General features: G+C 39.9%; 9 protein-coding genes and 3 long non-coding RNA genes across 15 annotated transcripts in view; 3 read left to right on the forward strand and 9 right to left on the reverse strand.

Moving 5' to 3' along the window:
- LOC121884727 (trichohyalin-like) overlaps window positions 1-666 on the reverse strand; it is a 4,820-nt gene extending 4,154 nt beyond the window's left edge. The window contains exon 1 of the mRNA XM_042393699.1: window positions 1-666. This exon is cut by the window's left edge and continues 569 nt beyond it. Coding sequence (XP_042249633.1) covers window positions 1-175 — 175 coding nt within the window. The 5' untranslated portion in view covers window positions 176-666.
- Window positions 667-7,587: 6,921 nt separating this feature from the next.
- On the reverse strand, window positions 7,588-9,917 carry LOC121884491. Its single transcript, XM_042393337.1, has 3 exons — window positions 9,710-9,917; window positions 9,339-9,508; window positions 7,588-9,097 (listed from the first exon to the last, which is right to left on the reverse strand). The coding sequence occupies exons 1-3, from the start codon at window positions 9,866-9,868 to the stop codon at window positions 8,200-8,202; spliced, it is 1,227 nt and encodes a 408-aa protein (XP_042249271.1). The 5' UTR covers window positions 9,869-9,917; the 3' UTR covers window positions 7,588-8,199.
- A 26,115-nt stretch (window positions 9,918-36,032) lies between these two features.
- Window positions 36,033-38,919, forward strand: LOC121884515. 3 transcript variants are annotated; one of them, XM_042393374.1, is made up of 3 exons: window positions 36,033-36,341; window positions 36,492-36,553; window positions 37,519-38,919. In XM_042393374.1, the coding sequence occupies exon 3, from the start codon at window positions 37,576-37,578 to the stop codon at window positions 38,449-38,451; it is 876 nt and encodes a 291-aa protein (XP_042249308.1). In that variant the 5' UTR covers window positions 36,033-36,341; window positions 36,492-36,553; window positions 37,519-37,575; the 3' UTR covers window positions 38,452-38,919. The 3 variants fall into 3 exon arrangements, with proteins under 3 accessions (XP_042249308.1, XP_042249310.1, XP_042249309.1); XM_042393376.1 differs by lacking the exon at window positions 36,492-36,553; XM_042393375.1 differs by lacking the exon at window positions 36,033-36,341 and having other exon boundaries at window positions 36,371-36,553.
- Window positions 38,920-40,874: 1,955 nt separating this feature from the next.
- nr1d1 (nuclear receptor subfamily 1, group d, member 1) lies at window positions 40,875-60,053 on the forward strand. The gene is made up of 8 exons (XM_042393297.1): window positions 40,875-41,437; window positions 55,103-55,402; window positions 55,744-55,832; window positions 56,038-56,182; window positions 56,839-57,542; window positions 57,632-57,817; window positions 58,108-58,318; window positions 59,004-60,053. Exons 1-8 carry the CDS (start codon window positions 41,362-41,364, stop codon window positions 59,222-59,224), a joined length of 1,932 nt encoding a protein of 643 aa, XP_042249231.1. The 5' UTR covers window positions 40,875-41,361; the 3' UTR covers window positions 59,225-60,053.
- Window positions 60,054-63,213: 3,160 nt separating this feature from the next.
- si:dkey-225f5.4 lies at window positions 63,214-70,888 on the reverse strand. The gene is made up of 9 exons (XM_042391586.1): window positions 70,813-70,888; window positions 70,300-70,396; window positions 68,826-68,949; window positions 68,037-68,194; window positions 67,320-67,462; window positions 67,057-67,240; window positions 65,550-65,689; window positions 64,156-64,318; window positions 63,214-63,497 (listed from the first exon to the last, which is right to left on the reverse strand). The coding sequence occupies exons 1-9, from the start codon at window positions 70,854-70,856 to the stop codon at window positions 63,432-63,434; spliced, it is 1,119 nt and encodes a 372-aa protein (XP_042247520.1). The 5' UTR covers window positions 70,857-70,888; the 3' UTR covers window positions 63,214-63,431.
- An 837-nt stretch (window positions 70,889-71,725) lies between these two features.
- LOC121884728 (mannose-binding protein C-like) lies at window positions 71,726-89,051 on the reverse strand. The gene is made up of 4 exons (XM_042393701.1): window positions 88,958-89,051; window positions 88,359-88,463; window positions 73,021-73,086; window positions 71,726-72,329 (listed from the first exon to the last, which is right to left on the reverse strand). The coding sequence occupies exons 1-4, from the start codon at window positions 89,049-89,051 to the stop codon at window positions 71,947-71,949; spliced, it is 648 nt and encodes a 215-aa protein (XP_042249635.1). The 3' UTR covers window positions 71,726-71,946.
- An 11,276-nt stretch (window positions 89,052-100,327) lies between these two features.
- On the reverse strand, window positions 100,328-103,174 carry LOC121884729 (mannose-binding protein C-like). The gene is made up of 4 exons (XM_042393702.1): window positions 103,165-103,174; window positions 102,867-102,971; window positions 101,669-101,734; window positions 100,328-100,976 (listed from the first exon to the last, which is right to left on the reverse strand). The coding sequence occupies exons 1-4, from the start codon at window positions 103,172-103,174 to the stop codon at window positions 100,594-100,596; spliced, it is 564 nt and encodes a 187-aa protein (XP_042249636.1). The 3' UTR covers window positions 100,328-100,593.
- Window positions 103,175-109,251: 6,077 nt separating this feature from the next.
- LOC121884954 lies at window positions 109,252-110,755 on the reverse strand. Its single transcript, XR_006092434.1, has 3 exons — window positions 110,708-110,755; window positions 109,505-109,592; window positions 109,252-109,352 (listed from the first exon to the last, which is right to left on the reverse strand). It is a non-coding gene; the product is annotated as an uncharacterized LOC121884954 (long non-coding RNA).
- A 3,364-nt stretch (window positions 110,756-114,119) lies between these two features.
- Window positions 114,120-116,624, reverse strand: LOC121884730 (mannose-binding protein C-like). The gene is made up of 4 exons (XM_042393703.1): window positions 116,615-116,624; window positions 116,336-116,422; window positions 115,147-115,212; window positions 114,120-114,768 (listed from the first exon to the last, which is right to left on the reverse strand). The coding sequence occupies exons 1-4, from the start codon at window positions 116,622-116,624 to the stop codon at window positions 114,386-114,388; spliced, it is 546 nt and encodes a 181-aa protein (XP_042249637.1). The 3' UTR covers window positions 114,120-114,385.
- An 8,555-nt stretch (window positions 116,625-125,179) lies between these two features.
- Window positions 125,180-127,014, reverse strand: LOC121884953. The gene is made up of 3 exons (XR_006092432.1): window positions 126,892-127,014; window positions 125,686-125,773; window positions 125,180-125,533 (listed from the first exon to the last, which is right to left on the reverse strand). It is a non-coding gene; the product is annotated as an uncharacterized LOC121884953 (long non-coding RNA).
- Window positions 127,015-131,896: 4,882 nt separating this feature from the next.
- Window positions 131,897-135,736, reverse strand: LOC121884947 (mannose-binding protein C-like). 2 transcript variants are annotated; one of them, XM_042394076.1, is made up of 5 exons: window positions 135,223-135,736; window positions 134,654-134,795; window positions 134,089-134,157; window positions 132,890-132,955; window positions 131,897-132,513 (listed from the first exon to the last, which is right to left on the reverse strand). In XM_042394076.1, exons 2-5 carry the CDS (start codon window positions 134,763-134,765, stop codon window positions 132,131-132,133), a joined length of 630 nt encoding a protein of 209 aa, XP_042250010.1. In that variant the 5' UTR covers window positions 134,766-134,795; window positions 135,223-135,736; the 3' UTR covers window positions 131,897-132,130. The 2 variants fall into 2 exon arrangements, with proteins under 2 accessions (XP_042250010.1, XP_042250011.1); XM_042394077.1 differs by having other exon boundaries at window positions 134,654-134,822.
- A 6,819-nt stretch (window positions 135,737-142,555) lies between these two features.
- The window catches only part of LOC121884955, a 1,764-nt gene continuing 140 nt past the window's right edge, over window positions 142,556-144,179 (forward strand). The window contains exons 1-2 of the long non-coding RNA XR_006092435.1: window positions 142,556-142,882; window positions 143,702-144,179. The exon at window positions 143,702-144,179 is cut by the window's right edge and continues 140 nt beyond it. This is a non-coding gene — a long non-coding RNA (uncharacterized LOC121884955). The remainder of the gene's footprint in view (window positions 142,883-143,701) is intronic.

Here is a 144,179-nt window from a genome sequence, read left to right on the forward strand (position 1 = left end):
CGATCAGACATGCAGCTCCCGCCACTGACACTGAACTGCCAATACATTCACTGCCGTTACATTTCTCCCTGAGTGACTCCAGCTCTCTGGCCAGTTTCCGTAGCTTCTCTGCACAGCGCTCCCTCTGCTCGATCCAGGAGAAAATCCGCTCCAGCAGCTGGTCAGCTGTGGCCATGATGGAGGTCCTCCAACCAGAGAGCAGAAAACCTCAGCAGTGTGATCAACAGGAAGCTGAAAGAAGAAAGTTGGAGGATGCATTAGAGCAGTGGTTCCCAACCTTTTACCCTCAGAGACCCCTATTTTACCTTTAAACTGACGACCCCTGAGGAACTGACATATTATGGACCTTTCAAATTATATTCAGTTCAGAACAGTACAGGCTTGGTGACCCCTAGTGGGGGTCGGGACCCCCAGGTTGGGAACCAGCGGAGTAGAGGACACTTTGAATTATTTGTTGCAACCATCCATCTTCATGACAACTGAACAATATCTGCTGATGAAGACCAGGAAACACAGTTGGAAGCTCTGAAATGGACCTTGAAGTAAATTGTTACGTCTCTGGTCACAAATGAACTCTTACACAGGTCTAAAAATGCTGTAAAGCACTTCTTCTGTAACATAAGAGATTTAAAAATTACATTTGTTTTAATGTTGACAAATAACAGACTTTTTACAAATAAGTACAAATTAAAAGGGAAAGAAAAAGTAGAGATACAAACACAAAAGAAGAAATAAAAGCTGTACAGTTAAATATATATGATAATGAATATATATGTAAAATATTTTAAATCATTTGTTAAATAAATAGACAAAGCATAAAAAGGAATCATAAAAGTAAAACAAATACAGTACAACCCAAACCACATTATATCATCTCCTCACCCTCCCAAACTCCTTTAAGGAAAACAAAACAAAATACTGGTAACAAATAGTCGTTACAAAGCTGGTCTTCATAATCTGCATTTGGTTTAAAGTGTTTGAAAAGTTCGACTCTGTTGTTTCTACACTTTGGTTAAAGCCAAGCTGCAGCACGTACAGCTGATCTCATGGGTGTGTACAGGAAGGATTACATAAACGAGACTGTTACATATGTGATTACTGTACGTAAGTAAGAACCCCAGTAAGAGGTGAACGCTGGTTCACCTCTTACTGGGGTTCATCACCATGGTAACATGGTGGATCAACACCGCCACCATGGACCAATCAGATCACTAGAAATAAAGAGTCATCATTCCTACAAGATCACGACATGGACAGTCCTGAGTTATAATAAAGTGTTAAAGTAAAAATGATCAATATATATTTTTACAGGTCAGTTGTTCCATGTTTCTGGTTTTAAAACAGAGCTTCGTTCAAAACGGTCAGATCGTTTACGACACTAAACACATATTTTAATAGTTTAATAGTGATTTTACTCTCTGATTCATCGCTGCAGTCAGAATAACATCAGACAACTGTGTGATGAAAACTGCAAATAAAAACATTAATACTGTTAATTGGCTCCATGATTATAACTCATCAGTCATTAACTACTTATACACTCTTTGCTTCAGCAACAGAAACAGTCTGACGTTACTTTAAGTTTGTAATGTGACATATTCAGATGGTTTCTAAACAGTAAAAATACTCCCTCTATACTTCAGTCATATAGAATAATTCCTACATGTATTTTATTGATTTATGATTTCTAGTGTTTGTTGTATGATTACAGGCTCGTTTACATCTCACTTGGTTGGATATGACTTTTTGCTTTCTGCAGGTTCTTGGTTTCACTGTTTCATCTCATATCATATGAAGAACAGCTCTGATTTATCAGCTTATAGCTGTTCAACCAGAGTTACTGAGCTGCTTGATAAAAGCTTCATAGTTCTGGTTCTGGACAGACAAAGTTGGGCTCAGTGAAGCCAGAACATCCTGGATATGTTGAACTTGACTTATAGTTCAGGCCTCTGTTCTCAGTTCAGTTTTTGTCGTGTTGTTGTTGTTGTTTGTTAGTGAAACAAGACACAGGTGAAACACATAAGGCAATCAACAAAGGCAGGAAAACACATGAAATAAAAGGTAACAACATATAAGGAGAGAACATTTCAAAATAAAACAGGAACTAAATTAATCAGACATCAACGAACAAGTGACACAACACAAGGGCAGGCTGGGGGCTGAAAGACTGTGGAAGACACTGGGAGCAGGGCAGGTGAGAAGAGAAAGTGGGGAGGGAAAGGCTCACCCACCAGACACAGAGAGTAGGAGGCAGAGGCAACACTAGGAAGACAGAGAACAGACCAGCCACTAAAAGGCAACCAAAGTAACACCAAGTCAGAAAGTCCCAGAATAAACACACAAAAGATCTTCAAAACCAACCAGCAGAATCACAATCTACGTGATCCAAGTGTGCTCAGAGAGCTGTTCACACTTTTTTATTGTATAGATTAAGAAATTTACATTTAGACCTGCAGCTGGATGAAAAAATAGAAAAATAAGCGTTTCTTACCTGTTTGGTGAGAATCTAAGTCCAAAAGCTTTTCCTGTTGTGTTTAAGTAAAGTTTTAAACAAAGCAGAGACTGAGACTGTGAATCTCGGCTCTGAGTTTGTTCCTTCGACTGTCTGTTGTTGTTCTTCTTCTTTTTTCCGCTTTATTGCGGGTGGCAACCAGCGTAAAGGCGCATTACCACCACCCCTATGTTGGCGTGTGAACCAGAGTTATCTACCCCTATGTTACCCTTTCCTGCTTCAGCGTCCAGACCGTGGTCAGGAAGCACAGGGGAGACTTTATTTACTACTCCAGAGCCGAAGTCACCGCTAACTTCGGGGTTAACTCCCTCCACTTTTATCAACAGGTAGCAAAGCAAGAAACGGGAGCAGTTCAGTCAGAACAGCTCAAACTGTACATACGCTGTACTATAACTGTCACAGCTAAACTGCTAACTTAACTTTCTCTGTGCTCCGGTCACCGCCATCACAATCACACATGCTCGCTCCCTCTGACCACCCACTTGCATCACGCGCACTTCCTAGGCACTGAGCTATTTCTTAAAGGAACCACGCCACTTGTATAACACCTATGAACAAGTCAGAAAAGAGAAAAAAAGGAAAATGTCCTAAATGCTAAATTCTGTTGATCAATCCAGTTTCTCTCAAGTACTGGAATAGACTCCCTAACCCAGTTGTAAATTGTGGAGATGATCGTGCTACATGCTAACATGCTATGGTAAGCGTATTGTGTCATTTTCGGTTGCCAACTGTTTACTGATAGCGTTGTTGCTGCTCTCAACTCATTTGATTTTGCTATATTTCTTAATACTGTGGATAAATACCCGCTGTATATTTAAACTTTTGCTAGTTCTACACAAGCACTCTCAGCGCTGTCTCTCTTAGCGACTTTTCTCGCTAATCGCACAGTTGTTAGTTACTTTAGCTCAGCAGCTAGCATTAGCAGCTAACTTAATGATGGCTTCTCTCTCTCGCTCTCCTGCTCTCTCTTGCTCGGTGTGTCTTATGTTAAGTTATTCCTCTGCCTCCTTTAGTGATAATGGTACGTTTAATAAGTGTAGTTTATTTGCAGTACTGGAGGCGAGGCTCAGTGAATTGGAAGCGTGGCTCCACACCATTCAAAAACACTCAGTAACTAATGTAGTTAGCCAGCCCCCAGTATCCGGTGTGGGCCGACCTAGCGTAGCTCCCACTCCCCCGGTAGTTCCCGAGCAGCCGGGAAGCCAGGGCGGCTGGGTGACTGTCCGAAGGAAGCATAGCCCTAAGCAGAAGCCCACGGTTCACCACCAACCAGTTCATGTTTCTAACTGGTTCTCCCCCCTCAGCGACACACCTGCTGAGAAACAAACTTTGATTATTGGCAGCTCCATAGTCAGAAACGTGAAGTTAGCGACACCAGCAGCCATTGTTAAATGTGTTCCTGGGGCCAGAGCGGGCGACATTGAGTCAAATTTAAAACTGGTACGTAAATATGGTACAATTGTTATTCATGTCGGCGGTAACGATTCCCGATTACGCCAATCGGAGGTCACTAAAATCAATGTTGAGTCAGTGTGCACATATGCAAATACAATGTTGGACTCTGTCATTTTCTCTGGACCGCTGCCTAATCTGACCAGTGATGTCATGTATAGCCACATGTCATCATTCAACCGCTGGCTGTCGAGGTGGCGTCCAGCAAACGATGTGGGCTTCATAGATAACTGGCAGACTTTCTGGGGAAGACCTGGTCTGATTAGGAGAGACGGCATACATCCCACTCTGGATGGAGCTGCTCTCATATCCAGAAATATGCCTGAGTTTATTAGCAGACCAAAACCATGACAACCCAGAGTTGAGACCAGGAGGCAGAGCTGCAGTCCTACACGCTTCTCTGCGCTTCCATTAGAGCAGTTACCCACCCAAAACCACATAGAGACTGTGTCTGTCCCCAAAACCACATAGAGACTGCATCTGTCCCCAAAACCACATAGAGACTGTGTCTGTCCCCCAAACCACATAGAGACTGTGTCTGTCCCCAAAACCACATAGAAACTGTGTCTGATCCCAAAGTAAACAAAAGGGGATTCATTCATAAAAATCTAATAAAAATTAGAACCACGTCTGCAATAGTACAACAAAACAAGAGAATTAAATGCGGACTCTTAAACATTAGATCTCTATCATCTAAAGCTGTATTAGTAAACGATTTAATCTCAGCCAGTTTACAGCCAGTTCTATTTGTTATAGTGTACTATACTATGTAATACACTTTGAAAATAATATATTTAATCAGATTAAATGTAATTTAAATAAGTATACTAAAGCATAGCTTAAGTTAAATGACAGTTTCAGTAAACTTTTTCAGACTTATACTATAAAAGCACATACACTAAAGAAAAATGTACTTTTATGATGTAGTACTTAAATACAACTTAAATGCAATACAGGCATTCTTATAAAAAATATACATGGACATTTTAAAAAATAATTTTGAAATGTATGCTCTTAAAAAGTATAATAAAATGTATCTTAGATTAAGTGCATGGTAGAGTGAACTTGCTATAAATATACTGTTAAAGCACATTAAATACAATAATTAAAAATAGATATTTAAAAAATATTACTTAAGTTAAACCTTAAAAAAACATGATATTTATACACTTTTACTAATTACGTATTTTGGAGACACCTGAAATGCACCGTTACTATACTTCAACACAAGTAGAAATGTACTTGTTTAAACTTTTAACACATACGTTTATGCTAAAAGTATACTTTAAGGATAGAAAAATTATTAATACTTATTTTTCACTTGGGTCAAAGCTGGGTCCATGGGCAGAGTTAACGTCCAGGTGTGACGTACCCAGGGAATTCTGGGAGACTGAAGGACTCCCTTTGCATGACAAACATGTGGTCTGGCCTGTGAGGCCTCAACAATATAATATTGTGATATTTTATATGAATATAAAATAAGGATTATAAAATGGATAGTTCTGGCCTTTGATGATGATTGTCTGAGTCTCGGTCAAAGCAGTTATTAAATACTCTATAAACACACACCTGTGACCACATCACAGTATTACTGCGCCAATTAATCACCTACACAAACTGTTTCAAAATGTCAGATTTCATTGTGAATTTAGGTTTACTGGGTGGGCTAAGTGTGGATGAGTGGTGAAAAGAGATGGACAGGATGGAGGAGGAAGATAAAAAAAAAAGAAAGGAGACACACTGAAATTAATGAAAGTAGAAAATAAAGAGCTGGAAGAGTCAAGAAAGGAAGCCGGGACCCTGTAAGAGATCCAGACCCACCATGCATTGTGGAAAGCGACAAAGACTGTCAGTAAACAGCGAAACCTCCCTGGCTCTCCCTGCTGGAGACGGACGCTGTTTTCTCAGGTGGCGGTGCACCGAAGAGTCAGTAGTGAGGACTGACCGTGAAACGAAACTGAGTTCCCCATACATGAAAACCCACTGGTCATATCAACAGATTAAAGGTATGAAACAGATATTTAACTAGTTAGTAATGTAGAATTTTCTTTTATAACTTTGTCTTGTTATGTGATGTGTCAGCTAACTTATCCTAAATGTGCGCCAGGTGGCAAATTTAGTTTGTAAAGTCACTTCTATTGTCATTAATTAATGTTTATTAGCATGCTAATCGCTAATCGTGAGTTAAGCTAATCGCTAATGAGCCACCATGCTGGGTGGACTTTGTCAAGAAGTTTGTACAAGTTACCTCTGTGTCCAGAATGTAAACTCACATAGTTTATGCTGTAAATATATATATATAATATATATAATACGCATATATATATAATATAAGTTACAGTGTATTGTGTATTAAAGCTAGAACACAGTCATCAAAGTAGCCTCCTTTTGCAGATATAACAGGCGAACACACTGGTGAAATTCTTTCTACAATGGAAATCAAATATTGTTCAGAAAGTTCTTCCCAACATTGTTTGAAGTTCCTACAAATGTGTTGCACTTGCAGGTTGTTTTGCTTTCACCCTTCAGTCCAGTTCATCCCAAACCAGCTCAGTGGGGTTTAGCTCTGGAGACAGCGCTGGCCATCGACATAATTTGAAGCCTACCATCTTGATCTTTTCCTCTGAGGTAACTGTGACAGTGTGCAGGTATGTTTGCTGTATGATGAACCTCTGAGCCAAAATCTGCAAAATGCTATTTTAGTCCCTTTGGTCCAGAGTTCCAGTCGATCTGGATCCAGCTAAAGAGCCTCAGATCATCACGCTTCCTCCTCCAAGCTTTCATACAGACAAAGAGGTTTGTAAGTAATCAGCAAAAGTTGGGAAACATGTAGGAATTGTTTCCATCAACTTTCAAGACTTAATTTACTTCCATTGCTGCAGAAAAGATAATTTGTTCTGTTTTTTGTTAACCCGAGTTATAACTGTGAAATTTGCATTATTTTTCAGTTTTTGGTAATTAAACTCTTTGTTACCTCTGGCAGTTTACTGCTTACCCTTGTATCATTTAAGGTTTATTCACTGGACCTCAACTGCTTTAATTTAGATAAAAACTGGAAAAATGAGAGTTTTCTTTTGACCAGTTTTCATTACTGTAATACTTTTCTTCCAGACTCATGATAACTTAGCAAAGTCTGTCTGCAGATGAAGGCCAACGGATGCAGCTGAGAGTCTGCAGGTCTAGTAAGTGGACCTTGAGTAAAGAATTTTCTTTTTTCCAAAGTCCATAATGAACCTTGAAGTTACACATGTCTTCATGAATAATGAACAGTTTTAAACCCACCTGTGGATGATTTGTACATGTGTATTAACAGTTAATTCATGTTTTAAGCATATTTTATAGTATATATTTGACTGTTATCAATCATTAATTAACTGTTTATTCACTGGTTATTGATGCCTCACAGGAGGAGTTTTAGTTGTTGACAAATACAATAATAAAACGTTTACATACTGCTTATGAATGCTAAATGTGGGTTATGTGGGTTAAATGTGCGTATTTTCATTGAGTACTGATTGAAGATTTAAGTGCATCTTACATCTTAAGAGGAAATCTCATTGATATAAAAGCTGAAGGAGCCAAATGGATCCCTGCAGTTTCATCCTGAAGTAAACAGACAGCCAGCAAGTCCAGTAATCATTTATTTCAACTTATACGATCATTAGTGGGGATAAAACATACACACAGTTTATTATCAGCATCCACAATAAAACACAGGTTTTACAAACTATATATGAATAAATCAGTTCTGTTTACAGACTTTATTCCACTGATTACAGGCTGCAGTATGGAGACAGTTTTCAGATTGTAATGATGATTAAAATGATAATGATTTTCTAAAGTCAAGTATTTATTCATAGAAAAATAATAACAAATAAACAAATATTAGAAAATAAAGATCCAACAACAGTTTTCATGGTTCTCTGAATGATTTTAACAATGAGTGCGGAGTTTTTATGTGAGTATTTGCCCAAAAGCTGATATTTTGCTGCTGAAATATTTGTCAACAATCCAAACATGTTTCCTTATGAGTCAATGTGAACGCAAAGTTTATTAATATGAGGAATTATTCCATAAACCATCATGTAGAAGAAACTAGATCTCATGAATGAACACATTGTTCTAAAACTAAAACTAAACTGATGAAAAATAAAATAAAAACTTCTTCACTGAATCTACAGTTTGATGTTCTCTCACTCAGCTTTTTACAGTTTGATCACAAACAGAGAAGATGTCTAACCAAACATAGCTTTAAAAGCTCTGTAGAGGTCCGGGTTCAGGTGCACATCATGGAGTGAAGAGTGCATTAAAGTGTTGTCGATGGTGCAGGCGTACTGCCACTCCAGATACTCCTGGTAAAACTTCTGTCCAGCAGATCTGTCACCCAGACAGGCAGCGAGATGGACGGTGGCTTTAAACTTGGTGAAAAGCAGCACCAGAGACAGAGCCAAAGTGACGACAAAGAATGGGACACTTACTGAAGAAGCTTTCTCTGCTGGGAGGATGAACGGGACAATGACGCGGTTTCTTCCTGGTGGACCATATGTTTTATGGAGAAACACAAACCTTTCCCATGCTCCGTCCTTTGGTGGATACACAGGGCTGAGCATGATGTTGGGAATCCTTTGGCCGCCAGCATTCTTCATTGAGTTCCAGTGGTTGGGCGGGTTTTTGAGCTGATGACCTTTATTACGAACCGGGCAATATCGATTAGCACAGTAAAACGCTCTGTGTTGAGGCATCATGCGTCCTGTAGCAACACCGTACGCTGCATCACCATTGATGACACAGTTCCAGGGAGAATACAGGATCACGTCTGTGATGGAGGGCAGAGGCAGCAGACAGCTGGCCGGGATCATGAAGTCTCTGATGCATCCGTGTGCAACAAAGATGATGTCAATGTTGTCACTGTGGTTCTTCTTTTCTTCCTCATCAATGTATTCCTTCAGGTAACGAAACATGTCCAGCAGATAGAAGAAAGCTTCAGACTCTGAATTTTCTATCAGCCATCGCTTCATAGTTTCATCCTTACAATGTTCTATCGCAAACTCAATCAGTGTCCTCTTGTCATAAAAGCTCCTGTTGCTGTTTTCAACTGCTTGTTGAACTCTGGCCAACCTCTCATACACCTTTCTGTAGGAGGAATTGAATGGAAAAAAAAAATCAATTCTACTAATGCATTTTAAATTAATTTATTTAATAATAATAATGATAATAATGGTTCAGCAGTAGATCCTCATTTATCTGAGAATATGGACAGAAAACTTTAGCAGCATGATTCAGATTTTCAGAAAAAAAGAAACAATTAATGATTTAATTTTTTAGTGTCAAACCTACAGAATCACTTTAATGTATTTCACAGAAAACATCATACTTGATGTCGTCAAGCTGTTCCCTCAGTGTCCTGGTCATCTCTAAGATTGCGTCAGCTGTGTCTCTCAGTGATTGGCTCGCCTCAGTCACATGATTCTTCTCGATCAGGTCTTTCCAGTTGTCAATGGCCTCTGAAAGTGCAAACGCCAGTCCAACAGCTCCTCCCACAGCCTGATGGTCAATGGGAAGAGATCAATACATTCATTTTCAGTCTTATGAGATGAAGCAAATGCACATTTATCAAAAATCTAATGAATAAAAACATTAAATCAATAATTATCAATCTATTAATAACAACATTTTGACATGTTATTATAAAGGATAATTATGTATGATTGTCTGTGTCATATGTGTATAGTTAAATAATCTTACCAGGCCGCCTCCTTTAAGAAATGTTTTAAATCCAGCCGATGACACTTTTTTGATGAGTTGTTCAGCTCCTTTAGCAAACAAAAGTTTGGATGCTTTCCCTTCAGCTTTAAATGAGAAACATATTAAAACACCGGCGACTGCAGTCATGACTTCAGGCATGATTAAGTTTGGGTTGAGCTGTGGTGAATCCTGGCCAGTAAACCCTCTCGCCCCCCCCAACCATCTCCAAATGAGTTGATGTTGATCGGCCACTTCAGTCCACTTCTTCTCGCCATGGCTCCCAGAATTTCAGTCATGACATGTCGGTCCAGTTCATCTGGGTCTGCAAAGGAGTTCACTCCCTTCTTCTCCGCCTTCAGTTTCTTCAACAGTCGCTGGATTGTTTTTACAATGTCGTTGCTCTTCTGTTCTATCTTCTGCGCATCTTTCATGGTGTCGCTGGATTTAAGGTGCTCAGTGAGTTTAGTAGCCAGAGAGACGGTGAGACCGACACCTGTATACACTCCTCCTACCAAAGCTAAAGCTGGAGCCGCAGCTCCGCCGGTGAACAAAGTGGCCACGCCGGCCCCGATCAGACATGCAGCTCCCGCCACTGACACTGAACTGCCAATACATTCACTGCCGTTACATTTCTCCCTGAGTGACTCCAGCTCTCTGGCCAGTTTCCGTAGCTTCTCCGCACAGCGCTCCCTCTGCTCGATCCAGGAGAAAATCCGCTCCAGCAGCTGGTCAGCGGTGGCCATGATGGAGGTCCTCCAACCAGAGAGCAGAAAACCTCAGCAGTGTGATCAACAGGAAGCTGAAAGAAGAAAGTTAGAGGATGCATTAGAGCAGTGGTTCCCAACCTTTTACCCTCAGAGACCCCTATTTTACCTTTAAACTGACGACCCCTGAGGAACTGACATATTATGGACCTTTCAAATTATATTCAGTTCAGAACAGTACAGGCTTGGTGACCCCTAGTGGGGGTCGGGACCCCCGGGTTGGGAACCAGCGGAGTAGAGGACACTTTGAATTATTATTAATCATCCATCTTCATGACAACTGAACAATATTTGCTGATGAAGACCAGGATTCATAAAAGTAAAACAAATACAGTACAACCCAAACCACATTATATCATCTCCTTACCCTCCCAAACTCCTTTAAAGGAAAATAAAACAAAAAACTGGTAACAAGTAGTAATGATTCATAACACATTAACAATTCATACTGAGAATTCAAAGTGATCAACTAATACAGAAACACAACATTAGCAAATAAATAAGACAGTAACAAAACAACAACAATGAAACAAATAAGAATCCATATGTATGTATGTGTATATGTGGGGTACATTCAGAGACTAAAAAAATATGAACGTAGTCACCGTGACGTCACCCATTGGTTTGTGAACTGTCGTTTTGAATCCTTGAGTTTAGCGATTTGGCCGTCGCCATTTTTGATTTTTGAGCCAGAAGTGACCATATTTGGACGAGAGGGTGGAGCCGACCATTGCGCTAGCTGCTAGCTTGGTTAGCACGCAGTATGCAGTTTACATATGTGGTGGGAGCAGGAGCCTAGGTCTCAGATTTCAGGATATAGCCTGACTACACCACAATAGTAGACATACACTAATCCAATAAAGGACGCAAAGGTTCATTCACAAATGAAAGTCAAACGTGTTGTTCCTGATATCAAAACTACGTTTATTTGAATGTTCACAAGTTAAAAGGCAATAACAAGGGTTAACACACACACTCACACAGCCAAATATGTACATCAGTGTTTTTCACTATTTTTTTCATGGGTGCCGCACTAACCATGAAGTAAATCTGTCTACTAATTTGTCATATCATTACAATATCTAATGCAGCCAATACAATCTGAATTAAAAATAGGCTCACCTTAAAGCTAGGGTATCTAATGTATTTTAGAAGCATTTTTATTATATTTGTTGGAATTCTCTGTCCATCCCGACAGCCATCAATAAATCAAATGAAAATCCAGTATCTGTGACCGTTGCAGGCCTGTAATAATCCCGTCCAATCACTGCATTCAGCCCGACTGAAATGTCATTTAATAGCAGGTTTCAATCTTTGACTTTAGTTAGTGCGATGTCTTTATATTTGGATAACAGATTCTGCATTTAAAAATATTTACCAGAACAGTAATTCATCTAGATACAGCTGTAATTTCCTCACCAGTTTTCCTGCTTTGAATGTGTTCATGTCTCTCTATCAGATGACTCCTGGGCTGCTTCTATGTGTTTCTCTTCCCTCTTTAAACTTTTTATGTCAATCTTGAATCAGTTCTTTACTTTCTCCTTGTTTTCCTTTCAACACTATTACATCCTGCAATTCTTCCTTACTTCCGTCTCCTCTCTCCTGATTCCTTCACTCACTGAAAATATAAAAAGCCTTCCTTTGAAGATCTGAGTGAGCATCAAGCAGAACTTTAACTTGTATGGTTTTAATTACAGAAATTGTGGACAAAACACACAGTGGGGATGCATCAGCAGTCAAGCAGCAGCAGATAAACTGGACGGTTAAAACAATAATGTCAATTTAAAAAACTTTAGCTCCACTTTTTGCTGAAGAGTTTTACTTTGTGCTCCCTTTTCTGACATTATTATTTGATGCTGCACGTCAGTTGCAGTCAGTCATACACGATGCTCTGAACTCTGATTCATTCGTCTGTCCCATGAAAGCGGCTCCAGTCTGCTTCAGCGCGGAGGGTTTGTTTGATTAAAACACCAGCGCAGCAGGAGTGGGCGGTGGATTGTCGGTCTCTGTGTCTCATACAAGGATACAAAGTTAAATCGGAAAACAAAACGAGTGCTCCTGGAAGATAAAACAGAAGCTGCGGTAGGAAGAAGGTCTGAGCCTTTAACAGCTGTAAAGGGATGTCTGCTTGAACGCTTTCCAGAATTTGAGAGGTGGCTAATTGGCGTTTAGCCTCCATTACAGCCCTGTGTATAACTAAAAAATTTTTTTGCTTAGTTTAACCATCACTCTACACAAACTATTATATATATTCTGACTGTTCATCTCTGTTGTTGTCGCAGTGTTTTGGTGTGAGAATTGTTTGGGCAGCGTGAGAACATAATCAAAAAGTAAATTTATTTAACACAAAGTACTCAAAAACAAACAAAAGATAACAATAGGTAGGGTTAGTCTGTAAAATCAGTCATGTAGGGAGTGGATGAGTGAATGTATGCTGTGTGGGTGTTGTATAGTGAAACAAAAGAAACAGAACCAAAAGCAACACAGGAATGTGTGGAGGAGAGAAGAGAGGAGCTGAACCGGCTGCTTCTGACTTTATATATGGGACACACCTGGGCCAGGTGTGTCCCATATATAAAGTTATCAACACTTTTCCCGCTCTGACTCAGGCTCTTTTTTTAAAGATAAATGTGCAGCGTCCTCATACACATGTATTCATATCTCTACATCCACTGGATTAAAATGGAGACTCTGCCTTTTATTTACCTGTTGCCATGGTGACTCGTAGTATCAGAGCTCCATTGATGATGGCTTTTTTTATTCATCATACATGAGCTCAACTCAGAGTGAACATACTCAGAGTTGATTGAACAAACTTTGATCAGCTGTTCTGAAACTGAAAACTCTGAGTTTCTCATCAGGGTTCATCAACTCAGAGTTCAGGGTTAGACTCAGAGTTTGCTGAACCTGCTTTCTGAAACAGGCCCCAGGCAACACAAGTGTAACACAGAAAACCCAAACGAACAAAAAACAAAGAGTCCAAACACAACAGAAAGTCCTGGCAGGATGTGACACAGAGAGGACAAATGAATGTAGTAGAGCTGCAGTGTTCCTGTACTAGAGATATCGGGCCCTATTTTAACGATCTAAAGTGCATGGTCTGAATTGCATTGAGGGTGTGTATTTTAACGGCGGAAAAATGGTCGCTGCGCCAGGCGCACGGTTCAAAGGGGTTGTCCTTAGTCTCCTAATTAATCATGGGTGTGTTTTCGGCGTAACATGCAATAAACCAATCAGAGTGTCATCTCCCATTCCCTTTAGGAGCCAGGTGTGCTTACACCTTGGCGGATTGCTATTATGACGGCGCATTTGCCGAGTAGTACGAAGGAAGCTTCTCTGTGGAGGAAACGGATCCATAACGAGCACACTGCTGCTCCTGGACCCTCCCGTGGCCGCAGACCACCAGTTTAAGGTCCTGTTCATTAATTTGTTAATTAGTTTTGTTTGGTTTCTTTAAAATCGTTTTGTTCAGTCATGGAGTATCAGGTCAAATCAGCAGGGTTTTAATTGCTGAAAGTATATAAACCTGATCACTGTACTCTCAAAAATGTTAAAGAATATTTGTTAAATATTGTTCAAAAATTAAATCATTAATTTTAATCATGTGAAGAATCATTAACACAGTTATCTGCTAGAAGCTGTGAAGATTTATTTCCTTCGTTAGTTGAATCATTGTTTTCACCTCATTTATTTCCTCATGTGTTCCTCATGTCATCATGTATTAATGTAGCAGGAAAATTGATCTGTGTTTGATCCGTTGTTTAAATACCTCCGTGTTTTGCAATGATTCGGTCAAATTATTAAACAATTTAATCCGTCATTACTGCAATTAGTAAATTCTGATAAATATTATGACTAAGCATCATGACATGTATTTTTAAAAAATACCTTAATAAACACAATAATTTAACCTTTCACATTGTAATCCTTTTATTTGTTACCTTTTGCATGTTTGTGCGCTGCTGCGCGTCCTGTGTGTGTAACAGGCAGAGTGGATGTTGTGCAGCCGCATCTTGATAATGCTCCTTAAAATAACATAGAAACACTGCGACATTGACTGTAGACCAGGTTTTTGTTGGTCAATCGCTCTCTGCTACCTCAAGATAGAAATGCGCACCAGTGCGCCTGACCACACCTTACTTTTAAACCAACACGATGGGCGCAAGTGCCTCTGCTATTTTATCAACGTTTAAATGCACAAAAGATCTTCAAAACCAACCTGCAGAATCACAATCCATGTGGTCCGAGTGTGCACAGAGAGCTGTTCACACTTTTTCATAGTATAGATTAGGATATTTACATCAAGATCTGCAGCTGGATGAAAAAATAGAAAATAGAAGAATAAACGTTTCTGACCTGTTTGGAGAGAATCTGAGTCCAAAAACTTTTCCTGTTGTGTTTAAGTAAAGTTTCTTTTTTAAAACCAGAGACTGAGACTGAGTTCAGGCTCTGAGTTTGTTCCTTCGTCTCACTGCTGAAGAGTTTTTCCTGCATCAGACTCTACTGTTGCTCAGTTTCTGTAAGTCACGTGACTTCTTGTAAAGATGCAGAGCAACGTCCTGCACAGGTTCAGAGGATCTACTGTTTGCTGATGAAACCATATGAAGGATATAAAGGAGTTTTCACCAAAAATAAAAAACCCTTTTTTGCTGCTGTACATCATTAAAAAAGTGATTTACACTTATTTGTGAGGGCTGACGACTTCATTTGTTTTTTTTTGAGATGCTGCCAAGACAGTTTTTTGTTACCATGCATATGGACATGTGCAACACATGATAGGGATTTAATCACGTTATTTTATATATAATGTGTATATTTGTTGTTTGTTTTTTATTTTAAACTGCATATTCTGCATAATTCAAACATTATATTGCAAGTCAAAAACTGAAAATCACTCTCTTGCCTGAAGCTTGTGCAAAATACTGCACCAGAGTTTTAACTGGTTCCAAATGTAGACACTACTACATCACTCCAAATTAAGCATCCCAACACAGGATATCAGTCAGTTTTACAAATGGTTTTAAGATTTTGTTGATCACATTTAAAGGACAGCTTGCTCTGGCAGTTTTTATTTAGCTGAATGGCCTATTTGCATTATTGTAGATGTTGAGCATGAACAGTTAATGTTTTGAGACATGAAAGGATGTCTTCTAGTGAAGTGTGTGCAACCCAGGCTTTGAAGACAGTGTCTAGCAAGACCTAGAAAACAATGCAAGACAGGATTGAGCTCAAAGCTTGTTGAAAGCATTTTCTCATACCTGCGCTGATTTTCTCTCAAGCTTAATATTACCAGACCGTTTCTGATTCAGACAAGACAGCTTATGAATTGACAGCTTTTCATGACAGAGCTTCACTGTTCTGTTCGCAGTCCCTCACTAGTTCAAAGTCAATGTAACTCAACCACAGCAGAATGGTCTCTTTCTCTTTAATCAACCGTGTGACAAATGCAATCCTTCAAGATCATGCAAATAAGATGGTATTTTTCCTTGATGATGCTTGATGTTTGAACAATTTCAGTGTTCTAAATTAAGTGTAATTTAAGTGTTCTACTGCAACTGGAGGAAGTTCCTCTTCTTCTACTACTTCTGCTTCAAAACTCTCACCTTACTCAAAGGCACAACTGTGTGGCAGAATGGCAGAAGTCATACAACATATCCACACACATTAATACTGCATAAAATACAAAATTATGAACCCTAGATCCTGGAAAACATGTTAGATCAGATTATTTATTTTTGCTCAAACAGTTAATTAATGTGAAGTTAATTTATAAAGTTAAATCAGTAAATTAAATCAACCTGCATGATGTTCTTTAGTTTTATGTTGACATAAATTGTCAACAAATTGTAGTTGATTTAATCCTCCCCCTCTTCAAAAAACAACAATAACAACAAAAAACAAGGTATGAACTGATCCATAAATAGCTGTATTTATGAATCCTAACCATAGTCATCCCTAGTTGTAGAGACTAACTAACATGTGTAGTTCTCTCATGACATGGCTTGCCATTGTACCCTTTTTTCTCGTGTTTTACGTGCTTCTTTCATGGTGACTGACTTGTGACTTAATTGACTTTTCTTGCTTGACGTTTAGCAGTGACTTGACTCGGCTTACTTGAGTCTAAGTCACAGTGAGAGTCACAGTGATTTAAGACTTGCTTGAGCCTTTAAAGTTAAGACCTGAGACTTCCTTTTGACTTGCACATGTGTAACTTACTCCCACTTCTGATATTTGTGAACATGAACTACTTTCTCCCAAAGCCATTGTGATGCCATCCAGAATAAAGTCTGGAGCTGCTTCATATACAATGAATGTGAAACTAATTTTGTAGTAATTTTTTAATACCCAAATAAGCTTTATTCTATAGTAAACTTTCATATCTGAAACATAAAATGTAGCTGTATACAAGGCTTGGGCGATGTCTACAGAATTACTGTGTAAAGCAAGCAGTAAAAGGTAATTTTATGATATATATATATATTCATATTAAACATCTTGAAATCTCATACATCTCAAATGGGGATCTGTATTGAATGGATTGCACAATATTGTAAAATGTCAGTAGAAAAATGTATATATTTATTCAGTGTCAGAGTTGATATGAAGGTACTTTTACATAGAACTTCTGGTTTTTGTACATTCAGAACTCCATATATTAATGTGAAATGTCTGTAGATATATTGGGGAGTTGCTTGCAATTACTGTCACATAATGTTTATATAAAGTAAACTCTATACATTAATGGTAAAAGCCTGTAAATATATTGGAGAGTTGATTTTAATTACTGTCAAAAATGTTTATATAATGTATAACCCATACATTTATGGGAAAAGCCTGTAAATATATTGGAGAGCTGCTTGTAACTACTGTTAAATAATGTTTATATAAAGTTAACCTCATTAACTTTACATTTATACAACTTTACATTAATGGGGAAATGTATGTAGATATATTTGATAGTTGCTTTTAAATACTATCAAATAACATCAACGTTTACCAGGGATATACTGTAAATAGATTGGATAATCACATAAAATAAAAGCTTAAAGCTCTCAAGATACCGTTAATGGGTGTTAAAGGAGGGTAATTTGAACGTAATTTCACATAATTTTTCTGTGTTTTACATCCAGAAATCTGCACTTTGATGGGGAGTTCTTGTGGATGGATTGGATAATCCTATGAATTTACCAAAGATTACTGTATGAAAACAAGAGTCTTCATTTAAATTAGGTAATTTTAAGGTAGTTCTGCAATCTTTTTCATTTTTTGTGCAAATTTATACATTTGTTTAACATTCTAGCAATGTTTTATAATGAGATTTTCTTTTTATTTTATAATGGTTGGACTGTAAAAATGTAGACAATGTCCAAAGTAAATATCCATATTTTTAAAATAAATCTCTGTAGAATAACTAAAGGTTTTTTAATGTTATTTCACGGTAAGTGTTTGGCTACTTTTGCTGCCAGACTTTTTAACATTTTTTACGATTTTTCTTTTTACAGTGTACAGGAATTGCTCACCTGGTGTATACGCCAGAAAAAGTTTCTAGCTTCCAGGTTTGCTTCCATGTTGTGCAGTCCACTGAGTATGCGCAGTAATGTTTCCCCTGCTCGCATCGCCTGCAAGTTCCCTCTCGGCCCACAGACTTTACATTGTGATGACGTCACAGATTTTTAAATCACTTTTCTCTGCTCGAGGAAAGTTTTACAAATATAAAACCTCCATGGATTAAAAGTTCATAATAGAAAAAGTCACAATTGATGTTGTTTGCAGTTTGAGGTGTCTTGTCAACAGTTTAACAGACGTCTCTTTTACAATGGTGGTCTATGGAGAAAATGCTTTTTGGGCTGCAGGGGGATTTTTCGCTGCAATACCACGAGTGGCCACTGAGAAATACTGGCTGCAAAGCTTAGGAGTGGCGCCCTGTGCAGCTCTTATTATCCATCCATGGGTAGCTCCCGGCCTGAAAAGTGAAGCCAATGCAGAAGTGCCTTAAACCTGCTTTCTCTCTAATGGCCAGCAGGGGGCGACTCCACTGGCTGCAAAAAGCAGTCTGATTGTATGGAAGTCTATGAGAAAATGACCCTACTTCTCTCTTGATTTATTACCTCAGTAAACTGTTCCCTAAGTAGTTTATGGTCTCAATCACTAGTTTCAAGTCTTCTTCAATACAGCATGATGTTCATTTAGTAAATTATGATCCCATTTAATTTAAATTTGACAGTAAAGCAGCGTATACTTTAGGGCGTGGCTATGTTGTGATTGATAGGTCGCTACCATGGCGACAGCATTGAGATATTTCACAGTGTGTTTTCAGTTCACTAAAGTTAATTGTAACATTTTGGTCGTCAAAAAAAAGTTTTGTTCAGCATTTGGTTGTAATAAAAGACCCACCAGTGAGTTGGATGATCAGTTTTTCCAGTGATTACATTTTGTTTTAACGGTTTTAGGCCGGTTTTTCGCAATTGAAAATTAGCATTGGCAATATCACTGTTAACCATAGAATGTAAATGCACTGTGCTTACGGAGCTAGCAGCTAGCGCTATGGTCAGCTCAAACCTCTTGTTCAAATATGGTCACTTCTGGCTCCAAAAATCAGACATGGCAACAGTCAAATCCAAGATGGCGATGGTCAAATCACTAAACTTGAGGCTGCTAAATGGCAGTTCGCAAACCAATGGGTGACGTCACCGTGACTACGTCCATATTTTTTACAGTCTGCTGCTCTAAATCAATCAATCAATCAATCAATCAATCAATCAATCAATTTTTATTTATATAGCGCCAAATCACAACAAAAGTCATCTCAACAAAAGTCACTTTTCACACAGAGCAGGTCAAGACCGAACTCTTTAATTTACAGAGACCCAACAATTCCCCCATGCAAGAACCTCAAGCAGAACCCGGCTCTTGGTGGGCGGCCATCTGCTTTGACCGGTTGGGTTGAGAGAGAGAAAGAAGGGGGGGGGGGGGGGGGGGGGGGGGGGGGGGGGGCAGAATAACATCAATCATAACAATGACACAGCAGCAGCCAGGGAAGGATGCCAACAGGACTGTGAAGGACTCGGCTCGGTCCAGAACCCAGGGTTTCCTGCAAGATGAGAAAGCACAAAAAAAAACTCTGAGGAAGAAGCAAATTAGATCCCAGTGTTTCTTTATCAGAACATGAAGAGCTGAATATATTATCAATAAACATTAAACCAGAAACATTTGAAAAGATTTACATCCACTTGGAGAGATTTCTGCAGACGAGCTCACATCACATGTAGACTCATTCTGTTGAAGACTTCCTGTCTGACTTCTCTTTATGGCTTCAAAAGTGAAAGTTAAAGTTGACCTGCCATCCCTCTCCTCCATCCCCTAGTAGCAGAGACAGAGTACAGGAGCAGAGGGGTTGTTTAGTTGAATATGTTAGTCTAGTCTGTGTTACTCATTGATCCTTTATCTCCATGGCTCTGAAATATCATCAGCCTAACTGTGCTTTGTATTGATAAATCCATGGCGATGTCCATGGTGCTGAAGTAGCAGATGGATTTGTAATTGCCCCTTTTTTTCTCAGTCCCGCCTTCTGTCAGTTTCGTCTTGGATCTATAATATTCTCTAAACACTATAAATACTCAATTCTATACTATATTATAGCCTATATACTCAATAGAGTCAGCTTCATTATCAAAGTAGCAACGTGTAGTCGCAGAAGAGTGAGAGGATCATAGAGACACTGCTGCCTGTAGTATTCCTATAATATTTCTATGATCAAACCACCAAACCACCTCTGTAAATAAATATTTTAGCAGAAACGTGACTACAGATATAGTTTTGAGTATAGATATTTGGTGTAACCTGGGAGTGCAGCAGGTCATGTGACTGAGCAAATTAACCTGCACTGACCGCACCGCACTCACCCGCTACAGTTACATCATTCCAGGTAAAGTTTATACCATCAAAACTATGCTGTGTTTTTAAAGATAAGGATTGATAATAAATGCTTAATGTCCACATACTGTGAACAAATAGTTCTACACAAAATATGTATTTAGCCTAATATCAGTTCTATTAAATTGAAATTATAACCGCAATTATAATATCAAGAATTAGGCTAGGCCTATATGATGATCCTGCAGTCCTAATATAAAGTAGACATACAGAAGTGGGTTTGGGCAGTTGCTCTCTTACTCTCAACACAACAGCAGATGAAAGTGAAAGAGAAAAGCAGCAGCAGCCAGACAGAGGCCGGCTGAGACATTAACAGAACTTCAAGTAAAAGTGCCCTTGAATGCTCATCAACTTTTCTTTCGTTGTGCTTGTTCTCACTTGTTATTTTTCAAATATAACAAATCTTTGTGCCGCAAATTGAGTGTTTATTTGACAATATAATGTAATAATTATACATTATTTCAGAGTTTAGTAAATGCCCCCAACAATCAGTTCAAGGTGCAAAATATAGCCCCTCCACCCTCCACCCTCCACCCTCCAGGGGGCTTCCCAGGGGGGAAGTGGCAGGAAGAGGAAATGGAGGAAGGAAGAGGGAGGAGGTCTGACACACACAAGAATGTAAGCAACATTGCCAGCTCTTTAAACTTGTTGCCAGAGCAGAATCAAAAAGAACAGGAAGACTATATTTTGCACCTTGAACTGATTGTTGGGGGCATTTACTAAACTCTGAAATAATGTATAATTATTACATTATATTGTCAAATAAACACTCAATTTGCGGCACAAAGATTTGTTATATTTGAAAAATAACAAGTGAGAACAAACACAACGAAAGAAAAGTTGATGAGCATTCAAGGGCACTTTTACTTGAAGTTCTGTTAATGTCTCAGCCGGCCTCTGTCTGGCTGCTGCTGCTTTTCTCTTTCACTTTCATCTGCTGTTGTGTTGAGAGTAAGAGAGCAACTGCCCAAACCCACTTCTGTATGTCTACTTTATATTAGGACTGCAGGATCATCATATAGGCCTAGCCTAATTCTTGATATTATAATTGCGGTTATAATTTCAATTTAATAGAACTGATATTAGGCTAAATACATATTTTGTGTAGAACTATTTGTTCACAGTATGTGGACATTAAGCATTTATTATCAATCCTTATCTTTAAAAACACAGCATAGTTTTGATGGTATAAACTTTACCTGGAATGATGTAACTGTAGCGGGTGAGTGCGGTGCGGTCAGTGCAGGTTAATTTGCTCAGTCACATGACCTGCTGCACTCCCAGGTTACACCAAATATCTATACTCAAAACTACATCTGTAGTCACGTTTCTGCTAAAATATTTATTTACAGAGATGGTTTGGTCTGGAGGAGTATTTTCAGCAGCACAGACACTACTGAACGATCATAGAAATATTATAGGAATATTATAGGAATACTACAGGCAGCAGTGTGTCTCTATGATCCTCTCGCTCCTCTGCAACTACACGTTGCTATTTTGATGATGAAGCTGACTCTATAGAGAATAAAGGTTCTTATATAGTATAGAAATGGGCATTTATAATATATAGTTAAGACGAAACAAACAGAAGGGCGGAACTGAGAGAAAAAGGCCAAATTACGAAATCATCTGCTACTTCTGCATCATTGATTTATCAATACACAGCACAGTTAGGCTGCTGATATTTCAGAGCCATGGTGATAAAAGATCAATGAGTCAGGCAGACTAGACTAACATATTCAACCAAACAGCCCCTCTGTCCCTGTTCTCTCTCTGCTATTGTGGTATAGAGAGCAGGGATGGCAGACCCTCCCCCGTTTATATTTAATAAATGACTTTGTTTAACTCCTGAAAACATTATGTCTCCCTCTTTGACATGGCTAATGAACAAGGTTGCAACACTTTGTGTGACCTTCTGTGACCTCTGACCTCTCAGAAACAACAACTCTTACTCACGACAATAAAAGACCCTGTGCAGGAAAGAAATACCATCACAGACTGAATTCCCAACAAGAACGCCAATATGGACATACAATATGTATAGTTGCATTTACGTGTATGGTGTACATATTGTTATATATATCAAAGTCTGAACATTGGTGACCATTTAAAACCCAGATGAGTTTACCCTCCCAGATGATCCAGTTTAGAAAGTGAAGCACTCATTCACCCAAATATCACATGATTCTCCAATCAGTTCAATGAATTCAAATCAATCATGTCTGATCAAATCAAATGATGTCAAATCACCATACAATTCAATGTTCAGCACACAAATTATAAACACGTTCCTTTAACTATACTACTACACTGTAGGTTGGCAGATAACAGTGAAGAGTGTGAAACCTATGAACATAATAGTCATTCTAATACATTCTCTCATTGCACTAACTTCTAGTTAATGAGTTAATAGTGAAATCCATATTTCCCCCTGGGGGTCCCCGAACCCCACTTTGAGAGGTACAATAATTACAAATAATACATTAATAATACACAATCAGTGCCAGTTCTACCCTAAAAATGGTCCCTACATCATCTGGTGAGTTCTGGCAATCTGCCTTTGACTACAAACTACTTTTCTACATTTTTTTAAGAGGTGCCTTCAAGGACTGACAAACATGGTATCCACACTCAGGGACCAAAACAATCCATCTGCCATGGTATTTTTTCACTAGCGATAGGGAGAAGGGACACTAAAGCAGACACTATTAGTATATTTGGAAGAAAACTAGTTTCATGATATGATGTTGGAATCAGAGATGTGGTGCTATACTGTTACGAGGTTGAATATTGTTCTGTAGAATCAGACAGAACAGAGTGTAGAGGAGGCAGTGACCACCAGAGTTATGTTACAGTCACAGCTGAAAGAGAGGCGCTGCAGCCAGAGTGCCATTGTTGCATCGACTGGTGAGAAAACAAAATCAGACCAGAATAATGCTTGAGTTGATTTTTAATTAAATTATGTTAGATTATTGTTTTATTACAAATGAGAGTAGAGAGGTGAAGCATACAGAAGAAGAGTAGGCAGGTCACAGACAGGCAGCGAGTCTAAACACCCAGTATATGTCCTGTCATGCCCCCAAGCTTTCAGTACAATTCAGCCACTCAAGTTCAAATTCAGATCAAAATCCAGAGATCAAAGTCCAGGAGAGGCCAGGTGACAAATCATCACACTGACTAATATTACACTACAAACAGTATATACATGTATATATGTAAGAAAGACGAGGAAGGTGGCCTGAAGCTGGAGAGAGACAATATGAGTTTGATGTGTAAGAGTATAAAGTAAAAACAGGGTAGGCATCACCATGACATTAGATTAGTTTTAGTAAATCACTGAGTCTTAAACATGAAGTATACATTTGTGAGATGTATCACAGAGTCACAGAAAGAGTAGAGAAGGAGGAAAGTATTGATCATGGATGTATTATCAGAGCTGGATACCTGCTGCTGATTTGTCCAAATGACCAACAGCACTACTGGTTCTTACTCTTTGTGTCATGAATGTTTAAATCACTAGCTTTAAATCTTTCCTAGAGACTAGAAAATCTAATTTTATGTGTGCGTGTGACATCATCTCAGCATTTAAGGAGACCAAGAAGAGAGGACAAAATTTTGGTGAATGTACTGGGTAGGACATTTTCATCAATGGGTGTCATGTTGGAATCCACTATTCTGTCTTTATAATACATCCATGATGTTGAGAAATTAACAGGGTTTTGCTTTTGGTCTTGTCTTCATCTAAAAACACCACATTTTCCTCAGCCTCCTCTTACGAGAGCCCCTCTTCATGTATTTCTTCCAGCACTTCATGTCAGCTATCTTCTGACACAGCTCTCTGTAAGAGGACATTAAAAAAGAAGCATCTTAGTCAAAATGTCCATGTTACTGTATGTTTGTACATGTTAACAGATGCAATTTTTCATCACACTATTTACAATAAACTGCACAAGTTCAGTCACTCAAGGGAACAAGTAAACTTGACCAGCAAAGCAAAACGTGTGGGTCTGCGGTACTCGTAGTAACACTGAACAGTCAGTTATGAAAATGTTGTCCATGAAGAACTGAAGGAAAATGCAAACCACACATCAAGACATCAAAGAAGGAATTGGAAAGCCACAAACTCATGACTCAGAAGTCATCTTTTATTTCAGTTTCTAAAGACCAATGTTTCAGCAAACAGCCTTACCCAACAATCTCAGCTGGTATTAACATGTGATCTGGATATGTTGTCTGGAGAATGACATCTGATCCATGGGTCTTTGCATTTATACCTGGTATTATAACAGATCCTTGTTTACTCAGTTGTGTCCGCGTTGTGATCAGATCTGAATATGAAAACTAGCTGGGTGGAGCTGGCTGACTCATCAACACACAGGTGACCTTTCAACTTCATATGAATGTTGTCACGCTGTACAGATGACATTCACACCTGCTGAGATCTGATCACAATGCGAGCCTGACCACCTCCAGATGTGTTCTGGCTGGTCTGATGGCATTCTGATTCTGAATGTGTTTTAAGCTCATTTAAGGTGTTTTCCCTTTTCACTCTTTTCACCCTCTCATAACTCGACCTTAAACTTGGAAGTGAAACGTTGCATGTGTAGCTACAGAACTGAGACTCACTCGATTTCATCCAGTTCTCTTTTCATCTCTTCAGAGGCAGTTTGTATGGCCTCAGCCATCTCTCTCAGACTCTGACTGGCTTCTGTCTCACAGTTCTCCAGATTGTTACAGTTTCCAATAAGCTCAGGAACAGAAAACAGAAGATCAACTACTCCTCTACCAATCTGAAAATAAACACTTTATAGTTAATAACAAGAATAAGAATGGCTGGATTTACTGGATTCTGAATGAAGTCATTTTGACTATATATTGAATTACTTTGTTCCATGTCTAAGTTATTATAATGAATTTAATTGATTAGTTGAAACATGAATATGGTGTTGAACATAGTAATCAGTGGGATTGGGAATACTTTTAGACCTGTGGCACAGTACGGATGCTGTTTTTCTTCCTCACCTCTCCTTGACATCTTCCTGGTCAGATTCTTAATAAACTGTATGATATCAATCTATCTATAATCTTTTCATCCAGTTTGTCCATGCTGTATTTCTGTCATTTTGCTTTCTTGGTCTTTTCTGTACATACAACATCTATTTCCTGTCTGTCTATCCTGCAGAGGGATCCCTCATCTGCTCTTCCTGAGCTTTCTAACATTTTCCACTGTTAAAGCGTTTTTTGGGAGTTATTGCTTATTTGATTTGAGGGTCTAAGGATAGAGGATGTTAGTAAAATTGGCTTGACTTGAATGCTGCAGGTCAAAAACTGTTCCTAAGCTCCACTGTTTGAGTGACTGTCTTTGATACTTACACGTCTAATCACTTTCGTTGATGCTGTCAGTCCCATAGAGGTGGCCACTTTGGTGACTTCTGTTCTCATCACTTTTCTCTGTGCTTTCTTTGTTCCTGCTATGGTAATTTCTTTTAAGGTAAGGTCTGTAACAAACTCTGAAAGCAGTGACAACTCCAGTGCAGACTTTTGCAGAAGACCAAAGTCTTTATCTTTCTCAAACATCTTCTTTACAGACAAATCAGATACCAATGTGAGCACATTGATCTTATCATTTAGCTTCAGTCCGTTTCGTTTGGCTATCTTTCTCAGGATCTGTTCCACAACATAATCTTCAGGAGGAACATCACTGCAGGACTTCTCTGCTTCCTTCACCAGTGATCCAGTGAGTTCCTGGATTTCCTTTTGAAGATTCTGGATCTTCTCTGAAATCTGCTTTGCCTCTTGTATGGCAGAACTTGATTTGACAGCATCGACAACGTCTGAAGTTATATTGGTAGCCAAGCCGAGCCCTGATGCTAGCGTACCTGCTGTAGCTAGGAAAGGTATCGCCGCTCCTCCAGTGCAGAGGGCTGTTAAACCTGCCACTGTCAGTGCAGTTGCACCACCTACAGACAAAGAGCTCCCAACAACTTTACTGACATTTACATTCTTATTGTACTCCTCCAGATCACTGGCCAGGTTGTTCAATTTTTCTGCACATTCCCTCTGTAGATCCACAAAGGAGAAGATCTTATCAATGAGTTTATCGGCATTATCCATGGTCAGTTCACACTGAGAGGTCAGCAGTCTACAGGAACGACAGAAAAAAGGTTATTTAAGGAATATGACGTCTTTTGGTAGGAAAATGAAGCAGATATGCTTCTCTTCTACTTGATACTCAAACATCCTGTTAACATGTCCTGCACTCTAGAGGCCCGAAGGCTGTGCAACATCCAGTACTCAAAAACTGTAAATACTCCTTACATTTAGAAGTCCAAACCTGGGTATACTGAGACAACACAACCACTTAAACTTCTTGCCACTAGTTACAGCAGCAGCAGAAACAGATATGAATACATAGCGTGAAGAAAAACTACACCATAAATCAAAAAGAGAAATGATATGGTTTTATTATTATTGGAAATTATTATCGGAGAGTAAAGGACAGTAAACAGTAGTTCACAAGTACCACATTTTGTACATTTCTCCTGCACAGTCTTGGATCATGTAGGATTTCGCTACACATTGTGCTCATATATTGAAATATGAGACAAAGAATATGTAGAAACTGATCTAAGACATCAGCCTAATTCACATATTTGCTTGTGAATATGACGAAACTGCAGTATTTGTTAAAATGTTAAAGGTCTGAAAGAGTAAATGATGTAAATGATGCCATCTCAGTCAACTGTCAGAAATAGAAACACCTGCATATTGTCAGAACTGTCTAGTATCACTCAGAGTTACATTCATTCTTCATATTTACTTCCTGTGGCTGTGTGTTTTTTATGTGTGAAGAGGAGAATCAGGGTGTGGACTGCGTCCGACTGTGATGCTGCAGTCTGCAGGTCGTGTCCTGTTACACACCAAATAATTAACACTGGATGTTCTAACACCTTACAGTTTGTTCTTCAAAATAAAGTCCATGACTGTAATGGACTAAAACATGGTCAGAACCTGTTTTATATTCTTTATCCAAAAACATCCAGCCTAAATGTCTTATTATATTAGTATATGCTATACTGTATGGTATACTATACAATTCTGATTTAACATTTTCAAGACAGAACCCAGGGTTTGCATAATGCATTTTTTGTTTGGTTTGCTTAGAGCATTTGACTACTTAATAGCCTTAACCTTTGTAAATGAGTTCAGAAAAAGGTCCTATTTATTTGTCATTGTGATTGTTAGCCTACCTTACTATAAAGGTTCTGCAAAATAGGAGATTGACCATCAACAGTTATGCGTATGCATGTAGCCTATTAGTCTATGTTTTAGTCTATTATCAGTGGAATATTAATGCATATAAAAAATTTGCTTGCTGTGCGTGCACATTAAAAACACATTGCAACCACCTCTAGACATCCCTTTGCCACTCCTGGGCCACCCCAGTTAAAAATTCTTAGAATCGTCTCTGAATATCAATACTATACAAGACTAAGGATCTATTAAATCAGCACATGTATGCTTTACACTGCTCAATTCTTGTTCCAAACATCACCTATGGCTTAGAAATCAGTTTTCATCTTACAAAGAAGAGCCATAAGAATCCTCTTTAAATTAGATCATAAAGAACCAACTAAAGGCCTGATAGCAAAACTACATATATTAAAATTTAACGATTTACTTGATTATAGGATTGGACAAAGAATGTATAAAGTGTACAATCATTTGTTAACATCCAATATTCTAAACATGTATGTAAAAAGAGACAGCAAATATGAACTGAATAATTATGGCTAAAAAATTATGGGTAAGGACAAATATACATTATTATTTCAATACATTATACATTTCAATAAAAGGAGTGAATGTATGGAACAATCTTGAGTATGAATTAAAAATGTGTAGTACAATTCAGAGATTTAAAAGACTGTTTAAAAGTAGGGTGATCGATAAATATATGACACTTCTTTGATATCATCAGCTGTTTGATAATTGACATCTTGTTATATGGTGTTGTTGACTGTATCCAAACCTGTGACAATGAGAGGTTGTAAATATAAGGACATGCACAGCCATGTGTAAAATAAGCTCAGTGAAAGTTCAGTCAGGAAGACCATATTTTGCATGCTCAGGTCTGTAGTATTATTTCTCAAATCATCTGTCATTCCCATCCCTCACACATGCTCACTTATTATTCCCTTGCTGTCATTCCACTGGACATCAATTAAGATATCAGCTGTTAACATTAGCAGATCACATCTAAACAATAGCACAGTGCCTTAGTGCTTTCATGGTGCCGTTTTGCGCACTCCACCACCTCCCAATCACCGCCCAACCTTATCAGCCTTATCGGTCTTAGCAGAAGTTATCAGCCACCACCATAGGTGCCTGGTTATATATTAAAATGGGGGAGCAAATTTGGAGAGATACATAAGAGTCCTCTCCCAGAAAAAAAATTGTAATTTAAAATAAATGTATGCATGTACCCTAACTTCTTGGATTAAGTCAAGAAAAGGCCACCTGCACTTGTCTGGATTAATTAAATTGAAAACCAGGAATGCATCAAGAACACTATATAATTGGGTGGATCAGGACAGGAAATTTTTATTAGAAGAATGGCTATTTCATATTTGGAATTATATTCATGAAAACATTATGTAGCCTAAAATGATAGTAGGCTGAGGCTACTAAGCCATCTTCAAGGTTAAACAAGTACAAACAATTTATATAAATGAAATAGTCTTACAACACATCATCATATCATTTGTATAATTAAACCTTGTTAAACAATGTTAAACCTGAGGTGCTGTTCTCAATACTCACAAGGCATTTTTAAAGCCTAACAACTCACAGGTTCTGGTGGGAGCTATTAGCACCAATAGCTGATGTAGCTGTAATGTTATGCAGGAGTGAATAATCATAACTTCAAAAGCAGATTGTTTTACCCAACATTATCTCAAATCAAGGACTATTTTAATACATAACTCAGAAGGCGATTTTAGCTCTTCAAGACTTAAACGGGCCATTTTAGTTGAGGACTAGACCTGACTGCCCCTGTAAACTAGCAGCTCTCATTTAGCCTGAATGAGAAAATGAGAGGATAATCATAATAATGAAAGCACAGAGCAGAGCAGCAGGATGAGAGATCATTACATATTACACAGTAAGTCATCATATTTAAAAATAATTACATCCGAAGTCTGACTAGAACTGAAACTCAAGCAGAATATTCTGCAGAAGTCTAAACAAAAAAACAAAAAGGAGAGAGAGAATATTGGCCATAATTATCACAACCTCTTATTTGCCCATTTACAATGTATTATTCTCTCTGATCTCACCCTGAATCCAAGTGTGCCGCATGTGCACCCGGTGTGCCTGGGTGCACGTTACTTTGACCTGCAGAGTACTGCAGGGTTCTTTAAAAGAAAGCCCTCAGTTTTCTAAGCAGACAATTAGTTTAGAAAAGAGACAATAAAACTGGCTGAGACGACCTCAAACTCTGCTGGAAAACAACATTCATGAAATCTGATTCTGGGATTGCTACAATATCATTTGTAATATAGCAAAGTAAATGTTTTTGGAAAAATAATTTACAAAGTGAACATTTAAATTTGTCATCTTACCCTCTTAGTTGTGTTGGGAAACACCAACAGTCAGCGTTCAGGTTCACTTATATTTATACCAGAAGAGAGGAGGAGAAAACAGTATGTTCCTTATACTTGTTCATGTCTTTCTATTGGCTGTCTCAGAATCATGTATTAAAAAGGTTTTACAACTGCAAGTCAAAGAGAAACCACTGTTATCTAAATGGCTGTTAATGTTTAACTGTGAAATTCCCCCAAACATTTCCAAGACACAGAGACACAAGACACTCCTTAAACACAGAGTTATTAGGGTTTGTTTGTTTGTTTCTTTCTTTATTATTACAGGACATCAGACCTAAATTTGACCCCCTAAACATGCTCAAAAACTCACCAAATTTGGCACGCACATCAGGTCTGGTGCAAAATGTGATAAAATGTAAAAATTAACCTCCAAAGTGCCAAAATGTGCTCTAGAGCACCACGTGTGTAACTAATATGTCTGCCACAGCCCGTAGGAATGTTGAAGAGAGATCAAACCAAAACTCAATTGTTTGTCTCATCAAGACCTACAAATCATACACTTAGGTCAGGGACACCCCTGACTTAAATCCAACAGGAAGTCTGCAATAAGCTTTTCAAAATAAGACTTTGCCCCAATTTTGGCACAAAAACAAACGCTATCTCTTCGTTAATGGGTATTAATGGTATTGACTTCGAACTTTAATAGATGACTTATGACACTATGCTGAAAAAAAGTTGTTAAAAACTTTGTAATAACTCGAACGGTTTGGATTTTATAAGCCCTGAAAGTTGCAGTGCCACATCACCCTTACAATGTAAAGCAATGAGGATGCATGATCTTTGTGTCAAACAGAGGCTTCTGACGTCTAAACTATAAGTCTGACCACTTTCAAACCTGTATCAATGGATTCGCCACGAAATTTCCTACTAAAATATGATTTTTAATGTAAGATTTGGCCAAAGTCATGGGATTTATGAGGAGATTTCACCAGAAGCGTTCTCTAAAATCCTCCTCTCCAACTGCTCCTGGTGATGTCACTCCCTCAGTGCTGTGAAACATTCCGCAATACACACTCATTATAAAATCACAGGAGGAGCAAGAAAAGACTTTAAAACTCACACTCTAATATCTCAAAAACAATAAAAGATAGAAAAAACATGTAAATTCAAGATTTGTAGGTCAAAGTCTCGTGACTCATTTAAAGTTCAAATGAAGTTTGTATCTAAAACTATGTGGAAGCAGTAAATGTTCAAAAAGGTGTGGGTTCGCTCACACTCTCCATTCAAATATATGAGTATTTTTCTGTGTCCAGCTGCAGTTACTTATTGTCTCTACACACCTGACAGTACACATGTCAATCACACTTCGACCAGGTCATGTGGGTTAAAAGTCTTTACTTTTCTAAAAATAGACTTGATGAAAATTAGGAAATTAATTTGTTTTACACACAAACTCAACAAGAGCTTTCAATTTACTAATTGAAATTCAAGTGAATGGACCCAAAACTTGCATGATTTTGATGACACAGGTGTGAGCGAGACAGACATGTCTCACCCTGCAGAAAATGCTCATCCTCACACCGTTGAGATCTGATGTTTCGCCATGACAGAAGAAGTTGCTATAACTTTATTGTAAATGCTCCAGTCTGCACCAAACTTTACATGTTTGATAAGACTCCCGGCCTGAACGCGTCTACATGACAATATTCCATCAGTGATGCAAACTGGCTGAATAGCGCCCCCCGTGACATTGCAGCAAAGCAGCCCCAGCAGCAGGCAAAATAGTGGACAGAGAAGCCCTTCGATTGGGCCACAGCCCAACGTGCGCAAGGGCACGAGGGCCCGTTCATCGCTGCTTGCAGCTTTAATTCTCAATGTTATCTGTGTTTGTTTTCTGTAAAGAACGTTGTAACTGTGTTTTTAAAGGTGCTATATAAATAAAATAAAAAAAATAAAAGAACAACAAAAGACCATGTTCAATAAAAAAGGAAAATATCATAGAGGGAATCCATAATGGTACAGTATTTATTGTTATATATACACACGTATGTGTTGTATATATTGTTATATATATGCATGTCCTCTATATATTGTTATACTGTAGATGTCATGAAAAGGAAATCAAAGAATTTACTGTGTTTATAAATGAACTTATCTATCAGGGCAACACAATGAACCATTTGTATTACTGTTGCAGGGGGTGAACAAAGCAGATGAACAAGCTTAAATTGCATTTAATTTTGTATTTATTATGTTCCAAATCCATAAGTACTAAAATGGATGTTTAAGAGCTCATTGATGAAAACAAACATCATCAAGAGATAGGAAAGGACATCAGGTTGTTTTTGGAGAAAACATATATATGATACAATGTGTTCAACTCACAATAATAAAGCAGGGTGTGAAATCCTTAAAGTAGACAAAATGAATAAGAAAGGCTAGGACAGCACAGTGAGTTTATTTTTGTAATTGCCACATGGACATTTCGGGCAAGATGCCCTTCTTAAATGTGTGTTCTGGCGGTTAACACAATCAACACTGGTGGGATTAATTATAGATATCCACAACTGGCACGAAAGGTCCATCCCAGCAGGGGGATGAAAAGTTTAGTCAGGATACTGTTTTGAAACCATTTCAAATTTTTTAATGGCAGCACATGATGACACTTATTGTCCTCCTGGGTCAAAACTGACCCGGTCTCGTCTGACTGTTGTACTAGGTAACAAGAGAAATGTCTGAAAAATCTCTGAAACAGGATATATCTACAATGGGGACACATAGCAGAGCAATTTTATCCAAGAGGTCAGTGGTGTCTTTGAGGTAAGAAGGAAGTTGATATACCAATTGTTTAATATGTAAATCTATGAACCAAATATGTTTTCTATCTCTTGAAATGCCCTTGTAGGTTAGCATATATAAAAACTAAAACATGAGTTAAAAACTAGGATTTGTAAACATAAAAGTAGCATAAGGAATAAAGATGAAAAATCCCCTGTGGGTAGACATTTCTATTCAGCTGGCCATGATGTCTGTTCTCTTAAATTTCTTTCTTGTCATTTATTCTGAAAATATGAAAGCTAGTTGACAGTGTCTGATGAGTTTCCTTGTACATCCGTATTAGACTTTGTAGATATATTTTGTCCTTACATTTTTTTCTATATTTTTTCCATATTTTTCTATATACTCTTTAAAGGCTTCAAACTACTTAACAGGGTAATATAACTCTGAATGAAATTAAACGTTACATGCTATTTGCCCTTTTTACATTTGGATTCTTTACATGTATTATGTGGTTGTATTTATTCTTGATATTTTTTCTATGACATCTTTCTATGCTCTTTTGAAAAATATAAATTATTTGGTCTTACAGAGTCACATAGTTCTACATCTATAGATGCGATGTGTCCCCATTATAGACATATCCTGGTTCAGAGATTTTTCAGAGATTTCTCAAATTAACACCTGTCATTGTTTTCACTGATTACTGAGGTCATACCTCCTTCATTTGAAGAGGCTGCATCAGGGCGGTTCATTCACAGTTGGATCCTATTATACAATCATGTATTCTCTTCGCTGATTGGTGTTTGAGCCTCACCTGTTTATGTATATTGTTATTTTTTCCTGTTTTTTTATTAAGCTGATGATGGCTTCTTCTGGCTGAAACATGTCTGTTTCTGTCCATGATGAATAATAAGAAGATAGAACCATGAGTGCCAGTGATTTGTTTGTTTCATTCTTGCCACAACCGTGCACCTGATACTCTGTTTAAGACCTGGAGCTCTGCACACCGCTTCTTTTTACTGTAGTATTCTCACAGACAGAAACAAAGTGTAAATAATATAAACTGATGTAAGAGTATAAACCTGTAGGATTTTTACATCATCAGAGTCCTGAGTTTATGTGTTCATTCACATTAAGGAGAGCGAATTTCTATTGATCTTAATGTTTCCTTAAGTTTGTGAAAAATTCATCTGTGGCTACAGACTTATTTCAGACATGAACCTCACTACAGAAATATCATCACCCACTGTATATCCAGGTCCACCAGCCTTTAAGAAATGAATGGTGTAATCTCTCCTGTCACCACCAGATGGCAGCGTTTCATTAAACAGTTGCACTTTGAGTTTCAGGGCAGCTGTCCTCAGTTATCATAAGACAAGAAATTATTCTGTGTTTTTCATAATGTTTGAATAACATTATAATAGCATTTAATTATCTATTTGTGATGCTTTTGGTTTATGATCAAATACCTGCAGAACTGAAGACGTCTCCATCAGCCTCAGCTGAACTTTGTATCCTGACTGATACTGGATTTATTTCCTGCTGTCACTGTTTATCTGATAACACACAGAAACATCTTTCATATGGATTCCTGAAAATTAGTTATCAAATAATCAGGATATGTACAGTAGTGTTTAGGACATTTTACAGTGTAAAAAGAAGCTTGTCAGTCGTCTCTGTTTGTAAATGATCTCAAACATATCTTTGATATATCTGGAATAAGCTCATTTATATCTAGTTTAGAGCTGCTAATGTGGCTGTAGACTCCTGTTTTCCATCTGATTGAATAAATAGGCACTTTGTTTACAGGATTTCTACAGGACAAGCTCACAATTTTTCATGTGTGTCTGAAAACAACAGTCAGGAGCCCAAATGAAGAGTGAAACATGTTTTTGTTGCTATGGGGCTCGTTCTTATGGAATAAACCTCGCTGCTGACGTCAGACAATCCCAGTCTGTTGAGTCCCTAAAGCCTAAACTTAGAACTCATCTTTTGCCTTAATCTTTAATTAGTTGCTTTTAATTGAGCTCCTTCTGCACAGCGGGTCTGCTTCTGTTTCAATGAATTTACTCATTGATCATTGATTATTACACCTGTTCTGATAACCATTGCATCTCTCTAAGTTTCTGTTTGTTTGTTCTACAAGCACATGAGCATCCGAGCTGTGAGCTCCTCTCTCTTCTCTCTTTGTCTTCTCCTTGATCCATGGCAGTAACAGCTAGAGGATAACTTCACAGGGCTGGTAGCACGTTGTGGCTCTATCTCACAGGCTCTATTTCTTACTCAGGCTGGAATGCATGGCAGTAACAGCCAGGTAAAAGCTCTCTATGTGTCACAAGGCCAGTGGCACGCTGTGTTTTAATTAACAAGGGGAGCACTTGAATTAACAGCTAATTCTGACAGCTTGCCCAGATGGCATTGAATGTGCGCTATGCGATTGCTGAATTGAAATTCTTACAATTTCTACAGAGTAGGTTCAACCTGAATGGCTAGCAGCAACAGCAAGCTCTTAATGTAACACTGAGGGCTTGAAGTGGCAATTACCAATAACTCAAGACTTTGGGTTATTAATTGCCTTAGCTAAATTTGTTTTGAAAAATCAAATCTCACCACTCTTAACTTTTTTTTCAAGTACAGCTAGATATCTACTCCTGTGGCAGACAAGTTGTGTTAAATATAAAGACGTTTGGATAGTCTAAAGTTTTAGATTCCAGAATTTTTGTACTGGCCAAAATTATGCTGAAATGAATATTGCACAATTATGAATAATTGCCAACAATACTCTGCCTCACAGGGGGCACCATTTTGTTGGGCCTTGGCTACAAGTTTGGCTATCAGCAATAATTAATGATTATCAAGATAATCATTAATGATTAAAATCAATAAATTACAACTATTATTATAAGAATTAATAATAACGGGGCACCACCCTCGAGTCAAGGAAAAAGATAGCCAATTCAGTCTCAAAGTGTACTAATCTATCAATTTGGAACTTTGATTACCAATTAACTTAATAACTATAGACAAAATCACCATATCAATAGCTAGTTATAGTTGAAGGATTTGGAGTTCTTTACAGAGCAGAGGTTGGCAAAAGTCATTCTTGTGCAACATTAAAACAGACAACAGGTATATCCAAAAGCATTAATTTAACAAAAGGTAAAATAGCAAAACACACAATGTTAATCTAGCTAAGTGTACCTATATACAAGTGTATGTGTGTGAGTGTGTGTGTCTTTGAGTGTGCGTCAAAAAGACACACCTTGCCATTGACATCACCAAACTGTGATGTCATGATTCTACACATCTCTGTACACAGTTTTGCAGCTTTTACAGAGGTTTCTGCCAATAAACACAAAGATAAAGAAGATAAAGAGGAGGAGGAGGAGGAGGAGGACACAGCTGACCAGCAGGAGGCGCCAGCAGTCTGTTTATGAGGCTCTGATTTAACTTTCACTTTTGAAGCCATAAAGAGAAATCAGACAGGAAGTGTTCAGCAGAGTCTACATGTGATGTGAGTCTGTCTGCAGAAATCTCTCTGAGAGGAAGGTAAATCTTTTCAAATCTTTCTGGTTTAATGTTATAATGTATTAATCTCTTCCTTTCTTCGTGTTCTGATAAAGAAACACTGGAATCCTGTTTTAGAGCAGCAGTGAAAACTGATCTGAAATCTGTTTTAAATTCAAACTTTATTAACAGAAACAACAACAGAGAGCAGGAGCATTTCTACACATGAAAACATGAGAAAAGGAGTATGAAAGGTATTTACAGGGTCTGTGTTCCCTCCATCCAAAGCTGAGTTCAACTTGTTTGATAGCAGGATTTTATTAAGTTTAATTCAGTTTCCTCTGGAGAGTTTTCTCAGGTTTATAACTGCTGTCAGTTTTTAGTTTTGCTGCTTTAAATTTTTATTCGTGCTGCAGGCGGCTGGAAACCTGGAGGCCCGTTTGTGTAACTGTAATAATTTACTTATTTATCTTTGAGTCGTGTGCGAATAGACCCTGAAGGAAAGAAAGAAGAGTTGGGAGAAGAACTAGGTGTCCACAACAGAGCCGCTCACTGTGGACGTTTCTCTCCACCTCTAAGGTCCCTGTAGGCTGAACTGATGTTTAAATTATGTTGAGCAGTGTGCAGCTTTCCAGGTCATTACTTTATTGTGTGTTGTATTGATGCATGCGTGTTTTCTTTTACGGACTACTATAGAGATCAGAGAGGCTGCTTTCAGTAATTGTAATCGTTTCCTTACTTGCAGTAATGTCACTGCAGCGGATACAGTGGGACATTTAAGCAGCAAAACTAACAATTCAACTTTCAGCTTCTGAAATAAACTTTTTAGACAGCTGTGATGGAGCTCAGGATGATACAACATGACCGGCTTTCCATCACGTTCCAGTTTTTAACATTAAGAGCCAAGGCAATGGCAAAAACAATAAGAGAAAATAATAATAATAATATTAATAAATACAAACAAACAACACAAGACAACAAAAGTGGTTCATTCCTACATGTATATATGAGCACATAGGCCCTAAAGCTGAAATTAAATATATTGAGTCTAAAAGATAAAAATAATAATAGTAAAAAATGTTTATGCTGCTAAAAATGAATTTTTTGATATTTTTGCTTAAAAAATCACTTAAATTATTAAAATTTTGCCAATTAACCCTCTGTCAATTAATTAATCAACTTATCGTTTAAGCTCTAGAGTGCTCATTTTGTGTTTCAGTGTTCCACAGATCAATACATCATCATCATCATCATCATCTGACCCTGACACCACATCATGGGTATCTGGCAGAGTAAGCAGGAATACAGCACAGATGTGAGCATCAATCAGACCATCATGAAGTTCTGCAGTCTGGATTCTTCAGACATGCTGAAACAACACTATGAGAGGAGGAGGATGGAGGCGTCTGACTGCGCTCCAGACTGGATCAAGAACCTGACAGAGAAGCTGGGCGCCTTCACGTCAGCTCCTGAGATGGCAGGCCTCGGAGCGCTCGCCGTCGCCGTCTTCATCGACATGAAGTTCTCCAGTCCGCAGGAGGAGAGCACGAAGGACGCTCTGCGCTGCGTGTTTGCTGAGCAGAAGGCCTCTGAGGTCCGGGATCTGATCGACCACTGCCTGGAGACATGCTGGACGTACATTGACAATGCCGGCAAGCTGAGGAGCGAACTGGAGCGGATCGACGGTCAGCTGAGCGCGGCGCTCACCAAGCTGAAGAATTCCATGTTGGATGACGGCCACTTGACGAACAACGCTCTGAAGGCCTGGGTGAATGGGGCGGCCTTCCGCATCCAGATGATGATCCACCAGGTGAGACTAGGAGGGACTGACACCTACGTGAAGAGACTCCTCTCTGCTTACCAGAACAACCTGGAGTCGCTGTTCACAGAACACAAGGAGATGATCAGAAAGAAGTGCAAGCTGGACAGGGTGATGCGCTATGATGAAGACCCTAATGGACCTGAATATATGTTTTTTGGTGAAAATTCAAATTTTTTTGATTATGGTCATGACCTTGACTTTGACGACTGTTTTAACAGGTATTATTATCACATTTATGGCAAGCAATGGCGTGACAATGAGAATCACTTCAGTTACGTGACAGAGAATCTGCAGCGTCTGGTTAGTCTGAGAGGCTCCATTAACTTCTAATGAGAGAGAAACTGATTCTTGATTTTGACTTAGACTTGTTGGACAGGGCTGTCCACATACTTTTGGTCACATACTGTTTCTAACGTTTGGTGTAAACTGATGCAGTGAAGTAAAATATGATCAATGACTGAAGGATTTACTGTAAAGTCACTCTTGACTACGTTATCAATAGTTACAGTAATGTGATGTATTTAATAATCATTTCAAATACTTCTGTGTAAGTTTCATATTGTTTATTGTTCATATTGTGTCATTTTATGGTAATTCATGGTGTGTTATTATTTAGGCTCAGCAGAGCTGTGAGTTAAAGTCCAACAAAAACTACAATATGTTGTTTCATACTGTCCAATCAGAGCGCCGCAGATTGGGGATTTAGATCAATATAAAGTGCTGAGTCATTACAGACGTTACAGTTGAATAAAGTCATGCTGACTGATCACAGTTTTAAATAAAGAATAATCAATATCATCTTTAAAGTGTCTGTAACATATATTTCTATCCCTCCACAGTCTGATCTGTCAGTGTGCAATGTGTTGATTGCCTGTTCAGCACCAAACGGCAAACAGACACAGTTAGCTGTAGACTAGCTTGTGAACAAAGTGGAGCATTTAGCACCTAAAGAGCCAGATATTTCCCTCAGGAGTTGGTAAAGAGCAAAAACAGAACTAAAAGAGAGTGAATATTGGACTCACATTCACCAGGTGGACAGAAACACGACTCCAAATGAATGATAATGTTGGTCTGTAACTGCTGGATGTGGAAAAAAGCAACTGTTTGCTAACAAGTTATGACAGAAGTTGTTTTTACAGACTATTCTGCTGAGTGGACAAAAAACACATTTCAAGCAGCTTTAAGCAGATTGAAACTGTAAAGGACTAAGGCTAGAACCCTGAGGAACTCCACAAGTAATTATTGACATTATCTTTATAATACAACTGCTAGATGTGGAAATAAGCAACTGTTTGCTAACAAGTTCAATATATCAACTTAATAACTGATGATATATCAGTGTTATGTTCACTAGATGTTTCTGATGAAAATTAATGAGCAAAAAAAAATCCGTTTTGGAGGTTTAATTTTCTTCAAATCTGTATTTTGAGCACTGTACTACTGTATGTTTGTTTAAGGTATTTGGTTTATGCAGCATTCCTGCAATATTGTACATTATATTTAATAATGGACAACATTAACAATATATATGTTCATATACATTTACATACAGACTACACCAAACATATCCGTTCACCTTCTCTTCAGGCCTTTTCCAAAGTAGCCCCTACACCCTACCCTACCCACTCTGTTTCCGGTTTCATGTGGAGGGTCCGCCATCTCAAACCATTTAGAGGGGAGTGGAAGTGGGTTATGAAACCCTCCAACAGTGAGCATGCATTGATGCTGACTTACTGAGCGTGTGCAATGCCTATTGTGTTGGTCATGGGAGATGCTCTGTACAAATGTTAAGTTCTGTGCGACTACCCATTAAAACATTTACTCATAAACTGCTCAAATTAACGGATCATTCAGCTGTGAGTGTGACTACAAACAGAGTGCACTCTGTGAAGAAGTGGCAGTGGGGAGGGGCAGCTTTGGAAAAGGCACAAAGACACAGGTTGGAACCAAAAATCTCAAATTTGGACTCATCAAAGTACAGATTTCCGCCGGTCTAATGTCCATTGTGACGACCTCACGAAGCTGCTGTGCAAAGCTTCATCAAGGCAAACAGTGGCGACTCTTAGGAATCTAAAATATGAAACATATTTTGGTTTTCTGATTACTGCATGATTCCATGTGTGTTGTTTTATGGTTTTGATGTCTTCAGCTTTGTTCTACAATGTAGAAAATAGTAAAAATAAAGAAAAACCCTTGAATCACTGTGTCCAAATTTTTCATTGATACTGTATGTACAAACTACACATATACACATATACTACATGCTCAAATAACCACACACATACATATACTGTACAAATATATATACAAATTTGTATATACACCTCAACTTACAGTATACCACCCATGTTCAAAAATCAAAGCCTGTTCTTTATTCTTCTTAATATCCTTTTCAAGAAGCCACTGATACTTCTTTTTTTTTAAATGTTCATTGTTTAATTGTAGCCTTTTGTAGCTTTAAATATAAAGCCTAACTGTACTTTTTAATCAGTAGTCAGATGAAATGCATTTAATTGTTTATAAGACGTAATATAATTAGTTGTCTTTGCTGTAAAAATCAGTGTTCCAATAAATATGAATAACATGACTGAGGGAAAGAAAAGAGGTTCTTATTGGGTTTATAAGTGTCATAATAAATGACAGTAAATTCTTGTGAATTGTGAAAACATGATTAGTGTCAGTGAATATTTGTTATAGTAAGGATTAATTATAATTTACATGATTTATTGCCCATAAAATTTATTTTAGTGTTGATTTACAGTGAAAACTTGATTTCTTTCAGCTAAAACTATAAACTCATCTCTCCGCCTACATTTCCCACAATCCCTCTGTGCCGGAGAGCAGCGGGCAGCTCCACGTGCTCGGGGATTTAAACAGGCGTCTACACACCGAGCAGAGAGGGGAGGGGCGGGAAACTGTGTCACTGGGGCACGAGGCTCTCCCCGCGGTCACATGGTCCCGTTTTCTGCCGCGTGCGGGCACGGCGGCCCCCCGCGCATTCACGTCATCATCCCGCAGGGTGGCTGCGCGCGCGCGAGAGAGAAGCGGACTCGTAGTGCAGCAGACAGACATCACTTCTGTTAAAGTCACTCACAGAGGAAAAACAGATAATGGAGTCAGAGTAGAAACACTTCTTCTTCTTCTGCGGGTTTTATTCCGCGCGCTTTTCTACTTTTTCCCGTCTGTGATGCGTTTTGAGGAGCAGAAAATATTCCGGATTTTTACAAAACGCTCTCGTGCATGACTCTGTTGCAGCTCAGGATGACGACTACTGCCATGGATACAAACAACAACAACAATAACAACAACACCACAGGTAAACAACACACCTTCCTCACCCACTTCCCCAAAATCAAATCAGTGTGATGGTTGCTGCGGTGCGCGCGCGGCGTGTGTTAAACCTGAGGTGCCGGTTGGTGCGCTCAGGTGTGGAGACTGTGGAGGAGTTCAGTGCAGCTCTGACTCTCTGAGCTTTGAATTGTTTTAAAATGTCACATCTGATACCAGATATTCAGCACGAGGAGTGATGAGCTCCGGCTGCAGGTGTAGAGAAGCGCCGCTCGTCAAGACGCACCTGGTGCATCAGGTGCGTCTGAGGACTGTTGAAGTCCTGCTGCAGGTTGAACTCAGGTGCGTTTTGACGTTCTGACGGTGCGTAAAGAACAGGTAGTCTAAACATGGGAAGCAAAATGAAGCATAAAACAAAATCAATCAATCTATCAATCAATCAATAAAGGGTCTGTAGCTCAGTTGGTTGGTATTTTGACGCGCGACGCATCGCTCTTCTCTAGCAGGTAAACTGGGGCACTTAAAACAAGCTCAAGGAGCTCATGACTCCTGCAGTGCATAAAGAGCAGGTGAACTGGTAAACTGGTAAACAGGTAAACTGATAACGTTTTTTAATGTGCGAGGCTCCACCAGTGTGTGAAGAGCATGAAGAGCGGAATTAATCAAACCAAATGATCAATAACTAAAGGAATAACAGCTCTTCACGCAGCGTCAGTAGGTCGCTCTGTGTCAGGTGCACCTGCGGCGCGTTTTGACGCTCTGCTCCGTTATTGCGAACAGATCTTTTATTATTGATAAGTGTTTTTTTATTGATTGTGTCTGCTTCCACTCTGTGTGTTTAGTCGCTTTTGGTTTGATGCGGCGCACCGCTGCGTGCGCAAATAGCGTTTATTCATTTATGTATATTTATTGATTTAGTTCGATGTTCCGCTCGTGATTTTTGGGTTTTGATGAGATTCTGCAGCTTCACGCGGATCCTGCTCTGAACTGTCTTACTGCCCCAATTACCGGCTCGTGCACCGCGTCACCAGGTGAAGATTCATGCAGAGAAACGTGTAAAGAGGAGGAAGGAAAGAGGACTGACGGAGACACGTGTGTGTGTGTGTGTGTGTGTGTGTGTGTGTGTGTGTGTGTGTGGTGGGGGCGGGGATCCATCACGGGGACCGTCACCGTGATTCCGGTCGGGTTTCGGGGAACTGGGTCATGACAGCGGTCGGTCGGTCGGTGGGTCGATCGGTGTCAGGTGGATCAGCCGGGATGTGTATGTGTGTGCACGGACGTGTGAGTGCGCGCGCGCTCCCGCCACTATAGCAGCCGTTGCCGGTTCACATGGACCGGCAAACCGGGCCATGTGCGCTTTGTTTTCACTGAGCTCCGCGCGCTGTGATTGGCTGCTGATCAGACTGAGCTCATTGCATAATTCTCCTCCTCTCCTGCTTTCTGTCTCCGCCTCACCTGAGTGTGTGTCTGCTGCAGCTGACCGAGCTGCCTCTAAACACACTTTAAATAAAGACACAGGAATCAATAAGATGAAGGTAAAGAATCAATCATCAATCAGTATCTGTCCATCAGCTCAGTTTAATGTTTCAGCAGCCAAGTCACATGACACAGTAATAAATATGCACTCAAATCTACTGTCATTTACACATTTATTCATACTTTATACTTCTCAGATGGAAATATTGAACATTTATTTTACAGCTTTAATAGTGACTCTGCAGATTTAGATTTTACATATTAAACATGTGATTATCCTCTAAATGATGATGCATTTTATAGAGTTAACAGTATAATTCATGTTTTGGTCTCTTCAGTGATATTTACACGCTTCATGCACGTCATCATTTATTCACTCAGTCTGTTTACATTTGATTTTTATTCACACAGCTGCTGTTACACCTCAGACAACAGGAAACTCTTTTTAAAGATATTTCAACCTTTTTTATTTCAGCATAAAACCGCTTTGTGTCATCAGCTCTCTCTCTGTTTCTCTTTACTGTCACACTATTCAAATGAAGGTAAAAGTGTCATCAGAGATGTTGCTGCAGGTCTGAACTACAGGTTGTAGTCTATGTAAAGATGGACGTAGCGAGATGTGAGTGGGTCGTTTCCTTTCACGCTCTGGAAACACGCCACGCTACGCCTCCGGAGGCGACGTAAACAAACTGTAGCAGCAGGATTTCACTTCTTTTTCTCCTTCTTTACTCCAAATATCAACTTCTCAAGTCCATCCGTACATGTTGGAGCTGAATCAGATCAGATAAGAACAACAATTTCAAACATGACCAGCAGCAGACTTATTAGAGGGTCTGAATTTAGAGATTGAGACCAGAATGACTCGTTGAAAACAATGATGAGTGTTTCTAGAGAGAAGTTGAGGCTTTCTGTTGAAGTTGGAGCATTCAGCGGCCGTCTGAGGCACTTTAAGGTGCTTCAGCATCAACACGTCGCGGCTGCTGATCGATCTGAGATTGGTTGCAGTGATGATTAGATCATGTTTGTTGTATTTTTTTGTTGCAGTACTTCAGTTTGCCACTGGGACAAAGTGGCAGCAGAAGCCCTGTGTACTCTAGATGTGCACATTTACTGTGTAGTACTTTGTTTTGTGCTGTTATGTGTATATTTAACATGAACAGTGTGTGTATTTGTTGTGTTTTACTGGTTCTTATTAGTGTCAGCTAATGCTAGCTTTGCTGTCGGTTACTTCCTCCCAGACTCGTCACACGACTTGTAAACACTCTACATGTTGTTTGATAAAGTGAAAGAAAAAAATGTATTGTTGAATCATTTTAGTATTAATTGTCTTGAGCTAATTCTGTGTTGAATAACAACACAGATGGTGGCCAGATGGTTAAGGAGTGTACCACATGACCGTAACGTCCACAGGGACCTCCCCCTACATTTCCTGTTTATGTGAATACGACCACTAGCAAGATAACAGGCTTAAAAGAAAGAACTACATGTATGTGCACATACTGTGTTGTTATGAAGGATGAATCTTTTGGCAACAGACAGCACATAATGTGTTCATACACATCTTTCTGTTAACCTTCCTGACGTTTAACGTGTGTTTTTCCAAAACACATTCCTTTGTATGTAAAAATCTGACAGTTTATGTTTTAATTAAAGAGTGTACAGCCTGTCACAGCAGCTTTTTATGGTCTATTTCTAGTTATTATCAATTACACTCTGGCACTTGAGAGAGCACCACATTGAACATCTGTAACTCTACTGCATCTGTGTATAAATGCTAATCTACAAATCAATCATTCCGATCCTACTGCATCTGATAAAATCTACTGGTTAGACTAGTTAGGCTGCATTAACACCAGATTCGGCAATGTGTGAAAAACGCAGCCCTCCCATTCACCTGACTGGGGGGCAGTACGTTTACTCAGTGGGAGGAGGGACTGCAGCAGCGATCCAGTAAGAAGTTGAACGGGTAAACTCAACGTGACATCACACTGCGTTGGCCAATCACATACATGGAAGTGTACATTCCTGGTGGTTTCCTTTGTAACATGAACGTCGTATTTGACTGTTTACTTTGTGAACATTGATAAAGATAAAACAGCTGCTTCCAGAGTGGTAAAGTCCTGTCTGTGAGCGTTACAAACCGCTGCGGGTGTTTTGGCTTCTGAGAAGTCCTTAAATATATTCATCTGTAACTCCAAGACGACTTCCTGGATCGTATTTTATTGTCTGACCGGTATCTCAAACACCACTGCAGCCTCCTGCGTCGCCGGATTGACGGATTTGGTCTAAAATGCAGCCTTAGAGTACGACTTTTGTCTTTTTTATTATCTGTATGTATATACATATATGTATAGTATATATATAGTAACTCCAATGTAGATCTGTCCGTGTCATTATTAGACGCCAAGAGACTGATGACGTCTGTATGAGGTGACATTTTCCTCATCAGTAGGAGGCCGGTTGGGTGGACGACTCGATCGTTAGACGGACTTTGTTGCAGACCACTGGTTGAAAGCCCAACGTGTTGCTATAGAGACAACAGAGGGTACCTCGTGCATCTGTATGAGACGCCAGAGGGGCGGGACAAAGCGTCGGTATTTGATGACCTGGGATGAGAACATGTTGGCCCAATCCATTTAGCCATACCCTCCTCCTTAGTATGTTGTTCTGAAGAGCTTTATTATCCCTCCGTGGCCCGTCGTTGTCATCGGGGGGGTCTCCTGTATAACCTCCCCTATGTCTAACATTAAATAACAGTAACATTAAGTTATGTTTCTTTGACACATCAGTGTGGTACTGAAAGTTGTTTTCCTGGACATTAAATATGAAACTATATGTCTGATTTCTTCCCATTTTATCATAATTTTTGTCATTATGAATTAAATTTTACTTTGTTATTGTTTCGTTTTTGTCAGTGAAAAAACGTTGTTGAAAACTATGATGAAAATAATTCGTCAATGAAATGAACATTTAATCTAACTAGAGCTGCAATGATTAGTTGATTAATTTGTTTCCAACTATTAAATGAATCGACAACTATTTTGATAATAGGTTCATCGTTTTGAGTAAATGAATAAAGAATAAAATGTCCAAATTCTCTCATATTCATCTTCTTAATGTGAAGATTTTCTGGCTGTCCATTCTGTAGCCTTGGTTGCTAGAGTGGTTGCTAGGGTGGTTGCTAAGGTGGTTGCTAAGGTGTTTCCATATGTTGTTCAGCTCCAACATGTACAGATGGATTTGAGAAGTTGACATTTGGAGTAAAGAAGGAGAAGAAGAAGTGAAATCCTGCTACTATAGTTTGTTTACGTAGCCTCCGGAGCCGGAGGAAGCTTCCTGAAGCTGACCAATCAGAGCAGAGTGGGCTCATCAGGAGGCGGGGCCTTAAAGAGACAGGAGCTAAAACGGCCTGTTTCAGACAGAGGCTGAACTGAGGGGCTGCATAAAGGACCAGTAGAAGATAAATAGGCAAGTTTATTTGTATAGCACATTTCAACAACAAGGCAATTCAAAGTGCTTTACATAAAGTATAAAAGCCATCAAGACACAAGTAAAAAGACATTTAAATACAATTTAAGAGTGTTAAATTTGGAAATAAAAAGAAGCTAAAAAGGAATAAGACAGATAAAACAAGAGAATAAAAGTTACAGTTCGGCGTAAAGTAACCATAAAATTTGGTTTAATAAAAGGAAGCGAAAAAACAAGTCTTCAGCTGTGATTTAAAAGAACTGAGAAATAAGGAGTTTTTAACTGTAAATCATGCAAAGATATTCCAGTAGAGCCCCAGAATATAAATATGATTAATATTTAATTAGATAAGTATTAAATAAATCCTACGACATACTTCTTCAGTGCTTTAGTGTCTTTGAGCAAGGCAGTAAACTCTTCCCTGCTTCACAGATAGTTTGAATCCAGTGTGAGACATTAGTCACATGTTCTCCTCCTCTGTTTCCACGAACATCAGCTCCACAACTGTTTATCTGTGTGATCCTGTTTATCTATCGCTGTGAGGACTCTACTCATTTTATTTGTGTGTGTGTGTGTGTGTGTGTGTGTGTGTGTGTGTGTGTGTGTGTGTGTGTGTGTGTGTGTTCAGGTATTCCTCATGTTGTGGGGACTCGCTGCCTTATAGGGACAAAAAGTAAAAGTCCCCTTAACGTACATTAATAATTTTAGGGTGAAGATGTGGTTTAGAGTTAAGGTTAGTTTAGGGTTATATTAAGGTAAGTTCAGGGTTATATTAAGGTTAGTTTAGGGTTATATTAAGGTAAGTTCAGGGTTATATTAAGGTTAGTTTAGGGTTATATTAAGGTTAGTTTAGGGTTATATTAAGGTAAGTTCAGGGATATATTAAGGTTAGTTTAGGGTTATATTAAGGTTAGTTTAGGGTTATATTGAGGTTAGTTTAGGGTTATATTGAGGTTAGTTTAGGGTTATATTAAGGTAAGTTCAGGGTTATATTAAGGTTAGTTTAGGGTTATATTAAGGTAAGTTCAGGGTTATATTAAGGTTAGTTTAGGGTTATATTAAGGTAAGTTCAGGGTTATATTAAGGTTAGTTTAGGGTTATATTAAGGTAAGTTCAGGGTTATATTAAGGTAAGTTCAGGGTTATATTAAGGTTAGTTTAGGGTTATATTAAGGTTAGTTTAGGGTTATATTAAGGTTAGTTTAGGGTTATGGTTAGGATAAGTCTTCAGGAAAGGAATGTAAGTCTATGTAATGTCCTCTGAAGTGATGGAAACATGATTGTGTGTGTGTGTGTGTTTGTGTGTGTTGGTAATGAATGGAGGGAACGTGAGAGCAGGGAGGGGGAGGGGTGTCCGCGTGGTCTCGTTGCGGAGCCTCCTGTGTGGAGGACGCACGTGGCTCAGGGGCGTGACTGAGAACACACGAGCTTCCCGCCGAGCCACACGAGGGAGAGACAGAGAGGCTGAACCTCGACTATTATCTTATAGTACTGATTCTATAATATTACTGTAGCGCTGTATATACTTCTTATCAATGTTTATCTTATAGTATCTGTATCATATTTCTATAATATTTAATTAGTACTGTATGTACTTCTTCTCCAAACAGTCTAATAGGACTTTTACTCACCATGAGTCATAGACCTTATTATAAATGTTACCAAAATTTTGCTTTAATTGTCTGGATTAACCAACAGATTGTCTGATTAAATTATATAATAATAATCAATCATAGTTTTTATTGATATTTAATATCTGGAGAAATATTTGAATAATGCAACAAAAACTGGAGGTTTCAAAGTTGTATTCACAGTTTGCTCCAGTTGTTCATCAGGAAAGTTGTTTGTGTTCTTGACGCCACATGCAGCAGACATGTGAGTCAAAGTGGACGGGTGTCTTCAGCTCGTACTGTCTCAGCGGTTCGTGTGTCTGTCATGGTGACCCAGTTACTTAGACAGGAGGCCTCGCTGTTTGTCGGTCGTTATGTAACAGATGAAATGGATCAGACATGTTTACATCATCAGCTCTGTCTCATGGCCCTCGGTTTACAACGAGCTGAATATCTGAACACAAAGTCGGGCATGTTTTGGAGGAGTGTTTGGTCTCTGAGGATCCAGTCAGAGCAGCATTTATAACGACTCGTTTCAGTTGATTCATTAACGAGGGTGAAGTAGATCTTCAAAGATTTAAAGGGGACATGTTCTGCTTTTTGTGGTTTTCTGTTATTTATGTCCTGTTCTGATGTTGGATGTTAAACACGACCAAAGCTCCAAAACTTTTGTAGAACATTAGTAGAAATGCTGCCTGCAGGTCAAAGGGAGGCGGGGCTTAAAGAGACAGGAACTAAAACGGCCTGTTTCAGACAGAGGCTGAACTGAGAGGCTGATTAAACGACCAGTAGAAGATAAATAAGGAGTTTATAACTGGAAATCATACAAAGATATTCCAGTAGAGCCCCAGAATATAAATATAGAGGCTGGAAATGTGCAGAATATGAGTCCGTTTCAGTTAAACTTGAACTCAGCACTAGTTTGAGCTTTGACACAGAAATTAACTGAATGTTTGTGTTCCAGTTTGGTTTTTCTGTGTATTATCAGATAAAATGAGTGTAAATGATTATGGTGTGTTTAGAGGAGGACAGAAGGAGGAAACAGCAGAGCCGAAGGTGTGGCGTGGAGCACATGTGAAGGGGCGGGGCCAGCAACAGCAGGACAGGGCCGGTGCACATGCTTGGTTACCATGGTGACACCTGACACAGTGACCCTGTGACCTTGTGTGCCAGCGTGAGTCCTGACAGAGTTACGCAACTGAAGGAATGAATGAACAGCTGTGTTCGTTGTTCTCATTAACAAACCAACACTGACCTGATCTACCAACCACTGATTTATCTTCCTCCTCACTGTCGTCTGCTGCCAGATGTATCACTGACTGCATATAAATATGGATGACATGACAGCTCCCCGGATGTGAAGCCAAAACATCTGGATCGCCCCCTGGTGGCGGGCTGCAGTATATGTTAGCGGATGGGACATGAGCCAAACTAAAAAAATCAAAGTACGAGTCAAATAAATTTTTCACGCTGCATAGCAGCAGGAAGTGGCAACACGTCGTCCATATTTATCAACAGTCTATGGGAAATACTCACTAGAGCACCAAATGTTGATTCATCCACTGCTGAAAATAGTCCCCAACAAATGCACCGTTTCCTCCTGTTTGTTAAAAACTACAGTGAGCAGCTGTTCCCGGAAATTACTGAACCTTCTTTAAACATGAAACTATATATTATTATTAGCTATTATTATTATTATTATTATTATTATTATTATTATTATTATTGCTGTAATATCTGATGTCTCTTTATTGGGCTTTGATAAGACTTTATAGGCTAACAGCAGAGTTTTACATCAGAGATATCAGATCAGAAGCAGCTGTTTTAAGGTTTGTGTTGTATTTGAAGACACTGACAGTCTGATGTCACGTTACATATTAATCCAAATATGTCAAACTCCAGCAACGTTTGTAGAATACAGAGCAACTTTTATTGTAAAACCAACATGTTTCGGCTTGTGGCCTTCATCAGGGTCATCATGAAACACATTATAAGCAACATGTTTGTAGGTATGAAGCAGAAAAAAAATCAAAAAAGGTAAAAAAAAAAATATAAAAGACAACCAATCATGTACATCCAGACACATAACAGCCAATGGGGCGTCTACAAACATGGGTTGGGTATATGGTGATGTGGCTGAAGGCCAATCGTTGTCCCAGAGAGGGGGGGGGGGGGGGGGGGGGGGGGGGGGGGGGGGGTCCACTAAGAGACAAGGTGACACCATATTTGGTCCATTAACTGGAGAAGTGCAGCTAAGGGCTCATAGTTGAGTTTGTACAGAAGAGGCCTTAATCCAACATGTGTTTAATATGGCAAACTTTAAATAACACGTTTCATATTATTAGCATGAAAACTGAAAACGTTTTAGTACTTTTTGTGTTTATGCAGGAAAAAAGTGAGTCAGAAAGTAGTGAGACAGACTGACATGATGTTGTTTAGAGTCTGCACAAGCAGAAAAATACTGGAATGAAATAACAAGAGCTATTTTTAAAACCTTCAAAACGACACTCAGGTGTTAAAAAGTGAACCTTCCTGAAGGGCACGTGAGCGTCAGACAGTTAACGAGGTGTCATAAGACAACAACATGTGTGTGCTGAGTGTGTTTGCATGTTTAAAGCAGCAGCAGCAGCATGTATGTGCTCTGTGTGTGTGTGTGTGTTTAGCAGCTGACAGACGGTCATGCAGACTAAACTGAGGCGTCACGTGCAGCTCTGACACGTGGGAAACACACACACACACAGAGCTGCTCGAGTCGCTGCTGCTGCTGCAGGATGGCAACACACACTCTTATAAACGACATCTACATCCTGCACATGCATGTATGAAACGCTGCCTGGATGTGTTTCTATCAACGTTTTGAAGGAGCCTTTCTGTTGAATGTTAAGTGAACATATTTTATTAGTTTTCCTGCAGGATCGTCTCCTGACAGCTGCTGGTTTAGGAAACATGGAGGTTTCTTTATGGTTCAACTTGAACCACGAGACATTGAAATAAAATCTTTCCTCTCCATTTTTAATGAGGCAGAAGGTTTAGATGTCATTTTAAGGATTTTTTGTGTGTAAAACCGTATCAGACACATCATTGTTCCAAGCAGAGTGTTTTTATATATCTTCATACATGTCTGGAAAGAATCTTTTAAGTGTTTTAGTATCTAAACTAGAACTGCAACTAAGCATTATTCTCATTATCGATCAGTCTTTTGATTATTTTATCAATCGTTTACTCCATGAAATGTAAAAAAAAATAGTGAAAAAATACCAGTAAACACTTCCCAGAGACCAAGGTGACGCCTTCAACTGTCTGGTTTTATTCAATCAGTAAGATGTTCAGTCTACAATCATATAAAACTAAGAAAAACAGAAAATCTTATTATTTGAACAGCGGTGGAAGAAGCACTGAGATCTGTTACTGCAGTAAAAGTATTATGAGCTTGATGTAGTTAAAGTATGAAAGTAAACTTTCCCCATTTAGTGTCATATTTATCATAAATATATTATTGGAATATTAATACTGATGCTAATCATCTGATACTGTTGGATATTCTAATCTATAACAAATCTGTTTTATAGTTATTTTATGAGGATGATCACATGTTTTATGTATAAAATGTTCTGAAAAGTAACTAAAGCTGTCAAATAAATGTAGTGGAGTAGAAAGTACAATATTTCCCTTTGAAATGTAGAAAGTAGCATCACATGGAAATACTCAAGTAAAGTACAAGTAACTCAAATTGTACTTAAGTACAGTACTTGAGTAAATGTACTTAGTTACTTTCTACCACTAGGAACTGACAGCTCTTCTTTCCTGCTTGCTCGTCCCTCAAATACGTAAAATAAAACCGAAAGCTTGAACCTTCAACAACGCCTCTGTCCTTTACTGGTTTAACTCTTCTTTTGTAAATATCAGTGGATATCACAAAATATCAGACCTGTTTCCACAAATATCTTTATCAGCATTGTCACAACAGCCAACACCAGCCAACACCAGCCCATCGCTTAAAGAGCAACTTCACAGCAGCTGATCGTCGGGTGCAAGAGACCGAACTGGTTTTTATCAATGTTGCGGAGCGAGCAACAAAAGAGTTAAGAGTTTTTGGAGACTGTTGACTGCTACAGGTCTGTTTGGTATCGACCTTTTACACAGGACATGAGGCCGACTCTTTAGTTCTTTACTGAAATATCTCGACAACTGTTGGACGGATTTCTGTGAAATTAGTTTCACACGTTCATGTTCCTCAGAGGATGAATTGTAATGACTTTGATCCTCTGACTTCTCATGTAGCGCCACCATCTGGTCAACATATTGATTATTTTATGAGGAAATTCGTGCTTCATCAGCCTCATCAGCTGTGTGGAGGCGGCAGAAACATTCTGGTTTCCGTCTGTTCGGTCGGTCTGTTTGTTTCTGTGATGCTCTGCTGTTCATCATCTCGTCCTCACGTGGCGTCAACACCTCGTCCAGCCGCCGGCGTCCGTCCGTCGCTCTGCGTCTCCTGCTCTTCTTCTCATGTAAACGTTGCAAGTCTGCAATCATCACCTGATCTTTGATGCAGCAGGTTGCTTTTCTGCAGTTTGTCAGGTAGCAATAAAACGGTGCACGTGAGGAGCTTGAGGAGTGAAAACAGATCTAGAGGAGGGTGGACAGTTTAATGTAAACGGTACGATCATCAGCTTCAGGCTTTAATGTTCTGTGAGGACGTTTCAGAGACCAGAGAGAGAGAGAGCTGCAGATTAAAACCCACCAAACTATGTTATTGTTATAGATGAACTTATGCAAGTTTTGCATGTATCTAGTATTTTAATTTAAAATGTTTATTATTTTCTAAATATTTTGTGTATTACTTTTCAAAAATTCATTACGTTTTGTTTTATTCTGTCACAAAATAGCCAACACATGACACACATTTCCTCATATTCAGCTGAAGAACAGACAGAAAACGTGTCACATGTTGTACAGATGTTAAAGACAAATAAAACTAACTCGACCTGCTTTCAGTAAGTTCTAGTGAAAGTGTTCAGTAACGGTTCACGTCTCTGACAGCATTCTGTAGAGTAGAAGCATCAAGTAAAATACCTTTAAAACTCTACTCAAGTACAGTATTTGAGTTCATGTATTTACCAGCATTGAGAAACGTGTATTTTGTTATATTATCATCAGTATAAGTGAATCTGCTGTTTTTAAAGGACCATTCTGGTGATTATTACTAACAGGGTCCAGGTATCATCAGATAATTCGTATTATACTGATGGATGTATGATAAAAGCTCTTATCATACATCCATGGTGATACTGACTATATGTTAAAGCTGTCGCTGGCGTCTTCACCATGGCAACGGTGGCTGAGGAGCCGCTTCCGCTATCGTACGAAACTGATAAAAACGCAAAACGAATTAGCTTGATGTCTGCAGACCTGCTCGATGTTCAATCCAAAAAGGAATAACGATAAAACGAACGGTTGATTTGGTTTTTCGTTATTTGATTCTGACATCAAAAACGTTTTTTTTGTTTTTTGTTTTGAAACAAATAACAGATTTACCGTCTTTTGGTTTTTGGATTACAAATGAATTATGAATTATCCGATGATACCTGAACCTGACAGGTACTGTGTGTTTACTGTGTTCCTTCATTATGAAGAGTTTGGTCACGTTAGTTTGTTAGTTAATTGCTGTTAATAACCGTGATCATGTATAAATATCTCAGTACAAAGTCAAGAAGGCCTCATACAGAACTACTCTCTGGAGACTGAAGACGTGATGCTGTTATTAGTCTGTGGAGCCGTTTCTAAACAAACTCTTCATGATGAAGGAACATGTGACCCAGTGTACCTGTCAGTAGATCAGTTCATTGACATGAAGACAAATATAGAAAATCACCAGAATGATCCTTTAAATTTCTTTACTGTCCTTCACTGGAGTAAAGGACAGATGCTTTATTTGGCTTTCCATGAGGAGGAGGAGGAGGAGGAGGAGGAGGGAGGTGGTGGGTGAGGCAGGCTGTCCCCCCCCCCTCCCCCCCCTCCCTCCCTCCTCTCCATGTTCCCACAGTTCCTAGAAAGTCTGCTTGTTTTGAACTTTAACCGCCGCACACCCTCCTCCCCCTCTCCCCACCCCATCTGTTGCCACGGTTACAGGAAAACAGCCGTGCTTCCTTCCTCCTCACATGCTCGCAGACGGCTCCGCCCCCCCTCATGGCTGGCAGCGTGAGGCGTTTAAACTGACCCCCCGACCAGCTGCTGCTCACAGGCGTCTCTGTGCTGCTTTAACTCTCGCTGTGAAAGCATCAAACAGGAGTTTTTACCTTTAAAAGCTTTTTAAAGTGTGAAGCTCTGAGCGATGCTGGTGACCAGCAGACATGTCATTTTATTTAATACGTTGTTTCTGTCAAAATATCAACTCTTAAATAAAAAAAGAGAAATATAAAAGCAAAGGATCAGAACATTTACACTTATACAATAAAACAGGAACAAGTTTAATTAAAAAGACAGAATAACATGATTTAATTGTAACTGACTGCTGTTGGTTATAAAATCTTACTGATGATTTTTAAAGTTATATTTCTGACCTTTTAGTTCCTTCATGTGTTTATCTTATTTTAATTGAACGCTTATTCTTATTCTATTTTATTATTAAGTGTTTATTTTTTTACTGCTGACTTTCAGTGTGATGTGTGATTTCCCTCTGGATCAATAAAGTATTGATCTAAACATATAGTTCATACATACACACATATGTGTGTGTGTGTGTATAAACATATATTAATATATGTGTTCTGTTCTGTTTGAAGATCTCAAACACAAACATGACAATCGAACCTGTTTTCTCATTTAAATCACCTGAAAAACTGTTTTTCACTGATTTACTGAAGATTCTTTTTATTTTACGTCTTTTTCTAGTTTTATCTGCCTGCGTCATTCAGTTCAGTTTATCTCTGTTCTTTATGTATTTTCTTTTTTTTATTGTAGCTGTAATTTAAAACACACTGGAAACATAAAACTTTGGGCTAAAAGAAATTAAAAATATACGAGTTTAAAGGTGAACTTTATATAAAAGTTTGCATAATCCCACAGTACTTGAACACAGCATCAGAAAAGTAGCGGCGAGCCTCCAGACTTGACTGAGCTCCTGTCCTCTCACTCCTGCAGGAGGTGTGATCTCCTACGTGGGTTCCTGTGGAGGTTCTCCGACCCCGACCAGTCCGGTCTCCATGTACAGCGACAACTCCAACTCCCAGCCCTGTTTCACCTCCTCCTCCTCCTCCTCCTCCTCCTCCTCCTCCTCCTCCTCCTCCTCCTCCTTCCTCAGCAGCGGAGGCTCCAGTTCAGGCTCTGCAGGAGACGACGGCTCCTCCTCGGCCTCCTCCTCGGACGGAGGTTCACCTCGAGGCCGAGATGACGGCGGCTCTCTGAGGGCGTCACCCAGCAAGTCTGTGGCCAGTTTGACCAGTAAGTATCTGAAGCAGCTTATTTAAACTTATTTAGTTTTGTTCAGGCAATCACTGATATTATTCATGTTACTGCAGAGAGAATCCAAGATAAATATGTGTGTCATCTGCATAATAATTATATATTTTATTGTTTTGCATTATTTTGCCCAACGTGAACATGTGAACGTGAAATAAAAGAGGCCCAATAATTGAGCCTTGGGGAACTCCGCACACACCATGTTGGTCCACTCAGATGCACTGTTGCCTGTGATGATAGTTGTTGGATGATTTACATGCAAACCAAACAGCTTTGGAGTAGTTGTAAGATGTATTTTGTGTGTGTGTGTGTGTGTGTTGCAGAGCTGAACGGCATGGTGTTGCTGTGTAAGGTTTGTGGGGACGTGGCTTCAGGTTTTCATTATGGTGTTCACGCCTGCGAAGGCTGCAAGGTGAGATAGCACACACACACAGATTTATATCACAGCTCTGTCAGATCAAAGCATTTATCTTCAGTTTGTCTCCTTCCGGACTTTAATATTCAAATATAAATAAAATAAGTTAAGAGTGAAGAGACGGGAAGTTAACTGTTGCTGTAATCGTCTTGTTTTGGGGTTTAACTCCTGACTGTGTGTGTCGCTGCGTCTCATCCTGCAGGGTTTCTTCCGTCGCAGCATCCAGCAGAACATCCAGTACAAGAAGTGTCTGAAGAACGAGAGCTGCATCATCATGAGGATCAACAGGAACCGCTGCCAGCAGTGTCGCTTCAAGAAGTGCCTGTCTGTGGGCATGAGCCGAGACGGTTAGTACACACCTGTCTGCCTGTCTGTCTGTCTGTCTGTCTGTCTGTCTGTTACTGGTGATTCGCGGTGTGCCGGCTTACAGCGATCACATTACTTGTCCACAGCTCCCATGAAAAGAGACTTGAGAGAGAAGTGGAAATCCCGCCTACTTTCTCACCTGAACACACCTGACCAATCACAAGTTCAAGTCAAAGTCATAAAAACTGTCAGAGACAACCTCCCAAATTCCAACACAGAACCACACTTTTTGTTTAACCCTGATTAACCAATTAACTAATTAGCTGCAGTTACCAGACGAGCGAGAGATTCTAAAAACCGACTTGTTGAATGTTATTCAGGCTTTTGCAGAATCTTCCATTTTGTTTTACTTCATGTCTTTATTCCTATATTCCTATATATATTTATTAAATCTTTGTTTATTTTATATCTTTATGGTTTATGTTATTGTTCTTTTGTTTATAATAACTTTTACCTGCAGTTCTGTCCCGAGTCTCATCTTAAGCATTTCATTGTACAGATGATGTGATATTCTGCACAAACGACTAATAAAGTTGAATTTGAACTTGGACTGGAACAACAACGCTGACACCTCTTCCTCTTCCTCTTCTTCCTCTTCCTCTTCCTCTTCTTCCTCTTCCTCTTCTTCTGTTCACAGCGGTTCGTTTCGGGCGGATCCCGAAGCGTGAGAAGCAGAGGATGCTGGCTGAGATGCAGAGCGCCATGAACAACATGGTCAACAACCAGCTGCAGAGCGACTTCCAGCTCGCCAGCCTCTCCTCTTCCTCCTCCAACTCCTCCTCCTCCTCCTCCTCCCCGTGCCCAGCGATGACCATCACCCCACAGCCTCCAGCCCTGCTGCCCTCCCCCTCTCCTCCCGCCCCCGCCTCCTCCTCCTCACCCCCTCCTCCTCTTCCTCCTCCCCCCTGTCAGAGCCCCTCCCCCTCATCCTCACCCCCCCCCAGCCCTGGGATGGACTCCACCATCGGCGCCATCACCCGCGCTTACCGCGAGACCTTCCTGTACGCTCACGACAAGCTGACCAATCCCCACGCGCCACCTCAGGAGCAGCATCACAATAACCACGCCCACCACCACAACGGGGAGGCGGAGCACTGGGGCCCCAACCGATGCCCCAACGGTTTCCATGCCGACGGCCTCAACACCATCTTCCACCATAACAACAACCTGGGGACCGGGCACTACCTGCCGCCGGACAACAGCCAAAACATCACGCATCATCACCATGGCTACAGGAGGCGGAGCTCGCACAACAGTAACCTGGTTGGGGGAGACGGTCTTGGTGATCATGTGACCCAGGGGCAGACCTGTCCAATGAGGAACCGCTCAGACATAATGCTGGTAAGAGACATGGAAATACTCAAGTAAAGCTGTGAATCTCTACTGACACGATAGATTGATGGTTTGATCGCCCTCTCCTCTCTCTCCAGGCCTGTCCAATGAACATGCAGCCTCACGCCGACCCCTCCAAGAGCCCCCAGGAGATCTGGGAGGACTTCTCGCTGTCCTTCACCCCCGCCGTCAAGGAGGTGGTGGAGTTCGCCAAACACATCCCAGGATTCAGCTCTCTGACGCAGAACGACCAGGTCACCCTGCTCAAGGCCGGCACCTTCGAGGTACGAAGCGCCGACGCCGTCTGTGATGTCACTTCAGTCACGTGATACTTACAGCTGAATAAACCTCCGTTCAAACTTCTGTTAAAAGTCAGTTATCCTGTTAGATGCGACTCTTTAGTGCATTTTAGACCTGAATTTATAAAATAAATAAATAAATAAAGTGGTGACTTTAACTGGAAAGAAGAAGTTTGAGGTTTTCCTGTTCACTTCAATAGAGTAAAGTTTCCATGGAGCCCCTAGTGGCCACCAGAGGAACTTTTATCAGCTTCTTCCTCTCCTCTTCCTCGCAGGTGCTGATGGTGCGCTTTTCCTCCCTGTTCAACGTGAAGGAGCAGACGGTGACCTTCATCTCCGGCGCCACCTACAGCCTGGAGGAGCTGCGGGCGATGGGCATGAGCGAGATGCTGGGAGCCATGTTCGACTTCAGCCACAAACTGGCGACGCTGGAGCTGAGCTCTGAGGAGCTGGGGCTGTTCACCGCCGTGGTGCTGGTGTCTGCAGGTGAGGAGGAGGAGGAGGACGATCACCTTTATCTCAAAGTTCACTAAGGCCTCCGATCTCTCTGCAGGTTTATAACGCTAACAGCATCAAGAAAACTCATTTTAATGTTTTGAATCTTTGATTTAACTGAAGCATGAAACAGGAAACACAGCTGATTGAATTACAGCAGATACTCGTTATTCACCAGCTCGCCTCTTTCCATTTCATTAAATAAAAAGCTAGAAAGCTAATTAAACTAACATTAGCTCCATGAGCTGCTTTAAACTCGTCTCCCGCAGACTTTTTAACAAGTCAAGTTAATTTTATTTGTATAGATCAATATAACAAATCACAAATTAGCCTCAGAAGGTTTTGTGTGCACAGAAAGACCAAGAATGACAAATTACTTATTTAAATGAACAGACAAACACAGTTATAGATGGATTTATAACATGTATGAAGAGAATGATGTTTCCAGCTGATTGGATAGAAACTGCAGCATCTTTAATTATCAGTTAATCTACAGATTCACTTTCATCTTTCCAGAGCACAAGCTGGCATTAAACTGCATCTTTAAATTCTTTGTTTAACTGTCAAACTGATATTAAGTTTACTGTTATATATGACAAAGAGAAGCAGCAAATCCTCACAACTTTATTCTCGACTGTTAAGTTGTTTAACAGTTTCTTCTTCCTGTCCTCCTCAGACCGCTCCGGGATCGAGAGCGTGTTGTCGGTGGAGCAGCTGCAGGAGAACCTGATCAGAGCGCTGCGCTCGCTGGTCAACAAGTCGACCGTCGCCCCCGGCAACAACCATCACAACATGGACTCACCGCGCTTCACCAAACTGCTGCTGAAGCTGCCCGACCTGCGGACGCTCAACAACATGCACTCCGAGAAGCTGCTGTCCTTCCGCATCGACGCCTGATGACGTCACCGATGACGTCTCTCGTCAAGGCCGGCTTCCTGCGCTCGCTGATGACGCCGTAACATGGAGCTCTCCATCGCCGTGACGATAGCTCATCCCAACATCATCCGAACATGCTGATGATTTCATCGCCGCCAATATGCCGCTCTGACACGTACGGCAGCGTCATAAATACTGGCGTGGTGATGATGTCATCAGCACACAGTTTGCAGCCAAAATATGAGTCTTACAGGGTGGATTCTTTGCCAGCTGAGTAACGGAACAGTCAGACTGTTTTACCCAGAGACCGACATTAATAAAATGTATAGAGCTAGCTTAGCACAAAGACTGGAAGCAGAGGGAAACTGTTAGCTTAGCCGCGTCTTTATTCCACAACGACCCCTGAGGAATTTATACAGTATAACAGTTTCATACATGTATGTAAAAATATGGAAATAAAGTTGTTGTGCAGTAATGGACCAAGCTAGGCTAAACATGGACCTTTTTTTGTTTTTGTAGCTACCAAAACATCAGCTAGCTAAATGTTGGATTTGCTAACTGACTGTAGCTACTACAGCTAACTATAAATAGCTCACATACTCAACATTATGTTAGCTGCTTATAGCTACACTGGCTAGTTAACATGACAGTCTTTGTGCTAAGCTAGGCTAAACAAATCCTGCTAAACACAACATGTTTTTGTTGTCAAACAGTTTTTAACACAGCTAATGAGCTACGATAGCTTAGCTTCCTCCATTTTAGACTCTCTGGCTCACTGTTCCGGCTCGCTATTGGTGCTAATTCATGTGTCAAAGTTCACCAAACTAGAGAGATTCACTTTACCTCCGTGAGCTAATCGACTGATCGCAGAGATTTTAAACGCTGGAGCGAGCAGGTTGTGACTCTGGGAAAACGGGGAACAAAATGTCCGACTGCTTCAGGAGGAAGGACACGTCCAGAACTTCCAGGCTCCACGATGACTCGATGACTCGAAAAAGCACACAAGCAAAGACAAACAGACTTGTTGAAGAGGATACTGTGTGTTTCTCAGTTTTTATTGTTTTTATGTCTTAACTTCATCGTCCTACTTTTAATATTTAAAAAACCTTTTTATGGTCGGAGTCCAGCTGCCTTCAACCCAACATCACCAGCCAATAGAACAACAGACCGGCAGTGACGGACAGCTCCACGGGCCAATGAGACGCAGGAGGAGGGACGCTGTGCTGAACTACATTTTAAAAATGACAGATTTAAGCAACAGCGTCGTCTCTATAACAAACATATGCAGTAGAACTTGTGTACAAACAAACAAAACTGTAAATACTCATGAATATCCAGTTATACTTGAACTGTTTGAAGAACTGTGTACGACACACAAAGATATATTATATATATATATATATATGTTAATATGAATATATGCCTGTGCAAATGTTATGACTGTAAACATGTGTGGGGCACATACTGTTTGAAATGCATCTAATGGAAATGAGGTATTCTGATGTATGTATTTTAATCTGTGTTTGAAGACATTATACATAAAGACATTATATATAAATATACACACAAGCATCCTGTCTGATTTTTTTCTCTTGAGCTTAAATATAAAGCTGCGATGGTTATTTGTTCATTTAGTCTATAAAATATCTAATTCAGAGCTGCAATTATTAGTGGATCAACAGAAAATTCATCTGCAATTATTTCAGTAATTGATTAATTGTTTCAGTTATTTTTCAAGCAAAAAAACCAAATATTCTGTAGCTTCAGATTCTCTTTTTTATTCATAAAAATAATTATGAGTGAAGCTCTGGTCCTAATAACTCCAAATGTCCGTCAGTAGCTCCAAAGAGTCAGTTTCACTTTTTATTAAAAATTCAGAAACTACTGAACTACTCAAACACGGGACACAATTAAATATTCTACCATTAATGACCTGTAATAAATCATATGTGACAAATGATTCTCCACTCAGAGGTTCACTTACTAGCTTAAGAAGCTTTAACTGCAAAAAGCCAGTAGGATCTGTTAACTTCCATTTTTAAGGTTTTTCCACATAAAACATGTTTGCAGTTATATAAAATAAACTTTTTATGTTCTTTTGCTCTTTTTCAAAACTATTAAAACAGCAGAAATAAGCTATAAAATTAAAATTACTATTGAAAAACCAGCTGAGAAATGCTGACTGGGATGTTTTATAGGTGAAAGCACAAATCTCAACTTTGGTCCAAAACCAGCTGATAGTTTTCATCACCGTTACAGATCATTTCCCTTAACGTGATTTATAGTAGTCTGAATCTAATGCAACAAATAACTGATCATCGCAGCAGCACTGAATCCTCTCAGCTGATTCTGTAAGATGACTCATAAATGAACAGATTAACTGAAACATTGGACTGAAATTTAGTGATTTATGACACAAACAGAGCGTCTGGTGGGAAGAGAGAGCAGCTTTGTCACAGAAGAAACTAATTCTGTTATATATTGTTAAATACAATAACTAACAGACTAAATAAACCATAAAATAGAGTAAAATAAAGAGATAGAACTATAATGTTACCTCTAATATGTACTGAATATAATACGCTAATATAATGATCATCCTTTAACTCCATATTTAGTATATGTATTATAATAATACTTTACTATTTTCTTATTAATATATATTTATTTTATATATTTATATAACTGTATTTATAACTCAAGATACTGAGAGACGCTTTACATAAACAGTAAAAGAAAAAGTGAATAATTAACTTCCACAGATGTTTTCTTGAAGTGCAGAACAACAGACTGGATTGTAAATATTAACAGCAGGTGAATCGATAATATCACAGATCAATAATGTTATGTGAAGCACAGACAGAAATCTAAATGATCCATTCTAATCAGCTCCACGTTGCCAGCAGTTTCTGGGAGAGTCGGTCACACAGAAGAAGAAGAAGAAGAAGAAGAAGAAGAAGAAGGAGAAGAAGAAGAAGTGGGTCAAACTGAAGCCTCATAACCAACTTTCCTCTCTGCTCTCTGATTGGTCAGCAGCTGCAAAAACCCCAACATCCCCTCCAGCCAATGAGGAGGCAGCAGGCGGAGCAGAGAGGTGAGCCGTGTCCCAGTTTCAGACTTTACTCTCGTTTATGCATCTTTTCCTGTAAAAAGCAGCAAACAGTAACAGTACAAACTGTGTACTGTGATTACTACTATTACTACATCCTGTTTACTGTTACTGTGAAGTTTTAAATAACAAACAGCTTGATTCTGTGACTTCATAGAAGTTATATAACTTTATTTATTTAGAACAAAACGTTCGACAACAAATATAGTTAATAAAATAATTACAGGAATCATAAAAACATCAGATTTATTATTGAAAAATAAAAAGAGGAGTAAAAGAATCCAATAACTTCCCCATTTTCAGACTTTTAACTTTTATCTGAAACGATTAAATTTAGACAATAAATCAATAATAATAAATATTCATAAAATCAAATCAGTACAATAATAAGATTTCAGAGGTAAACTGGATTTTTATACCTGGTTGTTTTCAGCTGTTTGTAAGTTCAAACTTCTCGTTACATCAGTGTTGCTGATTAACTCATCAGTTAATTAACACTAATGAGATGTTACTAAATATTTACACCTACTTTGTTTTTTTGTTTGTTTTCTTAAAGGATCATTCTGCTGATTTTCTGTATTTGTCTTCATGTTTGGATCCAAACCGACAACGAATCTAATAACAAACGTTGTGTTTGTATCAAAGCTGATAAATCTGATTATCAGCGAGTCACATGTTCCTTCATCATTTTAGATTGAATGAAAAATCCTTGAAAGCTGCTTCGGACCTGCATGAGAGGAGTTTATATGTGCACGTGTACATGTGTGTGTTATGTCACAGTGTACAGTAGGAAGCAGAGAGATGCATGCTGGGAGGAGGCGGCAGACGGGAAGGAGACACGCTGCCTCCTAGTGGCCAAACAGCAGCACTGCAGGAAGAAACCCAGACGTCAAAGACTGAGACTGTTTTCATTTATGTTTAATTTACAACATTAACAGACTGACACACGTTTAATATCAAAAACAGGAAGATGAAATAAAACATTATTTTAACAGCTGAGGCCACACATGTGTTACTGTATAATATCTGCTGGTTACATGAAGGTGAACATGGGGGAATAAACAGGTGAGACACTGACATCTAGTGGGATAAACAGGAAGTAAAGTGAGATGAAAACAGTCAGATGAGCGAACTGCTGCAGAGGAAAATCAACCAGTCAGTCAGACGGAGGTCAGTTTTAGGAGGCTGAAAGACAAGAAGAGACAAATTACTTCACTTTTATTACCGAGTCTGAGATTTCAAGAATTAAGTTGTAATATTTTGAGACAAAGGTTGTAAAGTTATCTGGACGTAATAAACTAGTGAATTACAGACAAAACACATTAGTTGATTCAGTCAGTTAAACTATTTTGATAATTGAATAATCAGTTAAATCCATATTATTATTATTTTTACACTAATAACGTGAAACATTCGTCTGTTCGAGGCTCTAAAATGTGAGAATTTAATGTAAAACCAAGAAAAGCAACAATGTACATTTAATATTTGGGGGTTTTAGACTGTTGGTCAAACAAAATAAGACATTTGATGACATCAGCTTGTGTTTTTATGGACTAACGATTCATCTATTAACATAATGGTCAGATTAATATAATGAAAATAATCATTCAGTGCAGCAGTCGGGCTAACAGCTCTGTGAGGCTGATGGGATTTGGTCATAAACAAGTTAAAAAGTTAAAAAGACCAGATGGAGGAAAAGTCAACGATTCATCCTGAAGGCGATATATCTAAATAAAACTTAATAATAATCCACCTGATTGTTGCTGAGATACAGACGCAGTCAGACAGACAGCTGCAGGTTTTATTATTTTATAGATATATATATTTATATATGATTTGTTACCATCAGTCCAGACGTGTCCACAGGTTGTCCGTTTCTGCGGACCGACTGCAGGCGAGCTCGCCCGCTGTGTGGGTAACCCTCCTCCACCTCCAGGTGACACACCAGCGACGCCGTCTTCAAGTAGACCAGCAGACGCTGAGCAGGACGCCAGTCGATGGGGAAACTGACACACACACAAACACACACACACACACACACACACACACACACACACACACACACACACACACACACATTACATTTAATATTTTGTGAATGGACTCTTCAATGGAACCTAATAGATAAATGAATCAGTTTAAATCCAGAAACAGCAGCAGGTTGGAAACTAACTGGGACTCTGCAAAAACGTTGTGGAGATGTTGTGACGCTGTTACGTAACGTTGTGGAGATGTTGTGACGTTGTTACATAACGTTGTGAAGATGTGACGTTGTTAAGTAACGTTGTTGAGATGTTGTGACGTTAAGTAACGTTGTGGAGATGTTGTGACGTTGTTAAGTAACGTTGTGGAGATGTTGTGACGTTAAGTAACGTTGTGGAGATGTTGTGACGTTGTTAAGTAACGTTGTGGAGATGTTGTGACGTTAAGTAATGTTGTGGAGATGTTGTGACGTTAAGTAACGTTGTGGAGATGTTGTGACGTTGTTAAGTAACGTTGTGGAGATGTTGTGACGTTAAGTAACGTTGTGGAGATGTTGTGACGTTAAGTAATGTTGTGGAGATGTTGTGACGTTGTTACATAACGTTGTGAAGATGTTGTGACGTTGTTAAGTAACGTTGTGGAGATGTTGTGACGTTGTTAAGTAACGTTGTGGAGATGTTGTGACGTTAAGTAATGTTGTGGAGATGTTGTGACGTTGTTAAGTAACGTTGTGGAGATGTTGTGACGTTGTTAAGTAATGTTGTGGAGATGTTGTGACGTTGTTAAGTAATGTTGTGGAGATGTTGTGACGTTGTTAAGTAACGTTGTGGAGATGTTGTGACGTTGTTAAGTAACGTTGTGGAGATGTTGTGACGCTGTTACATAACGTTGTGGAGATGTTGTGACGTTGTTACGTAACGTTGTGGAGATGTTGTGACGCTGTTACATAACGTTGTGGAGATGTTGTGACGTTGTTAAGTAACGTTGTGGAGATGTTGTTAAGTAACGTTGTGGAGATGTTGTGACGTTAAGTAACGTTGTGGAGATGTTGTGACGTTGTTACGTAACGTTGTGTTCAGTGGGAGTATTTTTAACCAGTAAATGTTCTTCCATTATAAGTTGAACTGCTCTCTTCACTTGAAAACATTTCCCCTGACACACATTTAAGAGCTGCAGGTTCAGATAACATGAAGTCAGCTCCTCATGACCGGCCGACAGCTGATTATTGATTGTTGATCAGAGGTCTGTGTTCACCTGGATCTCAGCGCCTGGATCTCACACAGCAGGTCCGCCTGGCCCACGTATCCCTGCATCACGTCCAGCAGGGCGGCGCTCAGCTCAGAGCGACGGCCCGATACGCAGTCGTCCACCACACCTGCCGTCCCCTCGAACACCTGCAGACACACAGAGAGCGTCTGAGACCAACAGCTGATCAGTCGACCAGCAGTTAGAAATGTGCAGTCTGCAGCCGCCGCAGCGTCACATCAGATAACGGGTGACTCAGATCAAATGTTTTCACAGAAAGAAACAAACTAAACCTGATGTTTTATATCAGATCTGCTGTCTGGCTGTGTGACAACGCTCAGATCACACGTCGCCTGTCGTCATCAATCACAGCCCGCTAACAGCAAACATGGAGGAGAGCAACTACAGCGACGGGGGGGGGGGGGGTCAACAGAGAGACCAGGAAGTTCCACATTTGTCTGACATTTATGGAGGAGCACAGAGCGGGACTCTGGTCTGGTAGTCCAGAAGCTTGTTGGTCCTGGACTGGTCTTCAGTGGCAAGAAGTCGCAGAAGCAGCGGGAGAGGACTGTTCGAGACCACTAACCGACATTTTACTGCCGTTAAACTGGACACTTTTACTGCATTTTAGTGTTTTAACCCAAACCGTTTTTAAATAATTTGCTCACATGATCTCGCTCGATCAATACCAACAATAAACAGACTATTGACGTGGAGGAATCTGGACCAGAAGCCACGTCCTTATTTAGAAGCTTAACTAATAACTGTATGATCCCCGTTTATCATCTGATATTGTTGTTGTTGTTATTTTTGTGACCTCAGCGATGATCCATCAACACAAAAACATCAGCTCTGACTAAAACATCTGAACAGAGTCATAAACATGTGATTTGTGCTCAGCCAATCATATTAGAGCTTTTCAGGGCTGAACTACTGGGGGAAAAGTAAAATTGAAAACTGTAAATAAAGTTTATTTTAAAAAAAGCACTTGAGGAAAATATCTGATTGTGATTTTTCTGTCCAATAATCTCACTGTGATTTAAATTATGATTATTTTCTATAAATTAGTAAAATGTGTTGTTGACGGATCGTTTTACAAACCAGACCATCTGCAACAAAACCGCAACTTAAAGTTTAAAGTTACAAAAGCAGTAGTGTTTCCTGGAATGAAGACTACATTTCCCATGAGCACCAGCGCCTCGTGTCCTAAAGATCGTGGCCAGTGTGTACGTTTGTTTTTGAAGTGATGATGTCATGTATCTATAAGATTAATAACAGCGATGCAGCAGCTTCCTGCAGGGTTGTGCGCAGGTGTGGATGTTTTAATTTGAGCTTTAGAAACGTAGCCGCTATTCAACAATCAAGATGAGACATGATGAAACATGGCGGCAGCGGTCCTCCGCAGGTGGCGACGATTAACAATGAACTGCAACCACCTAGCAACCACTAGTATTGCCATAGCAACTAACTGGAACTTTAACAGGAAGTCGACCTGGTTGGTTCACCTGGACGTTACCTGCAGTCTGAAGCGGTCGTCGTGGCTCCAGGTGACGGACAGCTTCAGCGGTACAAGCTCATTGGACGACACGTTATGATCAGAGGAGGGGCGGGTCCTCAGCTCCACACACAGCTCTGATTGGTTGAAGGACAGCAGGTTGATCTGCACGACGTCCTGCGCAGCGGAGATGAACACCTGCAGCCTGACACACCGGACAGGAAGGCGCGTTAGCGACCAATCAGATCGCCTGGACGACAGACATGTGACCTGATGACACTCACTTGTCTCTGAGACGCTGCCAGCTGACCAGGTGACCGAGCGCCGCCTCAGACTCCGCCCTCAGCTGGGTCAGCTGACGGTCACACACCTGCAGTGCATTCTGGGCCTTCTGGAGAGACTCATCCAGCTGTTCACTCTGCTGTCTCTGAAGGACAGAGGAGGCGAGGAGAGGAGGCGAGAAGAGGAGACGATGAGAGGAGGCAAGGAGACAAGGAGGTAAGGAGATGAGGAGAGGAGGTATGGAGGCAAGGAGAGGAGACAAGGAGGCAAGGAGAGGAGACGAGGAGGCAAGGAGAGGAGACGAGGAGGTAAGGAGACGAGGAGGCGAGGAGAGGAGGCAAGGAGGCAAGGAGAGGAGACAAGGAGGTAAGGAGACGAGGAGACGAGGAGGTAAGGAGACGAGGAGAGGAGACGAGGAGAGGAGGCAAGAAGGCAAGGAGAGGACACAAGGAGAGGAGACAAGGAGGTAAGGAGATGAGGAGAGGAGGCATGGAGGCAAGGAGGGGAGACGAGGAGGCGAGGAGAGGAGATGAGGACACCAGAAGACAATTTACAAAAGTGTTCCTAACTTTATTCCGTGTGTGTGAGTGTGTGTACCTTGTTGTGTATCTGTTGGATCAGCTGTGTTTGTGTGTGTGTGTGTGTGTGTGTGTGTACCTTGTTGTGTATCTGTTGGATCAGCTGTGTTTGTGTGTGTGTGTGTGTGTGTGTGTGTGTACCTTGTTGTGTATCTGTTGGATCAGCTGTGTGAGTGTGTGTCGTCTGTTGTGTATTTGTTGGATTCGGTCCTGCAGAGATCTGAGCAGAGCCTCCGTCTCCTCCACCTCCACCCTGCACTCCATCTTCAGAGCCTTCCACCTGCCACGAGCCCCGCCCTCTGCACACACACACACACACACACACACACACACACACACACACACACACACACACACAGGTATAAACATGCAGAAATCCTGCAGCATTCATCAGTTTTCTTCTCTGAGGTTAAAACTCTCGTACGAGTCGTGAACAGATTTAATAAACAGAAACTCGTTTGACTCAGAATCATAACGTCTTCAATCTGAATTAAATTAGAGTTTAAATGTTTAAATGTGATAAAAATAAAATCTAAACTAAAACAGAGTTAATCCTGTCCAGCATCATGCCGACAGTGTAACATCAGCTACTGTAGCTGTAATATCTCTGACGGTCAGATTAGTCACGCAGACGTTTCGCTCCCTCTGTGTTTCTGTCACTGTGCTGCTCTGATGGATTCATGTCTTCTGATAGTTTCAGCTCCTCTAATAGAACTACTAATCAATGATCAATATGTCCGCTGGTTTCTGATTCTTCTTTTCACTCTTTGGGAACATTTCTGTGAATGAAACTCGTCCAAAAACGGAGCAGAGCAGGTCTCAGGAACGTTCATCAGGCTGAAACCAGAGATTTATAAAGAGTTTGTGACATTAAGAGAGTTTGTTGGAACAAAGGTCAGAGAGCTGTAAGAGATGAGGCCAGATGTTTACCGGGCTGGGGGGGGCAGGGCAGCGTCAGCAGTTGCTGGGCAGACTCCAGATCCTCCAGTAGAGACATCATGGAGTCCAGAACAAACAGCTGACGCAACAGAACCTTCTGCAAACGCCGGCTGTCCTACACACACACACACACACACACACACACAGACACACACACACACACACAGACACACACACACAGACACACACACACACACACACACAGACACACACACACACACACACACACACAGACACACACACACACACACACACAGACACACACACACACACACACACACACAGACACACACACACACACACACACACACACAGACACACACAGACACACACACACACACACACACACACAGTTTCAGGAAGACTCTGGATCTTCAGTTCCAGAAAGGGAGATAACTTAAACTCTGGGTCGGTTACCATGGTAACTGACTCTGTGTGTGGCAGGTTTTCTGAGTTTCTCTCCGTCTCCTCTCAGCTCGTATCAATCGTTCATTAGCGGAGCTTTACTGTCAGAATCTAAATCCTGGTTGGATGTTAGTTCGTTACTCAGGACTTTCTAAAGTTTTTATGCGTCAGTCGTTTCTTTGAGCAGCAGTTCAAATATTCCACAGCGTGAATTGATCCTCAGCTCAGAATCAAACCTCTTCACGTCCTTCTGTTATAACTCTGAGTCAGTTTGTTAGAGCAGCTGCTGACCTCTAATCTTTATTACACATAATGTTTCATCTCAGTTTAAATTTAAACAATCAGTATGAAGCTTCAGACACGTCGGATCAATGAATAATGATCTCTGATTGGTCCACTGATGGAACATCATTCCTGTAATATTGGAGATTATATGTTAATGTTTCTGAGTGAGCCGAGATACAAACAGACGTCTAAACATTTCATATCTGCTGTATTTAAACCTCGATGCAAATCATCAAACACATTATTATTGATCAGACTGTGAGCTACAGTCACGTCTCTGTGTCTTTGATCTAGTTTTAAATCTTTAACTATATTTTTCATCCTCAGTTGCTGCTTCCTGTGTTTTCAACAAATATATTTAAAATGTAATGTAGCTGCAGCCTGATACACAGTTTATCATCATTAAGCAAATGTAAGTCTGATAAATGATGAATTATTGGACGACACTGAATAAAACTTTATTGTTTTAACTTATTGCATCGACCACATACACATGCATTAATATCTCTACATCCACTGGATTAAAATGGAGGCTCTGCCTGTTATTTACCTGTTGCCATGGTGACTCATAGTATCACACACACACACACACACACTTAACTCAGAGTGAACATACTCAGAGTTTGTTAAACCTGCTCTCGGGAACAGAGCCCAGGAGGAAAACCTCTCTCACTGGTCATCTGTGCAACTGACTGTTGTTTTAAGACACACTGGAAAAACTGTGAACTTTTCCTTTAACTGACTGTTCACATTAAAACACTGGATATAAACAGACCGTGAGGTAGAGGAACACCTTGGCCGCTTCAGCACAGTCTGGCTGCTCAGAGTCTCCACATGGATCCAGCAGAGCGGGATCACAGCGCTGCAGAACACTGACACACACACACACACACAAACAACAACAACAACACAGTTTACAGCTCGTCAGTATTAAATACTAACACACGGAACAACAAATAACTGGATGAGATGCTACTTGCAGCGCGTAAAAAACATAATATTGAAGAAAATATGTAGAGAAAAGAAGTTAAAAAGGGTTCGGGTGTTTATAATTCTTGTATTTCTGACCGTCAGCAGATAAGACTGTAACAACAACAGTTAGCATTAGCCACCTTGCTAACAGACTGCACCAACGTTCACTTTCGCGTCTTTAGCCGTTTGAGTTTGAATTAAATATCGTCTGTGATTAATAATGCGAATCTCAACTACATTAATCACGTTAAGGCGTTTTTTTTCTGAAGCCAGCTGCCGTTAACAGAAACGTTATAAGTGTTTTAAACAGACTTACGCTCGGACTTCAGCCATTTCTGTTTTCAAATATCCGCGGTACATCGGGCGATCTGATTGGCCGGTTTGTGATGACGTTTTTGCTCGTTGAGCCAATCGTGGATTAAAAAAAAAAAACTTTATTGACAAAATTTTAAAACAACATGAAACACATGATTTGGCAGCGAAAACTGCACACAGAACATTAAATTAGACATTTAAATACAAAAATAAATAATAAAATTGTCTTAAAAAATGAAAAAAAAATCATATTTTTTGGACATATTGTACGTATACTATACTATACGTGCACTGTATTGTATATATACTGAATATATCAGTGTCTAACTGAGGAACAGACATTTTTAATAATTGATAAATTAAGATATTGTACCCACATCTCTGTTATCTCAAAAATCTTTGACCTCTCTATTATTCTGTATTTCTACATCTAAATGCAAACTGTAGACAAACACTTCTTAAGGATCTTTTACTGCACTTTGTGAAAGTATTGTGTGGACATAGCACATTGTGCTGTAAGCTGTTATCACATATCACACATGTAGAGAAATTATTTCTTATATTTTCTTCAGATCATAGACTCATTTTTTAAAAACTTTTTTAAAGAATTAGAAGCACACATACAATTATTAAAAATGTCTGTTGCTAAGTTAAATTTGCCACATCTACAGCTGAGGTTGGTCTACCAGGTCTCTGCTGCAGGTTCATATACTGATCTTTGCAGCAAGTGTGAATTGATCCAGTCATACTTCCCTTGGTTTGGTTGATCCAGTCGGATATTTTGCTCCTCACCATCCCAAACCACCTTGACCACCCAATTTTCCTCTAAAATTGTATCCCAACAACAAAACAAGAAAAGCAAAACAATGTGAATAACAAAAAGGCTTGTTTATTTTAAAAAGAAGCGTTTATACTGAGCACAACTTTGCAGTAACACTGGTTACAGATGTGTCATGTTCAAATTCTGCTGGACACTTTATCTGTGGTAAATATGCGAAGCGTGGACACTTTGCATCTGCATCTTCCCCTACACAGCGTCAACACAGTGAAGCAATACTTTATCATACGCCAGATAAGATCGAGCACATGAAAAACTTTCCATTAAAGCAAGAATTGCAAGGGATACGATATATGGTTATATCTGACAAATGATGTAAGCATTCAGAGAGCAATCTTGTGACACTCGCCAGACGCCGTTTTCTGACAGCATGGTGCAGCCCATATCCCCGACAGATCCGTTTGGCTGCCCTTCACCCCATTTGGTGAAGGTCAGACGACGGTTTTTCATATCTGTCTCAAAATGACCCTCTGCTTTTTTATTGTTGACATAGATCCAGACCATTTTGTCCACTTCACCAAACAGCTGAGTCAGTGCGCTGTTCTCCTCCTCGTTCCTGGGCAAAGCCAGCTCTAAGTCTTGTTGGGAGCAGAACTCCATGGCCTGGGAGAAAGAGCCTCTCTCCTTGTTTGACACAAAGTATTTCTGACCAACTCTCCGGACAAAGTCGTGCTTTACAGCTGAAAAAAAGAAAACAACATGCCTGATATCAGAAATATATGGAACCCCCCAAAACATAACATTTTTTTATCTTGTGCACATAACATATGGATATTGCTGGCACAAGTGATCCATTTTGTTTGCTCCAGTAATTATCTTGTGGACACGACATGCAATCTTGTGAGCACAAGATAATAACTTAGAAACCAATACTCTGAAGTTGTGATGAACAAGATAAAACATATCATCTCTCAGGACTTTGGTGGCTCCATAGAAATAAATGAGAGAAGAAATATTGTGTTTTCAATAATCCTAAACTGAATTGTCATTTTGGCCCTCTGGCTCATCAACTCTATTCAGAAAGTCTTTGTTAAAACACACTTAGTTTGACATGTTTGTTCTTCCTCTGACTGAAGATCAATATCATTTCTTTAGCTTCTCAACCGGTTGAAAGAAGGTCATTTGTCCACTTAACCACAAGTTTTTGTTGCTCAAGATAAAAAATGTTTTGTAATATTTGCAATTATTTACATGTTTCTGAATTGCCCCATTGAAAAATAATGCAGTATATACAAACACAGATACATTAATATTAGTGAAGCCAACTATTGCAACATTTCACTTTCTCAGACAACAAGACGGGATAATCATACATCAGAAATACTTCACTTCCTGTAACACTCACTTGTAGTTCTTGAATATGATACTTACCCAGCTCCAACTTAGAAAAGCTTTTCTTTAAGGCTTCAAGGTCCTGGTCAACAAAGTCAAGTAGATCTGGATCAAACAAATTAAATACAGTTACTGCCAATAAGTTGGACCTCACATCTGTCACCAGATTGTTACAGATGACAATGACAGACAGTCATTCATTTTTACTGACCATGACAGCAGACCAAAGCTAGTAAACCAATCACACATGGACACAATAGCAGGTACACCTTACAATATAATACAGTCCAATACAAAGGCCTTCAATATCTTCTGCCTGTATTAAGTGTACACACTTTTTGTGCAAGATTTGTGTTGAAATTTGAGGTCTGAAATGACTCAACGATCAACAGAAAATTCATTAAAACCCATTTTACATTGATGAATCGTTTTGTCATTTATCAAACAAAATCATAACTGGTTAATTCCTTGATGCCAGTGTCTCTGACTGAATAAAGACAATTGAATATTACATTAAGCTGCATTAAGCTGGGGGACTTGCAAGAGACAATTATTAAAAAGAAGAAGATATCCTGACTTTTAGTGCCAATATAGGTCAACCTCCAAAAATACTGAAACTCTCACTTCTCACAGTACAACTCAGTGTGTCTTTAATTAGACCCTCTGTGCCTGATCAATGCCCACATCTTTCAAATTCCAAGTCCTCAGTTTGTAACAGGCTCTCTGATAAACATCTGAAATTAGAAACCAAGATAACCCTGATGACATTCCCTGTTATTTTCTCAGACTTTTCAATGCCCCTTTTAAACACATGTAACTGTTTTCACAGACTGTGTAGTACTTATCGTGATGAGGACACTGATCTTCATGTGTAAAATTGGGGGTGTATCTCTATAAATGCATTGTATTTTTAATATTTACATACTATGGCCTCAAAATATAACCAAGTTGAAGTAATATCACACAGAAACAACCTAAACAAAAATCAAACAGTCAAGCTTCAGGAAGGTATTGTTGCTGAACTGAATTCGTACATGTGTTTACCTTTCTGTGTGTGTTTGTGTGTTTACACATTATCTGACTAGACTTGTGTGTTCATGCATTCTGAAATTTGCTTAAGATGTACTATTACTGCATCCTGCATTTTAGGGAAAAGACAAACTGTAATTGTTCAGCTGATGAAAATAATTCAGTACAATTTATATATATATTGTTTAAGGTTTAAAAAGTTATATAACCTCGTCCACACGTTACAGCAGATCCATCATGTCCACGGGGTCCAGGGAATCCAAGGGCTCCAGTGAATCCACGGGCTCCAATGGGTCCAGCAGGTCCCACCCGTCCTTGTTCCACAAAAGAGCAGGGAAAGAGACATAAAACAAGACTCATAATACATAGCAAAGATTATACTTGTTGTTTATTTGAAAAAAAATCTATGGATGAAAAATTGACATAATTGCAATGCTCAGATGATTAGGGGGGAAATGACAGTATTTAGCCTGAGCATGGTGTCAGAGGAAAAGCCATGCTGTAACCTGAAGTCATAAGGGTTTATCCTCTGATTAGCATGAATGTATTCAGAGATTTGAATATCAGTCTTCTGTGACAGCTGACACACACACAGAGTGAAGAATAAGGAAGGTGACATGAAAGGATCTGGGGAGGTTTGAGAGAGGTTTCAGGATTGTAGCTAAAAGCAAACTCATCTGTCTGTCCAACTGGTAGGGTTGCCAGATTGTAGAAAACAAATCATTGAAGTGTAGACCTAATGTTGTAAGGAGCATGATAGCAGTGAAGTTGCACCCACACCAGGTTTCCCAGGAGATTTTGTCTCACCTGTTGGACCAGGAGGACCAGGAGGACCAGGAGGACCAGGAGCACCTGGAAGCTGACTGTAGCCAACAGGAGCCATCAGGCAGAAGATGCAGAGCAGGAGACACAGCCTCATCTTGTGAATGCAAAACTTCCACGACTTATTCTGGTTGCAGAAAGCAAGCAAGATTTTCTGATGCAGTGATTAGAAAAACATTACTTAAACATTACTGGTAACCTGTTTGTCTTTGTAATCAGTAATACATCCCACTGGAATCAAAATGTTCTTAAACATATTCTCTGAATACATATTTGAAATATAGTTAAGGATTTTCCTATTTTCAGGCCCCACAAGGAATAGTATTTCATCATAATGTACATCCATTAATTTAAAGTCTATAAATCAAAGGTGTTCTGCTCAGTCTGTAGCAAAGTAAGAATTACCACTTCATTACAAATGATATGACTCTAATAGTTCCAGCTGGTTGTGATACTTCAGGAAAAACTGATGAAATTTCCAGGGCAATTAAAGCATCTCAATAACACTAAATCTAGTACCAAAACGTAATAAACAGAAAGGAACTCACCGTATAAACCAGGAGTGATCTGCAGGATATTCCACTTTTTTACTGCCTCCAAAGAAAAATGACCAAGAATGTGTTTCGAGCTTATGTGTGAGAAACTTAGTCCAGAGTGAACAACGGATGTCGTGGTTTATGTTGATGATATCATGTGGTATATGATACAAAAGATAGAAGAAAAGCTGAGTCTTAGAGCCTCCTTCAAGTTTAACCAGCAGTTCTGTGAGACTGCAGAGCTTATTGTGGAAGGATTTCCTTTCAAATGAACTCACAAACAATATTTCTCTATAATTAAATAAATAATAAATTACAAGTACGTTTACACACTGTACAGTACATCAGGGGCGCCGGATTCATTACAGAAGTGCGGGGGCCAAAAAGTTTCTGTGTGTGTGTTTCGCGGACACAGACGCACTCCACATGTGCGCACTAATAAACATGGTTGCAACTTGATAACTTTCCAGAGTTGTGAATATTACTGCTGTGCAGTGTTTTTCTGATCAGTCTTTAAACCCAATAATCTGTTACTCCAACCTGCTGCTGGATCATATTTCATCGTCTCACCAACACTTTAAACAACACGCCTGCACCAACGCAGCCCCTTATTGTTTTACACAGGACTGCTTTTTCACCATGAGGGCTTCTTTATTACAAACAATTCCGCCAAACAAACCTGGAATCTGTGTAACAGCTGTTCTCTTCATATAAAGTCAATGGTGTGGATTAGTAGCAGAACACTGAACATTAATTACCGTCAGATCCTGACTGATCCTTTTAATGAAGTTACCGTTGTTGTGCCACGTGCGTAAATGCGCACATCACTCTGTCAATTTAAAGATGCACTTATCGTTTCTGCTGCTGTGGGATGCTGCAGGTGTTTAATAAAGTCAAAGGAAAGAATCTGATGCACAGCAGCTGTGAGCAACAAACAGAACATCAGTACTGATGTTTCTGCGAAATCCCGGATACAATCAGTGACACCTGAACAACATTCATGTTAAATCCAGACATTAATCTGACACGTCTCAGACCTGCCTGAGTCATATCAATAACTGTATTTTGACATTTGGCATTTCAGTAGATTATGTTATAGATGCGAAATAATAGAGAAGTAAAAGAAGCAAAAGGAAGTTGGTTTGTGATTGTGGAGAGCTCTGTGTGCGCGCATCTCTGCTAATTGAAGCCGCGCAATTTGAGGCTTTTGTGCTCTCTGCAGTTTTCATTATGGACCGATCTGTGTGCTGAAATGTGACTAAAGCCTGAAACACTAGAAACAGCAACTTCACTGCCTGTAATACATCAATGGCCTGTATGCATCTTCTTATGTGCACCGCCATATTTCTCCCTCTCCTCCTGTCGCTCCACATTAAGTTCCACTCTGTTACATTAAAATACCGGTTTTGAGGAGCACAAATATACACCATCCGGGGCTGAAGCAGTGGCAGCCCCGGACCCAAAGCTTTGGCACCGTGCTCACAGCTGTTGTGTTCACAAATGAAATGCGCACTTTCCACCGTAAGTGTTGCAGTATAGGGGCATTTGAGGGGACACAGTGGGGAACCAATGGCCCCCTACTTCCGGCGTCAGTGCAGTACATACATGCAGTCACTTTAACATCAAACTGAGATATGAATTCTCTCCTTATGTAAAAATATATAATCAATGAAGATACTGCAGCTATTTTGCATATTTTTCAAAACAGCCGATGTTACTGTAGGAGACATGCTGTCACATTCTGTGATGCGCTATTGATTTAATATTGAACATATTTGTGGTGACTTCACGTAAGATTGAAGGTGCTTCACATGACAGTAGCTGAAATACATAAATGTAAGACTTTTCTCTTGGGTTTTTATTTTCCATTTTTCAACAAGCACACTTATCGTTGTATGTAGCCTATCATTAGCAATTCAAACCACACTGTCGCCACATTTAACATGAGGGAGGACTGTACAATTGTTATGGAATTCTCCATCATTAGGGGTTACAAATTGGGTTACATTGGGTCAAGCTTGGCCTTGAGGTCACAATGTAATTCTTAAACAGTCTCCTTGAGACTCCAGCTGTCTGTGATGTTTTGGGGAGGGCAGAAACCTCTCTGATAGAGGGTGTATCAGCATTGCCATGGTTACCAAGGTCAGAGGAGGCTTTCCTTGACAACACAGATAGGTGGATGACACAGTCAGATATTCACACCAAAACTGCTGACATTCCATGCAACGTGACAAACCAATGAGACTAATTTTTCATATTGTAGGCTGATAAAGACTAGGACTCGGACCATCAGAGGACAGAACGGAAAGAGACAGCACCGGAGTAGAACACTCTGGTGTTTACTGTTTTCGGTTCTCCGTTTGGCCAAGTGCTTCGATAAACATTCTCAGCTTTAAGACATCAAGGGCTTGTGTGCGCTTTTCTCCACTGAGGTGCTGACCATCGCTCAAAAATATCCACAACAACAGTTAAAGATACCCTGTGTAGTTTTCTTGTAAAGATCTTTGTTGAGCCACTGCTGCACTACTTTGTGCATTACTGCTGCCACCAACTGTCACCAAGTCAGTAGAATAATGTGAAACCAGTGGAAGGACTGTGTTGTGTAAGTGGCAACTACCGCAGCTTGAGGCTGAAGTCAATGCGGAAGCACCTTACATGTTTGGAGACTCAGCAGCTTTGATGTCTGCTGTGTGGGCATTGATTGACAGCTGTGATTGACAGTTGGCTCACCTGCTGCTCTCCCCAGCTGTAGGACTCACACTGAGTCGGACTATTGTGGCAATATTTCACTAAGTTTAATGTTACTTAATAATGATACCTGCCCTGTTAGCATAATTTAGCTAAAGAAGCTAACTTAAGCCCAAGTGTGCACCACACTGTATTTCTCAGGGAGTGGGGGGTAGGGCTGTAGTCTCCTGGTCGACTAGTTGATTAGTTGGTCGATATGCTCTCGTCACACTAAATATTTATTGGTCGAATAATCTCTGTGTTACTGTAATAAGGAGAGAAGTGCTACATCAGTAGCCTTCAAGGATTAATCCATTATTTCCTGTGGCGGGAGGGACAGACTAACAAATTACCTGTGAAAACAACGGGGGTGTATTCAAAACACCCCCGTTGTTTTCACAACTTTTAACTCTTCCAACTTAACGGAGACTGCTGGGTCTAACTGGACTCAACATTTACTGAACGTTTACTGAACATTTACTGAATCAGCGTTTCTCCTGTAATAATATCGACGAACCCCCGCCAGGCCAAAAGATATTTTCTAATGCCAAAAATAACGCTAAATATCGGTAGCATATCTCCGTTTAGGAATAGGGCAATGCTTAGAATGTTTGTGTAGCGAGCAGGAAAGAGCGGCAGGAAACTGGCGGTGGATGCGAGCGGAGCAGAGGAAAAGGTTAGCAGTAAGTTGTCGGTCTGGTAGTAAATGCACAGAACAGACTACAGTCTAACAGTTAATACATGCTAAAAAGTCACGTCTGTTGTTTTCCAAGTGCTGGAAAAGTGAAGGGAGTTAGCTCCAAAGTTAGCAACAATAGGTTAGCCTAACCTGAAGAGGTAAAACGGAGAAATGTGACTTCACTGTGCACTCTGCCCCATTACTTCACCCCCCCAACCCATCCACGAATAATCATGGGTGGGTTGGGGGGGTGATTATTTTTTCAGAAACTTCTTGAAGAGATGACCATGGAGGAGCACAGGCAGCTCACCAGTGAACTGCTTCAGAGGCAGCCAGGGCTCATTTTTGATGCCTTGATGATGCATCAGCGCAGGCATGGTGTCCCACCGTTTGCTGGAGTGCCAGGGGTACCATGGTGCACTTGTAGTAACTGTACAGACATGCCTACGGACCGGGAGATGAAATACTGTGACCAGTACCCTGCAGATTGTGTAATAATAATACCTCACTTATCCCAGTACTGTCTTGAAAATGCTTTTTATGCATTCACAGGCAGTACTGGGAGGACATTATTGTATTTGGCCAATCCAGGAAGCCTTGGGTTGACAACCAGGAGTACCGTTATGCTGCCTATAGACATTTCATCTATTGACAGCATGGCTCTGTAGGCCAGGGAAACTGACTTGTCATCCCCACTTGCTGTGTTTGGAGGATCAGGGTCAAGTTCCCTGGTCCTCAAAAGACATCACACTGGTTTCACACCTGGCCTCTGCGTTTCCCTCCAGGTCCTCTGGAACGTCCACACAGTATCTCAGGTACTCACACACCTGCCTGTTCATCATCAAGGCATCAAATCATCTCATATTTATTTGTTACATTTCTGATATTTTATTTATTTTATACTTGTTCTATATATTTTCTATATTTATATATTTTCTGGATAATTATTAAACTTTTTGTTTATATATTCACATTTGTTGAACTTAACTGTGCAAGTTTACCAAATAAAAGATATTCATCAGATGTGCTGTGGTAACTGCAATGACAAACATATTAATATATATTTATACAATGACAGTATTTCCCTGCAGTCAGTATATTCTCATTACCACTTCCACCATTAATTTATATTGTCATTATTTATATTTATAAAGCAACATAAAACAGTAGTGAAGTTGGAGTACCACTGATCCTCAGAATAGGGCACTGTAGTACATGTTATGGATTAATTTTCATTGCAACTTCAGGTTATGTTAACTGTAATTCACTAGTTTGAACCACAAAATAAAAATATAAAAAACAACACTAAGAATAATGACATTTGTAATAAAAATATATCTTATTTAACAGAAACATTTTTGGACATCCTTTTCAATCTGGACAATGAAAGGATAACATAAACATGCAGCTTTTACTGTTCAAACAAACATTTTGACAGCTTATTCTGTGTTCTTCAGAGTTGATTCTGATTAAGACAGAATAATCTATCAAATCATTAGTGTGTTTGAACACTAAAAGCAGTGTGATTAAACTTATCTGATCCCCTTCCAGCAGTCAAATTGCTGCACATATAATAGCTGACATGGGTCAGACCAAAACCACACCAAAGGTATTCAATTTACTGCTCTGGATGAAGATGCGCTCATCGCAGGAACAACACCCATGATTCACTGGCACTGCTGTTCCTCATCTGCTCCAGGAGCTGTGTGTAGAGCAGCAGCCGCAGGGAAAAATGCTTCTGTGGAAGACAGTACCATTACACATAGAGATAATTTACTATTTCATACATTTTATACAGTTGTACATGTGAAAATAGTGCTATTTAACCAAGAGTAGGACTTACAGGGTAAGTTAATACGCTACATAGGCAAACAAATGTGTATCACTTACCTAGACCTCTCCTGACTTGGTCTGCAATACTTCTGATATGGCGGGTGTGAATGTCACAGACATGGTGAATAATGCCAACCCATAGTGCCTGAGTAAAATAAAACAGCACAAATGAATGAACTTATTATAAATCATCTATCTATCTATCTATCTATCTATCTATCTATCTATTTATCTAATGTGCTCACCAGAAACTGTTCAATCTTATTCCATGCAGATTTTCATACCAACAACAGACTAGATCAGATTATTTAATTGATTAACACACTTTCAGTCAGAGACGAGTAGCTATTCAGTGAAAACAACTTTTGTTGTCTTTGGTTGTAATAAAAACCAACGTACTCCCAGCCATCAATGGCACATGGTGAAATACCCCTGACCTATTACACAGTCACTTTAGGATGAAGATAAAGGCAATACCATGCATCGATGCTACAGGACCTCTCTCATAGCTGGAGAAACAACAGCAACATCAAGAAAATAAGTTCTTTATGACAGAGTCACAAACCCTTGTAATACATTATGTTATGTCCTAAGATGCTGGGAGCCTTGGCTGGCCTGGATAAACACACCAAAATAAATAACAGAAAAATTCTAATTCAGACTGATGAATGTAAAATTAAAACTCTGGTAGCAATTACATGTTTTTCAACATTGAAACGGGGAAAACGTTACTTGTGTTGGACTATAAGCTAACTTTGCCCCCCAATGTGTACATATACTCCTAAATGACAAATTAGGAGCAAACAATGAAATCATGGAGCACTGTGAAAAAAATATATATATACATAAATATATATATATATATATATATATATATATATATATAAATTCACAGAATGTATTAACTCGGTGATGAGCAGACTTCTCCTCAGTTTATCTTTCACACTAATTCATTACTCTGACTTACGGTCTTTACCACATTACCAGCGCTAAATATCTTAGTTATCAGTCAATGTGGTGTCTAACTGTCACAGAAAATGAATCAGTCGTTGGGTTATTAGCACAACGTTGCTTCCCTGTTGTCTCTTGTCAGACCACCAGCTCCATGAGAGGCACAAACCGAAGCTAAAGTGTGCTAATATTTAACGTTATGTGGCGGCGTTTCTTTTCAGGGAAATTAATGTACTGCTAATAAACATTGTACATCATCTAGGTTTTGAACCATAACCAGCGGGGCAAAATAAATATACATTACACTCTTACCTGTCCAGCAGTAAACAGGAAGCTTCGTCGTCAGTCTGCAAACATTTCTCTCATCAGGGATTTCCATCTGGGTTTATTCTCATTTTATGCCGTTGCTTGTCCCGATTTTGTTTAGCTTCTTGGTGTTTTTTTTTCAAGGAGCCTACTCCAAAACACAAACCACAGATAGCACACTGACTAAATCCACAAATTATAGTGTTTATTAAGCATTTACAAAGTGGGGGTGTATTAACTTTTATCAATTTTAATAACACAAAAATCTTCACTTCTTCTTTCAGGACTGCAATACCATAATACAGTCCCCTCCGAAAGTATTGGAACAGCAAGGCAAATTCCCTTTTTTTTGTTGTTCACTGAAGACATTTGGGTTTAAGATCAAAAGATGAGTATGAGACAAGAGTTCAGACTGTCAGCTTTTATTTCCTGGTATTTACATTTAGATGTGTTAAACAACTGAGGATATATCACCATTTGTATTACACCACAGCATTTTTAGGTGAGCAAAAGTAAAGGAACAAACAATCTTAAAGTAAATAACATTTAATATTTATTTGGTGGCATAACCCTTGCTTGCAATAACTGCCTCAAACCTGCGACCCATCGACATCACCAAACTGTTGCATTCTTCATTTGTGATGCTACTCCAGGCTTTTACCGCAGCTTCTTTCAGTTCTTGTTTGTTTTTTGGGGGGTTTCTCTCTTCAGTCTCCTCTTCAGGAGGTGAAATGCATGCTCTATTGGGTTACGGTCAGGTGATTGACTTGGCCAGTCTAAAACCTTCCACTTTTTTCCCCTGATGAAGTCCTTTGTTTTGTTGGCAGTGTGCTTTGGGTCATTGTCCTGCTGCAGGATAAAATTCCTCCCGATTAGTTTGGATGCATTTCTCCGCAAATTGGCAGACAAAATGCTTCTGTACACTTCGGAATTCATTCTGCTGCTACCATCATCAGTTACATCATCAATAAATATTAATGAGCCTGTTCCAGAAGTGGCCATGCACGCCCAAGCCATGACGTTACCTCCACCATGCTTCACAGATGAGCTTGTATGCTTCGGATCATAAGCAGCTCCTTTCTTTCTCCACACTTTGGCCTTTCCATCACTTTGGTAGAGATTAATCTTGGTCTCGTCAGTCCATAAGATTGTGTTCCAGAACTTTTGCGGCTCATCTCTGTACTTCTTTGCAAATTTCAATCTGGCCTTCCGATTCTTACTGCTGATGAGTGGTTTGCATCTTGTGGTATGGCCTCTATATTTCTGCTCTCGGAGTCTTCTTCGAACAGTGGATTGTGATACCTTCACCCCTGCACTGTGGAGGTCGTTGGTGATGTGACTTACTGATGTTTTGGAATTTTTCTTCGCAGCTCTCACAATATTTCTGTCATCAACTACTGTTGTTTTCCTTGGCCGACCTGTTCGACATCTGTCACTCAGTACACCAGTAGTTTCTTTCTTTTTCAGGACATTCCAAATTGTTGTGCTTGCTATGCTCAATGTTTGTACAATGGCTCTGATTGATTTTCCTTCTTTTCTCAGCTTCAAAATGGTTTGCTTTTCTCCCATGGACAGCTCTCTGGTCTTCATGATGGTTTATCCTCTTTAACAAGAAATGCAGTCTTTATAGGTTTAAACCCAGGCCAAAAAGTAGACTAGTCATGCAGAGCTATTTAATGTTTGAACAATCAACCTTAAAGGCAACACCTGGTCAACAAGAAACACCTGTCAGTCACATGTTCCAATAGTTTTGCTCACTTGAAAAATGGGTGGGTTCAAACAAAGGGTGGTATGTCCTGAGTTGTTTAATGCATCTAGATGTAAATACCAGGAAATAAAAGCCGACATTCTGAACTCTTGTCTCATATTCATCTTTTGATCTTAAACCCAAATGTCTTCTATGAACAACAAAAAAAAGGGAATTTGCCTTGCTGTTCCAATACTTTTGGAGGGGACTGTATGCTCTTTTCAATTTTCAGGTGACAACTACTGCAAAACCCTTGGGACCAAATTATGTAACACTGACAATTGGAGAGTTAATTGGAGAGTTAAAAGAACATAAGAACCGTAGGGTTGTTAGACAGATGAATCACAGCCTAACCAAAAATGTTTTAGAGCATAGAAATGCCAAAAGACACCAAGCTGTACTACTGGTACCCTGTCATGTTGCACAGCGCATGAAAATGGCATGAACTGGTGAAAATAATTAGCTCCAATAGAAAAATATTAGGCCATGATATGTATGGTAGGCTAAAGCCTCAAGCCTGCGACCCATCGACATCACCAAACTGTTGCATTCTTCATTTGTGATGCTACTCCAGGCTTTTACCGCAGCTTCTTTCAGTTCTTGTTTGTTTCGGGGGGTTTCTCTCTTCAGTCTCCTCTTCAGGAGGTGAAATGCATGCTCTATTGGGTTACGGTCAGGTGATTGACTTGGCCAGTCTAAAATCTTCCACTTTCCACTTTCTTTCAGGACTGCAATACCATAATATGCTCTTTTCAATTTTCAGGTGACAACTACTGCAAAACCTTTGGGACCAAATTATGTAACACTGACAATTGGAGAGTTAATTGGAGAGTTAAAAGAACATAAGAACCGTAGGGTTGTTAGACAGATGAATCACAGCCTAACCAAAAATGTTTTAGAGCATAGAAATGCCAAAAGACACCAAGCTATACTACTGGTCCTAATTGAGATAAAACCCCTGTCATGTTGCACAGCGCATCAAAATGGCATGAACTAGTGAAAATAATTAGCTCCAATAGAAAAATATTAGGCCATGATATGTATGGTAGGCTAATAATGCATAATTTGGCCGATCTGACCAGAACAGATTCGTGTCAATAACAATAACTTTACTTCAACCACGAATGAAACAGGCCACTGTTTATTGTGTGAGAATAAGCTATCGATTACATTTCTAGTCTCCTATATGTTCATGTTTAGAAGATACTGTCTTTCTGTTTGCCATCTTTCTGCCCTCAGATACAATCCTAAAACTGTATTATAAATCATTTTATCATCAAATCAATTAAAAGAAACAAACAAACAAGACATATTAAAAACATATTGAGTCAATAAATAGTGCTGAAAAAAACTGGCCCATTGTTCAACCTAATTACCACAATACCAGACCCCTGGTCTATGGTATTGTGGCGCTAGTGTGCTCTCACACATCTCACACATCTTTGTGCACATGGAAGATGCAACTAAAACAGGGACCCACTCGTACAAACATTGCTTGATAGCCACTAATAGTGATCAAAAACTCCACAGGATACCTTTAAATTTTTATTTCATTCTGAAAGTTGGAGCTAGCGAAGATTTTTAGATTTCTTAGATGGTAATAAGGCATCAAAAAGATCTGCTGCTCCCTCATTTGTAAACCATTATTTATTTTGATCTGTACTGAATGTAAAACATATTTGAAAAGTCTTTCTGATATTGACTAAAGATATTGTACCCACATCTCTGTTATCTCAAAAATCTTTGACCTCTCTATTATTCTGTATTTCTACATCTAAATGCAAACTGTAGACAAACACTTCTTAAGGATCTTTTACTGCACTTTTTGAAAGTATTGTGTGGACATAGCACATTGTGCTGTAAGCTGTTATCACATATCACACATGTAACTGTAGAGAAATTATTTCTTATATTTTCTTCAGATCATAGACTCATTTTTTTTAAAAAACTTTTTTAAAGAATTAGAGGCACACATACGATTATTAAAAATGTCTGTTACTAAGTTAAATTTGCCACATCTACAGCTGAGGTTGGTCTACCAGGTCTCTGCTGCAGGTTCATATACTGATCTTTGCAGCAAGTGTGAATTGATCCTGTCATAGTTCCCTTGGTTTGGCTGATCCAGTCGGATATTTTGCTCCCCACCATCCCAAACCACCCTGACCACCCAATTTTCCTCTAAAATTGTATCCCAACAACAAAACAAGAAAAGCAAAACAATGTGAATAACAAAAAGGCTTGTTTATTTTAAAAAGAAGCGTTTATACTGAGCACAACTTTGCAGTAACACTGGTTACAGATGTGTCATGTTCAAATTCTGCTGGACACTTTATCTGTGGTAAATATGTGAAGCGTGGACACTTTGCATCTGCATCTTCCCCTACACAGCGTCAACACAGTGAAGCAATACTTTATCATACGCCAGATAAGATCGAGCACATGAAAAACTTTCCATTAAAGCAAGAATTGCAAGGGATACGATATATGGTTATATCTGACAAATGATGTAAGCATTCAGAGAGCAATCTTGTGACACTCGCCAGATGCCGTTTTCTGACAGCATGGTGCAGCCCGTATCCCCGACAGATCCGTTTGGCTGCCCTTCACCCCATTTGGTGAAGGTCAGACGACGGTTTTTCATATCTGTCTCAAAATGACCCTCTGCTTTTTTATTGTTGACATAGATCCAGACCATTTTGTCCACTTCACCAAACAGCTGAGTCAGTGCGCTGTTCTCCTCCTCGTTCCTGGGCAAAGCCAGCTCTAAGTCTTGTTGGGAGCAGAACTCGATGGCCTGGGAGAAAGAGCCTCTCTCCTTGTTTGACACAAAGTATTTCTGACCAACTCTCCGGACAAAGTCGTGCTTTACAGCTGAAAAAAAGAAAACAACATGCCTGATATCAGAAATATATGGAACCCCCCAAAACATAATATTTTTTTATCTTGTGCACATAACATATGGATATTGCTGGCACAAGTGATCCATTTTGTTTGCTCCAGTAATTATCTTGTGGACACGACATGCAATCTTGTGAGCACAAGATAATAACTTAGAAACCAATACTCTGAAGTTGTGATGAACAAGATAAAACATATCGTCTCTCAGGACTTTGGTGGCTCCATAGAAATAAATGAGAGAAGAAATATTGTGTCCTAAACTGAATTGTCATTTTGGCCCTCTGGCTCATCAACTCTATTCAGAAAGTCTTTGTTAAAACACACTTAGTTTGACATGTTTGTTCTTCCTCTGACTGAAGATCAATATCATTTCTTTAGCTTCTCAACCGGTTGAAAGAAGGTCATTTGTCCACTTAACCACAAGTTTTTGTTGCTCAAGATAAAAAATGTTTTTTAATATTTGCAATTATTTACATGTTTCTGAATTGCCCCATTGAAAAATAATGCAGTATATACAAACACAGATACATTAATATTAGTGAAGCCACCTATTGCAACATTTCACTTTCTCAGACAACAAGACGGGATAATCATACATCAGAAATACTTCACTTCCTGTAACACTCACTTGTAGTTCTTGAATATGATACTTACCCAGCTCCAACTTAGAAAAGCTTTTCTTTAAGGCTTCAAGTTCCTGGTCAAAGTCAAGTAAATCTGGATCAAACAAATTAAATACAGTTACTGCCAATAAGTTGGACCTCACATCTGTCACCAGATTGTTACAGATGACAATGACAGACAGTCATTCATTTTTACTGACCATGACAGCAGACCAGAGCTAGTAAACCAATCACACATGGACACAATAGCAGGTACACCTTACAAAATAATACAATCCAATACAAAGGCCTTCAATATCTTCTGCCTGTATTAAGTGTACACACTTTTTGTGCAAGATTTGTGTTGAAATTTGAGGTCTGAAATGACTCAACGATCAACAGAAAATTCATTAAAACCCATTTTACATTGATGAATCGTTTTGTCATTTATCAAACAAAATCATAACTGGTTAATTCCTTGACGCCAGTGTCTCTGACTGAATAAAGACAATTGAATATTACATTAAGCTGCATTAAGCTGGGGGACTTGCAAGAGACAATTATTAAAAAGAAGAAGATATCCTGACTTTTAGTGCCAATATAGGTCAACCTCCAAAAATACTGAAACTCTCACTTCTCACAGTACAACTCAGTGTGTCTTTAATTAGACCCTCTGTGCCTGATCAATGCCCACATCTTTCAAATTCCAAGTCCTCAGTTTGTAACAGGCTCTCTGATAAACATCTGAAATTAGAAACCAAGATAACCCTGATGACATTCCCTGTTATTTTCTCAGACTTTTCAATGCCCCTTTTAAACACATGTAACTGTTTTCACAGACTGTGTAGTACTTATCGTGATGAGGACACTGATCTCCATGTGTAAAATTGGGGGTGTATCTCTATAAATGCATTGTATTTTAATATTTACATACTATGGCCTCAAAATATAACCAAGTTGAAGTAATACCACACAGAAACAACCTAAACAAAACTAAAACAGTCAAGCTTCAGGAAGGTATTGTTGCTGAACTGAATTCGTACATGTGTTTACCTTTCTGTGTGTGTTTGTGTGTTTACACATTATCTGACTAGACTCGTGTGTTCATGCGTTCTGAAATTTGCTTAAGATGTACTATTACTGCATCCTGCAGTTTAGGGAAAAGACAAACTGTAATTGCTCAGCTGATGAAAATAATTCAGTACAATTTATATATATATTGTTTAAAGTTTAAAAAGTTATATAACCTCGTCCACACATTACAGCAGGTCCATCACGTCCACGGAGTCCAGGGGCTCCAAAAGGTCCAGGGGCTCCAGTGGCTCCAGGAGGTCCAGCAGGTCCGAACCGTCCTTGTTCCACAAAAGAGCAGGGAAAGAGACATAAAACAAGAGTCATAATACATAGCAAAGATTATGCTTGTTGTTTATTTAAAAAAAAATCTATGGATGAAAAATTGACATAATTGGAATGCTCAGATGATTAGGGGGGGAAATTACAGTATTTAGCCTGAGCATGGTGCCAGAGGAAAAGCCATGCTGTAACCTGAAGTCATAAGGGTTTATCCTCTGATTAGCATGAATGTATTCAGAGATTTGAATATCAGTCTTCTGTGACAGCTGACACACACACAGAGTGAAGAATAAGGAAGGTGACATGAAAGGATCTGGGGAGGTTTGAGAGAGGTTTCAGGATTGTAGCTAAAAGCAAACTCATCTGTCTGTCCAACTGGTAGGGTTGCCAGATTGTAGAAAACAAATCATTGAAGTGTAGACCTAATGTTGTAAGGAGCATGATAGCAGTGAAGTTGCACCCACACCAGGTTTCCCAGGAGATTTTGTCTCACCTGGGGGACCAGAGGGACCAGAGGGACCAGGAGGACCAGGAGGACCAGGAGGACCAGGAGGACCAGGAAGCTGACTGTAGCCAACAGGAGCCATCAGGCAGAGGACGCAGAGCAGGAGACACAGCCTCATCTTGTGAATGCAGAACTTCCACGACTTATTCTGGTTGCAGAAAGCAAGCAAGATTTTCTGATGAAGTGATTAGAAAAACATTACTTAAACATTACTGGTAACCTGTTTTTCTTTGTAATCAGTAATACATCCCACTGGAATCAAAATGTTCTTAAACATATTCTCTGAGTACATATTTGAAATATAGTTAAGGATTTTCCTATTTTCAGGCCCCACAAGGAATAGTATTTCATCATAATTTACATCCATTAAGTTAAAGTCTATAAAATTAAATCAAAGGTGTTCTGCTCAGTCTGTAGCAAAGTAAGAATTACCACTTCATTACAAATGATATGACTCTAATAGTTCCAGCTGGTTGTGATACTTCAGGAAAAACTGATGAAATTTCCAGGGCAATTAAAGCATCTCAATAACACTAAATCTAGTACCAAAACGTAATAAACAGAAAGGAACTCACCGTATAAACCAGGAGTGATCTGCAGGATATTCCACTTGTTTACTGCCTCCAAAGAAAAATGACCAAGAATGTGTTTCGAGCTTATGTGTGAGAAGCTTAGTCCAGAGTGAACAACGGATGTCGTGGTTTATGTTGATGATATCATGTGGTATATGATACAGAAGATAGAAGAGAAGCTGAGTCTTAGAGCCTCCTTCAAGTTTAACCAGCAGTTCTGTGAGACTGCAGAGCTTATTGTGGAAGGATTTCCTTTCAAATGAACTCACAAACAATATTTCTCTATAATTAAATAAATAATAAATTACAAGTACGTTTACACACTGCACAGTACATCAGGGGCGCCGGATTCATTACAGAAGTGCGGGGGTCAAAAAGTTTCTGTGTGTGTGTGTTTCGCGGACACAGACGCACTCCACATGTGCGCACTAATAAACATGGTTTCAACCTGATAACTTTCCAGAGTTGTGAATATTACTGCTGTGCAGTGTTTTTCTGATCAGTCTTTAAACCCAATAATCTGTTACTCCAACTTGCTGCTGGATCATATTTCATCGTCTCACCGACACTTTAAACAACACGCCTGCACCAACGCAGCCCCTTATTGTTTTACACAGGACTGCTTTTTCACCATAAGGGCTTCTTTATTACAAACAATTCCGCCATACAAACCTGGAATCTGTGTAACAGCTGATCTCTTTGTATAAAGTCAATGGTGTGGATTAGTAGCAGAACACTGAACATTAATTACCGTCAGATCCTGACTGTTCCTTTTAATGAAGTTACCGTTGTTGTGCCACGTGCGTAAATGCGCACATCACTCTGTCAATTTAAAGATGCACTTATCGTTTCTGCTGCTGTGGGATGCTGCAGGTGTTTAATAAAGTCAAAGGAAAGTCAAAGGATCTGATGCACAGCAGCTGTGAGCAACAAACAGAACATCAGTACTGATGTTTCTGCGAAATCCCGGATACAATCAGTGACACCTGAACAACATTCATGTTAAATCCAGACATTAATCTGACACGTCTCAGACCTGCCTGAGTCATATCAATAACTGTATTTTGACATTTGGCATTTCAGTAGATTATGTTATAGATGCGAAATACTAGAGAAGTAAAAGAAGCAAAAGGAAGTTGGTTTGTGATTGTGGAGAGCTCTGTGTGCGCGCATCTCTGCTAATTGAAGCCGCGCAATTTGAGGCTTTTGTGCTCTCTGCAGTTTTCATTATGGACCGATCTGTGTGCTGAAATGTGACTAAAGCCTGAAACACTAGAAACAGCAACTTCACTGCCTGTAATACATCAATGGCCTGTATGCATCTTCTTATGTGCACCGCCATATTTCTCCCTCTCCTCCTGTCGCTCCACATTAAGTTCCACTCTGTTACATTAAAATACCGGTTTTGAGGAGCACAAATATACGGGGCTCACACCATCCGGGGCTGAAGCAGTGGCAGCCCCAGACCCAAAGCTTTGGCACCGTGCTCACAGCTGTTGTGTTCACAAATGAAATGCGCACTTTCTACCGTAAGTGTTGCAATATAGGGGCATTTGAGGGGACACAGTGAGGAACCAATGGCCCCCTACTGCGCCAGTGCAGTACATACATGCAGTCACTTTAACATCAAACTGCGATATGAATTCTCTCCTTATGTAAAGATATATAATCAATGAAGATACTGCAGCTATTTTGCATATTTTTCAAAACAGCCGATGTTACTGTAGGAGACATGCTGTCACATTCTGTGATGCACTATTGATTTAATAATGAACATATTTGTGGTGACTTCACGTAAGATTGAAGGTGCTTCACATGACAGTAGCTGAAATACATAAATGTAAGACTTTTCTCTTGGGTTTTTATTTTCCATTTTTCAACAAGCACACTTATCGTTGTATGTAGCCTATCATTAGCAATTCAAACCACACTGTCGCCACATTTAACATGAGGGAGGACTGTACAATTGTGATGGAATTCTCCATCATTAGGGGTTACAAGTTGGGTTACATTGGGTCAAGCTTGGCCTTGAGGTCACAATGTAATTCTTAAGCAGTCTCCTTGAGACTCCAGCTGTCTGTGATGTTTTGGGGAGGGCAGAAACCTCTCTGATAGAGGGTATTTCAGCATTGCCATGGTTACCAAGGTCAGAGGAGGCTTTCCTTGACAACACAGATAGGTGGATGACACAGTCAGATATTCACACCAAAACTGCTGACATTCCATGCAACGTGACAAACCAATGAGACTAATTTTTCATATTGTAGGCTGATAAAGACTAGGACTCGGACCATAAGAGGACAGAACGGAAAGAAGCAGCACCGGAGTAGAACACTCTGGTGTTTACTGTTTTCGGTTCTCTGCTTGGCCAAGTGCTTCGATAAACATTCTCAGCTTTAAGACATCAAGGGCTTGTGTGCACTTTTCTCCACGGAGGTGCTGACCATCGCTCAGAAGTATCCACAACAACAGTTAAAGATACCCTGTGTAGTTTTCTTGTAAAGATCTTTGTTGAGCCACTGCTGCACTACTTTGTGCATTACTGCTGCCACCAACTGTCACCAAGTCAGTAGAATAATGTGAAACCAGTGGAAGGACTGTGTTGTGTAAGTGGCAACTACCACGGCTTGAGGCTGAAGTCAATGTGGAAGCACCTTACAGGTTTGGAGACTCATAGCAGATTTGATGTTTGCTGTGTGGGCGTTGATTAACAGCTGTGATTGACAGTTGGCTCACCTGCTGCTCTCCCCAGCTCTGGGACTCACACTGAGTCGGACTATTGTGGCGATATTTTTACTAAGTTTAATGTTACTTAATAACGATACCTGCCCTGTTAGCATAATTTAGCTAAAGAAGCTAACTGAAGCGTGTGCACCACACTGTATTTCACAGGGGGTGGGGGGTAGGGCTGTAGTCTCCTGGTCGACTGGTTGATTAGTTGGTCGATATGCTCTCGTCACACTAAATATTTATTGGTCGAATAATCTCTGTGTTACTGTAATAAGGAGAGAAGTGCTACATCAGTAGCCTTCCAGGATTAATCCATTATTTCCTGCGGCGGGAGGGACAGACTAACAAATTACCTGTGAAAACAACGGGGGTGTATTCAAAATACCCCCGTTGTTTTCACAACTTTTAACTCTTCCAACTTAACGGAGACTGCTGGGTCTAACTGGACTCAATGTTTACTGAACGTTTACTGAATCAGCGTTTCTCCTGTAATAATATCGATGAACCCCCGCCAGGCCAAAAGATATTTTCTAATGCCAAAAATAACGCTAAATATCGGTAGCATATCTCCGTTTAAGAATAGGGCAATGCTTAGAATGTTTGCGTAGCGAGCAGGAAAGAGCGGCAGGAAAGTGGCGGTGGATGCGAGCGGAGCAGAGGAAAAGGTTAGCAGTAAGTTGTCGGTCTGGTAGTAAATGTACAGAACAGACTACAGTCTAACAGTTAATACATGCTAAAAAGTCACGTCTGTTGTTTTCCAAGTGCTGGAAAAGTGAAGGGAGTTAGCTCCAAAGTTAGCAACAATAGGTTAGCCTAACCTGAAGAGGCAAAATGGAGAAATGTGAGTTCACTGTGCACTCTGCCCCATTACTTCACCCCCCCAACCCACCCACGAATAATCGATTAGTTGAAGATAATAAACGATTTCAGTCAACCAAGATTTTATTTGGTTGACTACAGCCCTACTGGGGTGTGTTTCCAGAGCGTGAAAGGCAACACCCCACACTCCTTACTTAGAAGGTCCTGGCTCCAAACAGAAAATATCACGTCGACCGTTAACTGCAATTCTTGGCTTGGCTTCAAAACGGCTCCAATGCAAATCAATGAGTGACATCACACCTTGCTGCATCCATCTTTATATACAGTCTATGGCAGTGGTAGGCAAATAATGGCCCATTGGCTAAATCTGGGCCCCCAGCAGAAATAATTGGCCTCGTAACGAAAGCTGAAGCTTTCCCTTTTTCTTTCACATCATTTTTCATAAATCTGCAGTAGATAATGATGTAAACAATAAATATGACCTGGTAACCTCTTATGAAGTTAAAGGATACGTAACACACGTACACAACTGTAGGATAAAGTCCCGGCATGTTTCGAATGAAGACAGCACAAGCCTCAAACAACAGATCAGATCAAATGTTCAAACAAACATTTTGACAGCTTATTCTGTGTTCTTCAGAGTTGATTCTGATTAAGACAGAATTATCTATCAAATCATTAGTCTGTTTGAACACTAAAAGCAGTGTGATTAAACTTATCTGATCCCCTTCCAGCAGTCAAATTGCTGCACATATAATAGCTGACATGGGTCAGACCAAAACCACACCAAAGGTATTCAATTTACTGCTCTGGATGAAGAGGCTCTCATGGCAGGAACAACACCCATGATTCACTGGCACTGCTGTTCCTCATCTGCTCCAGGAGCTGTGTGTAGAGCAGCAGCCGCAGGGAAAAATGCTTCTGTGGAAGACATTACCATTGCACATAAAGATAATTTACTATTTCATACATTTTATACAGCTTTACATGTGAAAATAGTGCTATTTAACCAAGAGTAGGACTTACAGGGTAAGTTAATACACTACATAGGCAAACAAATGTGTATCACTTACCTAGACCTCTCCTGACTTGGTCTGCAATACTTCTGATATGGCGGGTGTGAATGTCACAGACATGGTGAATAATGCCAACCCATAGTGCCAGAGAAAAATAAAACAGCACAAATGAGTGAACTTATTATAAATCATCTATCTATCTATCTATCTATCTATCTATCTATCTATCTATTTATCTAATGTGCTCACCAGAAACTGTTCAATCTTATTCCATGCAGATTTTCATCCCAACAACAGACTAGATCAGATTATTTAATTGATTAACACACTTTCAGTCAGAGACGAGTAGCTATTCAGTGAAATTAACTTTTGTTGTCTTTGGTTGTAATAAAAACCAACGTACTCCCAGCCATCAATGGCACATGGTGAAATACCCCTGACCTATTACACAGTCACTTTAGGATGAAGATCAAGGCAATACCATGCATCGATGCTACAGGACCTCTCTCATAGCTGGAGGAACAACAGCAACATCAAGAAAATAAGTTCTTTATGACAGAGTCACAAACCATTGTAATACATTATGTTATGTCCTAAGATGCTGGGAGCCTTGGCTGGCCTGGATAAACACACCAAAATAAATAACAGAAAAATTCTACTTCTGACTGATGAATGTAAAATTGAAATTCTGGTTGCAATTACACGTTTTTCAACATTGAAACGGGGAAAACGTTACTTGTGTTGGACTATAAGCTAACTTTGCCCCCTATTGTGTACATATGCTCCTAAATGACAAATTAGGAGCAAACAATGAAATCATGGAGCACTGTGAAAAAAAAAAATATATATAAATATATAAATATATAAATATATATATATATATATATATATATATATATATATATAAATTCACAGGATGTATTAACTCGGTGATGAGCAGACTTCTCCTCAGTTTATCTTTCACACTAATTCATTACTCTGACTTACCGTCTTTACCACATTACCAGCGCTAAATATCTTAGTTATCAGTCAATGTGTTGTCTAACTGTCACAGAAAATGAATCAGTCGTTGGGTTATTAGCACAACGTTGCCTCCCTGTTGTCTCTTGTCAGACCACCAGCTCCATGAGAGGCACAAACCGAAGCTAAATTGTGCTAATATTTAACGTTACGTGGCGGCGTTTCTTTTCAGGGAAACTAATGTACTGCTAATAAACATTGTACATCATCTAGGTTTTGAACCATAACCAGCAGGGCAAAATAAATATACATTACACTCTTACCTGTCCAGCAGTAAACAGGAAACTTTGGCGTCAGTCTGCAAACATTTCTCTCATCAGGGATTTCCATCTGGGTTTATCCTCATTTTATGCCGTTGCTTGTCCCGATTTCGTTTAGCTTCTTCGTGTTTTTTTTCTTTGACGACGACAATTCACGCTCCTGTGATTTTCTAAATAAGTATAATCCTTCCTTTATCAGATTTTGGTTTCAAAAACGTCTCACAATACAAAATGTTTGGTCCTCTCTTCTTCTTTGTTTTAAAACCGGCACATTTCCGGTAGTTGCCACTGAATCTAAAACGCGTAAGGCCCTCACTGGAGCCAGTGTTAGGTTTGTCCGTTCTGCGCTACTGTAGAAACACGGCGATGCAACATGGTGGCCACTGTGGAGGGGGATCCGCTCCCATGTAGATATAAAGGGCTTATTTCTAAGGTAATGAAAACACAACAATTATTATTTTCTGCTGACTAGACACTAATTAAGATATACTTATAAATAATCTATTCAATTTTTACCAAGTCTGTTCTTTTAGATGTTACTAAATACTACACACTAGACCTTTAAGGAATGGTAAAACAGATCACATCTTATAGCAAGGAAATTACACTTTCCTATGTCTAATTTTTTTTTTTTTTTTTTTGCTCTGTTGCACAGCTCAGCAATAAAATCACGTATTGTTTATCTGACTCTAAGAGCAGAGTTGCTTTAAGCTAGATTGACAAAGGCCAAATAATTAGACAATGGAAAAATTGAGTCTTGTCCCTTGCCAAGCAAACAACCCTGATTGAAACAGCAGGGAAACCAACGGTGATCAACAGCTCAAAATTTTGACATTTGACATTTAAACTGTCTACATTTTAATGACACTTTGAATCATTGTATGATTGACACTCAATTAATGACTGCTGTTTCTTTTGCAGTCTCTCTCTCCTTCCCTCTTTGTCTCTTGTCTCACTCCCTATCTCTCTTGGCTGACCCCAACCCCTCTTTGCTCAGAGGTGTTGAGGCCAGGGGCCCTCCTACTGCAGCAGCCTGTGAAGGCAAGGCACAACCCTTAGCAGTAAAACTAGAGTTAACAACTTTCCCCAGCACATGGTAACAACCAGCCCAGTGCAGTTAATTGTTAACTAGACACAAACAACTTCAAACCTCTACATGTGCACTGAGTGTTGTCAGTCCTGGTAGAAGAGTTTAACCAGCCTTTTCAAAGAGTATAGCTCTTTTAACTGTGCAATTTGAACTAAGCACCCCCCATTAGTCTGTGTGGTAATCTGTTACAGCCAACATGTCTCCCAATCCTAACACATCCACCCAGTGGGAGATCCTGACCAACAACCTAAAGATCTAGGGGCTGGACCAGCTGAACTACCACACAGCTGAACTGATGGCAAGCACCCACCCTGGCAAACCACTTGATCACCCAGCTGAGGCAGAGTGAACGGGAGATAGCTCGGCTAGACCAGAGGACGGAAACACTGACTGAACAGAAAGGCCACCTTCACCAGGAGCTATTCCAAGCCAGACAATGCATTGGACAACTGGAAGCTGAGGCCCAGAACCAACTGTCAGAACCTCAGAACCAGAGGAAAAGCAACAGACTCAATGCAAGGAGTGAAAACCTGCAAAAGCCCCTCAATGACCTGCAGACTGCCTCACAGCATGAAGGACAATGTGGGAGCTTGACCAGGGAGACTTTAAAAGAAAAGTTGCAGCAAGCCAAAAGGCTCAAATGTAAGGTTGACCAGGAATTCAAAGACAAGAATTCCATGATAACTACTTTGCAAAGCCAACTTGCAGATGCCATAAAACAGGCAGCTGACTTTCAACAAGAACTGAAAGAGACTAAAAACCAAATTAAAGACTTTCAAGAGAGACACCAATCTGACCAAGATGAACTTGACTCCTTGAGAAGAGAGTTAAAACACTGATATGAAGTGAGGCATGAATCCTGGTTAGGCACAACTAGGTCCTCACCAGACAGCAGAGACCAGTCGCCTACCCGTGATCAGCTGCATCATCAACTGGGTACACAACAGCCAGAGAGAGAAACAGAATCTTCCCCAGGAAGCTACCATCACCTCCACCCTGAAGAGGGACCCTCCAGAGGCAGATGACAGAGCTTCCACTACAGAACACACCTCCCTGAAAGATCTGCGCCAGCATGGAGTACCCAAAAGAGAGCTGGACAGAGTGGCCCGCAACACCAGTCCCGTAGTGCCCAGCCTCTCTGGTGACCATGACATCCATGCCAACCTGCGAGACATCAACTTCTTCCTCCAGAGGCTAGACAATGCCACCACAGAAGACAAATTCTACCTCATCAGGACGACCTCTAACCCTGAGGTATGCAGCTTCCTTGACCATCAGCCAGGCCATATCAAGGCTGACTACCAGCTGCTTTGCCAAGCATTAATAGAGGAATATGGACAATCAGAGACTGAACAAGGCCTCATAGCTGCTCTAGACATCAAGCAGAGGAGAAAATAAACACCACAGGCTTATTACCATCACATCCACCGTGCATACTTTGGCTCCAAAAATGAACAGAACATGGAAGAGGACCCAGACTTCAAAGCTCCGTTCCTCAGAAACCTGAATCCTACAATCAGTCACCATCTAGGTGTCATGGCCTGCCCCTGCACCATGACAACTCAGCAGCTGTGACCTAGTCTTCAAAGCCTACAGCCAGCAGAAGCTCAGAGCAAAGAAGACATCCAAACAAAGAACTGTCCTAAACTATGGTTCACACAACCAAGAGTCCAGGGGAGCCCATCCTCCAGCAAAGCAAAAACATCACAACAACAGACGACACCCCCGTCAGCCATGACAACTCCTTCCAAACCAACTCATGGCGACAACACAATTCAGACTGGAGACCAAGATGCCAACAGATGGACAGACACAACTGGACCTCCCTAAAGGAAAATAATCCCTCAAGATCACCACCTGCATCAACCCACAGGCAGAAGCAGTCATCTTACAGCTCCAAACAAAAACAAGACACCCAGACAAGTCCTAAGAGGCCCAGTCTTAGAGAAACAGAACTGGATGAACTACTATGTGAGTATGGAATTCCTCAGACGGACTGCCCCAGACCTGATCACTGCACATGAAGTGGCATATCCCTGACAGAAACCAAACCCTGAAGGGTTCATGTCAAGACATTACTTCACCTCCTCCCTCACAGAAGTTCCTGCAAAGGAGCAATGTCCTACTCAGAACAATTCCAAGTGGGGGACAAAGCCCCCCCCCCCCCCCCACACCAGGCATTCACCAACTGGGACATGACATCAGCAATCCAAGACTCCAAGGAGCCTACTCCAAAACACAAACCACAGATACCACACTGACTAAATCCACAAATTATAGTGTTTATTAAGCATTTACAAAGTGGGGGTGTATTAACTTTTATCAATTTTAATAACACAAAAATTTTAACTTCTTCTTTCAGGACTGCAATACCATAATATGCTCTTTTCAATTTTCAGATGACAACTACTGCAAAACCTTTGGGATCAAATTATGTAACACTGACAACTGGAGAGTTAATTGGAGAGTTAAAAGAACATAAGAACCGTAGGGTTGTTAGACAGATGAATCACAGTCTAACCAAAAATGTTTTAGAGCATAGAAATGCCAAAAGACACCAAGCTGTACTACTGGTCCTAATTGAGATAAAACCCCTGTCATGTTGCACAGTGCATCAAAATGGCATGACCTGGTGAAAATAATTAGCTCCAATAGAAAAATATTAGGCCATGATATGTATGGTAGGCTAATAATGCATAATTTGGCCGATCTGACCAGAACAGATTTGTGTCAATAACAATAACTTTACTTCAACCACGAATGAAACAGGCCACTGTTTATTGTGTGAGAATAAGCTATCAATTACATTTCTAGTCTCCTATATGTTCATGTTTAGAAGATACTGTCTCTCTGTTTGCCATCGCTCTGCCCTCAGATACAATCCTAAAACTGTATTATAAATCATTTTATTATCAAATCAATTAAAAGAAACAAACAAACAAGACATATTAAAAACATATTGGGTCAATAAATAGTGCTGAAAAAACTGGCCCATTGTTCAACCTAATTACCACAATACCAGACCCCTGGTCTATGGTATTGTGGTGCTAGTGTGCTCTCACACATCTCACACATCTTTGTGCACATGGAAGATGCAACTAAAACAGGGACCCACTCATACAAACATTGCTTGATAGCCACTAATAGTGATCAAAAACTCCACAGGATACCTTTAAATTTTTATTTCATTCTGAAAGTTGGAGCTAGCGAAGATTTTTAGATTTCTTAGATGGTAATGAGGCAACAAAAAGATCTGCTGCTCCCTCATTTGTAAACCATTATTTATTTTGATCTGTACTGAATGTAAAACATATTTGAAAAGTCTTCCTGATATTGACTAAAGATATTGTACCCACATCTCTGTTATCTCGAAAATCTTTGACCTCTATTATTCTGTATTTCTACATCTAAATGCAAACTGTAGACAAACACTTCTTAAGGATCTTTTACTGCACTTTTTGAAAGTATTGTGTGGACATAGCACATTGTGCTGTAAGCTGTTATCACATATCACACATGTAACTGTAGAGAAATTATTTCTTATATTTTCTTCAGATCATAGACTCATTTTTTTTTACTTTTTTAAAGAATTAGAAGCACACATATAATTAGTAAAAAGGTCTGTTGCTAAGTTAAATTTGCCACATCTACAGCTGAGGTTGGTCTACCAGGTCTCTGTTGCAGGTTCATATACTGATCTTTGCAGCAAGTGTGAATTGATCCTGTCATAGTTCCCTTGGTTTGGCTGATCCAGTCAGATATTTTGCTCCCCACCATCCCAAACCACCCTGACCACCCAATTTTCCTCTAAAATTGTATCCCAACAACAAAACAAGAAAAGCAAAACAATGTGAATAACAAAAAGGCTTGTTTATTTTAAAAAGAAGCGTTTATACTGAACACAACTTTGCAGTAACACTGGTTACAGATGTGTCATGTTCAAATTCTGCTGGACACTTTATCTGTGGTAAATATGCGAAGCGTGGACACTTTGCATCTGCATCTTCCCCTACACAGCGTCAACACAGTGAAGCAATACTTTATCATACGCCAGATAAGATCGAGCACATGAAAAACTTTCCATTAAAGCAAGAATTGCAAGGGATACGATATATGGTTATATCTGACAAATGATGTAAGCATTCAGAGAGCAATCTTGTGACACTCGCCAGACGCCGTTTTCTGACAGCATGGTGCAGCCCGTATCCCCGACAGATCCGTTTGGCTGCCCTTCACCCCATTTGGTGAAGGTCAGACGACGGTTTTTCATATCTGTCTCAAAATGACCCTCTGCTTTTTTATTGTTGACATAGATCCAGACCATTTTGTCCTCTTCACCAAACAGCTGAGTCAGTGCGCTGTTCTCCTCCTCGTTCCTGGGCAAAGCCAGCTCTAAGTCTTGTTGGGAGCAGAACTCGATGGCCTGGGAGAAAGAGCCTCTCTCCTTGTTTGACACAAAGTATTTCTGACCAACTCTCCGGACAAAGTCGTGCTTTACAGCTGAAAAAAAGAAAACAACATGCCTGATATCAGAAATATATGGAACCCCCCAAAACATAATATTTTTTTTATCTTGTGCACATAACATATGGATATTGCTGGCACAAGTGATCCATTTTGTTTGCTCCAGTAATTATCTTGTGGACACGACATGCAATCTTGTGAGCACAAGATAATAACTTAGCAACCAATACTCTGAAGTTGTGATGAACAAGATAAAACATATCATCTCTCAGGACTTTGGTGGCTCCATAGAAATAAATGAGAGAAGAAATATTGTGTTTTCAATAATCCTAAACTGAATTGTCATTTTGGCACTCTGGCTCATGAACTCTATTCAGAAAGTCTTTGTTAAAATACACTTAGTTTGACATGTTTGTTCTTCCTCTGACTGAAGATCAATATCATTTCTTTAGCTTCTCAACCAGTTGAAAGAAGGTCATTTGTCCACTTAACCACAAGTTTTTGTTGCTCAAGATAAAAAATGTTTTTTAATATTTGCAATTATTTACATGTTTCTGAATTGCCCCATTGAAAAATAATGCAGTATATACAAACACAGATACATTAATATTAGTGAAGCCACCTATTGCAACATTTCACTTTCTCAGACAACAAGACGGGATAATCATACATCAGAAATACTTCACTTCCTGTAACACTCACTTGTAGTTCTTGAATATGATACTTACCCGGCTCCAACTTAGAAAAGCTTTTCTTTAAGGCTTCAAGGTCCTGGTCAACAAAGTCAAGTAGATCTGGATCAAACAAATTAAATACAGTTACTGCCAATAAGTTGGACCTCACATCTGTCACCAGATTGTTACAGATGACAATGACAGACAGTCATTCATTTTTACTGACCATGACAGCAGACCAAAGCTAGTAAACCAATCATACATGGACACAATAGCAGGTACACCTTACAATATAATACAATCCAATACAAAGGCCTTCAATATCTTCTGCCTGTATTAAGTGTACACACTTTTTGTGCAAGATTTGTGTTGAAATTTGAGGTCTGAAATGACTCAACGATCAACAGAAAATTCATTAAAACCCATTTTACATTGATGAATCGTTTTGTCATTTATCAAACAAAATCATAACTGGTTAATTCCTTGACGCCAGTGTCTCTGACTGAATAAAGACAATTGAATATTACATTAAGCTGCATTAAGCTGGGGGACTTGCAAGAGACAATCATTAAAAAGAAGAAGATATCCTGACTTTTAGTGCCAATATAGGTCAACCTCCAAAAATACTGAAACTCTCACTTCTCACAGTACAACTCAGTGTGTCTTTAATTAGACCCTCTGTGCCTGATCAATGCCCACATCTTTCAAATTCCAAGTCCTCAGTTTGTAACAGGCTCTCTGATAAACATCTGAAATTAGAAACCAAGATAACCCTGATGACATTCCCTGTTATTTTCTCAGACTTTTCAATGCCCCTTTTAAACACATGTAACTGTTTTCACAGACTGTGTAGTACTTATCGTGATGAGGACACTGATCTCCATGTGTAAAATTGGGGGTGTATCTCTATAAATGCATTGTATTTTAATATTTACATACTATGGCCTCAAAATATAACCAAGTTGAAGTAATATCACACAGAATCAACCTAAACAAAAATCAAACAGTCAAGCTTCAGGAAGGTATTGTTGCTGAACTGAATTCGTACATGTGTTTACCTTTCTGTGTGTGTTTGTGTGTTTACACATTATCTGACTAGACTCGTGTGTTCATGCGTTCTGAAATTTGCTTTAGATGTACTATTACTGCATCCTGCATTTTAGGGAAAAGACAAACTGTAATTGTTCAGCTGATGAAAATAATTCAGTACAATTTATATATATATTGTTTAAAGTTTAAAAAGTTATATAACCTCGTCCACACGTTACAGCAGGTCCAGCAGGTCCAGGGGCTCCATCGGCTCCAAGGGCTCCAGTGAATCCACGGGCTCCAGGAGGTCCAGCAGGTCCCACCTCTCCTTGTTCCACAAAAGAGCAGGGAAAGAGACATAAAACAAGACTCATAATACATAGCAAAGATTATGCTTGTTGTTTATTTGAAAAAAAATCTATGGATGAAAAATTGACGTAATTGCAATGCTCAGATGATTAGAGGGGGAAATGACAGTATTTAGCCTGAGCACAGTGCCAGAGGAAAAGCCATGCTGTAACCTGAAGTCATAAGGGTTTATCCTCTGATTAGCATGAATGTATTCAGAGATTTGAATATCAGTCTTCTGTGACAGCTGACACACACACAGAGTGAAGAATAAGGAAGGTGACATGAAAGGATCTGGGGAGGTTTGAGAGAGGTTTCAGGATTGTAGCTAAAAGCAAACTCATCTGTCTGTCCAACTGGTAGGGTTGCCAGATTGTAGAAAACAAATCATTGAAGTGTAGACCTAATGTTGTAAGGAGCATGATAGCAGTGAAGTTGCACCCACACCAGGTTTCCCAGGAGATTTTGTCTCACCTGGGGGACCAGAGGGACCAGAGGGACCAGGAGGACCAGGAGGACCTGGAAGCTGACTGTAGCCAACAGGAGCCATCAGGCAGAAGATGCAGAGCAGGAGACACAGCCTCATCTTGTGAATGCAAAACTTCCACGACTTATTCTGGTTGCAGAAAGCGAGCAAGATTTTCTGATGCAGTGATTAGAAAAACATTACTTAAACATTACTGGTAACCTGTTTGTCTTTGTAATCAGTAATACATCCCACTGGAATCAAAATGTTCTTAAACATATTCTCTGAATACATATTTGAAATATAGTTAAGGATTTTCCTATTTTCAGGCCCCACAAGGAATAGTATTTCATCATAATTTACATCCATTAATTTAAAGTCTATAAAATTAAATCAAAGGTGTTCTGCTCAGTCTGTAGCAAAGTAAGAATTACCACTTCATTACAAATGATATGACTCTAATAGTTCCAGCTGGTTGTGATACTTCAGGAAAAACTGATGAAATTTTCAGGGCAATTAAAGCATCTCAATAACACTAAATCTAGTACCAAAACGTAATAAACAGAAAGGAACTCACCGTATAAACCAGGAGTGATCTGCAGGATATTCCACTTTTTTACTGCCTCCAAAGAAAAATGACCAAGAATGTGTTTCGAGCTTATGTGTGAGAAACTTAGTCCAGAGTGAACAACGGATGTCGTGGTTTATGTTGATGATATCATGTGGTATATGATACAGAAGATAGAAGAGAAGCTGAGTCTTAGAGCCTCCTTCAAGTTTAACCAGCAGTTCTGTGAGACTGCAGAGCTTATTGTGGAAGGATTTCCTTTCAAATGAACTCACAAACAATATTTCTCTATAATTAAATAAATAATAAATTACAAGTACGTTAACACACTGTACAGTACATCAGGGGCGCCGGATTCATTACAGAAGTGCGGGGGCCAAAAAGTTTCTGTGTGTGTGTTTCGCGGACACAGACGCACTCCACATGTGCGCACTAATAAACATGGTTGCAACTTGATAACTTTCCAGAGTTGTGAATATTACTGCTGTGCAGTGTTTTTCTGATCAGTCTTTAAACCCAATAATCTGTTACTCCAACCTGCTGCTGGATCATATTTCATCGTCTCACCGACACTTTAAACAACACGCCTGCACCAATGCAGCCCCTTATTGTTTTACACAGGACTGCTTTTTCACCATAAGGGCTTCTTTATTACAAACAATTCCGCCATACAAACCTGGAATCTGTGTAACAGCTGATCTCTTTATATAAAGTCAATGGTGTGGATTAGTAGCAGAACACTGAACATTAATTACCGTCAGATCCTGACTGATCCTTTTAATGAAGTTACCGTTGTTGTGCCACGTGCGTAAATGCGCACATCACTCTGTCAATTTAAAGATGCACTTATCGTTTCTGCTGCTATGGGATGCTGCAGGTGTTTAATAAAGTCAAAGGAAAGAATCTGATTCACAGCAGCTGTGAGCAACAAACAGAACATCAGTACTGATGTTTCTGCGAAATCCCGGATACAATCAGTGACACCTGAACAACATTCATGTTAAATCCAGACATTAATCTGACACGTCTCAGACCTGCCTGAGTCATATCAATAACTGTATTTTGACATTTGGCATTTCAGTAGATTATGTTATAGATGCGAAATACTAGAGAAGTAAAAGAAGCAAAAGGAAGTTGGTTTGTGATTGTGGAGAGCTCTGTGTGCGTGCATCTCTGCTAATTGAAGCCGCGCAATTTGAGGCTTTTGTGCTCTCTGCAGTTTTCATTATGGACCGATCTGTGTGCTGAAATGTGACTAAAGCCTGAAACACTAGAAACAGCAACTTCACTGCCTGTAATACATCAATGGCCTATATGCATCTTCTTATGTGCACCGCCATATTTCTCCCTCTCCTCCTGTCGCTCCACATTAAGTTCCACTCTGTTACATTAAAATACCGGTTTTGAGGAGCACAAATATACGGGGCTCACACCATCCGGGGCTGAAGCAGTGGCAGCCCCGGACCCAAAGCTTTGGCACCGCGCTCACAGCTGTTGTGTTCACAAATGAAATGCGCACTTTCTACCGTAAGTGATGCAATATAGGGGCATTTGAGGGGACACAGTGGGGAGCCAATGGCCCCCTACTTCCGGCGCCAGTGCAGTACATACATGCAGTCACTTTAACATCAAACTGAGATATGAATTCTCTCCTTATGTAAAGATATATAATCAATGAAGATACTGCAGCTATTTTGTATATTTTTCAAAACATCCGATGTTACTGTAGGAGACATGCTGTCACATTCTGTGATGCGCTATTGATTTAATATTGAACATATTTGTGGTGACTTCACGTAAGATTGAAGGTGCTTCACATGACAGTAGCTGAAATACATAAATGTAAGACTTTTCTCTTGGGTTTTTATTTTCCATTTTTCAACAAGCACACTTATCGTTGTATGTAGCCTATCATTAGCAATTCAAACCACACTGTCGCCACATTTAACATGAGGGAGGACTGTACAATTGTTATGGAATTCTCCATCATTAGGGGTTACAAGTTGGGTTACATTGGGTCAAGCTTGGCCTTGAGGTCACAATGTAATTCTTAAACAGTCTCCTTGAGACTCCAGCTGTCTGTGATGTTTTGGGGAGGGCAGAAACCTCTCTGATAGAGGGTATATCAGCATTGCCATGGTTACCAAGGTCAGAGGAGGCTTTCCTTGACAACACAGATAAGTGGATGACACAGTCAGATATTAACACCAAAACTGCTGACATTCCATGCAACGTGACAAACCAATGAGACTAATTTTTCATATTGTAGGCTGATAAAGACTAGGACTCGGACCATCAGAGGACAGAACGGAAAGAGACAGCACTGGAGTAGAACACTCTGGTGTTTTCTGTTTTCGGTTCTCCGTTTGGCCAAGTGCTTCGATAAACATTCTCAGCTTTAAGACATCAAAGGCTCGTGTGCGCTTTTCTCCACTGAGGTGCTGACCATCGCTCAAAAATATCCACAACAACAGTTAAAGAGTTTGTGCATTACTGCTGCCACCAACTGTCACCAAGTCAGTAGAATAACGTGAAACCAGTGGAAGGACTGTGTTGTGTAAGTGGCAACTACCGCAGCTTGAGGCTGAAGTCAATGCGGAAGCACCTTACAGGTTTGGAGACTCATAGCAGATTTGATGTCTGCTGTGTGGGCGTTGATTAACAGCTGTGATTGACAGTTGGCTCACCTGCTGCTCTCCCCAGCTCTGGGACTCACACTGAGTCGGACTATTGTGGCGATATTTCACTAAGTTTAATGTTACTTAATAATGATACCTGCTCTGTTAGCATAATTTAGCTAAAGAAGCTAACTTAAGCGTGTGCACCACACTGTATTTCTCAGGGGGTGGGGGGTAGGGCTGTAGTCTCCTGGTCGGCTGGTCGATTAGTTGGTCGATATGCTCTCGTCACACTAAATATTTATTGGTCGAATAATCTCTGTGTTACTGTAATAAGGAGAGAAGTGCTACATCAGTAGCCTTCCAGGATTAATCCATTATTTCCTGTGGCGGGAGGGACAGACTAACAAATTACCTGTGAAAACAACGGGGGTGTATTCAAAACACCCCTGTTGTTTTCACAACTTTTAACTCTTCCAACTTAACGGAGACTGCTGGGTCTAACTGTACTCAACATTTACTGAACGTTTACTGAACATTTACTGAATCAGCGTTTCTCCTGTAATAATATCGACGAACCCCCGCCAGGCCAAAAGATATTTTCTAATGCCAAAAATAACGCTAAATATCGGTAGCATATCTCCGTTTAGGAATAGGGCAATGCTTAGAATGTTTGTGTAGCGAGCAGGAAAGAGCGGCAGGAAACTGGCGGTGGATGTGAGCGGAGCAGAGGAAAAGGTTAGCAGTAAGTTGTCGGTCTGGTAGTAAATGCACAGAACAGACTACAGTCTAACAGTTAATACATGCTAAAAAGTCACGTCTGTTGTTTTCCAAGTGCTGGAAAAGTGAAGGGAGTTAGCTCCAAAGTTAGCAACAATAGGTAAGCCTAACCTGAAGAGGCAAAACGGAGAAATGTGAGTTCACTGTGCACTCTGCCCCATTACTTCACCCCCCCAACCCACCCACGAATAATCATGGGTGGGTTGGGGGGGTGATTATTTTTTCAGAAACTTCTTGAAGAGATGACCTTGGAGGAGCACAGGCAGCTCACCAGTGAACTGCTTCAGAGGCAGCCAGGGCTCATTTTTGATGCCTTGATGATGCATCAGCGCAGGCATGGTGTCCCACCGTTTGCTGGAGTGCCAGGGGTACCATGGTGCACTTGTAGTAACTGTACAGACATGCCTACGGACCGGGAGAGGAAATGCTGTGGCCAGTACCCTGCAGATTGTGTAATAATAATACCTCACTTATCCCAGTACTGTCTTGAAAATGCTTTTTATGCATTCACAGGCGGTACTGGGAGGACATTATTGTATTTGGCCAAACCAGGAAGCCTGGGGATGACAACCGGGAGTATCGTAATGCTGCCTATAGACATTTCATCTATTGACAGCATGGCTCTTTAGGCCAGGAAAACCGACTTGTCATCCCCACTTGCTGTGTTTGGAGGATCAGGGACAAGTTCCCTGATCCTCCAAAGACATTACACTGGTTTCACACCTGGCCTCTGCGTTTCCCTCCAGGTCCTCTGGAACGTCCACACAGTATCTCAGGTACTCACACACCTGCCTGTTCATCATCAAGGCATCAAATCATCTCATATTTATTTGTTACATTTCTGATATTTTATTTATTTTATACTTGTTCTATATATTTTCTATATTTATATATTTTCTGGATAATTATTAAACTTTTTGTTTATATATTCACATTTGTTCAACTTAACTGTGCAAGTTTACCAAATAAAAGATATTCATCAGATGTGCTGTGGTAACTGCAATGACAAACATTAATATATACTTATACAATGACAGTATTTCCCTGCAGTCAGTATATTCTCATTACCACTTCCACCATTAATTTATATTGTCATTATTTATATTTATAAAGCAACATAAAACAGTAGTGAAGTTGGAATACCACTGATCCTCAGAACAGGGCACTGTAGTACATGTTATGGATTAATTTTCATTGCCACTTCAGGTTATGTTAACTGTAATTCACTAGTTTGAACCACAAAATAAAAATATAAAATACAACACTAAGAATAACGACATTTGTAATAAAAATATATCTTATTTAACAGAAACATTTTTGGACATCCTTTTCAATCTGGACAATGAAAGGATAACATAAACATGCAGCTTTTACTGTTCAAACAAACATTTTGACAGCTTATTCTGTGTTCTTCATAGTTGACTGATAAAGACAGAACAATCTATCAAATCATTAGTGTATTTGAACACTAAAAGCAGTGTGATTAAACTTATCTGATCCCCTTCCAGCACTCAAATTGCTGCACATATAATAGCTGACATGGGTCAGACCAAAACCACACCAAAGGTATTCAATTTACTGCTCTGGATGAAGATGCGCTCATGGCAGGAACAACACCCATGATTCACTGGCACTGCTGTTCCTCATCTGCTCCAGGAGCTGTGTGTAGAGCAGCAGCTGCAGGGAAAACTGCTTCTGTGGAAGACAGTACCATTACACATAGAGATAATTTACTATTTCATACATTTTATACAGTTGTACATGTGAAAATAGTGCTATTTAACCAAAACCACACCAAAGGTATTCAATTTACTGCTCTGGATGAAGATGCGCTCATCGCAGGAACAACACCCATGATTCACTGGCACTGCTGTTCCTCATCTGCTCCAGGAGCTGTGTGTAGAGCAGCAGCCGCAGGGAAAACTGCTTCTGTGGAAGACAGTACCATTACACATAGAGATAATTTACTATTTCATACATTTTATACAGTTGTACATGTGAAAATAGTGCTATTTAACCAAGAGTAGGACTTACAGGGTAAGTTAATACGCTACATAGGCAAACAAATGTGTATCACTTACCTAGACCTCTCCTGACTTGGTCTGCAATACTTCTGATATGGCGGGTGTGAATGTCACAGACATGGTGAATAATGCCAACCCATAGTGCCTGAGTAAAATAAAACAGCACAAATGAATGAACCTATTATAAATCATCTATCTATCTATCTATCTATCTATCTATCTATTTATCTAATGTGCTCACCAGAAACTGTTCAATCTTATTCCATGCAGATTTTCATACCAACAACAGACTAGATCAGATTATTTAATTGATTAACACACTTTCAGTCAGAGACGAGTAGCTATTCAGTGAAATCAACTTTTGTTGTCTTTGGTTGTAATAAAAACCAACGTACTCCCAGCCATCAATGGCACATGGTGAAATACCCCTGACCTATTACACAGTCACTTTAAGATGAAGATCAAGGCAATACCATGCATCGATGCTACAGGACCTCTCTCATAGCTGGAGAAACAACAGCAACATCAAGAAAATAAGTTCTTTATGACAGAGTCACAAACCCTTGTAATACATTATGTTATGTCCTAAGATGCTGGGAGCCTTGGCTGGCCTGGATAAACACACCAAAATAAATAACAGAAAAATTCTACTTCTGACTGATGAATGTAAAATTAAAACTCTGGTAGCAATTACATGTTTTTCAACATTGAAACGGGGAAAACGTTACTTGTGTTGGACTATAAGCTAACTTTGCCCCCCAATGTGTACATATACTCCTAAATTACAAATTAGGAGCAAACAATGAAATCATGGAGCACTGTGAAAAAAAAAAAATTATATATATATATATATATATATATATATATATATATATATATATATAAATTCACAGAATGTATTAATTCGTTGATGAGCAGACTTCTCCTCAGTTTATCTTTCACACTAATTCATTACTCTGACTACCGTGTTTACCACATTACCAGCGCTAAATATCTTAGTTATCAGTCAATGTGTTGTCTAACTGTCACAGAAAATTAATCAGTCGTTGGGTTATTAGCACAACGTTGCTTCCCTGTTGTCTCTTGTCAGACCACCAGCTCCATGAGAGGCACAAACCGAAGCTAAAGTGTGCTAATATTTAACGTTATGTGGCGGCGTTTCTTTTCAGGGAAATTAATGTACTGCTAATAAACATTGTACATCATCTAGGTTTTGAACCATAACCAGCGGGGCAAAATAAATATACATTACACTCTTACCTGTCCAGCAGTAAACAGGAAGCTTCGGCGTCAGTCTGCAAACATTTCTTTCATCAGGGATTTCCATCTGGGTTTATTCTCATTTTATGCCGTTGCTTGTCCCGATTTTGTTTAGCTTCTTGGTGTTTTTTTTTCAAGGAGCCTACTCCAAAACACAAACCACAGATAGCACACTGACTAAATCCACAAATTATAGTGTTTATTAAGCATTTACAAAGTGGGGGTGTATTAACTTTTATCAATTTTAATAACACAAAAATCTTAACTTCTTCTTTCAGGACTGCAATACCATAATACAGTCCCCTCCGAAAGTATTGGAACAGCAAGGCAAATTCCCTTTTTTTTGTTGTTCACTGAAGACATTTGGGTTTAAGATCAAAAGATGAGTATGAGACAAGAGTTCAGACTGTCAGCTTTTATTTCCTGGTATTTACATTTAGATGTGTTAAACAACTGAGGATATATCACCATTTGTATTACACCACAGCATTTTTAGGTGAGCAAAAGTAAAGGAACAAACAATCTTAAAGTAAATAACATTTAATATTTATTTGGTGGCATAACCCTTGCTTGCAATAACTGCCTCAAGCCTGCGACCCATTGACATCACCAAACTGTTGCATTCTTCATTTGTGATGCTACTCCAGGCTTTTACCGCAGCTTCTTTCAGTTCTTGTTTGTTTTTTGGGGGGTTTCTCTCTTCAGTCTCCTCTTCAGGGGGTGAAATGCATGCTCTATTGGGTTACGGTCAGGTGATTGACTTGGCCAGTCTAAAACCTTCCACTTTTTTCCCCTGATGAAGTCCTTTGTTTTGTTGGCAGTGTGCTTTGGGTCATTGTCCTGCTGCGTGATAAAATTCCTCCCGATTAGTTTGGATGCATTTCTCCACAAATTGGCAGACAAAATGCTTCTGTACACTTTGGAATTCATTCTGCTGCTACCATCATCAGTTACATCATCAATAAATATTAATGAGCCTGTTCCAGAAGTGGCCATGCACGCCCAAGCCATGACGTTACCTCCACCATGCTTCACAGATGAGCTTGTATGCTTCGGATCATAAGCAGCTCCTTTCTTTCTCCACACTTTGGCCTTTCCATCACTTTGGTAGAGATTAATCTTGGTCTCGTCAGTCTATAAGATTGTGTTCCAGAACTTTTGCGGCTCATCTCTGTACTTCTTTGCAAATTTCAATCTGGCCTTCCGATTCTTACTGCTGATGAGTGGTTTGCATCTTGTGGTATGGCCTCTATATTTCTGCTCTCGGAGTCTTCTTCGAACAGTGGATTGTGATACCTTCACCCCTGCACTGTGGAGGTCATTGGTGATGTGACTTACTGATGTTTTGGGGTTTTTCTTCGCAGCTCTCACAATATTTCTGTCATCAACTACTGTTGTTTTCCTTGGCCGACCTGTTCGACATCTGTTGCTCAGTACACCAGTAGTTTCTTTCTTTTTCAGGACATTCCAAATTGTTGTGCTTGCTATGCTCAATGTTTGTCCAATGGCTCTGATTGATTTTCCTTCTTTTCTCAGCTTCAAAATGGTTTGCTTTTCTCCCATGGATAGCTCTCTGGTCTTCATGATGGTTTATCCTCTTTAACAAGAAATGCAGTGTTTATAGGTTTAAACCCAGGCCAAAAAGTAGACTAGTCATGCAGAGCTATTTAATGTTTGAACAATCAACCTTAAAGGCAACACCTGGTCAACAAGAAACACCTGTCAGTCACATGTTCCAATAGTTTTGCTCACTTGAAAAATGGGTGGGTTCAAACAAAGGGTGGTATGTCCTGAGTTGTTTAATGCATCTACATGTAAATACCAGGAAATAAAAGCCGACATTCTGAACTCTTGTCTCATATTCATCTTTTGATCTTAAACCCAAATGTCTTCAATGAACAACAAAAACAAGGGAATTTGCCTTGCTGTTCCAATACTTTTGGAGGGGACTGTATGCTCTTTTCAATTTTCAGGTGACAACTACTGCAAAACCCTTGGGACCAAATTATGTAACACTGACAATTGGAGAGTTAATTGGAGAGTTAAAAGAACATAAGAACCGTAGGGTTGTTAGGCAGATGAATCACAGCCTAACCAAAAATGTTTTAGAGCATAGAAATACCAAAAGACACCAAGCTGTACTACTGGTACCCTGTCATGTTGCACAGCGCATGAAAATGGCATGAACTGGTGAAAATAATTAGCTCCAATAGAAAAATATTAGGCCATGATATGTATGGTAGGCTAATGGTACATAATTTGGCCGATCTGACCAGAACAGATTTGTGTCAATAACAATAACTTTACTTCAACCACGAATGAAACAGGCCACTGTTTATTGTGTGAGAATAAGCTATCAATTACATTTCTAGTCTCATATATGTTCATGTTTAGAAGATACTGTCTTTCTGTTTGCCATTGCTCTGCCCTCAGATACAATCCTAAAACTGTATTATAAATCATTTTATCATCAAATCAATTAAAAGAAAGAACCAAACAAGACATATTAAAAACATATTGGGTCAATAAATAGTGCTGAAAAAAACTGGCCCATTGTTCAACCTAATTACCACAATACCAGACCCCTGGTCTATGGTATTGTGGTGCTAGTGTGCTCTCACACATCTCACACATCTTTGTGCACATGGAAGATGCAACTAAAACAGGGACCCACTCATACAAACATTGCTTGATAGCCACTAATAGTGATCAAAAACTCCACAGGATACCTTTAAATTTTTATTTCATTCTGAAAGTTGGAGCTAGCAAAGATTTTTAGATTTCTTAGATGGTAATAAGGCATCAAAAAGATCTGCTGCTCCCTCATTTGTAAACCATTATTTATTTTGATCTGTACTGAATGTAAAACATATTTGAAAAGTCTTCCTGATATTGACTAAAGATATTGTACCCACATCTCTGTTATCTCAAAAATCTTTGACCTCTCTATTATTCTGTATTTCTACATCTAAATGCAAACTGTAGACAAACACTTCTTAAGGATCTTTTACTGCACTTTTTGAAAGTATTGTGTGGACATAGCACATTGTGCTGTAAGCTGTTATCACATATCACACATGTAACTGTAGAGAAATTATTTCTTATATTTTCTTCAGATCATAGACTCATTTTTTTTTACTTTTTTAAAGAATTAGAAGCACACATATAATTAGTAAAAAGGTCTGTTGCTAAGTTAAATTTGCCACATCTACAGCTGAGGTTGGTCTACCAGGTCTCTGTTGCAGGTTCATATACTGATCTTTGCAGCAAGTGTGAATTGATCCTGTCATAGTTCCCTTGGTTTGGCTGATCCAGTCAGATATTTTGCTCCCCACCATCCCAAACCACCCTGACCACCCAATTTTCCTCTAAAATTGTATCCCAACAACAAAACAAGAAAAGCAAAACAATGTGAATAACAAAAAGGCTTGTTTATTTTAAAAAGAAGCGTTTATACTGAACACAACTTTGCAGTAACACTGGTTACAGATGTGTCATGTTCAAATTCTGCTGGACACTTTATCTGTGGTAAATATGCGAAGCGTGGACACTTTGCATCTGCATCTTCCCCTACACAGCGTCAACACAGTGAAGCAATACTTTATCATACGCCAGATAAGATCGAGCACATGAAAAACTTTCCATTAAAGCAAGAATTGCAAGGGATACGATATATGGTTATATCTGACAAATGATGTAAGCATTCAGAGAGCAATCTTGTGACACTCGCCAGACGCCGTTTTCTGACAGCATGGTGCAGCCCGTATCCCCGACAGATCCGTTTGGCTGCCCTTCACCCCATTTGGTGAAGGTCAGACGACGGTTTTTCATATCTGTCTCAAAATGACCCTCTGCTTTTTTATTGTTGACATAGATCCAGACCATTTTGTCCTCTTCACCAAACAGCTGAGTCAGTGCGCTGTTCTCCTCCTCGTTCCTGGGCAAAGCCAGCTCTAAGTCTTGTTGGGAGCAGAACTCGATGGCCTGGGAGAAAGAGCCTCTCTCCTTGTTTGACACAAAGTATTTCTGACCAACTCTCCGGACAAAGTCATGGTTCACAGCTGAAAAAAAGAAAACAACATGCCTGATATCAGAAATATATGGAACCCCCCCAAACATAATATTCTTTTATCTTGTGCACATAACATATGGATATTGCTGGCACAAGTGATCCATTTTGTTTGCTCCAGTAATTATCTTGTGGACACGACACGCAATCTTGTGAGCACAAGATAATAACTTAGAAACTAATACTCTGAAGTTGTGATGAACAAGATAAAACATATCATCTCTCTATATACAAACACAGATACATTAATATTAGTGAAGCCAACTATTGCAACATTTCACTTTCTCAGACAACAAGACGGGATAATCATACATCAGAAATACTTCACTTCCTGTAACACTCACTTGTAGTTCTTGAATATGATACTTACCCAGCTCCAACTTAGAAAAGCTTTTCTTTAAGGCTTCAAGGTCCTGGTCAACAAAGTCAAGTAGATCTGGATCAAACAAATTAAATACAGTTACTGCCAATAAGTTGGACCTCACATCTGTCACCAGATTGTTACAGATGACAATGACAGACAGTCATTCATTTTTACTGACCATGACAGCAGACCAAAGCTAGTAAACCAATCACACATGGACACAATAGCAGGTACACCTTACAATATAATACAGTCCAATACAAAGGCCTTCAATATCTTCTGCCTGTATTAAGTGTACACACTTTTTGTGCAAGATTTGTGTTGAAATTTGAGGTCTGAAATGACTCAACGATCAACAGAAAATTCATTAAAACCCATTTTACATTGATGAATCGTTTTGTCATTTATCAAACAAAATCATAACTGGTTAATTCCTTGATGCCAGTGTCTCTGACTGAATAAAGACAATTGAATATTACATTAAGCTGCATTAAGCTGGGGGACTTGCAAGAGACAATTATTAAAAAGAAGAAGATATCCTGACTTTTAGTGCCAATATAGGTCAACCTCCAAAAATACTGAAACTCTCACTTCTCACAGTACAACTCAGTGTGTCTTTAATTAGACCCTCTGTGCCTGATCAATGCCCACATCTTTCAAATTCCAAGTCCTCAGTTTGTAACAGGCTCTCTGATAAACATCTGAAATTAGAAACCAAGATAACCCTGATGACATTCCCTGTTATTTTCTCAGACTTTTCAATGCCCCTTTTAAACACATGTAACTGTTTTCACAGACTGTGTAGTACTTATCGTGATGAGGACACTGATCTCCATGTGTAAAATTGGGGGTGTATCTCTATAAATGCATTGTATTTTAATATTTACATACTATGGCCTCAAAATATAACCAAGTTGAAGTAATATCACACAGAAACAACCTAAACAAAAATCAAACAGTCAAGCTTCAGGAAGGTACTGTTGCTGAACTGAATTCGTACATGTGTTTACCTTTCTGTGTGTGTTTGTGTGTTTACACATTATCTGACTAGACTTGTGTGTTCATGCGTTCTGAAATTTGCTTAAGATGTACTATTACTGCATTAGGGAAAAGACAAACTGTAATTGTTCAGCTGATGAAAATAATTCAGTACAATTTATATATATATTGTTTAAAGTTTAAAAAGTTATATAACCTCGTCCACACATTACAGCAGGTCCATCACGTCCACGGGCTCCAGGGAATCCAGTGGGTCCAGGATATCCAGCAGGTCCCGCCCGTCCTTGTTCCACAAAAGAGCAGGGAAAGAGACATAAAACAAGATTCATAATACATAGCAAAGATTATGCTTGTTGTTTATTTGAAAAAAAATCTATGGATGAAAAATTGACGTAATTGCAATGCTCAGATGATTAGGGGGGAAATGACAGTATTTAGCCTGAGCATGGTGCCGGAGGAAAAGCCATGCTGTAACCTGAAGTCATAAGGGTTTATCCTCTGATTAGCATGAATGTATTCAGAGATTTGAATATCAGTCTTCTGTGACAGCTGACACACACACAGAGTGAAGAATAAGGAAGGTGACATGAAAGGATCTGGGGAGGTTTGAGAGAGGTTTCAGGATTGTAGCTAAAAGCAAACTCATCTGACTGTCCAACTGGTAGGGTTGCCAGATTGTAGAAAACAAATCATTGAAGTGTAGACCTAATGTTGTAAGGAGCATGATAGCAGTGAAGTTGCACCCACACCAGGTTTCCCAGGAGATTTTGTCTCACCTGGGGGACCAGGAGGACCAGGAGGACCAGGAGGACCTGGAAGCTGACTGTAGCCAACAGGAGCCATCAGGCAGAGGACGCAGAGCAGGAGACACAGCCTCATCTTGTGAATGCAAAACTTCCACAACTTATTCTGGTTGCAGAAAGCGAGCAAGATTTTCTGATGCAGTGATTAGAAAAACATTACTTAAACATTACTGGTAACCTGTTTGTCTTTGTAATCAGTAATACATCCCACTGGAATCAAAATGTTCTTAAACATATTCTCTGAATACATATTTGAAATATAGTTAAGGATTTTCCTATTTTCAGGCCCCACAAGGAATAGTATTTCATCATAATGTACATCCATTAATTTAAAGTCTATAAAATTAAATCAAAGGTGTTCTGCTCAGTCTGTAGCAAAGTAAGAATTACCACTTCATTACAAATGATATGACTCTAATAGTTCCAGCTGGTTGTGATACTTCAGGAAAAACTGATGAAATTTTCAGGGCAATTAAAGCATCTCAATAACACTAAATCTAGTACCAAAACGTAATAAACAGAAAGGAACTCACCGTATAAACCAGGAGTGATCTGCAGGATATTCCACTTTTTTACTGCCTCCAAAGAAAAATGACCAAGAATGTGTTTCGAGCTTATGTGTGAGAAACTTAGTCCAGAGTGAACAACGGATGTCGTGGTTTATGTTGACGATATCATGTGGTATATGATACAGAAGATAGAAGAAAAGCTGAGTCTTAGAGCCTCCTTCAAGTTTAACCAGTAGTTCTGTGAGACTGCAGAGCTTATTGTGGAAGGATTTCCTTTCAAATGAACTCACAAACAATATTTCTCTATAATTAAATAAATAATAAATTACAAGTACGTTAACACACTGTACAGTACATCAGGGGCACCGGATTCATTACAGAAGTGCGGGGGCCAAAAAGTTTCTGTGTGTGTGTTTCGCGGACACAGACGCACTCCACATGTGCGCACTAATAAACATGGTTGCAACTTGATAACTTTCCAGAGTTGTGAATATTACTGCTGTGCAGTGTTTTTCTGATCAGTCTTTAAACCCAATAATCTGTTACTCCAACCTGCTGCTGGATCATATTTCATCGTCTCACCGACACTTTAAACAACACGCCTGCACCAACGCAGCCCCTTATTGTTTTACACAGGACTGCTTTTTCACCATAAGGGCTTCTTTATTACAAACAATTCCGCCATACAAACCTGGAATCTGTGTAACAGCTGATCTCTTTATATAAAGTCAATGGTGTGGATTAGTAGCAGAACACTGAACATTAATTACCGTCAGATCCTGACTGATCCTTTTAATGAAGTTACCGTTGTTGTGCCACGTGCGTAAATGCGCACATCGCTTTAAAGATGCACTTACCGTTTCTGCTGCTGTGGGATGCTGCAGGTGTTTAATAAAGTCAAAGGAAAGAAACTGATGCACAGCAGCTGTGAGCAACAAACAGAACATCAGTACTGATGTTTCTGCAAAATCCCGGATACAATCAGTGACACCTGAACAACATTCATGTTAAATCCAGACATTAATCTGACACGTCTCAGACCTGCCTGAGTCATATCAATAACTGTATTTTGACATTTGGCATTTCAGTAGATTATGTTATAGATGCGAAATACTAGAGAAGTAAAAGAAGCAAAAGGAAGTTGGTTTGTGATTGTGGAGAGCTCTGTGTGCGCGCATCTCTGCTAATTGAAGCCGCGCAATTTGAGGCTTTTGTGCTCTCTGCAGTTTTCATTATGGACCGATCTGTGTGCTGAAATGTGACTAAAGCCTGAAACACTAGAAACAGCAACTTCACTGCCTGTAATACATCAATGGCCTGTATGCATCTTCTTATGTGCACCGCCATATTTCTCCCTCTCCTCCTGTCGCTCCACATTAAGTTCCACTCTGTTACATTAAAATACCGGTTTTGAGGAGCACAAATATACGGGGCTCACACCATCCGGGGCTGAAGCAGTGGCAGCCCCGGACCCAAAGCTTTGGCACCGCGCTCACAGCTGTTGTGTTCACAAATGAAATGCGCACTTTCTATCGTAAGTGTTGCAATATAGGGGCATTTGAGGGGACATAGTGGGGAGCCAATGGCCCCCTACTTCCAGCGCCAGTGCAGTACATACATGCAGTCACTTTAACATCAAACTGAGATATGAATTCTCTCCTTATGTAAAGATATATAATCAATGAAGATACTGCAGCTATTTTGTATATTTTTCAAAACAGCCGATGTTACTGTAGGAGACATGCTGTCACATTCTGTGATGCACTATTGATTTAATATTGAACATATTTGTGGTGACTTCACGTAAGATTGAAGGTGCTTCACATGACAGTAGCTGAAATACATAAATGTAAGACTTTTCTCTTGGGTTTTTATTTTCCATTTTTCAACAAGCACACTTATCGTTGTATGTAGCCTATCATTAGCAATTCAAACCACACTGTCGCCACATTTAACATGAGGGAGGACTGTACAATTGTTATGGAATTCTCCATCATTAGGGGTTACAAGTTGGGTTACATTGGGTCAAGCTTGGCCTTGAGGTCACAATGTAATTCTTAAGCAGTCTCCTTGAGACTCCAGCTGTCTGTGATGTTTTGGGGAGGGCAGAAACCTCTCTGATAGAGGGTATATCAGCATTGCCATGGTTACCAAGGTCAGAGGAGGCTTTCCTTGACAACACAGATAAGTGGATGACACAGTCAGATATTCACACCAAAACTGCTGACATTCCATGCAACGTGACAAACCAATGAGACTAATTTTTCATATTGTAGGCTGATAAAGACTAGGACTCGGACCATCAGAGGACAGAACGGAAAGAGACAGCACCGGAGTAGAACACTCTGGTGTTTACTGTTTTCGGTTCTCTGCTTGGCCAAGTGCTTCGATAAACATTCTCAACTTTAAGACATCAAGGGCTTGTGTGCACTTTTCTCCACTGAGGTGCTGACCATCACTCAGAAATATCCACAACAACAGTTAAAGATATCCTGTGTAGTTTTCTTGTAAAGATCTTTGTTGAGCCACTGCTGCATTACTTTGTGCATTACTGCTGCCACCAACTGTCACCAAGTCAGTAGAATAACGTGAAACCAGTGGAAGGACTGTGTTGTGTAAGTGGCAACTACCATGGCTTGAGGCTGAAGTCAATGCGGAAGCACCTTACAGGTTTGGAGACTCATAGCAGATTTGATGTCTGCTGTGTGGGCGTTGATTGACAGCTGTGATTGACAGTTGGCTCACCTGCTGCTCTCCCCAGCTCTGGGACTCACACTGAGTCGGACTATTGTGGCGATATTTCACTAAGTTTAATGTCACTTAATAATGATACCTGCTCTGTTAGCATAATTTAGCTAAAAAAGCTAACTTAAGCCCAAGTGTGCACCACACTGTATTTCTCAGGGGGTGGGGGGTAGGGCTGTAGTCTCCTGGTCGACTGGTCGATTAGTTGGTCGATATGCTCTCGTCACACTAAATTCTTATTGGTCGAATAATCTCTGTGTTACTGTAATAAGGAGAGAAGTGCTACATCAGTAGCCTTCCAGGATTAATCCATTATTTCCTGCGGCGGGAGGGACAGACTAACAAATTACCTGTGAAAACGGGGGTGTATTCAAAACACCCCTGTTGTTTTCACAACTTTTAACTCTTCCAACCTGACGGAGACTGCTGGGTCTAACTGGACTCAACGTTTACTGAACGTTTACTGAATGTTTACTGAATCAGCATCTGAATCTAACAGTTAATACATGCTAAAAAGTCACATCTGTTGTTTTCCAAGTGCTGGAAAAGTGAAGGGAGTTAGCTCCAAAGTTAGCAACAATAGGTTAGCCTAACCTGAAGAGGCAAAACGGAGAAATGTGAGTTCACTGTGCACTCTGTCCCATTACTTCACCCCCCCAACCCACCCACAAATAATCGATTAGGTGAAGATAATAAACAATTTCAGTTGACCAAGATTTATTTGGTTGACTACAGCCCTACTGAGGTGTGTTTCCAGAGCGTGAAAGGCAACACCCCACACTCCTTACTTAGAAGGTCCTGGCTCCAAACAGAAAATATCACGCCGACCGTTTCTTCAACACCCAAGGAATGCTGGTCCATAAAGTGAGAGCCAGAACCAGACCATCTAAACAACCTCCTGCAAACAGAAAGAATCAGATAAGGAACCCCCCATCTCCTGCATGGTCACCAAACCAGACCACTGACCCAAACTATCTTTGATCTGTCAAGCTTCAAGAGCCAACAAGATAGGAAGACCAATTCACACCCCAGTGTAAATTAAGAGCACCATTTTGATAAACAACCCCCACCTAAGAGCCAGACACACACAGAGACGAACTGGCACCAAACTTTAATCCCACTGTGGATTTTGATTCAGGACTTGAATGACCAACCCAAGAACTGATCACTGGGCAAACCAGCATAAGGCACAAGACATGCTGCACTATATGCCATGCCCATTCGCACACACACACGCATACACACACGCTCACACACACACACACCCTCAAATGACATGGACCTCTGCCGTTTGCAGTCAGATCAAGAAGAACAAAGGACCGTGAAACCCATGGACTTACAAATGTAGTTTTGGATCCTGTGTAAGGATAATTGTATCCCCATAAAATCATAAAGATATTTGAGTGCACAAATTCCTACATATTTTGGTGGAGAATGCGGGCAAGGTTTAAACTGATTTGCAATCACAACAAGCATTTGTATCAGGTTCATATATTACATTCTGTTTATTACTGTGCTGTGGCTTAAAGTCTGTTACTGTTTTGCTGCATAAAATGAGAGTGATCTCAGAGTCAATTCAGAAACAGGCCTGGACAGGATCCCATACAAGGGGTAAGCAGACCACAGTCTAACAGCCAATGTCCAAAAGGACACATAGAGGATAAGTAACTGCAGTCGTTATGTTTAGCAGACAATAAGGTTGTCTGTCAGTTAAGGGGTATGTAAGGACAGATTCGGGCGAGATTCCCCGTCTATTAAGTCCTAGGGCCCTTCTTTATTAGCCAGCTTGAATGTATACTACAAGTCTCTAGTTCATTACAAGACTGTGCTATATACTCCCCTTGACCATTAGCTTTGCTGTTTAATGGTTACTCTCTGTACTAGCTCAGGAAGAGAAAAGGCTAGACAGGAAAGCATAGAACACATGCAGAAGCTGTGTAATGCTGTGTGGCTAGAATTTAGCCTTATTTGGGAGTTTTAGTTCTTCTGATCCGTCGTGATCTGGAGTGACAATTTGTAGATTGCATGCATTGGTAAAGTGAGTGTAGACTCATTTTGATTAATTCCAGGTTCTCTGCTTGGCATATGCGCAGGGCAACACCGCACTGAACGTCATCTTGTTTTCAATTAGAGGTCAATAAAGCTAAGCAGTCTAGACAGACAGGCCAGCAGTGACCTGTATGTGTTAGTGCCCTCTCATGACAGAGTCAGAGAGTGATTATTCATTTACAGTTTCACCTTAACTGTAAAAGTGAGACCTCATTTTAAAGTGATGACAATTAGAGCTGTTTTTCTTTGGTCATAGATTAAAGAAGAGCACAGCCTAATTTTGAGGAATTATTGAATTCCAGTCAGAATAAAGCAATTTTGCATGGCATTTAACTTGCCTCTATGCTAATTCTGTCTTGTAGTGATTCCAAGAATTGCTTACTTTTCAGTACTCAGAAATTTGCACGTTGTAACCCATAGCCTAGCGCTGATACAAGCATTCAGTGCTAGTGTCTCACCACAAGCTTAAAGGTCCAGTGTGTAATATGTGTGGTATTTAGCAGCCTCTAACGGTGAGGTTCTAGATTGAAGCACTCACCCCTCCCCTCCCTAAGACTTTGGCGAGGTTCCAGAAGTTACGGTAGCCTTCAAGGACAAGAAGCTATTTGCTGAAGATGTCATCGTCCACAACAACTTTGAGCATTTCTAACAAGTCAAGCGATGAGGTGAATATGTATTTAGTTATTTAGTCTATAGTACTATAGGTTATAGCTCACAAGTAAGATAGAAATTATGAGTTTATTGTTTTGGTAATACAAGCTAACATTAGCAACGTCATGCTAAACAAAACTTACATTATTTTATTCTAAAGTTACGCATTATTGATAGCGAGATAGCGTTGGCAGGATAACGTTACATATTCTATTATCCGTTTGCAGAGTCAAGTACTGGAGGTTAGAGGGAGAGGAAGAGGGCGAGTTAGCGGTGCTGCTGCAGGCAGGACCAGGCGAGGGAGGAGAGCAAACACCGGCACCGCGGAAGCAGGGGAAGAGGCTGGAAGCCCTCCAAAGGGACCAAAGCGACTGAGGTTTGTGACGTTATTTATACAATTATTTTATCATATTCCTACTCGATCTGCATGATATTAAAAATGCCAATACAACGCAAAGTTGTATTTGTAGTCTGTATAGTTTGATGTGTTATCAGTGTAACGTGAGTCAGTAGCCCCTTTTACACAGCCCGTTCAAGGCGGGAATACTGCGCCTGTAATCCGTCTCGCTGTTCTGTTTAGCCCGTATTCAGACCAAATCAGGTGGCGCAGTGCACAGCTGCAGGGTTGAAGAGGTGTGTGCGTATGTTTGTGCTTTAGAAGCTAACCGCTGTGAAACAATCAGAAAATAACCGTTTATTGATCTGATTCACCAGCTTCATCACTAACGTTACTAGCGCCCCCTCTCTTCATTCACCCTCTAGGTCACTCGACCACAGCTGCTCTCTCTCTCTCTTTCTCTCGTCTTTTTAAAATGAGTCGGGAAGCCGACAGAAAAGTCCAACTTTACTTTTAACGTTATCAAACGAAGAGAGATGTCCTCCCCTCGGATCCTCTTTACGGCTATAATGCAGGTTTTCCTTATAAAAGAGGCTACTGAAAACATCAGCGACACTACTGAATGATTATATAAATACTATATAGGAACAGTATCGAGCAGCAATATTTTGACTTTATTTAAAAATAATGGTATTGTTGTAGACATGTCTGGGAACACTGGACAGCCTACAATCCATATTCTGCACTACCATTACCATATTTCCAACATATCATGAAACTTATAACCTATAAAGCCTTATCTGTGTTTTTCCTGTGTTTTATTTTTTCAGAAACTTCTTGAAGAGATGACCTTGGAGGAGCACAGGCAGCTCACCAGTGAACTGCTTCAGAGGCAGCCAGGGCTCATTTTTGATGCCTTGATGATGCATCAGTGCAGGCATGGTGTCCCACTGTGTGCTGGAGTGCCAGGGGTACCATGGTGTACTTGTAGTAACTGTACAGACATGCCTACGGACCGGGAGAGGAAATGCTGTGGCCAGTACCCTGCAGATTGTGTGAGCCTAATACCGCACTTCCCCCAGTACTGTCTTGAAAATGCTTTTTATGCATTCACAGGCGGTACTGGGAGGACATTATTGTATTTGGCCAAACCAGGAAGCCTGGGGTTGACAACCGGGAGTACCTTTATGCTGCCTATAGACATTTCATCTATTGACAGCATGGCTCTTTAGGCCAGGAAAACCGACTTGTCATCCTCACTTGCTGTGTTTGGAGGATCAGGGACAAGTTCCCTGATCCTCCAAAGACATCACACTGGTTTCACACCTGGCCTCTGCGTTTCCCTCCAGGTCCTCTGGAACGTCCACACAGTATCTCAGGTACTCACACACCTGCCTGTTCATCATCAAGGCATCAAATCATCTCATATTTATTTGTTACATTTCTGATATTTTATTTATTTTATACTTGTTCTATATATTTTCTATATTTATATATTTTCTGAATAATTATTAAACTTTTTGTTTATATATTCACATTTGTTCAACTTAACTGTGCAAGTTTACCAAATAAAAGATATTCATCAGATGTGCTGTGGTAACTGCAATGACAAACATATTAATATATATTTATACAATGACAGTATTTCCCTGCAGTCAGTATATTCTCATTACCACTTCCACCATTAATTTATATTGTCATTATTTATATTTATAAAGCAACATAAAACAGTAGTGAAGTTGGAATACCACTGATCCTCAGAAAAGGGCACTGTAGTACATGTTATGGATTAATTTTCATTGCCACTTCAGGTTATGTTAACTGTAATTCACTAGTTTGAACCACAAAATAAAAATATAAAATACAACACTAAGAATAACAACATTTGTAATAAAAATATATCTTATTTAACAAAAACATTTTTGGACATCCTTTTCAATCTGGACAATGAAAGGATAACATAAACATGCAGCTTTTACTGTTCAAACAAACATATTGACAGCTTATTCTGTGTTCTTCATAGTTGACTGATAAAGACAGAACAATCTATCAAATCATTAGTGTATTTGAACACTAAAAGCAGTGTGATTAAACTTATCTGATCCCCTTCCAGCATTCAAATTGCTGCACATATAATAGCTGACATGGGTCAGACCAAAACCACACCAAAGGTATTCAATTTACTGCTCTGGATGAAGATGCGCTCATGGCAGGAACAACACCCATGATTCACTGGCACTGCTGTTCCTCATCTGCTCCAGGAGCTGTGTGTAGAGCAGCAGCCGCAGGGAAAACTGCTTCTGTGGAAGACAGTACCATTACACATAGAGATAATTTACTATTTCATACATTTTATACAGTTGTACATGTGAAAATAGTGCTATTTAACCAAGAGTAGGACTTACAGGGTAAGTTAATACGCTACATAGGCAAACAAATGTGTATCACTTACCTAGACCTCTCCTGACTTGGTCTGCAATACTTCTGATATGGCGGGTGTGAATGTCACAGACATGGTGAATAATGCCAACCCATAGTGCCTGAGTAAAATAAAACAGCACAAATGAATGAACTTATTATAAATCATCTATCTATCTATCTATCTATCTATCTATCTATTTATCTAATGTGCTCACCAGAAACTGTTCAATCTTATTCCATGCAGATTTTCATACCAACAACAGACTAGATCAGATTATTTAATTGATTAACACACTTTCAGTCAGAGACGAGTAGCTATTCAGTGAAATCAACTTTTGTTGTCTTTGGTTGTAATAAAAACCAACGTACTCCCAGCCATCAATGGCACATGGTGAAATACCCCTGACCTATTACACAGTCACTTTAAGATGAAGATCAAAGCAATACCATGCATCGATGCTACAGGACCTCTCTCATAGCTGGAGAAACAACAGCAACATCAAGAAAATAAGTTCTTTATGACAGAGTCACAAACCCTTGTAATACATTATGTTATGTCCTAAGATGCTGGGAGCCTTGGCTGGCCTGGATAAACACACCAAAATAAATAACAGAAAAATTCTACTTCTGACTGATGAATGTAAAATTAAAACTCTGGTAGCAATTACATGTTTTTCAACATTGAAACGGGGAAAACGTTACTTGTGTTGGACTATAAGCTAACTTTGCCCCCCAATGTGTACATATACTCCTAAATTACAAATTAGGAGCAAACAATGAAATCATGGAGCACTGTGAAAAAAAAAAATATATATATATATATAAATATATATATATATATATATATATATATATATATAAATTCACAGAATGTATTAACTCGGTGATGAGCAGACTTCTCCTCAGTTTATCTTTCACACTAATTCATTACTCTGACTTACGGTCTTTACCACATTACCAGCGCTAAATATCTTAGTTATCAGTCAATGTGTTGTCTAACTGTCACAGAAAATTAATCAGTCGTTGGGTTATTAGCACAACGTTGCTTCCCTGTTGTCTCTTGTCAGACCACCAGCTCCATGAGAGGCACAAACCGAAGCTAAAGTGTGCTAATATTTAACGTTATGTGGCGGCGTTTCTTTTCAGGGAAATTAATGTACTGCTAATAAACATTGTACATCATCTAGGTTTTGAACCATAACCAGCGGGGCAAAATAAATATACATTACACTCTTACCTGTCCAGCAGTAAACAGGAAGCTTCGGCGTCAGTCTGCAAACATTTCTCTCATCAGGGATTTCCATCTGGGTTTATTCTCATTTTATGCCGTTGCTTGTCCCGATTTCGTTTAGCTTCTTCGTGTTTTTTTTTCAAGGAGCCTACTCCAAAACACAAACCACAGATAGCACACTGACTAAATCCACAAATTATAGTGTTTATTAAGCATTTACAAAGTGGGGGTGTATTAACTTTTATCAATTTTAATAACACAAAAATCTTAACTTCTTCTTTCAGGACTGCAATACCATAATACAGTCCCCTCCGAAAGTATTGGAACAGCAAGGCAAATTCCCTTTTTTTTGTTGTTCACTGAAGACATTTGGGTTTAAGATCAAAAGATGAGTATGAGACAAGAGTTCAGACTGTCAGCTTTTATTTCCTGGTATTTACATTTAGATGTGTTAAACAACTGAGGATATATCACCATTTGTATTACACCACAGCATTTTTAAGTGAGCAAAAGTAAAGGAACAAACAATCTTAAAGTAAATAACATTTAATATTTATTTGGTGGCATAACCCTTGCTTGCAATAACTGCCTCAAGCCTGCGACCCATTGACATCACCAAACTGTTGCATTCTTCATTTGTGATGCTACTCCAGGCTTTTACCGCAGCTTCTTTCAGTTCTTGTTTGTTTTTTGGGGGGTTTCTCTCTTCAGTCTCCTCTTCAGGGGGTGAAATGCATGCTCTATTGGGTTACGGTCAGGTGATTGACTTGGCCAGTCTAAAACCTTCCACTTTTTTCCCCTGATGAAGTCCTTTGTTTTGTTGGCAGTGTGCTTTGGGTCATTGTCCTGCTGCGTGATAAAATTCCTCCCGATTAGTTTGGATGCATTTCTCCGCAAATTGGCAGACAAAATGCTTCTGTACACTTCGGAATTCATTCTGCTGCTACCATCATCAGTTACATCATCAATAAATATTAATGAGCCTGTTCCAGAAGTGGCCATGCACGCCCAAGCCATGACGTTACCTCCACCATGCTTCACAGATGAGCTTGTATGCTTTGGATCATAAGCAGCTCCTTTCTTTCTCCACACTTTGGCCTTTCCATCACTTTGGTAGAGATTAATCTTGGTCTCGTCAGTCCATAAGATTGTGTTCCAGAACTTTTGCAGCTCATTTCTGTACTTCTTTGCAAATTTCAATCTGGCCTTCCGATTCTTACTGCTGATGAGTGGTTTGCATCTTGTGGTATGGCCTCTATATTTCTGCTCTCGGAGTCTTCTTCGAACAGTGGATTGTAATACCTTCACCCCTGCACTGTGGAGGTCGTTGGTGATGTGACTTACTGATGTTTTGGGGTTTTTCTTCGCAGCTCTCACAATATTTCTGTCATCAACTACTGTTGTTTTCCTTGGCCGACCTGTTCGACGTCTGTTGCTCAGTACACCAGTAGTTTCTTTCTTTTTCAGGACATTCCAAATTGTTGTGCTTGCTATGCTCAATGTTTATACAATGGCTCTGATTGATTTTCCTTCTTTTCTCAGCTTCAAAATGGTTTTCTTTTCTCCCATGGATAGCTCTCTGGTCTTCATGATGGTTTTTCCTCTTTAACAAGAAATGCAGTCTTTATAGGTTTAAACCCAGGCCAAAAAGTAGACTAGTCATGCAGAGCTATTTAATGTTTGAACAATCAACCTTAAAGGCAACACCTGGTCAACAAGAAACACCTGTCAGTCACATGTTCCAATAGTTTTGCTCACTTGAAAAATGGGTGGGTTCAAACAAAGGGTGGTATGTCCTGAGTTGTTTAATGCATCTACATGTAAATACCAGGAAATAAAAGCCGACATTCTGAACTCTTGTCTCATATTCATCTTTTGATCTTAAACCCAAATGTCTTCAATGAACAACAAAAACAAGGGAATTTGCCTTGCTGTTCCAATACTTTTGGAGGGGACTGTATGCTCTTTTCAATTTTCAGGTGACAACTACTGCAAAACCCTTGGGACCAAATTATGTAACACTGACAATTGGAGAGTTAATTGGAGAGTTAAAAGAACATAAGAACCGTAGGGTTGTTAGACAGATGAATCACAGCCTAACCAAAAATGTTTTAGAGCATAGAAATGCCAAAAGACACCAAGCTGTACTACTGGTACCCTGTCATGTTGCACAGCGCATCAAAATGGCATGACCTGGTGAAAATAATTAGCTCCAATAGAAAAATATTAGGCCATGATATGTATGGTAGGCTAATAATGCATAATTTGGCTGATCTGACCAGGGGTCCGTTTCACAAAGCAGGTTTAGTGAAAACTCAGGGTCTGTTAACCCTGAAATGAGGGAAACTCTGAGTTTTCCGTTTCAAAAAGGGAGGTAACTCAAACCAGAGAAAGAGGGATAACTCTAGCCTGTTTCACAGAGAGGGGTAACTTAAGCTCTCGGTCAGTTACCGTAGTAACAGACTCTATGAACCTAACCTGGTTGGGGCCAGGTTTTTCTCAATGAACCTCGAGTTTCTCTCAGTCTCCGCCCTCTTTCAGAGCCACACACTCCATTTGATTTCCTCATTCATTCAGTCAGCAGGCGAGTTTTGGCGTAGCCTAGTTCTGCCGTCTATCATTTAAACAAATCATTAAAAAAATCAGAGTCAGTATATTAGAAGTCCATTAGGCACAGTAAGTGGCAACTTTTTCACTAATATGGCATGTCCTTTTGATAACGATCCCATGGATGAAGGTGCAGCATTACTGCGCAGAGAATTAAATATTCGTTGAGAGATGGTTATCAGACTGCGCATAGATGTTCTAGCATTTCCAGACAATTATCTTTTTGAGCGGTACCGTTTCACGTCACAGTCCATCATCTACATACACAACCTAATCCGTCCTTACATTTGCAACATTACCAATCGTAGTCATGCTCAAACATCCCAGCAGATATTGTGTGTTGCGCTGCGTTTCTTTGCAAACGGAAGTTTTTTGTTCAATGTCAAAGCCAGCCACTGGCCTTTCTATAGTCTGGCTGAGGGCCAGCTCCTCTGCCTCCGTTAGAGGTGGCGGTGCTGGACCACCACCCGTTTTACGGACATCTACCTTCTTTCTGTTGGCTGAGTGGAAGTCTGTGTTAATTTAAATAGGATTAATTATTTAACAGAACATGATGTAGGCTAGATGAGAAGACATTTATGTATGTGAAACCAGCATTATGTTGGGGATAAAACAGCTGCACAGTCAAACAGCCACTTAATATTTACTTTACAATGTAAAACATGATCAAAATGAGGTTCCCCCATGAGATTATGTCATGGTTTTACTTGTTTGAACAATGTTTTTATATTTCATCCTAAACTGCTGCCAGGTGCGCTTCTCCCTCGCGGGATTGGACCTAAATGAAATAAATTAATAGGCGACCAATCAAGCAGTTTTCCTCTGTAATATTATTGTGATTACAAAGGACTACATTTAAACTTACGCATTGACCCGAGCAGCGATGTTCTCCCACGCCGTCTCCCTCTCTTTTGCAGCTGCAGCGGTGTTGCACTTCTTTCTGGAAACATGCTCAAACTCGCCGTATTATCGCATTAAGATTTCTAATTCTGGTGGGGCGAAAAAAGCAGCCCTCCTCTTCCCCGTTGCCATGGTGACTCGTTGAATCGGGGCTCCATTGATGCTGGCTTTTTATAGTTGTGGTGCACGCGCTTAACTCCAGGTGAAACTACTCCGAGTTGAATAAACTGACTCAAATCAGCTGTTCTGGAACCGGAAACTCAGAGTTTCTTATCTCAGAGTAGATCAACTCAGAGTTCAGGATTAGACTCAGAGTTTGTTGAACCTGCTTTGTGAAACGGACCCCAGAACAGATTCGCATCAATAACAATAACTTTACTTCAACCACGAATGAAACAGGCCACTGTTTATTGTGTGAGAGTAAGCTATCAATTACATTTCTAGTCTCCTATATGTTCATGTTTAGAAGATACTGTCTCTCTGTTTGCCATCGCTCTGCCCTCAGATACAATCCTAAAACTGTATTATAAATCATTTTATCATCAAATCAATTAAAAGAAACAAACAAACAAGACATATTAAAAACATATTGAGTCAATAAATAGTGCTGAAAAAAACTGGCCCATTGTTCAACCTAATTACCACAATACCAGACCCCTGGTCTATGGTATTGTGGTGCTAGTGTGCTCTCACACATCTCACACATCTTTGTGCACATGGAAGATGCAACTAAAACAGGGACCCACTCATACAAACATTGCTTGATAGCCACTAATAGTGATCAAAAACTCCACAGGATACCTTTAAATTTTTATTTCATTCTGAAAGTTGGAGCTAGCAAAGATTTTTAGATTTCTTAGATGGTAATAAGGCATCAAAAAGATCTGCTGCTCCCTCATTTGTAAACCATTATTTATTTTGATCTGTACTGAATGTAAAACATATTTGAAAAGTCTTTCTGATATTGACTAAAGATATTGTACCCACATCTCTGTTATCTCAAAAATCTTTGACCTCTCTATTATTCTGTATTTCTACATCTAAATGCAAACTGTAGACAAACACTTCTTAAGGATCTTTTACTGCACTTTTTGAAAGTATTGTGTGGACATAGCACATTGTGCTGTAAGCTGTTATCACATATCACACATGTAACTGTAGAGAAATTATTTCTTATATTTTCTTCAGATCATAGACTCATTTTTTCAACTTTTTTAAAGAATTAGAAGCACACATACGATTATTTAAAATGTCTGTTGCTAAGTTAAATTTGCCACATCTACAGCTGAGGTTGGTCTACCAGGTCTCTGCTGCAGGTTCATATACTGATCTTTGCAGCAAGTGTGAATTGATCCTGTCATAGTTCCCTTGGTTTGGCTGATCCAGTCGGATATTTTGCTCCCCACCATCCCAAACCACCCTGACCACCCAATTTTCCTCTAAAATTTTATCCCAACAACAAAACAAGAAAAGCAAAACAATGTGAATAACAAAAAGGCTTGTTTATTTTAAAAAGAAGCGTTTATACTGAACACAACACTGGTTACAGATGTGTCATGTTCAAATTCTGCTGGACACTTTATCTGTGGTAAATATGCGAAGCGTGGACACTTTGCATCTGCATCTTCCCCTACACAGCGTCAACACAGTGAAGCAATACTTTATCATACGCCAGATAAGATCGAGCACATGAAAAACTTTCCATTAAAGCAAGAATTGCAAGGGATACGATATATGGTTATATCTGACAAATGATGTAAGCATTCAGAGAGCAATCTTGTGACACTCGCCAGACGCCGTTTTCTGACAGCATGGTGCAGCCCGTATCCCCGACAGATCCGTTTGGCTGCCCTTCACCCCATTTGGTGAAGGTCAGACGACGGTTTTTCATATCTGTCTCAAAATGACCCTCTGCTTTTTTATTGTTGACATAGATCCAGACCATTTTGTCCACTTCACCAAACAGCTGAGTCAGTGCGCTGTTCTCCTCCTCGTTCCTGGGCAAAGCCAGCTCTAAGTCTTGTTGGGAGCAGAACTCCATGGCCTGGGAGAAAGAGCCTCTCTCCTTGTTTGACACAAAGTATTTCTGACCAACTCTCCGGACAAAGTCGTGGTTCACAGCTGAAAAAAAGAAAACAACATGCCTGATATCAGAAATATATGGAACCCCCCCAAACATAATATTCTTTTATCTTGTGCACATAACATATGGATATTGCTGGCACAAGTGATCCATTTTGTTTGCTCCAGTAATTATCTTGTGGACACGACATGCAATCTTGTGAGCACAAGATAATAACTTAGAAACCAATACTCTGAAGTTGTGATGAACAAGATAAAACATATCATCTCTCTATATACAAACAGATACATTAATATTAGTGAAGCCAACTATTGCAACATTTCACTTTCTCAGACAACAAGACGGGATAATCATACATCAGAAATACTTCACTTCCTGTAACACTCACTTGTAGTTCTTGAATATGATACTTACCCAGCTCCAACTTAGAAAAGCTTTTCTTTAAGGCTTCAAGGTCCTGGTCAACAAAGTCAAGTAGATCTGGATCAAACAAATTAAATACAGTTACTGCCAATAAGTTGGACCTCACATCTGTCACCAGATTGTTACAGATGACAATGACAGACAGTCATTCATTTTTACTGACCATGACAGTAGACCAAAGCTAGTAAACCAATCACACATGGACACAATAGCAGGTACACCTTACAATATAATACAATCCAATACAAAGGCCTTCAATATCTTCTGCCTGTATTAAGTGTACACACTTTTTGTGCAAGATTTGTGTTGAAATTTGAGGTCTGAAATGACTCAACGATTAACAGAAAATTCATTAAAACCCATTTTACATTGATGAATCGTTTGGTCATTTATCAAACAAAATCATAACTGGTTAATTCCTTGATGCCAGTGTCTCTGACTGAATAAAGACAATTAAATATTACATTAAGCTGCATTAAGCTGGGGGACTTGCAAGAGACAATTATTAAAAAGAAGAAGATATCCTGACTTTTAGTTCCAATATAGGTCAACCTCCAAAAATACTGAAACTCTCACTTCTCACAGTACAACTCAGTGTGTCTTTAATTAGACCCTCTGTGCCTGATCAATGCCCACATCTTTCAAATTCCAAGTCCTCAGTTTGTAACAGGCTCTCTGATAAACATCTGAAATTAGAAACCAAGATAACCCTGATGACATTCCCTGTTATTTTCTCAGACTTTTCAATGCCCCTTTTAAACACATGTAACTGTTTTCACAGACTGTGTAGTACTTATCGTGATGAGGACACTGATCTCCATGTGTAAAATTGGGGGTGTACCTCTATAAATGCATTGTATTTTAATATTTACATACTATGGCCTCAAAATATAACCAAGTTGAAGTAATATCACACAGAATCAACCTAAACAAAAATCAAACAGTCAAGCTTCAGGACGGTATTGTTGCTGAACTGAATTCGTACATGTGTTTACCTTTCTGTGTGTGTTTGTGTGTTTACACATTATCTGACTAGACTCGTGTGTTCATGCGTTCTGAAATTTGCTTTAGATGTACTATTACTGCATCCTGCATTTTAGGAAAAAGACAAACTGTAATTGTTCAGCTGATGAAAATAAATTCAGTACAATTTATATATATATTGTTTAAAGTTTAAGAAGTTATATAACCTCGTCCACACATTACAGCAGGTCCATCATGTCCATCAGCTCCAGGAGGTCCAGCAGGTCCCACCTCTCCTTGTTCCACAAAAGAGCAGGGAAAGAGACATAAAACAAGAGTCATAATACATAGCAAAGATTATGCTTGTTGTTTATTTGAAAAAAAAATCTATGGATGAAAAATTGACATAATTGCAATGCTCAGATGATTAGGGGGGGGAAATGACAGTATTTAGCCTGAGCATGGTGCCAGAGGAAAAGCCATGCTGTAACCTGAAGTCATAAGGGTTTATCCTCTGATTAGCATGAATGTATTCAGAGATTTGAATATCAGTCTTCTGTGACAGCTGACACACACACAGAGTGAAGAATAAGGAAGGTGACATGAAAGGATCTGGGGAGGTTTGAGAGAGGTTTCAGGATTGTAGCTAAAAGCAAACTCATCTGTCTGTCCAACTGGTAGGGTTGCCAGATTGTAGAAAACAAATCATTGAAATGTAGACCTAATGTTGTAAGGAGCATGATAGCAGTGAAGTTGCACCCACACCAGGTTTCCCAGGAGATTTTGTCTCACCTGGGGGACCAGGAGGACCAGGAGGACCAGGAGGACCTGGAGGACCTGGAAGCTGACTGTAGCCAACAGGAGCCATCAGGCAGAGGACGCAGAGCAGGAGACACAGCCTCATCTTGTGAATGCAGAACTTCCACGACTTATTCTGGTTGCAGAAAGCGAGCAAGATTTTCTGATGCAGTGATTAGAAAAACATTACTTAAACATTACTGGTAACCTGTTTGTCTTTGTAATCAGTAATACATCCCACTGGAATCAAAATGTTCTTAAACATATTCTCTGAGTACATATTTGAAATATAGTTAAGGATTTTCCTATTTTCAGGCCCCACAAGGAATAGTATTTCATCATAATTTACATCCATTAATTTAAAGTCTATAAAATTAAATCAAAGGTGTTCTGCTCAGTCTGTAGCAAAGTAAGAATTACCACTTCATTACAAATGATATGACTCTAATAGTTCCAGCTGGTTGTGATACTTCAGGAAAAACTGATGAAATTTTCAGGGCAATTAAAGCATCTCAATAACACTAAATCTAGTACCAAAACGTAATAAACAGAAAGGAACTCACCGTATAAACCAGGAGTGATCTGCAGGATATTCCACTTTTTTACTGCCTCCAAAGAAAAATGACCAAGAATGTGTTTCGAGCTTATGTGTGAGAAACTTAGTCCAGAGTGAACAACGGATGTCGTGGTTTATGTTGATGATATCATGTGGTATATGATACAGAAGATAGAAGAAAAGCTGAGTCTTAGAGCCCCCTTCAAGTTTAACCAGCAGTTCTGTGAGACTGCAGAGCTTATTGTGGAAGGATTTCCTTTCAAATGAACTCACAAACAATATTTCTCTATAATTAAATAAATAATAAATTACAAGTACGTTAACACACTGTACAGTACATCAGGGGCGCCGGATTCATTACAGAAGTGCGGGGGCCAAAAAGTTTCTGTGTGTGTGTGTTTCGCGGACACAGACGCACTCCACATGTGCGCACTAATAAACATGGTTGCAACTTGATAACTTTCCAGAGTTGTGAATATTACTGCTGTGCAGTGTTTTTCTGATCAGTCTTTAAACCCAATAATCTGTTACTCTAACCTGCTGCTGGATCATATTTCATCGTCTCACCGACACTTTAAACAACACGCCTGCACCAACGCAGCCCCTTATTGTTTTACACAGGACTGCTTTTTCACCATGAGGGCTTCTTTATTACAAACAATTCTATCATACAAACCTGGAATCTGTGTAACAGCTGATCTCTTCATATAAAGTCAATGGTGTGGATTAGTAGCAGAACACTGAACATTAATTACCGTCAGGTCCTGACTGATCCTTTTAATGAAGTTACCGTTGTTGTGCCACGTGCGTAAATGCGCACATCACTCTGTCAATTTAAAGATGCACTTATCGTTTCTGCTGCTGTGGGATGCTGCAGGTGTTTAATAAAGTCAAAGGAAAGAATCTGATGCACAGCAGCTGTGAGCAACAAACAGAACATCAGTACTGATGTTTCTGCGAAATCCCGGATACAATCAGTGACACCTGAACAACATTAATGTTAAATCCAGACATTAATCTGACACGTCTCAGACCTGCCTGAGTCATATCAATAACTGTATTTTGACATTTGGCATTTCAGTAGATTATGTTATAGATGCGAAATAATAGAGAAGTAAAAGAAGCAAAAGGAAGTTGGTTTGTGATTGTGGAGAGCTCTGTGTGCGCGCATCTCTGCTAATTGAAGCCGCGCAATTTGAGGCTTTTGTGCTCTCTGCAGTTTTCATTATGGACCGATCTGTGTGCTGAAATGTGACTAAAGCCTGAAACACTAGAAACAGCAACTTCACTGCCTGTAATACATCAATGGCCTGTATGCATCTTCTTATGTGCACCGCCATATTTCTCCCTCTCCTCCTGTCGCTCCACATTAAGTTCCACTCTGTTACATTAAAATACCGGTTTTGAGGAGCACAAATATACGGGGCTCACACCATCCGGGGCTGAAGCAGTGGCAGCCCTGGACCCAAAGCTTTGGCACCGCGCTCACAGCTGTTGTGTTCACCAATGAAATGCGCACTTTCTACCGTAAGTGTTGCAATATAGGGGCATTTGAGGGGACACAGTGGGGAGCCAATGGCCCCCTACTTCCGGCGCCAGTGCAGTACATACATGCAGTCACTTTAACATCAAACTGAGATATGAATTCTCTCCTTATGTAAAGATATATAATCAATGAAGATACTGCAGCTATTTTGTATATTTTTCAAAACAGCCGATGTTACTGTAGGAGACATGCTGTCACATTCTGTGATGCGCTATTGATTTAATATTGAACATATTTGTGGTGACTTCACGTAAGATTGAAGGTGCTTCACATGACAGTAGAGTAGCTGAAATACATAAATGTAAGACTTTTCTCTTGGGTTTTTATTTTCCATTTTTCAACAAGCACACTTATCGTTGTATGTAGCCTATCATTAGCAATTCAAACCACACTGTCGCCACATTTAACATGAGGGAGGACTGTACAATTGTTATGGAATTTTCCATCATTAGGGGTTACAAGTTGGGTTACATTGGGTCAAGCTTGGCCTTGAGGTCACAATGTAATTCTTAAGCAGTCTCCTTGAGACTCCAGCTGTCTGTGATGTTTTGGGGAGGGCAGAAACCTCTCTGATAGAGGGTGTATCAGCATTGCCATGGTTACCAAGGTCAGAGGAGGCTTTCCTTGACAACACAGATAGGTGGATGACACAGTCAGATATTCACACCAAAACTGCTGACATTCCATGCAACGTGACAAACCAATGAGACTAATTTTTCATATTGTAGGCTGATAAAGACTAGGACTCGGACCATCAGAGGACAGAACGGAAAGAGACAGCACCGGAGTAGAACACTCTGGTGTTTACTGTTTTCAGTTCTCCGCTTGGCCAAGTGCTTCGATAAACATTCTCAACTTTAAGACATCAAGGGCTTGTGTGCACTTTTCTCCACTGAGGTGCTGACCATCGCTCAGAAGTATCCACAACAACAGTTAAAGAGTTTGTGCATTACTGCTGCCACCAACTGTCACCAAGTCAGTAGAATAACGTGAAACCAGTAGAAGGACTGTGTTGTGTAAGTGGCAACTACCACGGCTTGAGGCTGAAGTCAATGCGGAAGCACCTTACAGGTTTGGACACTCATAGCAGATTTGATGTCTGCTGTGTGGGCATTGATTGACAGCTGTGATTGACAGTTGGCTCACCTGCTGCTCTCCCCAGCTCTGGGACTCACACTGAGTCGGACTATTGTGACGATATTTCACTAAGTTTAATGTTACTTAATAATGATACCTGCCCTGTTAGCATAATTTAGCTAAAGAAGCTAACTTAAGCCCAAGTGTGCACCACACTGTATTTCTCAGGGGGTGGGGGGTAGGGCTGTAGTCTCCTGGTCGACTAGTTGATTAGTTGGTCGATATGCTCTCGTCACACTAAATATTTATTGGTCGAATAATCTCTGTGTTACTGTAATAAGGAGAGAAATGCTACATCAGTAGCCTTCCAGGATTAATCCATTATTTCCTGCGGAGGGAGGGACAGACTAACAAATTACCTGTGAAAACAACGGGGGTGTATTCAAAACACCCCCGTTGTTTTCACAACTTTTAACTCTTCCAACTTAACGGAGACTGCTGGGTCTAACTGGACTCAACGTTTACTGAATCAGCGTTTCTCCTGTAATAATATTGACGAACCCCCGCCAGGCCAAAAGATATTTTCTAATGCCAAAAATAACGCTAAATATCGGTAGCATATCTCCGTTTAGGAATAGGGCAATGCTTAGAATGTTTGTGTAGCGAGCAGGAAAGAGTGGCAGGAAACTGGCGGTGGATGCGAGCGGAGCAGAGGAAAAGGTTAGCAGTAAGTTGTCGGTCTGGTAGTAAATGTACAGAACAGACTACAGTCTAACAGTTAATACATGCTAAAAAGTCACGTCTGTTGTTTTTCCAAGTGCTGGAAAAGTGAAGGGAGTTAGCTCCAAAGTTAGCAACAATAGGTTAGCCTAACCTGAAGAGGCAAAACGGAGAAATGTGAGTTCACTGTGCACTCTGCCCCATTACTTCACCCCCCCAACCCACCCACGAATAATCGATTAGTTGAAGATAATAAACGATTTCAGTTGACCAAGATTTTATTTGGTTGACTACAGCCCTACTGGGGTGTGTTTCCAGAGCGTGAAAGGCAACACCCCACACTCCTTACTTAGAAGGTCCTGGCTCCAAACAGAAAATATCACGCCGACCGTTAACTGCAATTCTTGGCTTGGCTTCAAAATGGCTCCAATGCAAATCAATGAGTGACATCACACCTTGCTGCGTCCATCTTTATATACAGTCTATGGCAGTGGTAGGCAAATAATGGCCCATTGGCTAAATCTGGGCCCCCAGCAGAAATGATTGGCCTCGTAACGAAAGCTGAAGCTTTCCCTTTTTCTTTCACATCATTTTTCATAAATCTGCAGTAGATAATGATGTAAACAATAAATATGACCTGGTAACCTCTTATGAAGTTAAAGGATACGTAACACCCGTACACAACTGTAGGATAAAGTCCCGGCATGTTTCGAATGAAGACAGCACAAGCCTCAAACAACAGATCAGCTCTTTTTTCAACACCCAAGGAATGCTGGTCCATAAAGTGAGAGCCAGAACCAGACCATCTAAACAACCTCCTGCAAACAGAAAGAATCAGATAAGGAACCCCCCATCTCCTGCATGGTCACCAAACCAGACCACTGACCCAAACTATCTTTGATCTGTCAAGCTTCAAGAGCCAGCAAGATAGGAAGACCAATTCACACCCCAGTGTAAATTAAGAGCACCATTTTGATAAACAACCCCCACCAAAGAGCCAGACACACACAGAGACGAACTGGCACCAAACTTTAATCCCACTGTGGATTTTGATTCAGGACTTGAGTGACCAACCCAAGAACTGATCACTGGGCAAACCAGCATAAGACACAAGACATGCTGCACTATATGCCATGCCCATTCGCACACACACATGCATACACACACGCTCACACACACACACACACACACACACCCTCAAATGACATGGACCTCTGCTGTTTGCAGTCAGATCAAGAAGAACAAAGGACCGTGAAACCCATGGACTTACAAATGTAGTTTTGGATCCTGTGTAAGGATAATTGTATCCCCATAAAATCATAAAGATATTTGAGTGCACAAATTCCTACATATTTTGGTGGAGAATGCGGGCAAGGTTTAAACTGATTTGCAATCACAACAAGCACTTGTATCAGGTTCATATATTACATTCTGTTTATTACTGTGCTGTGGCTTAAAGTCTGTTACTGTTTTGCTGCATAAAATGAGAGTGATCTCAGAGTCAATTGAGAAACAGGCCTGGACAGGATCCCATACAAGGGGTAAGCAGACCCCAGTCTAACAGCCAATGTCCAAAAGGACACATAGAGGATAAGTAACTGCAGTCGTTATGTTTAGCAGACAATAAGGTTGTCTGTCAGTTAAGGGGTATGTAAGGACAGATTCGGGCGAGATTCCTCGTCTATTAAGTCCTAGGGCCCTTCTTTATTAGCCAGCTTGAATGTATACTACGAGTCTCTAGTTCATTACAAGACTGTGCTATATACTCCCCTTGACCATTAGCTTTGCTGTTTAATGGTTACTCTCTGTACTAGCTCAGGAAAAGAAAAGGCTAGACAGGAAAGCATAGAACACATGCAGAAGCTGTGTAATGCTGTGTGGCTAGAATTTAGCCTTATTTGGGAGTTTTAGTTCTTCTGATCCGTCGTGATCTGGAGTGACAATTTCTAGAGTGCATGCATTGGTAAAGTGAGTGTAGACTCATTTTGATTAATGAAGCAACTTTGAGAGTGGTGTTGCCATTTCTTAATGGCAATTTTGCATGGCATTTAACTTGCCTCTATGCTAATTCTGTCTTGTAGTGATTCCAAGAATTGCTTACTTTTCAGTACTCAGAAATTTGCACACTGTAACCCATAGCCTAGCGCTGATACAAGCATTCAGTGCTAGTGTCTCACCACAAGCTTAAAGGTCCAGTGTGTAATATGTGTGGTATTTAGCAGCCTCTAACGGTGAGGTTCTAGATTGAAGCACTCCCTAAGACTTTGGAGAGGTTCCAGAAGCTACGGTGGCCTTCAAGGACAAGAAGCTATTTGCTGAAGATGTCATCGTCCACTACAACTTAGTTATTTAGTCTATAGTACTATAGGTTATAGTACTTTAGGTTATAGCTCACAAGCATTAAGCTGGTTTAAGTCCTATTTATCAGACCGATTTCAGTTTGTACATGTTAATGATGAATCCTCTGTGAAGGCAAAAGTTAGACACGGAGTTCCACAAGGTTCTGTACTTGGACCAATTCTATTCACCTTATATATGCTTCCTTTAGGTAATATTATTTGGAAACACTCCATAAATTTTCAGTGTTACGCAGATGATACCCAATTATATTTATCAGTGAAGCCAGATGAACCCAATCAGTTAAACAAACTCCAAACATGCCTTAACGACATAAAGACCTGGATGACCTGCAATTTTCTACTACTAAATTCAGATAAAACTGAAGTTATTGTGCTTGGCCCTAAACACCTTAGAAACACATTATCTAATGATATAGCTACTCTGGATGGCATTACCCTGGCCTCCAGCACCACCGTAAGGAATCTGGGAGTTATCTTTGATCAGGATATGTCCTTTAACTCCCACATAAATCAAATCTCAAGGACTGCCTTTTTTCACTTACGTAATATCACAAAAATCAGGCACATCCTGTCCCAAAAAGATGCAGAAAAACTAGTTCACGCATTTGTTACTTCTAGGCTGGATTATTGCAATTCCTTATTATCAGGCTGCCCTAACAAGTCTCTAAAGACTCTCCAGCTGGTCCAGAATGCAGCTGCACGTGTATTGACTAAAACTAGAAAAAGAGCCCACATTTCTCCCATTTTAGCTTCACTACATTGGCTTCCTGTAAAATCTAGAATAGAATTTAAAATCCTTCTCCTAACTTACAAAGCCCTTAATGATCAGGCACCATCATATCTTGAAGAGCTCATAATACTGTATTATCCCACTAGAACACTGCGCTCCCAGTATGCAGGCTTACTGGTGGTCCCTACAGTCTTTAAAAGTAGAATGGGAGGCAGAGCCTTCAGCTATCAGGCTCCTCTCCTGTGGAACCATCTACCGGATTCAGTCCGGGGTGCAGACACCCTCTCTATGTTTAAGAGTAGGCTTAAAACTTTCCTTTTTGATAAAGCTTATAGTTAGGGCCGACCAGGCTCGCCTTGGATCAGCCCTTAGTTATGCTGCTATAGGCCTAGACTGCTGGGGGACTTCCCATGATGCACTGAGCTCCTCTCTCCTCCTCCTCCTCTCCATCTGTATGCATTCATGCAACATCAATGCATGTCACTAACTTTGCTTCTTCCTCTGAGTTCTTTGTGCTTTCTCATCTCACAGGAAAACCTGGGTCCCGGTCCTTCACAGTCCTGATGGCATCCTTCCCCGTCTATTGATGCTTATGCTTGTTGTTGTTGTTGTGATTGTTGCTCTCCTGTCCCCCCTCCCCCTTTCCCTCTCTCTTTCTCTCTCTCAACCCAACCGGTCAAAGCAGATGGCCGCCCACCAAGAGCCGGGGTCTGCTTGAGGTTTCTACCCGTTAAAGGGGAGTTTTTCCTTACCGCTGTCGCCAAGTGCTTGCTCATGGGGGAATTGTTGGGTCTCTGTAAATTAAAGAGTACGGTCTTGACCTGCTCTATGTGAAAAGTGCCTTGAGATGACTTCTGTTGTGATATGGCGCTATATAAATAAAAATTGATTGAATTGATTGAAGTAAGATAGAAATTATGAGTGTTTTATTGTTTTGGTAATACAAGCTAACATTAGCAACGTCATGCTAAACAAAACGTACCTTATTTTATTCTAAAGTTAGACATTATTGATAGCGAGATAGCGTTGGCAGGATAACGTTACATATTTGTTACATATATATTTTATTTATTATCCGTTCGCAGAGTCAAGTACTGGAGGTTAGAGGGAGAGGAAGGGGCCGAGTTAGCGGTGCTGCTGCAGGCAGGACCAGGCGAGGGAGGAGAGCAAACACCGACACCGCAGAAGCAGGGGAAGAGGCTGGAAACCCTCCAAAGGGACCAAAGCGACTGAGGTTTGTGACGCTATTTATACAATTATTTTATCATATTCCTACTCGATCTGCATGATATTAAAAATGCCAATACAACACAAAGTTGTATTTACATAGCAGCTCTTTGCTTTACATTACTGTAGTCTGTATAGTTTGATGTATTATCAGTGTAACGTGAGTCAGTAGCCCCTTTTACACAGCCCGTTCAAGGCGGGAATACTGCGCCTGTAATTCGCCTCGCTGTTCTGTTTAGCCCGTATTCAGACCAAATCAGGTGGCGCAGTGCACAGCTGCAGGGTTGAAGAGGTGTGTGGGTGTATTTGTGCTTTAGAAGCTAACCGCTGTGAAACAATCAGAAAATAACCGTTTATTGATCTGATTCACCAGCTTCCTCACTAACGTTACTAGCGCCCCCTCTCTTCATTCACCCTCTAGCTCACTCGACCATAGCTGCTCTCTCTCTCTCTTTCTCTCGTCTTTTTAAAATGAGTCGGGAAGCCGATAGAAAAGTCTAACTTTACTTTTAACATTATCAAACGAAGAGAGATGTCCTCCCCTCGGATCCTCTTTACGGCTATAATGCGGGTTCTCTGTATAAAAGAGGCTACTGAAAACATCAGCGACACTACTGAATGATTATATAAATACTATATAGGAACAGTATCGAGCAGCAATATTTTGACTTTATTTAAAAATCATGTTATTGTTGTAGACATGTCTGGGAACACTGGACAGCCTACAATCCATATTCTGCACTACCATTACCATATTTCCAACATATCATGAAACTTATAACCTATAAAGCCTTATCTGTGTTTTTCCTGTGTTTTATTTTTTCAGAAACTTCTTGAAGAGATGACCTTGGAGGAGCACAGGCAGCTCACCAGTGAACTGCTTCAGAGGCAGCCAGGGCTCATTTTTGATGCCTTGATGATGCATCAGTGCAGGCATGGTGTCCCACCGTTTGCTGGAGTGCCAGGGGTACCATGGTGTACTTGTAGTAACTGTACAGACATGCCTACGGACCGGGAGACGAAATGCTGTGGCCAGTACCCTGCAGATTGTGTGAGCCTAATACCGCACTTCCCCCAGTACTGTCTTGAAAATGCTTTTTATGCATTCACAGGTGGTACTGGGAGGACATTTTTGTATTTGGCCAAATCAGGAAGCCTGGGGTTGACAACCAGGAGTACCGTTATGCTGCCTATAGACATTTCATCTATTGACAGCATGGCTCTTTAGGCCAGGGAAACCGACTTGTCATCCCCACTTGCTGTGTTTGGAGGATCAGGGACAAGTTCCCTGGTCCTCCAAAGAC

Source organism: Thunnus maccoyii, chromosome 18, assembly GCF_910596095.1.
Source record: "Thunnus maccoyii chromosome 18, fThuMac1.1, whole genome shotgun sequence".
NCBI classification, from domain to species: Eukaryota; Metazoa; Chordata; class Actinopteri; order Scombriformes; family Scombridae; genus Thunnus; species Thunnus maccoyii.

Coding starts and splice junctions, on each gene's coding strand:
- LOC121884491 (XM_042393337.1), bottom strand. CDS start 9,868: ATGCCTGAAGTCATGACTGCAGTCGCCGGTGTTTTAATATGTTTCTCA. Junction 9,509..9,709: donor TTCTTAAAGGAGGCGGCCTG/GTAAGATTATTT, acceptor ATTGACCATCAG/GCTGTGGGAGGAGCTGTTGG. Junction 9,098..9,338: donor GAACAGCTTGACGACATCAA/GTATGATGTTTT, acceptor TTCCTCCTACAG/AAAGGTGTATGAGAGGTTGG.
- LOC121884515 (XM_042393374.1), top strand. CDS start 37,576: ATGGGTATCTGGCAGAGTAAGCAGGAATACAGCACAGATGTGAGCATC.
- nr1d1 (XM_042393297.1), top strand. CDS start 41,362: ATGACTCTGTTGCAGCTCAGGATGACGACTACTGCCATGGATACAAAC. Junction 55,833..56,037: donor ACGCCTGCGAAGGCTGCAAG/GTGAGATAGCAC, acceptor CTCATCCTGCAG/GGTTTCTTCCGTCGCAGCAT. Junction 57,543..57,631: donor ACCGCTCAGACATAATGCTG/GTAAGAGACATG, acceptor CTCTCTCTCCAG/GCCTGTCCAATGAACATGCA.
- si:dkey-225f5.4 (XM_042391586.1), bottom strand. CDS start 70,856: ATGTACCGCGGATATTTGAAAACAGAAATGGCTGAAGTCCGAGC. Junction 68,950..70,299: donor AGGTGTTCCTCTACCTCACG/GTCTGTTTATAT, acceptor GTGTGTGTGTAG/GACAGCCGGCGTTTGCAGAA. Junction 63,498..64,155: donor TGGACACGTCTGGACTGATG/GTAACAAATCAT, acceptor CTTGTCTTTCAG/CCTCCTAAAACTGACCTCCG.
- LOC121884728 (XM_042393701.1), bottom strand. CDS start 89,051: ATGGCTCCTGTTGGCTACAGTCAGCTTCCTGGTCCTCCTGGTCCTCCT. Junction 88,464..88,957: donor TGGTCCCTCTGGTCCCCCAG/GTGAGACAAAAT, acceptor TTGTGGAACAAG/GACGGTTCGGACCTGCTGGA. Junction 73,087..88,358: donor TGCTGTAATGTGTGGACGAG/GTTATATAACTT, acceptor TGTTTGATCCAG/ATCTACTTGACTTTGTTGAC.
- LOC121884729 (XM_042393702.1), bottom strand. Junction 101,735..102,866: donor TGCTGTAACGTGTGGACGAG/GTTATATAACTT, acceptor TGTTTGATCCAG/ATCTACTTGACTTTGTTGAC. Junction 100,977..101,668: donor CTTTTCTAAGTTGGAGCCGG/GTAAGTATCATA, acceptor TCTTTTTTTCAG/CTGTAAAGCACGACTTTGTC.
- LOC121884730 (XM_042393703.1), bottom strand. Junction 115,213..116,335: donor TGCTGTAATGTGTGGACGAG/GTTATATAACTT, acceptor TGTTTGATCCAG/ATCTACTTGACTTTGTTGAC. Junction 114,769..115,146: donor CTTTTCTAAGTTGGAGCTGG/GTAAGTATCATA, acceptor TCTTTTTTTCAG/CTGTGAACCATGACTTTGTC.
- LOC121884947 (XM_042394076.1), bottom strand. CDS start 134,765: ATGAGGCTGTGTCTCCTGCTCTGCGTCCTCTGCCTGATGGCTCCTGTT. Junction 134,158..134,653: donor TGGTCCTCCTGGTCCCCCAG/GTGAGACAAAAT, acceptor TTGTGGAACAAG/GAGAGGTGGGACCTGCTGGA. Junction 132,514..132,889: donor CTTTTCTAAGTTGGAGCTGG/GTAAGTATCATA, acceptor TCTTTTTTTCAG/CTGTGAACCACGACTTTGTC.